The sequence below is a fragment of the Ambystoma mexicanum genome, chromosome 6q, assembly GCF_040938575.1.
Source record: "Ambystoma mexicanum isolate Mex_15411 chromosome 6q, UKY_AmexF1_1, whole genome shotgun sequence".
NCBI classification, from domain to species: domain Eukaryota; kingdom Metazoa; phylum Chordata; class Amphibia; order Caudata; family Ambystomatidae; genus Ambystoma; species Ambystoma mexicanum.
In genome coordinates, this window is record NC_090937.1 from 1016511210 (window position 1) to 1016655388 (window position 144179).

A 144179-nucleotide genomic window follows, 5' to 3' on the forward strand; every position below is an offset into this window, starting at 1 on the left:
ATTGGAGACCCAATTCCCAATGAGGTACCATCGGGGGGGGGGGTACATTTCTTTAGAAAATACAGTACTGCTTTCCAAATCAGGGCCTCTTGGCTATCTAGTTCCTCCAATTGCCAGTCAGCCTCACCTCCATCCCATATAAGAGTTTGGGAACCACTTTTCCATTATATAATTTTACTATGGGGTTCAGGGAATACTTGCTGTATCTGTTATTTATGAGTGTCATCTAGGCAGCAAGCTCAGTGGCTTTTGTTTTCAAAATCTCTTGTAAGGCTAATGTCACTGGGGTGGCCATAACAGAGAAACCAAGGTAAACCAGACAATTCATTGCTTCCAATCTGGTATCCCCAAAAACCAAGCTTTGAAATGCTAGCAGCAATCTTTGGAGGCCTATAGGGGGGCTGTCAAATTGGACAAGTAGGAGTGCCATATTATTTTACGACTCCCAATTCGCGGGGCATTGAAGGAGGCCCCATTGAGGTCGACCCGTATATGAGCCACGCACAGGGGATTAACACACATCCTTGCCTCAATCCTTGGAGAGTTTTGATTTTGCCAGATAGAGGGACCATTCAATCTAATTTAACCTGTATAGTGGTGTTCTGATGGAGATGAACTTTTATGCTTAATAAACCGTGATCAATTCCCCATAGATCTAATTTGGACCACAGTTTGTTTCTATCTATCATGTCATAGACCATAGATAGATAGATCTAATGATGCAAACCATGTAGAGGTTGCTTTCATTTGCCAACAGACATTTGTACGTATGACAATATGAGCCTGTTGCAATCAGTCCCAATAGCCCTTCTGAAGCCTGTTTGATTTATCTTTAGGATGTCCTTTTGGTTAATCCAGACTTCCAAATCTTCTAATATTAGCGCAGCAAAAACCCTCAGCCATGCACATACACTAAATGTCTGAACCTATGATGACTATCATATTAAGCAGGATTGATATTGCAGCAAAATATTATTAGTACACATTCATTTAATGTCTCTCTTGACAAAATAAAACCCAATCACATTCCTTATTAGCTAGTTAACAATCCAAAACATAGTAAATTAAGCTTCACAGGTATTGGAATATGTAGAGCCTTCATCAAAGAACCAGCAAGTAGCATTGCTATGAACTCTTGACTGCTACAGTGCAGCTATCCCTGTGCTATCTTTTCTGAAACCTTCTACATGAAATTTCAATGGCAAATAGGTTTATGAAACTCCCCTTTCATGGAATGTATTGATTCAGAATATTGGGATCAAGCCTTTCTGTGTCCTTATCGCCTGTGGTATGTATTTTTTCAACCCCAAGCAGGCCTTGTATAAACTGCATTATTGTTTGACAAGTAGCCTGCCTCAATCTACCCCCCCACTTTTCATTAGACCTAGAGTTGTCTGCACCCCAGGGACAATTGCAGCTGAAGTGAGAACCCCCTAAATCATTGAAATAAGTTGCATATCACTGGCAGACCAAGGGTCTCTCACTTGTCCCACACACATCATGAATCTTCCTATGACAAACTAGATATATGTTAACAGAATCTACTTTTCTGCGGTTGTTCAGGTCATGAAATAGATGACCTGGCTGTTGTTTACCTTAAGAGAGTATAGCTAATGCATTCTCACCATTTTACCTGTGCTTCTCAGAATGTATATTTCTTCACTTTAACATTTAAAGCACTGAGCAAACAATATATTGCACCAACACTGCAGACCGCCACTGTGCATTGTTTTAATGAATGAGTCATGTTTTCCTTACCTGAACTAGTCCTAAATCAGTTGCTTGACAATGAAGTAGACCACCAGCCAAATACAATGGGAGGGGCACTGAGAGGTACAACTAGCACAGATGGGAAATCCACAGGAGGAAACTGGCACAAATGTATAGCCACCACAAATCCAGAGGTATGTGCATCATCCAAGTGCAGCATGTACCAGTTTCCTGGCAGGATATGGAACTTTTGTGTGGGCTGCAGGCCCTTATCTTCAGAATACCATGAGTTGGTAAACTTGGGATGGTGGATATCCTCAATCACATCCAGACCAAGCCCTTGATATGTGTCATACTTTCTGCATACTTCTCTTTTCGTTGTTCTATACATGCTTTCAAGTATGGCACCTTTAATAGTGCTACTGGAAATAACATTATATCATTTCGCATTGGTAGACAATCTCCTACTTGCTGAAAACAACATTTTCACTTTTTCCCCCACTGTCATGTTGTGCTTATTAAATTAATTTCCATTATTAATATTAGTATTCAAATGATTACTAATATATGTAACTCAGCTCATATTATTTACATGTTTATGTATTGTTCCATTTGTATGATGTACAATCCAATTCCCTCCCTTTATAGGACCTCCCACTATAGCACCCTCCATATAATACAACCCCAATAGTACTATCAATATCACACAAAGACCTGTGACAATAGTCAACCCACAATAATAAACATATGTCCATATCCTCTCATTCGTGCATTTACACCTTGAGTACCTAATTAACAAATTATTTACATTAGTCACATCCATCTTCTTTCCTGAAATAACACATATGGCAATGAAAAGAAGAAACGTACAAGAAACACTTTTTACACAAAGAAAGAGGAAAAGAAAGAGAGAGGGAAAAGAGGGAGAGAGAGAGTGAGAAAGAGGGAGAAGGAAAAAGAAAAGGAAACAAGTTCTCCTGAAAAAAAGGAAAGATATGGAGCTATCAGCTAGGCTTCGGCCTGCCACTGGAGAGTGCTACCGCACACCTATCGCCCCTGGACAAGCCGGTGGGTAGATTGGGTGTGGATTCTGCTACCATTTTCATTAAGCTAACTGGTGTACCAGTGTACTACCTGTAGGTGCTTTGAATGCATCTCACCTCACTCTAAATCACCAAGAGGGATGGGACAGGGCTGCCCCTTCCCAACACAATGATTCTAAATGTATGCAAATCTTTCCTCATGAATATTAATGAGGGACATCCTGAAAACACATCAGGATCCTGGCCCTCGAGGGATAAAACGTAAGACCCTTGAATTCCATGGCACTGGGTGCCATTTGACCACCAATCCCAAAGTAACAAGTCTTGAAATATTCAAAGAGGATGAATTGGAAAACCCTGATCTAATGAAATGCAACCTGGTCTTGCATTGTATGTCTTGGCCTTTTGTGGTTGCTTGATAGAGCGTTCCTTTAAGACTGTGAGAGGTGTTCAGTTATTGTTACAAGAGGGAGAGCGAGCTGTTAAACCAGAATACGATTCATGGAATTAATTGCATGGCTCAAAGTGACTTTGCACTGCTGAAAAGTGACTTTGCACTGCCAACACACATCCTGATTCATGGAACTGTGCAACGTGTATTTCTGCAGTGCAAAGTAAGTCATTTTGGACTGCAAACAATACTATGCACTGACTTTGCACTGCAAAAATACACGTTGCACAGTTCCATGAATCAGGGTTTGTGTCAACAGTGCAAAGTCACTTTCAACTGTGCATAAAATTCCATGAATCAGACCCTTAATGTGTGCTGATTGGAGAGCATGATGAGTTTGTGCTGCCATAGGAGAGCTACGGGTGCTGTTATTCTGTTCAGATGTTTGCTAACGAATTTCAACCTGCAAGAACGGGTGTTATGGTGAATTTAAGACATGACAATATTTTTCCATTGGCCGGGGAAACATGGACATTCCGGCTTTTGGGACATTTTGAGGAGGGTTGCATGCAATATAAAAAGTTGACATTATTTTACTGCTCATATTAGTAAATACCCCATCAGTACCTATATAGTGAAATACCGAAAACGACATGGTTTATGTCATGTGTGCATTTCCTTACATTTCACTATCTGTAAGTCTTTTATTTTAACACATTGTTAGCATTTAAAGATTCTTAGTTCATAAAGTGTGGAACAGATTATTTTCAAAAACGATTATTATCTAAGCAGTTATATCCGCTCCCTACTTTAAGAATACACCAAAGTTCATATTTGTTATTGATAACAGAGGAATACCTTCTGAGAGATTCACTTTCAATTACACCACATGTATGTGCGAGTGCAGTATGCACTAATTAATTAAACATGGCCTGGATTGATAGACCATGGCTTGCTTGGGTGACTTGCTGATCCGTGGATAAAATGATACATGGAAAATCTAGTATACTGGGCAGGATTGTGTTGGCAATAGAAATTAGCTTGCGAATGACTGACAGCTTGCACGTTTCTATAATAACCCCTCACAGGTAACATGCACTGAATGCGCCTGATTTGCTAAAACGTTTTACAATGGCACAATCCCACTGAAAATTGCCTTTTAGAACAGGCCCAATATCTCTTAAACATCGCCTTTTAATAGCAGTTCTTTGGGTGTATACAGTACCATATACAGTGGCATTGGGGCTGATAGGTCTAATTCCAATAATACCGCACTTTAAACGTGGCTGGTAAGAGTTCTTTACAGCCTTTGCATAGGGATTTACAAATGAAATCAGCTTACATTGTGGACTTTCAGCTTTCGGTGAGCAAACATTTTGAATCAAATGTTTATAACGAAATGCAAATCTCTCTATAAATGGACAAATGTAATGGAAACATATAGAAGGGAGAGAGGCAGATGAAACACAGGTGAAAAAATGCACAAACCAAGGGATGGAAAAGGTAAGGAAAATGTGGTAAGCATTGCATGTGGAATTAATGCATGCAGCGAAATCGCATGTGCTTACCGCCATTTTACACCATCACAGTAAATAATATCTAAAATCTGATTAAATCATGGATGGTGGACAACTGCCTTGCTCTCAATACTAAATAAACAGAGCTCATGATCGTGTGTAAGGCACCACAGCTAAGGAACCTTGGCAGTGAATACCAGTCATTTACCATCTCCGGAATGGATGCATCATAGCCATGATCCCCAAAGTTAAAACTCTGGGTGTTGTTCTGGATCTAGAAATCTCAAGGACGTCACATAGCAAAAGCCTTGTCTCTAGCTCAGCCTACTTCTTAAAGCTGTTAGCACAAACCAGTCCTTTTTTAAATTGCTCTATTTGCGCCACTATTGCCAGGGCAATCTTTGGGGCTCGCCTGGATTATTGTGCACGCTTGCTACAGGGCATCGGTAAGGGTAAAATGGTCCGTTTGCAGGTCATCCAAAATAATGCTGTGCGAGTTGTGAAAGGCTTACGGAGATTTGATCATGTCTCCAATGGAAGTAGGTCCCTGCATTGGCTTCAAGTAGAGAGCAGAGGCACTTATCAAACCTTATACATCACCCATAAGTGCCTTTATGGCAAAAACCAAAGCTACTTAGCTGAGAGATTGCCATGGCTTCCCTCTCGGAGAGTCCTCTCTTCCAACAACTCTCTTCTCTTGCAACTCTCCAATTTACAAAAGTGTCTATTGTGATACAGGGCTCTTTTCCACACTCTGCACCCAGAAACTGGAATGCTCTGTCCCCTGACTTAAGAGAGTGCTCTAGTTTCCCGAAATCTAAACATGACCTCAAAACCATTATTTTTCACTGACCTTGCACTTCCACTCTCCCTTGATTTCAGTGGACCCTTCTTAGTGCATATGTGAGGAATTATTGTTTGTGTGTCTTGTCCCATCTGTATTATGCCTACTGGCATTGTATTGCTTGGTTTTGTTTATTTATATAGCACCTATGCTCAGGAAAGTGTTTCAAAGCGCTCAAGGAGGGTGGGAACAAGGGGAAAGAACAACAGTTGCTCAGAGCCCTTCCAATTCTGAGACGATAATTGTCTGCACAGGCAGAATAAGTGCGTAAAATACATTTAACAGTTGAGACACAGCAAATAGGCCTGACAGCGATTCTGCAGTTTTATCAGTGCAATTACGGGTAGAACACAGGGGAGAACAGACAGTTGCATTTGGATCGTGCAAGTGCATAGATGGTAACAGGGAGGGGGAGGTCCAAGTGCACCGAGTTGGTGGAGACTGGGGTAAGTGCAGAGTGAGACACTCTCTTGGGTTATTTCTAAGTGCCATGAAGGTGGGTGGGTGTAGGCCCGGAGGCAAGTGCAAGATAGGCCTGGCGGGTGTGCCTGGTACCTGTGAGACTCTGAGGTACACCAGGTGGCTAGTTAGCAAAGCTGTAGGAGGTGGAAGGAGATATGGAGAGAGCAGAGAGATAAGTTAGCAGGGAAGAGGGAGAACAAAGGAAGAGAAGAGGACGGTCTTGAGGAGTTTCCAGAACTTAAGAAGGTCAGGCTCAAGATGGAGGATGGCAGGGAGGCTATTCCACAGGGAGGCACCTACTGAGGATAAGGAACTCCATCCAAATATCTGCTTGGAGTACCAGTTCACTCGCAGAAGGTTGGAGGTAGATGAGCGGAGGGCTCGTGTATTTAGGTAGGCAGCATTGCAAGTAGGTAGGTCCCAGGCCCCAGAAAGCCTTGTGGACAATGCAGAGGGTCTTGAACTTGATCCTTGCAGCCATGGGGAGCCAGTGAAAGGATTTCAGCACCGGAGAGATGCAGTCCCTGGGTTTGAGGCCAAGGATAAGTCTCACAGTTATGTTCTGGACGAGTTGCAGAGGGCGCAGTGATGAAGAAGTGGAGGTTGAGGTAGAGGCTGTTGCAATAGTCCAGCCTAGAGAGAACCAAGGCTCTAGAAACAGAGAGCCGCTGGGGGAAAGTGAGAAAAGGTAGAGTACCTCTGAGGAGGTGTAGCTGATAGTTAGACTTTTTAGAGATGTTATAGATGTGAGAGGAGAAGGAGACAGTGGAGTCGAAGATGACCTAAAGGTTTTTTACCATGCAGGTGGGTGCGGGCGCAGGGCCAAGGGAGGCTGACTAGAGTGAAAGTGGAAAAGCGGGAGCAGGGGTCCCGATACAAATGATCTTACTGGCATTGAGGCAGAGGTTGTTTGCAGCAGGTCATGACTAAATAGCAGGCAGACAGTCAGATATGAGCAAGGAGGAGGAGGTGGCTGAGGGTAGCCTGAAAGATAGTTGCGTGTCATCTGCGTAACACTGGAAGTTAGAGGTGAAAGTGGCAATCACACATGCCAAGGCAGCCATATAGACGTTGAACAACCATAGGGAGAGATTAGAACCCTGGGGAATGCCACAGGTTGAGAGAGCAATAATCAAGGGAAAGGCTCCAAGCTCCACCTGGGATGGGAGGTCGAAGAGAAAGGAGACTAACCACGCCAGAGCCTGACCTGTGATTCCCAGGCTGTCACGAAGACATGCAATCAGGATGTTGTGGTTAACCGTGTCAAAGACAGAGGAGAGGTCAAGGAGAATGAATGAGGACAGAGGGAGTGTTAGTGTCAAGATTTGACAGCAGGTCTTCATGGTTGTTCGGGAGAGCAGTTTTCATGCCTCTGGATGCTCTAAAGCTAAACTAATGGTCATGGAAGCAGCCAATAGATTCAGTGTGGAGGGTCAGCTGAGTGATAGCCAACTTCTCCAGGAGTTTGCCCAAGAAAGGAGTGATGGAGATAGGGCAGTAGTTTGCCAGAATGGAGGGGTCAGCAAAGGGTTTCTTGATCAGATGGTGCAAAAGGGAGATCTTAAGGGCAGTTAGAAAAATTCCTGTGGAGAAGGAGAGATTGCAGAGATCAGCCAAGGCTGGGGCGAGGGAGGCAATGTTGTCCTTAATGGTTTAAGAGAGGCAGGGTTCCACCTGTTCGATGAATCCTTCATAGCCTACACTTGTCTGGTGACCTCATCAGATGTGACAGGTGAGATAGAGGAGAGGGTAAGATAAGGGGGGCCATGGGAGGCTCCGGTGTTGGTGTAAGCTGTAGAGTAGAAGAGAGGCAGGAAAGGATGTTTTGGGTTTTTGTGATGAAGTGTGCAGCCAGGGCCGAGAAAAGGTCCTCGGTGGGTGTGATAGAAGAAGAGGCTGCTACAAGTTTGGCCAGTTCCTTGCAGATTTTGAAAAGTTTGGCCGTGTTGTTTGATGACGGGGAGATGCAGGCTTGAATAAAGATTATTTTCTTGGAGCCGATGCACAGTCGATATTGCCTTTGAAGGAGGCTGCAGGGCAGTTTGTCAGATGATCCCCCCAATGAGTTCCATTTCTGCTCAGCTGCGCTACATTTGCGTTTAAGGGCAGCCAGATCGGAGTCGTACCAAGACTTGCACTTTTTGGAAGGCTTCAGTCGGACCCTCATGGTAGGGGCAAGAGTGTTGGAGATCGAGAGGTTGAGGTTAGCGAGGGCTATGTCAGGATGGTAGTCAGCCATAGGAATGGGAGGTGGAGAGTTAGTGGAGGAAAAGGGAGCCACTGACATTTCTTGAATTGGTCTGGTGACTTTGAAGCTGAGTGACTGTGCCTGGTGTGTTGTTGCAAGTGGAGAGGAGAACATCAAGTGTTTTTAGAGAAGAGAGTGGTTGGTCCAGGAGAGAGAGGTAATGAGTGGGATAGAGAGGGGGATGTCAGTAGAGATGAGAATATCCAATGTGTTGCCCACGGTGTGCGTGAAGCCAGAGGGTAGGATAGATAGGGAGAGACAATCACATAGGTTACGGAAATGTTCTGTAAAGTCAGGAGAGTCCAGATGGATGTTGAGATCACCCATCAGAATGAGATGAGAGGAGGAGGGGAGTAGAGAGGAGACCAGGTCAGCCCATTCCGGGAGGCAGAGAGTGGACTGTCCTGGAGGCAGGTAGGTGGCCATAATGAGAGAAGATTTAGGGGAGAGTGAGAGTCTGCAAGCTAGGCACTCAAAGGAGGAGTAGGTCTGAGTAGGGATGATGGACACAGGTATCCATTACGGGAAGATAATCACTACCATCCCCCACCTTTCTTCTTAGGCCTAGGCACAGAGAGGATTGTTTAGCCTTCAGGGAGGGTGTGTCAAAGCTCGTGATAGCGCTCTTCTTGAACCAGGTTTCCATGATGGAGAGCACATCAAGATCCATGAATTCGAGGAGGTTGCAGATGTCAGACGAATGTTTGATAGCAGAGCAAGTGTTGAGAGTGGCAATGTGAAGTAGCTTGCCATCTTTGAGGGTCTTCCTGGGGGGGGGCACAGGGGACAGTGCTCACACCCGAGGGTGGAGAGAGGGCCAGAGGGAAAGTGGAGGTTGGCAAAGGAGCCAAGGCCGACAAGGGGGCCGGGACAGTAAGTATGGCAGAGTGACGGTGTCTGTACAGAGGAGGAGTAAGGCACAGATGGTAAGGGAGCATGGCTGGAGGGGGAGGAAGGCATAGAGGGCAAGGGAGCCTGGCCGGAGGGAGAGGTGAGGTTAGAGAGGCGAGGGAGCAGTCTGTCAAAGAGAAGAAGGTTAGGTTGAGGACCCTCATTGAAATAGACATTAATGATGGCTCTGGAAATGGCAAAGAGGTCAAGGAGAACCTCCCAGCGAGTGCCACCATTAATGGAACCAGTGGCGATAGGAGAAAGAAAGCTGACCATGTAAAAGGTCCATAGGTCAGCTGCGTTAATGAAGAAGAGGATGTCAGTGAGGGTCTCTCTGGCGGAAGCTGTGACATAGATGTCTACAATAGGAAAGCCTGGGTTGGAGCCCAGAATGTCCTTCTTAAGTTTCTTCCGGACAGATTTAGTTATAGGAGAACGATAGGAGATAGTGAAGCAATTAGAGAAGATAGAAGAGATAGATATTGACATGGTAGGCTGCCGTGGGGTTGGGGGGAGCACTTACCAGTCTGAAGAACTGATGCACACGAAGAAGGGGGTGTGGTGGGGGTGCACAGGGGAAGGGGGTACTGAGGGTAGAGCACACAGGTAATGAAGACACAGCACAGCCACTAGGCACAACTAAAATACATTTTGGACGGACTAGTTCCAGAACACAATGAAACAGCTGGGAACAGCTAAAATCGAATTTGACAGAACAAGGTGAGAATCACAATAAGCAGCTTGACACGGCTAGATTCAAATTTGGCAGAACATGGTGAAAATCACATTAAGCAACTGGACACAGCTACATTCGAATTTTGCAGAACAAGGTGAAAATCACACCAAGCAGCTTGACACAGCTAAATTAAAATTTGGCAGACACAAGGTGAGAATCACAATAAGCAGCTGGACACATCTACATTCAAATCTGGCAGAACATGGTGAAAATCACATTAAGCATCTGGACACAGCTAAATTCGAATTTGGCAGACACAAGGTGGGAATCACAATAAGCTGCTTTACAAATTAAATACATAAAGAAATACCGCTTTGAGTGTGGTGGACGTTTCCAGGAGCTTCAGAGGCAAATCTCATAGTTTGGTAAAGTTGTATTACCACACTGTTAATGTGGCGTTGAGAGCTAAAAATGTAGGAGTTAGACTATTGTCACTCTGATAGTGTGCAGTTCCTTGGCTGAGAAGGTTGTCTCGTGATCTTTTCAGTTTATTTCATTTCTTGTTTGTTTAATATCTGTTTGGTTTAGGTTATTTTTGTTTTTTAGGCGTATGCTCCATTCAAGGAATGCTTCGGTCATGCATTGGGATGTGCTGATGGTAATGAACCAATATGGGGATGGAGGTCTTGTTTTAAGGGATTCTTGGGTCTGAATTCAGAGCTTCGTCTAGGGCAGTGTCTATTTGATGAGTGATGCATTTCTGTAACTCTTAAGGATGGAGTGTCAGCTTAAGCTTGCTTTGGTTGATGCTGATTATGTCAACCGAATAACCACCAGTAATATATTTCCAAATTAGCACTCTAGACAGCTAAATGGAAATTTATCAGCAACTAGGCTCCATGTCGCGCGCAGCTCCTGGTCTCAGAATCCTGAAATTTTGCCTATAGTAACTGGTTATCCTTTAGTGAGTGGTGTTACCATATTGTTTTACAGAACAGACCCTTATGCTTTACCTAAAACTGTTCTCGGGTGTTTTTGCTAGATTAATATATCCATCAATTTCTCTTATAAGAATGGAGCTCCCTTTCTCAATGTGCACTTTGTCCAGGAAAACAAGTTTGGCTAAGGGCCTTTTTGATTTTTTACCCCAGACATAATTCTGTAGCTTTTTGTTTTTCTTTCAGTTGGCTCGTGGTACACACTCTTCCCATGACATTGAGCTTGACCTGGATGCCATTAAGGTACAGGCAAGTAGTATTAATGATAATGATAATGATGTGTTATTTATATTGCGCCTTTATCTAAAGCTCTTTACAGAGCACATACTTACATACAATATCACCCAACCAAAAATGGCAGCAGACTGCAGTATAAGGAATTTTTACTGAGTTCTGCAATATTTCTTCCACAAATGATTTTAGGTTCAGAGCTCAGCATCCAGGCTTCTTCTTCGTCTCAACCTCTGGATTACACTCTCAGGTTTTAAATATGCTTCACTGGCTATGAATTGCTCAGCACGTACAACCTCTTTATAGTTGATGCATCACATGCATGTCTCTGCTTGGAATCAGCCTCATCTTCCCACAAACTTGAATGCGCAGATGCCAACTGAAAGTCAGACTCAATAGAAATTACATATTTGGATGTTGAATTTGGTACTAGTGACCATACTTCCATGATGTGACCTATACAGGACATCATGCCATTCTTGCATAACCTCTCCAGAATGGACAGTCCAACAAAATGCATACACTAAAAGAGACAGCAGAATCTGCCCTGGTTTAATAGGATTCGCAGTGTTTTAATTCTAGTTGAGTTGCATTGTTTCAAATTGCCTTTGCTGGATTTTGCACAGGAGCATGACAACTGGAGACTTTTGGATTCCCTAAATCCATTGTAGCAAAGATGCATATGTGTGGTCTCAAAAAGGAAGCATCAGCCTTCATTCACAATAGTGCATTCTCTGTTATTACTTATGCCATTCAACATGTCTAATTCATAACTGTTGGCCATATAAAATATTATGCAAATGGTTCCAATGATTTTTCATACAAACCATGCATTATGTGGTGGAGGTGTTAATGGTGTGGGGATATTATATATTCATATATTCTAGCAGGAGAATGGAGCCAAGTTGTGGTGAAAAGGCAGCAGGGAAGGTGTGTCAGTGCTCTCCTTGGTCGGTGTGCTACGCTGGCTGCGGATGTCCCATAAAGCTGAAACTCACCGTGGACCTTGACAAGGCTTTGGAGGTGAGTATGAGTCCTTTGGTTTTTGTTGATGACCTTCGGTGGCGACGGGTGCAGTGACAGAAATAGGTGTCAGGTTTTCGCATTTAACGGTCGGCAGCCATTTGGTTCTTCAATTCTGCAGCCACAGCATGGATGACAGGATGGCTTTTAGCAACTTGGACTCAAACAGTGGACCTCTCTGCATGCAGCCACCAAAACTGGACATGTTCTTCAGTTCGGAATGGTGAGAAATCCATCAGCGGGCATTTCTCTGCAGGAGGAAACACTGTACTTCCTCAGCCATGGAAACGTGGACATATGTTGTCCCTGCAGTTACACTTGACGTTTTCCTCAGTCCGTTGAAACTTGGCAATCTTCGGGCTTTGAGTAGTATTATACCAGGGTACCCCCTTTTCTGGGTGATACACAGCAGTTTGTTTTTCTTCTGGTCATGGAAAGCATTCTGACAGGATGACACTGGTGGACTCCTTAGAGGTTTGGTCACTGTTCTTCTGGACCCATTAAGACATCTCTGCATTATGGCAGGGACTCAGGACTGGCTTCCATGACACTGCAGATGAAGAACAGCAGTTGCATGATGTCCCCTCATAGCTACAGGAAGAAACCACCTGTCCAGAGTTAAGTTAGGTGTCCCTTGCTATACACAAATGTCCCTTATTTACTTAGGCTGAGCTAGGCTCATCCAGACAATCACACACTAGTGCATTAATCAGGCAGCATCCACACATGCTCACAGGCATTCAGGCCATTCACCCAAAGACATATGCTCAAAACAGTGACTGTGTATTGGAGGGAACTCCCAGCATTTTGGAGCACACACTGGAATCACTTCAATTTTAGCCAGGTCTGGCTCAGACAGACCACAGGGATTGTGACACAAAACCAAAGCCAGACACCCATATCTGTTAAGGATTCCAATCAGGCGTCACACACTGGACCAGGACACTTGTGCTTAGCCTGGGATGTGGTGCTCAATAGGAATGCTTTTTCTTTAATCTCAATGAATTCAAATTGAGCCGGCACCCGACCCGTCTCACACCCCCTTTTACAAATACCCCGGGTCTCAATGGACCATGAACCAGGCCGGTTGGTGAAAATGCAATATTATTTATTTTTAGAATTCACAAAAATCACATATATTGGACAGAAAACACCAATGGGGTGATGATGACAATGGAAATGGAAGCATTGCAATTAGTTAACCTTCTGGTAAAACAGATACAAAGCACAAAGAAATAGGAGCGCTTGTTGAATTAGGATAGATAGCACCTAAGTTAAGGATTCTAACAGCAATGTTCCCTCAACCCTCAAATAATCGAATTCTGAGTGGATAGAAAGAAGCAGCAGGTAGTCAGGGATAGCAAAGGCCTAAAATGAAACTCAGAGTTTGACAAATAATTAATTATATGTGTTTAAATAAGGATATAAATATGTTTTATAACAGTATTAGGTATGGTATATTACTATCAACCATAAGGTAAGGTATCACAAAAGCATACAGTTCACGAAACAGACTGAAATTGGAAACCCAGTGCAGCTGAATTCACACATGGAAAAGTTGTATTTTCTCTAGCTTGCAGTTTTAAATACCAACATTTTTTTTTTTCAAAAAATGGGTAAAAAACCCTGAATCGGAATGCGGTTTATGGGCATGGTCATGGATGCACTGCACAGGGAAAATACATAAGTGAAAGGAGGGCTATAGCTGAAGAATTGAGAGAGATTTGGAGGGTAAAATGAGGTTTGTTTTTAGGGAAATAGAGCAGTTCAAATGAGAAAATCGGTTTTAAAAATGAAAGGCAAAGTGTACTCAAACTAATTTATCTAGACTATATTGTTAAAGAAAGCTACGGTACGTTCAAAGATTGATTTGCGACGTCAAGCTTTTCCTGCCGGGTTCTGATCTATGTGGGAATTAATTTACATTACTCCAAATCTTATTAATGAGTTACACAATGAGGTGAATGAAAGAATTGTGCTAACACTTGGAAACAAGAACAGGGTGCACAGAAAATTAGAACTTTCTATATAAGTTATCAGGGTATGGATTGGGTTGCTTAAAGATTGGCACAAAGACAAAAGTCAGGATGGGGTAGACTATGTGTTATGGGATGGGGATACTCACAGTCCGCTCTTAAATTTGGGATTAGGAACAGTCAACCGGGTTCTGGACTCCAGGGCTCAGGTCACCAGGTAGCGGCGGACTCTCCTAGCAGAACAACAGCTAGGCCTGTCTGGTCACCGGATAATCAGGACTGCTGGATGGCAGGGTTGCAGCGGGCATGCAGTTAGGTCCCAAAAGAGTACCACAGATGTTCCCTTTGGTTATTGGGATTTTTTGTGGGATTTCTGTATTGAGGCCTTGCTGGGATGGCCACAAATGCTTTGGCCTTGCAGTGGAATATGGAATCTGCTATGCGTTGGCCCTGCAGTGGGATCTGGAATCTGGCAAGATGAATGTATAAGATCAGGAATGCAGTCGAAGGAAATTCAGGAAAGAGTCTCTAGAGTTCTGTCAGTCACCCTTTTTATAGAGCATGGTGACATCGTAGAATTATATGATAGGGCAAGATTAGCTAAGCAAGCCTTTAAACAACTGTATTGGCCAGGGGTGATAGTTACAGCCTTCCTCTCAGCTGGTTGGGTTTCATGGGCATGATGTCAGATTTATGATGTGACTTTTACAATGTCCAGTACCTCCCACCGTTGCCTTAGCTAAAACACAGTTTTGCCATAAATGACCATTTGTACAGTTGGGGCATCTTAACAAATTACATAAGCAGGTTACAAATTTTATGAAGAACATACCAGTCCAACTCTCCAGTTTGTGAGACATTGATTCACCCTTCTAATGATTTTTCATCATTTTTAGTGTGAAATATTCAGCCTAAAATTATGTAACTTTATACATGTGTATGGATTATCATTAGGCATATCAGTATCGATTTTCACATTGACATCAGGTATGCTTTCCGTGGAATACCCAATTCTCTGCCTTTTCTGTTCCTAAGGTGGCAGTGAAGGCTACAATGTCTTAAATTAAAACCCACAAAATTACATTAAAACTGTTCACTTTTTACATTCCTGCAAATTGCTGTTGCAAAAAAAAAAACGTTTTAAAGGTTTCACAATAAAATAGTCTGTTGAAACATTTGGGCTTCCTTTGCCCTTCACTGGGGCCATTTTTTTTCTCTTCAGCTATCACCAACTGTGAATTCTGCCCAGTGTGGGGGGGGGGGGTTCTCAGTTTGATTGGCGGTTTATGGCCCCTCCACTTCACAGGTTGTTATCCCAGAAGTTCCATTGTAAGAGGCCTCAACCTAGACAAATGTCTGCCAAGGTAGCAATTTGCACTTGTGTGTTCTAGTATCAACTTTGAGGGACCTTCTGTTGCTGGCAACCCCCAAGCAGAAACATGTTTGGGGCTGATTTCCCCATGTAGCCAATGCAATTTAATTCCTTATTTTCTTTTTTTTGGGGAATCAGATGAAAGCCTGTTGAATGAAATCTCCAATATATGTTTTTTTTAGCACAAACCAATTCACATTGCTAGATAAGGCCAGGGCCTTATCCAACATACACTTTTAAACAAGCATTTATCTTTATTTGCAAAAGTACATTTAAACATGCAATGACTGTGGACATTTTCCTTGCAAATTCAGGTTTTTTCCTCCCTCTGAATTCCCACATTGTTTTGTAGCCAGCGTTAATTTCTTGTATACAGCCATTTGTTTAAACACAGATGCACTGAAATTAACATAGGCCTAGAGAGCCAGGGCCTCTTTGACGCGTTGATCTTTAATATTTTGTAGCCCCAAAAGTAAAGTGTTTCCTGTGTAGCTGAAGTAAAGCTTCTTTTGATTTCTTCAGACCTGACAACAGTCTGTCAATCAGGCATACTGCTCTTGTCTGCTGGTGCACAGTGTGAATGTGGATGGCCATGGCAGGGTCTCATTAATAAAAGTAGTGTGATGAGGGACAGAGGAAAGAGAACATCAATGTGGCATCATTTTTAAATGTAAAGATTTCCCTTCTTCAAATGGGAACTTTTGAGCTTCCAGCAAAGCAGCGCTGCTTTATCACTCCCCTTCTTTTGTACATGTAAGAACACACTGGCAGGCTTTCTTAGTGTGCCCCCTTGTTCCATACTGCTCGATATATGCTTGGCAATATGGTGCAGCCATCTTTTTGTAGTTACAAAACATAGTTTTGCCGTGAGGCAGTGGTGCCCACAGGAGCTAGGGCAGCCATTTTGCTGCTTCTGCTGAAGTGCAGCTTGGTTATGGAAGGGATAACAGCTGAGTGGGTAAATATATCCCACATAACGCAGCATATGGCCTGACTACTCTCTCCATTCATGTAGGTCACACCCCTAGTGTGTAACCAACACAAGCAGTCCCTTGGAAGGCTCCTACTAGTGTAGCAGGAGCAGCCCCAGACCCATATATGGTCCTTCCACCCAAGCATCCAATCAGGGGAAGGGAGCAGAGCCAAAGCTTCTCAGGACTTTGAGAAACAAGGGGGAAGTGTCAAAGATGCCATGCTACAGTGATCATCTTGCCTTTGTCCAGGAAACCATTGATTCTTATGGCAGGGAATGGTTGTCCCAAAAATGGAGGACACCCGGAGTCACTATCAAGTAAGCATGTAGCTGCCACCAGCCCATATCCTGCTCTGTGGGCAACGCTCAGGTGCCCCCAAACACATAATAGGGGTACAAGGGTGTACCCTTACTAATGGGTGCCATAGGAGTATCTCATGTGTATTGATCACCAACAATAAAAATGAAGAGCTTCACTGCCAGATGTCCAGGCTGGTCTCCTTTGGCAGAGTAACACCCATAAAAACACCAACAGGGGAGTAGGGGGTCAATTACAAGGAGGTCTTGTCACTCCAAACCATTTGCAGCATCATAGGTACACAAATGGAATGCTATGGATGAGTGAGAGGTACGAAAGGTGGGATAGGCCTATGCAGAAACTGAAGACATCTTAACAGATATAAAGTCAGTTATTTCAGCATGCTGCGGATTATGGTTTACTCAACCATTCTCTCAATGAACTTCTTGTTGGGAAATAGAACCCATCAGGGGAACCTTCTGTGGGGGCAATTCTGTTGTAGTGCATACATTCATACATTCACAGACTCTTGCAGTTGGAATGGGGAGAGATAGTGATATAATGGGCAAATGAAACATACAACAATGGGCCAACAAGTATTTTCAGTGAATCATATTGAGTTAAAGGGCTATTATGGTTAAGCCGTACTACTAAAAACCTATGAAATTCCCTGAAACAACTTTTGTTAAAGGGACATTATGGATGCAAAGTAAAATCTAAAAAAACAAGAAATTCAACAGTTATGGTAAGCTATGCAACCATAACTAGCGCCACCACCATTCACTGCTAAAACAAACACCCAAGACATCAAAGATGATATCACAATGGGACCGTCGATATCAAAGGGCCTGCCATAGCAGCCATCTAGTTATAGTTAAGTTTCTCAACCCATTGGAAGAACAGTTTTTGGGAGGCTTATAACTTCAACCCCATGGACGAATCCTCACAAAACTTTGCAAAAGATAGTATAGGGCCCCATCAGATTGATTCTGCAAAGTTTGGTGAGATTTTGTCGAGGAGGGGAAAAATTATAGAGGAGGTCCGAAAATGTGTGGTTTTTCTAATAGACGCAATGAAAAGAAAATGTTGCTCACGCCTACAGCCCAAACCGCTGGATACATTTTTACCCAATTTGCGGCAGGAGCAGCGGCTTGGTTCCGAAAGTGTGCTTTTGTAAATTTGGTGTAAATCTATCTGGTAATATGTTTTTTTAAATGGTCAAAAAGAGTTCGAAAAATGTGTGATATCTTTGTTTGGTCCACAAACTCACTTCACTTTTCGGTCCGCGGACAGCCCCGTCATCGGCCCGCAGGGTGACGTAATGTTGCTCGCCCACAGGTTCGTCAATAACAAACTTAAGGTGTGTCATATTTTTTTAAACGTCCTCCATGTTGGATTTGCAGACATACGCCGGTGTCCACGGATTGTGCGGTGAAAACATATTAAACAACACAACATTGCACTTGTTAAAATAATGAAACAATCTCTGGGGAAATGAGGGGTGATGAGGATGGGGTGGGATATGGCTATATAAAGACCAAAAAACAGGTGTTTTGCCTTCTCTGAATTCTGCGGACAGTTCAGCTGTCTGAGGAAGCCCTGCGATGTTTGCTAACATCTCATATCTTCGGGGGCATCTCTACATATTTCAGCATTGCAGGGTTGGTTAAAAGCCATTTTTGGATGACTTGTAACATCACTCAATGAAACTCGATGAAATGTTGCAACATCATTTTGTACCTCACCCTGAATGGTCCTGTCAAATGTGGTGCTGTTTCGCTAAGCGGTAGCCTAATTAGAGTAGGGGGTCCCACAATATTAGAAATGCTTCGAAATTTGGTGACGTTTGCAAAAAGTTTTTAGACCCAGGTGTTAATTTGTTTGCAAAGTCTGGTGGGATTTTTGTCAAAAGGGGCTAAAAATTGGAGGGGGGGGGTTGAACATTTTTAGATGGCTTATAACTTTTTTGCCATTTGATGAATCTGCAGAAAGTGAAGTGTCATAATGTAGGTGCAAAAATAGTTATATACCTTTGGTGACTGAGATATAGCCTGTGGACATGGGCAGTGGCCAGATTCTCTGAGTTATGGCCAAAGGCAATGATCTGGACAATATGGCTACTGGCCATGATCATAAGGGAATGGCAACAGGATTAAAGTAGGTATGGGCACCATGGACTGGCTATGTATTAAAGTTATTTGAAATATGGGTAGGTTGTGATGTGAAAATAATGCTGCTTGCGTATACAGGCTGAAGTGTTGGATAAGATTGCAGCAAACATTTGCGAGGAGCAACAGCAAGGACATCAAAGCATGGTTTTGCAAATCTATCCTGTATTTTACTTTTTATAGATTGTTAAAATGGAAGTACAGAAAATAGTGATATAACTTTGGTGCCTGGGCAATGGACCTGATCAAGGACAAATGTGTACTTTGATTTGCTTACTGGGGCATGTGGCCTGGCAAAAGCCCTAGGTTTGAATGGTAAAGAATATTCTGCGTGAAGTGTTGGGGTGGTGTTGCGCGAGGAGTATCAGCAAAGACCTGAAATCATGTTATTGCACATTTTTCTTGTGCTTTATTGTTCCAAAGTGTCTAAATGTAGGCATACACAATAGTGATATAACTTAAGTGCATGGACAGTTGGCTTGGCTCTCGGCAAGGACAAATGCCTACATTGATTTACTTATTGGGACATGAGGAAACAAAGTCTGGAAAATATATATGGGGTTATTTTGTGGATGAAAGAGAGCTTGGAAAGGGTGGGGGAGTGTTATATATATATAGCTCTTTTCATAGGTAAAACAAAGCTGTGTGGATGATGGCATGTGTGCTGTGAATGTATGCGTCTGTGGATGTTGTTGGGATTGGGGGCGGTTGAGGGGTCTAGGTGAGGTTTGTTATGCAAAGGTGTATTGTAAATACTTGTTATATGGTATAATTGTATTGTGGTGGTTGTGGTCAGTGGCTAGATTCTAGGGGTCAAGGCCGCACAAGGCTTTGTGGGGTCTGGGACCGAGCTATTTCCAGGGCTCTGTCCAAAAATACTCTCCTGCTAGAGGCTTCTGCTTGTTTAAGTCCAATTGTCTGTTTGTGATATACCTCACCGGCAGAGAGGGGAGATAGATCTCTCTGTTTATCTGGTGCCTTTCTGTGGAGCAGTGTTCCTGCCCATTTTAGACTTTGAGCCAGACATTCATAACTTCTGGAAACCTTTCAAAACTCTGCTTCTGTCTTTGTCTTTGTCTTACCTTTTCTCGTTTCTCTGCTAACTTATACCACTGCTGCTAACACTGGTGGCCCGGTGCCTCATTAACTTTATAGGTTCAAGGCACTATACCTAGTGGAGGCCATTATCCCCCTTAATCTCCCCCTTCAGCACTGTCCTTGCGGGTGAACTGTTTGGAGGCTGTGCACCCCACCCTTGGGACTCTTTTGGCCAAGGAGTTAGGTAGTGGTCTTGCACATTGGCACCCATTGGCTCTTCCTTCCTGGCCTTCCATGAGTACTTGCTCATCCCTATGCCCCCTTTCATTAAAACACTTCTCTTGCTGCCCAATGCATATGTGCATTTATAGCAGTATTGTGTAGCATGTGTTTCTATAAGTAAAGGAAATGCTGATGGAAAATGTTTGTAGAACATTGTTAATTGGCAGTTGGTATGTGGAAGTTTATTATGTTCATAGGGTTACATGTAGAGTTTTTGGAAGTTATTGGTGGATGGATATGCAAACGTTTGAAAGCAGAAAGCAAACAATGAGGAAATGTTGCAAACATAAAAGAGAAAAGGGTAGAAGAGCTGTCTTGTGCAATGGTGTGCACATGCTATCCGGGTGTTTCAATGATGCCTGGTATGGAAAGGGGACTGTGGAGACCATGGGACAGAACATTGTTTCTGTTCTTTTTCTCTATTATACCATCGTCCAATACTTCCATTAGCATAGTACAAAATGCTAATGGAAATGTTGGAGAATTGTATTGAGTTGAACTACTTTTTTGAAAAATGTAAAGTAGATGGACTTTATAAGCTTATTTATTGTACTTCTATTTTTGAACTGTGAAAGGTGGTTCAGAAAGGCACCTTTTTTTTTGCAAGGGATATTAGGAAGTAATGTAGGGGAGGGAAATAAGGGAAGGGACACTGACCACAGGTACAAAGGGGCAGGTGGACAGGGGAATATGTTGGGTGTGTGTTCATTTTAAGGCAGAGTGGTGTGTTGCAGTATATACACAGTACAGTTGTTTTGGAAAGAAATGGATCAAAAGCTTATTTTATTGCTTTCAAGGTAGCTGGTGGGATCTTCTGGCTTCTGCATGAGTTATTTCCTTGAATTTCAAGGATTTTATTATTCCATACATAATTCACATTAATAATACAGACAAGTGGGCTAATGAAAACAATGTACCATGTGTAGAGAGAAAAATAAAAATAAATTGTTCCACCACAATCCTCCCAAATAACCATGTTCTTCAAAAGATGTGTTGTATATTTATTTAACCTTAAAAGTGTTTGCATGTGTATGTACTGTTGCTGAATAGAACATTATTAAAGTGTTACAGTAACTGTTTACAAATACTACACTCAATATGTCTTAAAATAAATATTCACACAATTTCTGCCCATATTACAAGGCTTGCGGCAGCGGGCGTGAAGTTATGGTTAAGTTGCAAAACCATAGGAAGAGCACTTTTTGGGCAGCTTATAACTTCACCCCCTCTGTACGAATCCTCACTAAATTCTGGAAACAAATGTATCTGGACCCATCAGAACTATTCTGGTGAAGTTTCATTTAGGGGGGCAATGTTATAGGGGGGTCCCAAAATGTGTGTTTTTTTTCAGAAAAGACAAGATATTGCTGAAGCCAACAGCCGAAACCGCTGACGGATTTTAACCAGATTTGTGGCAGGAGCAACAGCTAGGTCCAGAAAGCATGCTTTTGTAAATTTGGTGTAAATCCATCCAGTAGTTTCTTTTATTTTTAAATGGCCAAAAAGTAGGTTAAGATTTTCTTTTGATAAATTGGTTTGGTCTGTGGTTTCACTTCCCTGTTCGGTCTGCGGACGGGCCCTCCAAGTTGTATCCGCGGTCAGTTTCGGTGTCCACGGATATCATTTTGATTGCAGTGGGTCAAGGTGAGTTTTATTAGTTGACGGTGTATGGTACGTACTTGTTATATAGTTAAATATATTGTGGTGGTTATACAGTAGTAATATCTGTATAGTAATTATAGGTAATGTAGTAGGAGTATGGCCTGAATCACCACACTAGTAATATCTGTATAGTAATAATAGGTAATCTAGTGGAAGTATAAAGTGTTTGGTAGAATGATATCATTGAACTGAATATGGTACTTATGATTGAGGATAGTGCTTATAGAATACATATTTCATTATACTTGGTATGGTTACTTAGTTCCATGGCGTTATGAAGCTGGCATTTTCTGTGAGAATAAAAACAGTATGATGTGTTAAGCAGGATACTTTAAAAGCTTTATTTGTATACCATTTCACACATGCATTGACCTTTTTAGATCCTCATTAACAGTAGATTCTAAGTACTATGTTTGGTACAACATTAGTGCATGACACACTGCTGTTTTGTAATTAAATATTCATTGGCCATTGGAAGAAAAAAAATCATACTGGATTTAAAAAAAAACAATTACTATTATGTGAGTGTAAGTGTAATAGTATATTTGTTTGAAGTATGTTATGATTAAGGGAATGCTTAAAATAGTTAGATTCCTGTTGGCCTCTTCTAACTATGTTAGAGTTTAGAAGATGGTCTGTCCTATTCGAATGGTGATGGTGTATTTGAAGTGTTTTGCAATGGAGGGTATTTTTTTAAAGTAGTTAGATACCCGCTGGTGTATTCTAACTACATTGACTTTTAAAAGTACTATTGCAGTATTATGGATGTAGGGAGATACCTGTTGGTGTAATCTAACTGTTAATTGGGATAGAGTTCACTGACCACATTTTGGATGAAGGAATAGTGTGTAGGCATTCTTTAGATTTGCTGGTTGTGATGCTGGAAATGCATGGGAGGGACAGGGCCTCCGTATCCTTGTCCTTTACTGCTTTTATCGTGTGTTCTGTCGTGTTTTCCGCGCAGGAGTCCATGTGAGACTCCTGACGGTGCAGCTCTCTATCTTTTGGTTTGGTGAACGGACCCGTGGGATACCCTTAGGGCACCAATGGGTGGGGGTGCAACCCTGTGCCCCTAGTGTATGTTTTTGGCACCTGTGGGTGGCCCGCAGAGCAGGGTATGGGCTGGTGGCAGCTCCATGCTGAACTTGACAGGTGCGCAGAGTATCCTCCATTTTGGGATACCCCGGCCTTGCCATTGCGTTGATTCCGGATGGAAAACAAAATGGCCCCTGCGGCCTCTTGCTTTCTATTACCCATTACCTTGTTTTCCCAAAGTCCTGGGAAGCCCTGACTCTGTCCCTTCCCCTTGACTGGCTGTTGGATGGAAGTGCCATATATGGTGTTGTTGTGAAGGCCCGGCCAGACTAGCTGGTGCCTTCCCAGTGATGTATGTTGTGGGTACCTCCTGTGCGTGGGACCTGGGTGAATAGAGTGTGTGACGAATATGCATTCCGTGTTGTGGATGTCTAGTATCTGGTGGTTGACACAATGACTGAGACAGCCCTGCCCGAAACCAGTATGAAGGCAGCCCTGGAGTGTTGAATGGCTCGATACTTGTCGCAATACACATAACTTGTTGTGAGTGTCTGGAGAGAAGAGAATGCCCTGAATACCTTGTGTGCCTGATTGGCTGCCTGCCTGCATGAATGCCCTTAGTCGTGATTGGATGCTTGAGTGTGACCCAGCCGAATGAATAGGAGATCAACAGTATATCTGGGGACCTCTCACTGCTAGGAATCGTGTTCAGAAGCTGAAGTCCACTACGACGAGTAACTGGAGTAACTGAAGCTTGACCTTGAAGCCCTGCTGGACGAGAAGAATTGCTGTTACTCTCCTTCACAATCTGAAAGCTGCTCTGCCTCCAAGGACTGACCCAGAGAGGACCTGGTAAGGCGCCCTCTTCCCGAGCTATGAAGGACCATTGTGCTGCACAGCTGATCTTTGCCAAAGCTCCCTGGTAGACAGACCGTCGACAGGCTGCCGACCCGAGACGGGGACTGCGCGGAATCTCAAAGAGAAGCACCCGGACTGTTGTCCGGCACTGTCGATGGCCGCCTTTGCCGACCGGAGCCGCCGTGCTCCCGTTTGCCTAAGAATTTAATTTTGACCATCGGACGCTCTCGTCTGCATCGTCGCCCGCTTTATCCCGCTGGAGAAGGCCCGACCGTCGACACGCCAAGGAGCATCTGCCAGTGGGTTTCCTGCCACCTAAGGACCACAGAGACGCCGACGACTCGATGCCCTTGCTGGGCCACAGTTCTTCATCATTTCTTTGCAGTCCAGAACTATCGTCACCGAGGTGCCCCGCATGCCTCTTCCTTGCAGGACGCCAACGCTCTGTCGTCGACGAGCACCGCTAGGAATGATGCTGCCACTTCACTGCCGTAGTTAAACCTGTTCGCTGTCGGACGTTCAACGACCCGTGACTCCTGCCTTAAAGGGGGGGCACTCAAGAAAGGTTGTCGATTCCCCGACACCGAACGCCGAGTTCCTCGACGCCTCTCGACGATCCGTGGCTCCTGCTTTAAAGGGAGTCACTCAAGAAGGATCGGTCAACGCATCTTCGGAGAACTCTACTCCACCAGGTACATTGGGGGGTAAAACCTTAATAGGAGGAAATAAGACTATTGAACATTACATGGACTGGGCTTGTGCTATATATCTTTATTTACAGGTTGCCTAGGTGGGGGGGATCTCCACACAGAACTGTGCCTAGCGATAGGTGTCAGCATTCTGCCTATTGTTTCAACCATCTTGCGTTCCTTCCTATCTCTATTACTGGTTTCCGAGTTATTGATCTGTGTGACATTTTAACCATACAGTTGATGCACTTTAATGAGATTCGATAACATTGGTGGTACCACTTTAGAATTGTATATATTTATCATTGTTGACTTCCGAGTACATAGTGCGTTATTGTGATCGTGTACATACCTTTGAATAGTAATTATATAAAGACTGTGTTTTCAGTAATACAGTGTGTGGACATTCCTTTGTGGGGGTTCGGGGACTACCAGCCTGCATCACCTCCTAAGAAGCTAGGCCTTCATTGCTCGACTACGTTACCAATAATAGAGAATCTTGGCTGGGGTCCTCTGTGCCTCTCCTCTACCATATAGAGAGCGGAAGTACAGACACCCCCTACCAGTCTTTACACTGGTAAACTATGTTTTGGAGTAACGGAGATGCTGTTACATTCAAACCAACCACTTCTTTTTTGACGTATGCAGTATAGTGTCCTGAAGTGGTTGTCGCACCAGAGTGGTATATTATACCTACAGTTGTAAAGGTTTTCTTTCCAAGAGATACTTGGCCATCTGTGAAGCCTGCAAGTTTTTAGTTGGTTTTGGTACCATCTGCATTGTACTTTAGAAGCATTAGCATGCCGTACTGGCTATGTGAATGTGAGTTAATTTGTATGGTTCAACAATTGTCTGAATTGCAAAAAGGGCATAATATGCCATGATTTGCATTCTGCAGAAGTTGGCTAAATGCAATGGACTCCGAATTTGGTATGGATACATATACAAATCGTTCATTAGGGATGTGCTCTTGTGAAACATAGTTGCAGAGAGTGGATGTTTGTTTCCATTTACTTTATAGGGATGTTTTTGGTTTCCAGTACTTGTCGTAAGTACATTAGGAATTATTGGGGATCATCCTGTGTGTTTATGGTATATTTTACCATTCCTGCACAGTAGTGCAATTCTTGCCTTATACATGAGACACTGTGTTGTCAGGATTATTTGTGGCATTTGTGGGAAGGACCAGCATTTGCAATCAAAACTGGTCCGAGCCATTTAAGTAACTGTTGTGAACAATTGGTGGCAATTGAAAAAGAAGATTGATTAGCATAACAATTTACTTCAGTTGTATTGCTGAATTTAAATAGACAAGAGAATTTTGTTTGTGGATCGTTTGGTGGGGCTGCAGATTTGTGTGGCGAAGAGACATTTGTGTCTTTGTTTTCTGAAGAACGTGGAGTTGACTTTGTACTGGACAGTTTTGTGGTTGTGTTTATTGAGGCAGAAGGAGTTGGTCATTGTTTCTTTAGCACTATTTTTGGGAGATCTGTTATAGATTCTGTTTGCATGATATGGCATTTATAACACGACTACACACAAGTGTTTCCAGGTGCGACAAGGCAAGGGCGGGAAAACGGAGGGAGGACAAAAACAATGATCTTATTAGGCCTGGTGACATTGAGATTGCACAAGTGCAGGGGAGAGATGAGGGGACAAGTGTCAGAGGAGAGGGGATGGGAGGGTGGACAAGTGCAGGACAAGGAATCAGAACACATCATGTAGTGCAGCCAACAGGTGGCGAGCGCGAGTGTTAGAAGTGCAGACAACAGTGCAGGAAAGGGGACTGTAAAGTAATAGATACAGAACAAAAGTGCAGGGGGTGCCAGGAGGCATTGCGGGTATGCAGTTGGACAGGCAGGGACCTGGGCCCATGCAAACCCATGCAGCACACACAAACCCATTGGAAAGGTTCCCCCTGTGAGTACTTAAAGGCAGCTTGGATACTTGCCTGCAGGTGAGGGATCTGGGCATGGACAGCTGCATTGATCCTCTCCAGGACACAGATGTGAAGGGGTGACACCTGATAGTGGCATACAGAGTGCACCTCCAAGGAAGCACCTGCCTTGATGGCCGCTTTTGCCTTGGACTGGATCTGAATTCTGCGGTTATCCCAGCCCCCCTTAGCGTAATCCACTGTATGGCATGCCACTCCCTCTCTGTTGATGACACCCATGATTTCCACCCAGATCTTCTGACGCCCACACGTCCCAAGCTACTTCTGTGGATTGAAGTGGGCATCATAATGGACCACGACGTGCTAACCCAGGATGCTAACTTCTGCAGCAGGAAAGTTGACAGCCCTCAGTCTCAGCTTCGGGGTGCTGGTCAATGTTCCATTCATGGTGGTGGGGTAAACCTGGGCCCTATCGACACATACTGTGGAGCTGTGGTGTTGGTCTTGAGATGTTGAAGTCCTAATATGGCAGATGAGGTGGTACCTTCAGTCAATCTCTGCATGATGAAATGTTTGCCACAAGGGTCATCCACCGGCAATAAATTGATTCCTTTAGGCAATCTCTCAACATGCAGTTGGAGACGTCAACGGTCAGCATGCATAACTCTTCGGCCACTTGCAACATGACCAGGACCGTCTAGAAAATGAAGGCCTCATGCACACATCCCTCTTTTCAGTGGCCCTAGCAAATGAGGACCAGACTTTGGCATTACGTGGTCAGACTACACAGTCCAAGAATCCACCAGAGGATGGGGGTTCCAGTTGAACCACACAGGTGATGCCATTGACCATTCCTACTCACCCCTATCCTCGTCCCACCAGTGCCCCTTCTTCATGCACCCTGGTGTCAAAGAATCCATGGCAACGACATGTTTTTTTTTAACCTTTTTTTACCCCTCTCCTGCGCCCACCCTCCAGGGTGGACAGGGTGTTTTTTTCTCCATTTTCTTATCCCCGGATAGTTTTTATTTTTCCTCATCCAGGATGAACTGTGTTATTCTTTTTTTGCCCTCATCTAGGGTGGACTGTATTTTATATTTGTTGGTCCTCGTGTCAGGGCCATTGTGCTTTCGAGGGCTTTCAGTGAACTGCTCATGATAGTTGGCATATTTTCAAGCTGGGGGACTGGCCATGCTCAGTGGAGTTAACAGACGTGCCATTTTGAACTGATACAGGTTCCCACATACAGGCAGACAGTCCACTCCACATTGATGTGTTTATGTGCAGTCTGTCAGACAGTCCCCTTTAGCTGGTCCAAAGATATATACAATATAAATTCAGGTATCTTGTACCATGCACAGGCACAGTGTTAGATAGAAGTGGTGAGGGATTTACAGCACCACAGATGTATCCCGAGGTATTGTTGTGCACTGTCATTTATTTTCATGGCTGGTGACATGTGCATCCGAGTAGTGGCATGATGTGGCACACACAGGTTTGCATGAGTGATGTAATATGGTGATTATTGGGTGATGGTCACTGTCGCTGAAGAGTTATGTGTGTGTGCATGTCTCCTTGATGAGCTATGCATGTGCTTTGTGGTACTGGTTGCACATCCATTACTTGTTGCTCAGAGTCAATCTCTTTTGGATGTTCCCGTTCACATGTTTTTCGTGAGTAGCTTCTTTCTCGTGTGGCATTACATTTGCACTCCTTTCATGTCATCCTTGCATACCATCCTCTGACATGTGTCATGTTGGGTAGCCACACACGATGAGGGGTGGCCTGCCCTATAGGGAATCTGGTGATTTCATAGTAGTCCTCTGGGATCTGGGACTCTTTTGTGTGGTATTTACATATTTTTTCATGGGAAAAAGAGTTGGGTTTGTTGTAGAATTGTGATATGGGGCCACTTTGAGAATTATTTCCAGGGCCTCATATGGTTCTCAGTCCACCCTTGTTGTTGAAAACAATCCTTTCCTTAACGGGTAGCCAGTGTACCTGCCTCCTGACCCCAGAGATGTGGATCCGCCGTGAGATGCCTGTTGCGGCCCTTAAGGCATTGTTCTGCGCTAGTTAGAGTTTTGCCAGATTTATTTGAGAAGTCCCAACAAAGAGGGCATTGCAATAGTCCAGCCTTGAGCCAATGATAGCCCTAGCGATGGTGATGCAGTTCTGTTGGGACATGTTTAGGATATCAGACACATGCATGGGGGCAACTGCTGCTTTTCCACATTCCAAGAACACTTACATGGTAGAGATGAGTGGTTGTCAGTAGGAACAGCAGCAATGTTGCAGATGAACTAAGATGAATATGGCAGTAAGGTGAGCCATTTTCGTTGCACTTGAGGCATGGAACTCAGGGGAACACTTGTGATGTGGCCAATATTCTTGGGGCTGTCTTTGCTGTGTCCAGATTTTTACACATCTGACATGGACCATTTGCTTCCAACTTGACATGAGTGTTGCTGTGGTTTGTTCACCTTATGTCAAGGATATCCATGAGGTTGCTGTGCACTTCGATTGTTATGGGCACACAAAGTTTAGCAATCCAAGAGAGGCATTCTTAGGGTGTTGTTAGGGGCAAGTTGTATTAGCCCAATTGCTTCATTGAAGGCCATCAGCGAGGGGCTTTACTGTGTGTGTTCCACAAGGGTTGCAGTTCATGTGAAGTAGGTTTGCATAAACTGGTTGCATGTGTCCTGTCCCTGTGCCATTTGCCATGCTAAGGGAATGGGTGGTGCCCGTGGATGAGGGTGGAACCCCTCCTGCATCTCTACTGCTATGCCACAACATGTGTCAATATTATGCGGAACACAACATTGCAAAATGACTTTCCATACTACAGGGGGTTAACATAGCAATACACAACCTAATTGGTCAAGGGAGCGGAAGCTTAAGCTCTCTGAATATGCGCTCCACTATGCCCCTAGTGGCTATGTGTGCTGTGTTGTAGCGTGCCTCACCTGGGGTGGCTGGATTCTGGATCAGTGTAAACAAGAATGGTAAAATAGAGTAGGCACTGTCCCATTCCAAGCAGTGTATGATTATTTCTTGTGTTTCTGTGTGTCATTTGCAAAGGTTACCAATGCCAGGGCCTATTATGTGGTTGAATGGCACAAGATGCAGCTATGATGCGTGCATTCTGGGTAAACAGCATTGACATGCATGGTGTGGCCCTTGGCATCACAAATCACCTGCACATTGATGAAATCCATCTCTTCGAGGGGAGGGGGGATTGCAGTGCTACATAGGTCCAGTCACCGGCTGCCAGAACACAGGAAAGGTGTGCAAATGCATAGAATTCATGGTGCACTCTCTTCATTGCCTGCAGTGTACGTGGCATGTCAATGTGCCTATGCACGCATGCTAGGATGCAGAGGAAGACCTCGTAGAAGCACATTGATTGTGTGGGCTGTGATACACCCTCAAAGATGGTGGTGGTATGTTACAATGATCCAGTGGCCAGGAAGCGTAGGGCTGATAGCACTTTGCACCGAGGTACTACAACCTTTGAGCACATGGTGGGTGAAAACAGGTCATTCTCCCAATCCCTGACAAGGTCTAGGATAACATGGGGAGGAACGCGGTATATTAAAGCACTCCTCATCTGTCATCCCAAATAATGTTTTTTGTGTACTGAGGAATCTGGCCCTCCTCCACCTTCCATGTAGTAACATAAGTGCTAGCAATGCAGGATCTGGCATTGTGGCACTCGTATGTTTTCTGGAGTTTGTCTAGTGCTTTTTATGCGTGGGTTTTCATTGTGCTTCGCGATTTGCGATGGATGACGGGCAGCAGTAAGTTTGTTTGCCTTTGTAGTCAGACAGACTGCTTCTGTGATTAGGATTTACTTAGTGCTTGATGGGGCGTATTCGTTTTTTGTACAGTGCCTCCCATTCCCACACTCATGTCATTCCTCATTTTCCTCCTTGAATGGGGATTTTGTATATTCCCCTCTCCCCAATTTAATTCCTTGCGCTGGCCATGGCCACTTGTTGCACTCGGTGTCATGCAAATTGCTCCTGCACAGCGCAGAGTGAAAGGGGCCAGCGCAAAGCCTAATTTGTAAATCAGGTAATGACATTTAGTGCAGCGCAAAGTGAACATTTGCAGCGCAAAGTTACTTGCGCCCTGCTAATCCTTTTCATAATGAGGCCCACAGACTCCTTTCGAAACTGTAGATAAGGTAATAACTTGATCATAAAATGTCAAAAGGTGAGCAAAGGTTGTGAAACGAGGATACGTGTCATGCAGCACAATAACATTAGTGATGCAAGCAGGCTTAGAAATTAATATGACTCACAAGAAACACCTGGCATTGTAGAGAAATGAACATGTATTCACCAAAGGTGAGCAACTGATTTTGCCAAAAAGTGCTTGGCATTGCTTTCTCAAATTCTGAACGTGAGAAAAGAAAATAATTAAATGCAAGGTACAGACATCGGTTTTCTCAACATTTCCCAGTCCAGTGCGATCACACCCCTGTATTACCTGATGAGAAAGAGATGGAGAAGGGGAGAATGAATCTTCAGAAGGATAATCTGCTTTCTTGGGATGGCAGATGAAGAGGTGAACATGAACATCCTTGACTACTCTGCCCCCTCATTATACTGGCAAGGCATGCACAGAAGAATGGCACCTTGACTGCACATACCATGATACTCCAGTGCACATGTCAGCTGTCCAGTATTTCTTTACCACTGGCTCTTCTCATATATGATAATGCAGACTTCACAGTATTAGCTTTATATCATGTACTCAGTATGAGCTTTAGACCAGATCTTGTAGATGACGAAGCAGGATTTGAAGATAATACGTGCTTGAAGCGGGAGGCAGTACAGTTCAATGATTGTTGGGGTGATATGGGCAAAATTGTGGAATCCTTTGATGGATGGGGCTTGGACAGCAGATCTGAAGTTGCTTTCTGGGATGAAAGGATTGATTTTCCGCAGGAGGGAAAGTTGGTATCAAGCTGTTTAGAGCTTTCTGTCAATGTGGAACCTAACAGACAAGGCGCATGTGGTCAGCTGGGGCGTGAAGCCTTCAAGCTTTGTAGTAGAGAGGCAGGTCATGGAACAGGAGACACAAACATCTATTACATTTTTAGAGAGTGTGCAATTACTGCAATATCAAAATGAGCCTCAATGTTGACTGTGAGCTTCACCTAATCCACACATGACAACTGTATAAACAGATTTCACAGAATTTAAGGGTGATAATGGGGTGCCATTACGTTGCTTGGCAGGGATTGCAAGAATAAAATTGGCACACACATCCCTATTATTCGTAAAACTGCCAGTGACAATCAATTCCCTAAAAAGGATCTCTAAAAGGCAATCACTACAAAAGAGTTACAATTTTAGGGGGTTGAGTTGATACAAAAAAGGGGTGTGATGGTCTCCCCAGTGATAAAAACGAGTTTGAGAACTATATGAGGTGCAATATTTTGGGTATGGACTAATCCACTTATCCAGTTGGCAGTGACCAGCTGCAGGCCAATCCAGCTGTCGGATTGAGCAGATATTGGCATCCTGAAGTTGAGGTTTCTTAGCCTGGAACATTCAGGGGATATATATTTGGTGGCATCTGATGTGGTGCTCAAAATATCACTTTCAAATTATCTTCATATTACTTTAAAAGTCCTCCATGCCCGAAGGCACTGGAGTTCTGTTCAGAGCCTTAATCATAAGAGAAAGTACACAAATATGGCATATAGCAATACAAAATAACATATATAGAGTGTCATTATAAATTGGGCGGTGTGGTAAAAATGTGGCAGTAATACTGTTACTGCCGCATTACCGCACTACCCAACTATGAGTTTGGGGAAAAGGTGGGGGAAAAACAGAGCTCAATAATCTGGAGGTAATTCTGTCTATTTTCCACCCAAAATCAGCCAGTTTGGCAGTACTACTGCTGGGTTTAATGCTGCCGAAATCCCCCATCGAATCCTACGAACTCCAATTAATGGAGGCTAACTGCCTACCACCACTTGTAGCAGTAATATTGCTCGACCAAGTGGCGGTAACGGTCATACATTTTGGTGGTATCTCGAAAAGTTACTGCCGAGATACCACCAGACTTATAATGAGGCCTATATACTATGTTTACGAAAATATAATATAATCAGGAACATAAAAATGATAAACACACTTTACTATGCTGAATTCCTAAATGATGGGTTACGTACAATAAGAAGGAACATTCAATTTAAAAATATAAGCTTTTAGAGCTCTTCTACAGACCAGAAATGTAACGAAATACTGAGCGCTGAAAATTCCTGGTTTTTCTTTCACCTGAAGAAGAAATGACAAAATTGGACAATGCCGCTTATATGATTAATGGAATATCTAGATGTTTTAAGTCCGCACATTTTGTTCTAAGTTCATCTCGGGTCACATGAAGCTTTTTTTGCTAAATATAATGGTTGTGATAGAACAATTGCTTTGAAAGTAATGCAGCAGCTTGTAAAGAGTGCACAGACCTAAGAGGGAGCCCAATGATTGTCAGCCGTGTTCCGCGCCCATTGTTTCACTTCCGATAAGCTCCTGCCAATGGACTGATGGATGCAGGAATGGACTAGGAATCAATTTCATAGCAAGTTATTTTCGCTGAAGGGTTGTGCATATATCCTGCCAAGACACATCTCTGACCGAAGCGCGTGTTTTTACATAGGTTGCAGGCAGAATGACACTCATGCATGTCTGATTTGCAGATCTGTATTAGTAGGTGTTGCACACATGCAAAGGTATCTGCAACATTGCAACATAGGTTTAGACCGTGTAAAAAAAAAACATGACCAAATAATCGAGTACAAACATGCCAGATGGAAATTAATATTTCCCCCCTGCCTCAATAAACAGATTCATACAGCATCAGCCTGCTCAAAGCCTCAGAGAAGCATGTACTGATACTTAAGCAAACGTGGGTTCAATATAATGTCCAGCTGCCTTATAATGTTGCCAGGCCACATATTTTGACTCTCTTTTGAGACTGAATGCTCTGCACTGGTTGTAACGATTTGCAGCATTTTGCTTCAGAACCACTTCAAGAAGTTGCCTCAATGTGGTAACTTTTTTGTAGGCAAATCTGGACCGTATCTATTACAAACATTGCACAGAGGATGCAAACGGACATGGCCTGCAAACTTTGCAGGACGTCTTCCAACATGGAGTGTATATTTGACATGTGTGTGTCGATGTTATTCCGATGAGACCACACCCCACCCACCTTTGTCAGTTTATTTGTGCATTGAGATGTTTCTATACCACTTGCACATGACACATGGTATTGTGATAGAAGAGCTGTTTGCTACGGTGGGGCCATTATGGGTATAAAAACGGATTCTATCAAGAAGGAAATTTTAGCAGCGCTGTTCTTGGAATCCCATTGGGAAGTCCAGTTCAAATTGCCCCACAGTCAGGTCCTCGTAGGCCAACAGCACTGGGCTTTGATTTCCTCTGTATCCCTGCTCCCTTGAAAGCAGATATGCCACAAGGAACAAAATCAGGGCCAAAGTGAAAAAATGAGGGGCACTGCATCTGGTAGAGTGCAAGTCTGATTGTCGATTTACTGGGACTTTCCCTTGGTACATATCACTCTGGACATGTATGCCACCATTCTGCCAATTGTTCCTCTTTTTCTATGCTCTAGTGTTTGTTTCAAGCTTCACCTGCCCCTTGGACCAACCCCTTCATCACACCATGCAAAAACCCTTTAAATCCCTGTATCCACATGTGGATATGTTTGCTATACATACATGTCTCCCATGACAAAACGTGTTTGCTCTTCTGCTCCGGCAGTACTCCCACTCTTATGATTCCCGAGTCGGGGATGTCAAAGGCATTGCCGATTTGGCACCTGTCTTTTTTTATATTTCATTTTTATTGGTAAAGTTTACAGTACAACCCAAGTATACCCGCCCCAATTGTGCTTACAAACATTCAGGCAAATATACACAGAGGAAGAGTCAACAAGAAAACCATCATAATATTAGTTAAACATAAACATGTACAAAGGGACAGTTATAAAACGATGAAAGTAAAGGTTCTTCGATATGGTTAAACATTTTCAAAAACAATTATAGCTGTGGTCCCAAGATTGAGGTGTGCCATAAGCGGACCCCAAGTATTATACTGCAGCACAGTCTAAAGTTGAGAAAGCACATATCTAATATCAGGTTGGAAGCAGACCTCGTTCTGACTGATTGAGGGTACGGGAGTATGGAGGTGCGGCTTGACACATTGCGATGAGAAGCCACCGTCAACACAGGGCGTTCCTTCCCTCTCCACTTAAGTGGTTATGCAACAAACTGTTGAACAGATTCTTTTTTTTAGCCCTATCTCAGCCACGTATCAAGCCCCTTGGCTCCCTCTTCCCTGAGCTAAAAATGAGCCAAGAACAAGGCTGGTGTACAGGAAATATATTGGTATTCATTTGGTATTCATTTAAATTAACAGTAATAATAATTAGCACAACAATATCAAAAACACCACTTTATCTGGCACAACACAATCAGCTTCTCTCAGCATAAATACATCACAAACGTGAGATTAAAATAAGTTTAACAGAACAAAGACACAATTCTTACTTCCTGCAAATTTCACTTCATGAAATAATTACACTGATTAATAACAAAGGCTCTTATGTAATGTTGTGCGATTTTGATTTTCCTGCAGGCTTAAAAGAGTAGTGGTAGGATTTCAAGATTGGTAAAAATACATATGGCAATTATAATTTTGCCCACACTTTTATTTAAAATAAACACAGGGTGATTTAGCGGTTTGTTTTTCAGACAGCGCTTGCTTTGGTCTTTGTTGAGAAGTAAGACAGAAAAATTGGAATGATTTGGGGAATTTTGGATTTCAGACCCCCTCTTACTGAAAGGCCTGTGTTGGGGAAGGTGGATAAAAAGGCTGGACTGATTTAAAAACAAAGACACCCCTCTTCCTTAAAGAAGTCAGGGTCAGCTGGACAACAAGGATTACCCAATTCATTTATAGCGTAAAGTTTTCAGCGCACACTGGGAAGTGAGCGTTGTTAATTTGGAATGTTAACAATATTCACCCCATAGTGTTCGGCAATGGAGAAAACATTTAATTAATATTTTTGGTTAAACAGGCTAAGCATCTACACAGTTTTGCCCCCCTGCCCACTATGAAGGGAAAGGATTCAAGGCAAGCAGACTCCCCAAGGTTTTGAAATTGCAGGGCTCAGTTGTACTTACATAGCAAGCCTCTGTTTAAGGTTCAGGCAAACCAGCTGCATCTGGTTCAGGAAAGCCAGCTGCATCCCAGGACACTCTGGAAAGATAGGGCAGGGGTCTGGCCACTCCACTCTCAAAGATGGCCTCTCGCTCTTGACCATAGAACCCACTCAGTTTTGAGGCCTTCCTAGGGATAGACAGCTCCACCCTGATGCACTCTCAGTAATTTGCTATGGTGTCTCCTTACAGCTGTCAGATGGTAAGTTTCAGCAGCCTTCCTGATGGTCTATCTCTTCTCTTTCTACTTTCTCTCTGTCTCCCCTGTCCTAGTGCAGTCCCCCTTATAAAGCAGCAATGACACCACACATTTTACAATCTTGGGGAAGTACCCTGCAATAACACCTGCCAATAGTATTGGATAGTTACCCTTCTCTCTCCTCCAAAACCCAGCCTCCAAGTCAGGATTGGTTTAGGGGTCTGGATCAACATATGGTCATCCCCATTTGTTATCATCCTATGTTCTCCTTTCAATTTTTTGGCAAAAACTAGTTATGTATCACAACTTCATAATTTTACTAGCAACTGCCACCTAAACATATTTTCTGTTTCCGCTAATCATGGGGAATTAGATAAGCCGACCAATAAATCTGTGTCATGTAGCATGGCCATGTGGCACCTTTCTGCTGTTTCCAAAGAACAACCGCATTTATGAAAATGTAAGTTATTAAACATTTCCCTAATTTCAATTTCCACCCACTCACCAACTCTCACATTTGGAACATGTTCAGATCAGCCAGAAATCTAGTTTAACTGGCCATTACATTTCTCAGGGTCACAGGAAGATGCATTTTATGTCCCCAAAATAGCCTAGAAATTACATAACAAATGGTACATAGATTAAATCCATCCGCCTTATGATGGCTGAGAAAAAGGCCTAAATGATAATAGTACTTTAAATAAATTGTGAATGTGCATGTGGGACAAATGGTCTTGCCTCTTGCCTTCTAGCTTTTTTTATTCCCTGGTTCAGCCTATGCCCAGTGTGTTTTTTTTTCAATCGCCTTTGTGTTGGAAGCTTGTTCTTTCAAATGAGTGCCCCCATTTTCACACATATTAGTCATGCTCCAGCCAAGGGTAACTTTTGCTTTCAGGTCCAGCCAGTCTGGAGAACACTGAATTCCGACAACTTTAGAGTGACATTCTCATTGCTTTTGGTCATTAGAGGGGAGATAGGGTATCCACACTGGAAGTGGCAGATATCCTTGTGAAGTTTTGTCCACAGCCAGCAAAAGGTTTTGCTTTGTGCTGACATTTTTTCCATGAAGACAAAGTGGCTCTTCAAATGTCACTGGAATTTTGTGGATGAAACATAATATACATTGTTCTTTGTCAACCCACACATCATGTTTTGTTTTCCTGTTATTTTTCTGTGAGCAGTGATAAATATATTTTTCACTTTTGCTTTTCAAACTGTTTTTATTTACACACACATGTCCAGGCCGTTTATGTTTTCAATGTGTCAAAATGTTGTTTTCCATTTGACAGCGATATTTGATTCGTCCTTCTTTTGTACATTATAATGCTGCTGATTCATTGGTAAGGATGGGTAAGACCCTTTCCATATGGTTCTTTAACTTTACTTGCAAAACAAAAACAAATGCCAGGCCATTTCTGTTGCAGTAGTTACAATCTTGCTATTCATGTAAAATTGACTTCTGTTTGGGGTCTTCAAATGCACACCACAGTGAGGTTTCTTCCTCTGTATTTTCAGAGCTGCGAGTTGCAGGTTTTGCAATGAGACGGCCTAGGACAGATATCTTACAGCATTGGCAGCGTCAGATCCGGATCCAGGCTCAGTGGATTGTGGCTCGTGAGGTGGGTGTTTGGGCGATGCAGGCCCTGGCAGCACGTACTGCAGTTACAGTCACAGGTATTTTGGATTTCTGTGGAGTAGAAACACTTGTGTGCAGACACGTTATAAATGTCTTATCATATCATATCATATCATATCATATCATATCATACTCTAGAAAAGCCTACGGAGCAGATCATAGTCTCTTGTGTGCATGTCTGACTGTATGTGAGCCCAGTATAGTATCTTTTGGGAAGAGTTTAGTGGTGTGACTAGACTGGTTACCTGGGTATCACTGGGCACAGTTTAAGGCTTTAGCGCTAGATAAGCTGGATGATTTGCTGCAAGTATAGATCCCATGCTGTGAGTGCATCAGGGCGTGTACTACCATACTGCATGGCAACTGTCATATCCAGCACTACTTAAGCCAGGGTTCCAACCCCAATTTCTCAATTTTCAAAATCATTGGGACTTCAGGAGCTCTGTCCCACTGGAACCCCAGCATTGGCTGCTGGAAGAACTATTATCAATTTAGATAGAGAACAGTTTCGCGCGAGGGTCCCCATTTCCTACAAGCTCATACCTTCTCTTGTATCTCACTTTTGTTTGATGTTGTAGCTAACATTGAGATTTTGTCGTGAGATCTTTTCCATGAAAGGAAGGCAAACTACTCTTGGGTTATCAGTGATGCTACCTGTGGTGGCTGTTGGGAGATTTCCTTTAAGCCACCGGGTATAGAACATACAACAGCTACACCCCTGCACAATTACAATTCTTACAATTTAATAATTATGCACCAGGAAATCTGAGAGGCATGAGATAAAGACTTTGATTATCTTTTCGAGTATTTATACCACAGAGCACGCATAGCAGAGTGCACTGTACTTTTTCAAGAGTTTATTCTCACTTGGCCGTTGAAGGGATTCACCCCACCACTAGCCAGAAGGACTTTAAAAACAGCTAACATTGTGCCTTGCAGGCGCATCTCGTGAGAGGGCATTGCAGAGTGTATTGCAGTTTTACAGTTTGGTGTGCTGTGAGTGGTGCAGATCCTGTTTCCCTCAAGAATCTATCTTTCTGAGTACAGCAAGTATTACATTTGGAGCAGATTTATGCAGACGAGGAGGGGACGGGGAAATAAAGTACACAACTTAAATGGAAATAAAAGATCTGACAAAAGCAGTGTTCACCATGGGGATAATTGTGCACATTTGGGAACGATATTTGAAACTAGCACTGAGCTACATATGGAAAGAGCCGTTGAATCTCCTAAAGTGGGAAAGATCATGATGTACTTCATAAACATGACTGAAGTAAGGGTGGGAAAACCAGCGGCTGCCAGCAAAGTAGTAGACTTTACCACTAGCGGTAGTGTGGACTGTGTGGTCTCAACAGAAATGTATAATAACAACTCACTGCTGAACCTCTGCTATTCCCTTCAGGCACTGGTTCAGCAGCTGTCGGAGACAGTTAGTAGGGGTCCGCCAGAACCGCTGGTGGTTGTGGAGTCACAAGAGTTGCCTGGTCAAGAGCAAAGTTCGCCTCCTGAAAGATTACTGGGATCACTTAAATTATTGGGCCTGATTGAAGAGGAGATTAGAAGGAGCCCCTTAATGTTTAGTGACAGCACCGACCTTCAGAACACTGGCTATGAGCAAAGCAATCCAATTAGTATATTGAGTGTCACTAGGATAAACACAGAGACAATCCATTTTGCCTTAAACATATTATTAACAACATGCGAAGTTGTTTGAAATGAAATACAGAAATATTTGACTATGCTTGAGGAGTTAATCAAAGAGCGGAGAAGCTGTTCAGGGAAAGGTCTAAATGGGAAAACTCTACCTGGTAAAACTAATGCAAAAGAGGCACCCTATACCAACTTATAGAGCGGTGAGACAGATCATGAGACTGAGATCAAACTTGTAAGATCTATTGTATTGGAATCTACTACAGTGGATCAGCTAGTGAATGTACCCGAAGATAAAAGTCAACAAGAAACAGCATATGATACAGTGCTATCTAGAAGAGAGAGGTGGAAGCTGAAAAAGATAGGAACATTGAAACTTAACAAAAGAGACAGAGATTAATCAATATCTCCTTATGGTAATGCAAGAGAAGACGGGCAATAATGGTGAAATGAAGGCTGGCTAATCCAAAAAAGCATGAAAGAGAGCAGAAATGAGACTGGCAGGGGGTGGAAATGTAACTAATTGGCTATTGACGGTGGAGGAGAGGGACAGACCTAACAAGGACTCTAGAAAAAAGGACAATAACTCACATCAGAATAAGAACCAAATAAATGCAAGCGATTCAATAGTAAAATGTCTTCCTCTTACACCGACGACAAGTGCCAATGAAGTAAGTCAGGAGGAACATGTAATTGATAAGGTCAGCAAGGGTGGAGCTCCTGTTGACTTGTGTGTTAAACAACTAAAGGGTGAGTTGAAATTGCTGACATCATTTAATGTACACAATTGCTTGAAACAGGCACAGAACCATTGAATCAGAGTACAATTCTAAAATTAAATACCCATTCCCCATCTTTAAGGGTGTTGTGCAGTACATAATTCGAGTTTATTAACTGTATGTTCAGTAACCAAAGAAAATGCGAAAGCAATATTAAACGGGGAATATGCTATAGACCCCCAATGGATGCCTTGACATTAAAATCGGCTGAGCCTAGAGAATGTATTGTACAAGGTCAATCAGGCAAAGTAAATCTAGACCAAGTAACCAACAGTATAGGCCATAGAGTTAATCAAACAATGAGTGAATCATTAAGTAGAAAGCATTGGGAATGGCTAGTGTCATTCTTATCAGAAATGTCAATGGGGGTCATTCCGAGGCTGGAGGTAAGGTACAAACCATGCCGGTATTGATTTACCGGCATGGTTTTCCGCTCCATGCCATTCCGACCCCTCAGACCGTAAATTACGGCACCGTAAACTACAATGCCGTAATTTACGGTCTTGGGTCGCGCGCGCGCACCACCATGGCGAAATTAACGCCATGGCGTAAACCGGAGCTGATTCCAAGTAAGGACCACACGTAAATTACGTCCTCCTCAAGGCCGTAAAGTACCTTACCGGCATGGAGTACATACAGGCATCTCAGAGAAGGAGTAAAGAACCCTGAGCAGTGGGACCCAGAGCCACAGGTGCACACATGCAACACAGACGGAGGCCAGGAGTCCGGCATAGTAGAAAAGTAACACACCCACACACCACCACCCTCCCACACCAAGATGACACCAATTGAACAATCAAGTCCACAACCACACAAACCCCTGCAACAACACCAGGCTCCCCCACTGAGGAGACACAGGGGTAGAAGGAGGGGGGAGACAGGCCCTGCATGCAGCTTCAGTGCCTCCTCCGTTACCACCCCTGCAGCCCCCATGCACACGCAGCATGACTTGATGCTCTAGGAGAAGGCCTACCAGACAGACACCCCTGACCACCTAGACTGTGACACCGTCACCACCATATTGCGGCACAGACACAAGACAAGCGAGCACCATACAAATGTACAGTGCCAACCCAGCACAAGTGATGGTGTTGCCTGTGCCCAACACCCATGCCAAAGGCACCCACCAGCACACAATGGCATGTCACAACCGTCCATTATGCGGCCACATATCCAAGTGCCCTTACACCCCCCCAAACACATCCCCAAACACACAAGGGTCCACCGATCCCCAACATGGACCACCCATGAGACACACAACAGTAAAGCTGGACCAAAAGCAAATGGACGCATGGCAAATGACAATGTTGCCCCTGACAGCACCCACCGGTCGTATGTGGACCAGCTTGGCATGCACGTTGCGGACATCAACTGCAAACAATACCACTCCCCCTACGTGCAGATGGAATGCAACACTACCAAGACCCGCACACATGGGTGGGCCCGACACCAAACAACTACACATGACTCAAAGGGCCTGCTGAAATGACATGATATGATATGGCATTTGGAACGCGCCCATACACAAGTGTCTCAAGGCACGACGAGGCAGGGAGGGGGGAACAAGGGGAAGACAGACAACGATCCCACCAGGCCAGGTGTCACACAGACCGTGCAAGTGCAGGGGTAGTGAGAATGGAAAAAGTGCAAGTGCAAGGGGTCGGGAGAAGTGCAGTACAAAGTAAGTCGAATATCCAAAAATAAATTAATAGGGTCAGCTGGTGGCAAGTGCAAGGTAAGTGCAGACAAGTGCTGGGAAGGGGGGGTTATAGGGATAGAGAGACAGTCCTGCAGTGCCGGGGTTGCCAGGGAGGCAGTGCAAGTGGAGAGTGGCTGGGCCCAGGACCGAGGTCGGCGACAGTGGCCCAGGTCCAGATCCTGTGCAGTTTCAGTGAAGAATTCAGCAGGGGAGAGGGAGAGAGAAAGCAGAAGCAAAGAGGAAGGTCATGAGGTGCTTCCGGAACCAGATATGGTTCTCCTCAAATTTCAGGGATGCAGGAAGGCTGTTCCAGAGGGAGGCCCCTGCCGCGGAGAGAGATCTACCCCCTGCTCGTTGCTCTGAGAAGCGGCTGACCCTGAGTGAGTCGGAGACGGATGAGCAAAGGTCTTGGGAAGACGACATTCAGGAAGAGAGAGTAGAAGGTATTCATGCCCCAGGCCCCAGAGGGCCTTGTGGACAATGCATAGTGTTTTGAACTTAAGGGAAGGAGGGAGTGGGTGTGCCGATGAGGAGAATCTCAGGCTTACTAGCATTAAGGCAGTGTTCATTGGCTGCACACCATTCCTGGATATCAGACAGACAGTCAGAGATGAGGGAAGGAGAGGAGGACGGCGAGGGTAGGCTGAAAATTTGCCGGTTATCGTTCGCATAGCGCTGAAAGTTTGGGCAGAGGGTGGCGATGAGGTGGCCAAGGAGTGCCAAATACTGGTTGAACAGCCAGGGAGGGAGATTAGATACCAGGGGAACACCACAGGTGGAGGAAAAGATGTCAGAGAGGAGGGCCCCAAGTTGGACCTGGGAGAGTCGATTGAAAAGGAAAGAGGTCAGCACGCTACCGCGCCACATGGCCCAACATGCAGGATGACCTGTTTGGCTGGCTGTTGAGTCGTCTGACTGTGTCATGCAAGTGCACTGGTGTCACAGGGTGGGTGCCTGCATGAACCAACTGCGTAGAAAAGATGGAGCCATTGTACGTTGTTCACCCTGACAACAAACCTGCCAAAGAACCAGGGCAACGGCACATATGAACATATTTTCACTTTGCCAGAATAAGGCACCCACATCGCACTACATCTACACCAACTGACAAGGGATAGGCACACTACACCAGCACCACTCATTGGCGGACACCACAACCGCAAGTGCATATCCGAGGGCACACTGCACATTCACATTGCGGCATCCCCCAGCCTGGCACCACATTGGAGACCCACCCCTGGAAGTGGGATTCACAGAGGACAGCAGGGGTACAATATCACGTCACCGGCATGGCACCCCCATAGGAGTGTTGGGAATCACCATAGAATGGATCAGAGCTGGATGATGGACATGATCCACAGCCAAATGAGAATGTACACAGTACACAGCACCAGAATGATCCGACATCAGAACAGCAGCATGCGACAAAGGAACATGTACCCCAAGATGACCACACCACCGTTCACGGACCATCATGTAGACACGACACCCCACAGCATTACATAGCATCGGACACATATTTGTGTCCCTGATCGTGCCGAATATATCTATGTACATGTACATATGGCCATCATCGAAAGCCTGCCATGACAGCCAAGTGCTGTTCACCACCATGACAGTCCACACACCCAACTCATTTCGTGACACATGCAGCTGTTGGTGGATGTACCCTAACAGCAAGCCACATGACCCCTGTCATGAACCCCCTGAACAGACCCATGGGGTAACCAGACCATGGCCATACCCGTGCATGCGTGTAGATGCAGCAGTCACCAGGTTTGCGTGATGCACATATGTGCCCGCGAAACAGGACTGGTGGCTGACCCCTCCACTGATATCTGGTGTCGAATGGGCCCATGCCATATGTGCAGATGGACAAAAAGTGCAATGAAGAATGTCCACAACGTTTCAACTTTGCAACACCAATTGTGTATTGAGATAACAAGAAATGAAAAAACAGTGCTTACTTCAGCAAATGCCCATGCCCCCTCCCCCCTCCCCCTAACCCCAGAACACAACATCACCCCCTCCCCCCAACTCCAGAACACAACATCACCCCCCTCCCCCCAACCCCAGAACACAACGCCACCCCTTCCTCCCTCCCCCCAACTCCCGAGCAGTCGTCCCATGTAGGATCTTGGGACCACATGTGGCAGGAATGGCTAATGTCCCTTGGAGCCCTTGTCTGGGGGAGGCAAATCCCGTTTGCGCAAGGAACGCCAGAGGCGTCTCTCCCGGCTGCCTTGCGTGGCCTCACTTGTCTCGGACGTGCCCTCCTGCTGTGGCTCCGTATTTTGACTCCCTGCCTCAAGGGCATTAGCAATGTGGTTGAGGACATGGCATAGCCGGGTTGTATTGTCCGTCAGGGAGTCGCACAATCTGGTGGTGCAGTCGTTGAGGGACTGGCGCATTTGATCGAGTTCCTCATGCAGTCCAGCCCTGGTCTGGCGATTGTCCTCAATATAGTTCCCTATGAGATCGCTCAATTGCTGAACTCTGAACTGGTCAGGTGAAGGGGGGCCATCGGATGATCTACTTGCACCAGCATGCTGTGCAGGGGGTTGTATGGGTGGACTGGGGGGAACGACGTCACACCCCAGCGGGTCAAGTTCAAGGCTGTGCACTGGTGATGGTGCATCCCCGGAGTCACTGCATGACGCCAGTGTCACGAGGCATGGTTCCAGCATTTGCATGCTCTCCTGGTCGTTCTCCGACATGGGCCCCTGGATGGGTGGCAGGCTGGGCTCCCACTCATCTGGTGCGGTAGCGGCAGCCTCCCCTGAAATGCTCGATTGTGCTGAGGTAGGGGTCTGCTCGGCTGCTGCCACGGATGTTGTGTGGCTTGCTGGTCTGCCAGCTTCAAGTGGCCTTTCCGTAGGCTGAGGGGTGGTTTTCTTGGCTGCTGGCTTCGACCTGGCCCTGCCAGTACCCGCGGAGGTGCTTGGCCGGCTTCCTTGGGGCTCTGTGCTGTCATGGTCTGTGACTGTGGGGGTAGGAGAGAGGGACAACATTAGTGTGTGTGCTATGTCCTATTTGCATACATGGTTGCATGGACATTTCAGTCATTCACGGGTTGTTCAGTTTGGCGGGTAGCTGTGGCAGTGGTACATGTGCATGGTGATGACATATACACATGTTTGGGAGTGATTCGTTGTGCCCTGTTCATGTACATTTCGGCAGGTACTATGCCTACCACGCTGGACGGTGTGCATGATGGGCTGTGCAAGTCAGTCCAGTATGGTTGAAGTGCGTTATGTACTCGCACTTGGGCCAGCATTAGGCGGCACTTGCCTCAGCATTTGTGGGATGGGGGATGCGTTGGATGGGGGAAGGGCAACACGAGAGGGTGCCTTCGATGGCCCCTGGGTCAGTTTACATGATGCAATGGACATTGCCAGTGTGCACTGTCAACACTCACCTCCTTCTGCAGAAGTCGTTCCGCCGCACTCCATGGTCCCCACGCCCTCTATGAATTCCGTGCCAATGAGCTGCACGCAGGTCTCCTCCCACGACTCTAGTTGGACCTGTGTACTTGGCCCACCTCCCGTCTGCAGGGCCTGGCTGCGGTTGGTGGAGAGGAGGCCCCGCACCCGCACCCGCAGGTCATCCCACCGCTTGCGGCAGTCCCTTGGGGTGCAGGGGGTGCTTCCAACAGCGCTCATCCTCTGTGCCAGTTCTGCCCAGATGGTCTTCTTGTGGAGGGTTGATTCCCTGCACATGTCGTCGCTGAAAACTACATCAGCATGCTCTGCAAGGTAGTCTACCATGACCTGCAGTTCATCGGTGGAGAATTTCACCTTGCGGACGCGATCTGCCGCCCTTTTTGGTGCTTTCGGCATGTCCTGCGGTGCCTGGTCCGGTTCACGACTTTACTTCCCTCACAGGGCGGCTGGCAGCTGCGGATGGCAATGGTTTGTGTTTTTAAAGATGGCCGCCGCTCTCCTTCCCGTTCCTGTGCGATGTCGTAATTTCCGGATCCGTTTTTCGGCGGAGACCTTAATTTACAGTTTCTGTAAATTACGGTCACTGTAATTTACGGTCACTGTTATGCACTGTCGCTAATGCTTACAGGGCGGTGTAGTACTTTACGTGTCGGTTGCATGCCGGTAGGGGTTTTTCGGGGGGTTTTGCGGCAGGCCGCGCGTTCCTTTTCCGGCATGGCAGAAATCGCGTGTCCGTGAGCTCAGTATGGGTCGTAATTTTCGGACTTCAACCAGCACGGTGTCGTACTTTACGCCATGCCGGAAAATACAGATACTTACCGGCATGACTCGGAATGAGGCCCAATGAAAACTAGCTATGATTTTGTCTTGAAATCCTGGAACACGCTAGGCCATTCGTACTTTTTTGGAAATAATGGGTCAAGAGAATTATTGGCATCAGCAGATATTATTATGTTACAGGAGACATGGCTCATGGGCTCATGGACTTAGGAGCATTGTATGGCTATGTCTCCTAGACAAGATGAGCATTCAGAGGAGAACATGGCAGACCTTATGGAGGATTATTGACACTGGTAGCAAATCGCTATGAAGCATGTTAAGTGGTCTATGAGACTGACTGTTAATGACAATGCACTGGCAGTAGGAAATTAAATTGCCGATCATTTGTGTGTTCCGACGATCAATGTATATGCGCCTTGTTAATGATTTCAATCAGGCAATACACCCTGGTCTCAGCCTAGTATGTAGTGCGCAAATGAAATACTTATTTATTGTGTCTATAGGTTCAATATTGTGAGTGATATATCACTCATATCACACCCCTTCTCAAAATACCCCCAGGTCACATGGACCAGGAATCAGACTGGTTGGTAAAGTAAATATTTATTTATTTATTTATTTAAAATTAAAATCAAACATGTGTTTTAATATACGGGGCAACAGTAACCAATGTGGTGATAATACAAATCAGAAAGTAGGTAAGGCAGTTGAATTCATTTATAGCAACACAGAATATAAAACACAGGGGAAAGAACAGTTTTGGCTTGTTGAAAAGATAGTGCTTAAGTTAAGATTTCCCCCTGCAAATTTCTCAACTCACAAAAAAGCAATTCTACACAGATGTAAGTAAACAGCAGGCATTCAGGAATAAAGAACAGTGTACTGGGTCTGAATACAATATTCCCTCTCCAAACAAGAGAGACAAATGTTTTGGAAATTTTACACTTTTAAAATGACATTTGAAAAATGGCTGTGTGAAACAATGAAAAGTGGGCAAAAATCCTTTAACCAATATAAATTCCTATGGGAGCAACACTGAAGAGATCCTAACAAACCTAAGCTATAATATGAGCAACAGTACACACTTGGAATCAGAATGGACGTTTGGAAATACTGTGAATTGGAAATCATATGTGTAAAACATTTGCAGAAATGCAAATTCCCGCCTAATTTTCACTAAACGGTTTTCAAGAAAAACGGGTCAAATATACCGTTTTTTAATGCGGTTTTTGGTTTAAGTCAGAGTTGCAATTAAGCCTCTAGCTATTAAATTGAGGCAGTTATGCAATGTTGAATGAAAGGCGTTTTTTTGGAAAATAAAGGCGTGAAAAATAAAACCGAAATCAATTTTTACAATGACTATTATGCTCTACACTAGGGCATTCAGGCTGGTTACCAGTTTGAAACACAGTAAGCTCTAGAGTTGATCCGTGGAACCAACTCCAGCTCCTCCGTGTCCGCCCTGGAGGACTCAGTCCAATTACCCAAGGGAGGATTAAGGGTTTGGGATTTCATAAGACAAAAGGATTTTAAAGAAGTTATCACTAGCACAAGGAATCAAAGGCAAGGTTTCAAGACTGGGGTGACAATATTACAAGTTCTTAAGTTAAAGATAGGATTGGTTATAGATTGGGATAGGACAATGCAAGATAAGATATGCTATGGTTTACTATGATTCCTATTTATATTTACAGTCCACTTTAATTTAAGATTTTGGACCGTCAAGGGTTCTGGTCATCACATATCGGGTCTACGGACAGCAGGGCACTTCTGGCGGGATAGGTCAGCTGGGCGGTTCTGGTCAACTAGACTGGCACCTCAGACTGGACTGGATTGGATTCGCCTTTCTGTTTGCTGGACACTGTAGATCAGCGGGATGGCGAGTTTCAGCAGGCAAGCATGCATGGTAGCAAGCCATTTCCCTTAAGTTTTGGGATTGCTTCAGGATTTTGGCCTAGCTGAAAAGGAGTTCAGAAAGGCTGAGGCCTTGGTTTTGCAAAGAAATCTGGAATCAGGAACAAGATGGAGAATTCAGTAATTGGGTGCCATGCAGAAATCAGGATGGAGTCAGGAATCAGTGTGTGTCTGTGTGTTGTGAGGTTCCCTTATTTATCCTACCAAATGACATCACTCAGTTTATGGTAGGGGCAAACTTACAACCCACAACCACAAGGCTATGATTGGTCAAAGGTGCAGTTCCTGCCTTGCTCTTTGCTGGTTGGATGACAGAAAGGGCTGTTATGTTTTATGATGTGACTTGGAATCCTCCCATAGTTATTGGGTCCAAAATGTAACTTTCCCACAAATACATATTTATGTATTTCTGCCCTCTACAAAAATTGGATACATACATTGCATATTTTGTGGGTCACGTTTACATCCAACTCCCAAGTTCGTGGGACCTGGTTTTGTCTTTCTATTACATTTTGGCAATTTTAATCAAAAAGGTTTGGCCTAACAATTCCTAATTCGGTACATATATGTGCAATCAACCCTAGAACATGGGAACACAATATTAGATTTGCAGTATTAATAGTTTTGCGCAATTAGTCATTTTTTATAACTTCAGTTCCTTATGCAGTAAGAAATCGTACCAAGTCTTCAAATGGCTAGCATAAGTTCAGATTTATATGTATGTTTACTTATTCTGGCTGCCAAGTTAAATGTCTTGAAGTTCAGTGGCAAATAAGTCTTTTCAATCCAAAAATCACATGTTAATTTTTTTTCTTCCTTCCTCCCAAGTGGGAGCAAATGGCAAGTGGCAAGTGACAAGTCCTTTGAAGTTCAATGAGAAGCCTCTTCCTGGAGAGTGTCACATCCTGCCCCTGCCCTGGAAGGATGAGTGTTCAAGCCTGCAATTGTCTTTGCCTTTGGCCCAGACGAATGTCTAATGAAGCGCGTTGTCATGAGTATGCAAGGTCTCCCAACAGCAATTACCCTTTCCTGCCAGCAGTGGAATGTCAACCTTTCCCAGGCTGAGGACTGTCAGAGGAGAATAGTTTTTTTTTTAAAATGTTAATTAACTCGAGACTGGGTTTAACTTTAAGTTTCACCTAAATCTTTAATTTAAACATATAAAATGAGCACAGTTTATAGGTGGATTTTTACATTAGCAATCCTTGGACATTTCTTAAAGAGTTAAGCCTTTAAACAAAAACATGCTTTCACAACAGGCGATTTTGCATTTTATTCGTAAAAAGCACATCAAACTGAGTTCTTTTAAAGCCGATTTTCTTATTCAGCACATACACATTTTATTCAGCATTCTTTCTTCCCGTGGGAGCTGGGAGTGTTTGCAGTCTGGATACATGTATCCTGCCTTTGTTTAGAGTTTCTCTCTGCACAGCTGATTTTGTTACTTGTTGCATTTTTAGTCACGTTTTTCCTGTGGAAATAAAAACAAAGGTTCCTTGGTTGCTTTTTCTTTAGATACATTTTATAGAGCTGTCAGTCTATGAGGCCCGGTTCCTCTGTGCCACACTGGATGATCCTGGGCATTGCAGTACCCTTTTAATCTCAATAATTCAATGAAAATTAATGGATATAGTGCCAAAAACAGCACTTTTTAAGGTTGCAAAGCTTACATTTAAAAAGGCATTTTCGGTTTCCACCATTATTCTGCTGCTTTGATCCATGTTGAATGTGGCAGAGCCCACAGGCATGCTCCTGCAGTGAGAACTCTGTTTTCACCCCCTTGACTGTGTGTGGCGAAGTGTGCAGCCTTTTCATGGATGGCTCAAACACAGTTTTGAAGATATTGGCACGCACAGGACTCAGTGCATCCATTTTGGGCTGTTTCTTTCACCATTTGTAAAGTGATGCAGTGGGGCACATTGGAATGGGTCAAAATATCCCACAGAAGCCCCCCCTGAACTCCGGCTTGACTTCCAGTCACGGGGAAGTCGGGCACGTGGGATTTTTCTTTCTTCTTGTAAAGAATACTGGTTTCTTCAAGTCTAAGTTCTTTTTCCATCAGCGAATGATGCAACACGCTGTCCTCGCCAGCTCTTGTTGGAACAGGAATGATACCCCCATCTTCTCTCATGCTTTCTTTTCCAGTGTGGAGTGACAGTCCAGATGTCTTTGTTTTTTTTTTTCTCCCGTGGCCCCAAGGAGGTCCTCCTTAGTCGTTAGGTACACACAGTGCCAATACTAGAAAACAGACACAACCCAGTTATCAACCTTTTCCCACTGCTGCCCTCCAATAGGGATGACAGCTGTGGGATATACATATGCATTCAGTGACAATTTACAATATTCCCCACATGTACTTAATGACAATTTCAAATTTTCCTAGGTTTCAGAATTCTCTCCCTCTGTGTTTTCCGTAGGCTCCTCTATTTGCCGCAAAGTATGCCTGGGGTGGCAACTCTTTAGCTGATTAATGTGGACCCACTTTTCCGTCTTCTGTCAAGTCGCCCTTGGGGATGCAGATTCTGTGGGTGACTGGTGAGATTGTGTCCACAATTTCAAAAGGTCCCCACCAGCTGGGCAAAAATGTGCGCTCCTTGGCTTGGTTCCTTTGGAAATTGTACAAGCAGACACTGTCTCCTACTTGATATTACTTTTTGGTTGTCTTAAGGTCATAGTGGGTCTTCATGCTATCTGCAGATCTTTCTAGATTCTGCTAAGCATAAACAAAAGCATGTTGACGGTGTTTTCTCAGATTCTCAACATACTCATGAGTTGTGGAGGCATTTATCAATATCAGCGCTTAGGTTCTATACAGCAGATGGTGGGTTAAAACCAAACTTCGTCCAGTCATCAGCTCAAATGGAGACATTTTAGTTGCAGAAGAAGGGGTAGATCTAATGGCCATATGGACAAGGGGTAATTGAATGTCCCAACTTGGCCCAGAGTCTGCCACAAACTTTTTTAAGATGCTCACAATGGTTTTATTGCACCTCTCAACTCCACCACTAGAGGGCTGCCGTATGCAATGTGCAGTTTCCTTTTTACCCCAAGTGTCTCCCACATCTTTGTCATCACCTTGCTGGTGAATTGACTACCTCGGTCTGACGCACTCCTTTGAGGTAGTCCAAAACGCAAGAAGATGTGATTGATCAGCAGGGCAGCTGCTGTTTCTACCTTGTAATTTGGGGCAGGAAGACATTCCACCCACTTAGTAAACAAGGATGTTACGGTTAACATGTACTTGTTCCTCCTAGAGGAGCGAATCATGGGCCTGATGAAATCTACTTGTAAATCTGACCAAGGCAGTGTCAACCCCCTCTTTTGGAGGGGGACACAGTGTTAGAGTGATGTTGGCTGAAATTGTGCATATACAAGACACCCCTTCAAGTATTGGTTGAGGTCTAGCCACATGTGTGGCCAGTATGCAACCTCTCGCAAGATTTCTAAGGTAGTATGAAACCCCCGATGACCGGCTGTGGCCGCTTCATGGGAGTGACTTAGCATCAGGCTTTGGAATGAAGTAGGGACCACCCACTCACAGCCAGATATGGATCTCCTCACCAACAAACCGTCTTGGATTCGGAACATTTTTGGACATTTCATCAACACTCTGAGGTCCCCCTACCCAAATGCAATCAGTGTCCGTCAGAGGAATGTTCTCAGGGTCCTCAATGTGTTTATAAAACTTACCAATGATTGGATCCCCTTTTTGTGCCGTGATTAAATCAGCATCTGGGGTCTTCTTACTCCACTGGGCAGTTGAGATTTCATTTTGAGCATTTGTCTGAGACCTAGTGATAGCAGTGACCTGGATTTCCCCCAACAGGGACTCGATCTCAAGGTGATCCCCTTGGATGGCTTTGGTTTTGGCCAGCTGATCAGCTAAGTCATTTCCAGTTTTGTCTTGTCCCTCTACTTTGGAATGTCCCTTGATCTTTTTCCAGTAGATGGTCATCCCACTAGAGGTGACCAGATCATCAATATTTTGTATTAGCTTCCCATGTTTTAGTGGCTTGTTGTTGGCACCTATCATGCCTCTGGTTTTCCAATTAACCAGGTGCTCCACGAACCCGTTCCAGACATAATCTGAATCAGGGATTGTGACCAGTTCGTGGAGTTGGTGTTGGACAGCAGGGAGGATGGCTTGATGAACTTCCATCAGCTCTGCCACCTGACTACTACGGGACCGATTTTGTACCCAGCTAAGGGTTCCGGGGCATCATTCACCCAGCCATTCCCAACACCGGCCACCTGTTCCTTTTCCCCGTTGTTGTCAACATGGTAGGAGCACCCATCTACATATAAAGTGGGCATTCCCTCGCACTTGTCTTCTTCGTAGACTTTGTGCAGGGAATTCAGGTACACCTCCATGTTGTCCTAGATTTTAAGACTTTCGTCCTTGAGACCGTTTTCTCTGGCACAATCATGCCCGTCAGCCAAACCTTGCGTGAGAGGCCTCTTCTTATTTTGCCCATATCTGACCTCCACAGGAAAGCCTTGCATTGACAGAATCCAGGAAGTAATTTTGGAATTACTGACATTTCCGGCCCAGATTCTGTTACTTTGAAGCTATTGCAGAGGCTGGTGTGTAGTCTCCACTATGATGTGTTCCCCGTTTGAGTGGGTGGTAATTTTTCAATGCCCACACAGTTGCCAGGAGTGCCTTATCACAGTCGTTGAATGTTTCCTCAACAGAGGATAAAGTCTTACTTACATAGGAGATTACTTTATTGAGCATGTCATGCTTTTGGTATAATACTGTGGTCAAGCATGTATTTGAGAACCCTGTCTCCAAGAAGAACTCCTTGTATTCGATAGGGTAAGCTAGGCAAGGTGCTTGTGAGACGCTTCTTTTGATTTGCTTTACTGCCTCGGCTTGTTCTGGAACCCACTCCCACTTGACCACCCCCTTCAACAGATGGATTAAGGGTCTTGTGATCTCTGCGTAATCCTCAATTAACTTTCTACTGTAATTAGTCAGTCCAGGTATGCCCCTTAGCTCATGCAGAGTTGTGGGGTCCCTTAGTTTCAGGAGTGCGTCCACGTTCTTTTCCTGGGGACAGAGGCCCTCATGAGTCATCTCATGCCCCAAGAAATTGACATGGGTCCTGCAACACTGTGGCTTTTGGAAAGATAGTTTTGCTCTGGCAACCCTCTACTGTGTCAGAACATAACGGATTGCCGCTATGTGTTCTTCTACAGTTGAGCTTTCGATCAGAACATCATCTGCATAGGCCAGGTTATCCCTTTCACCCAAGTCGGGCATAGCCTTGTGTACGAAGATATAAAATAATTGCCAGAGTTGATGTATCTGAAGGGAGTCCGGGTCCATGTGTACTGCTGCACCCCAATGGTAAAGGCCAGCTTGTATTGGTCCTCCCTACTGACAGGTATGGTCCAGTACCCATTGGTCAGGTCAATAGCAGTATACACCTTTCACCCCAGGATCTAGGCCAGCCCCTGGTCAATGTAGGGGAGGGGCCATCGGGATGTATGGACCCGTTTGTTTAGCTCGCTTAGGTTAGCACAGAGTCTCCACTGGCCGTTCGGTTTTAAAATCCCCAGCACCGGATTATTAAAGGTGCTGTGCATTGGACGAATTATCCCATGGGACTTAAGGTTTTTAATTATTTCTGTGAGGGACTACATGGATGCGAGAGGCGAGCAATATTGCTTAACAAACACTGGAGTCATGCCAAGGTCTGTGGGAATTGTTGTTGTATGGATTTCGGTGCAACCACAAAGAGATCCTGAAAATCAAAGAAAACTTGTTTCAACTTTTACTTTTGCTCCAGAGTCTCACAGGCATCAGCTAGGTTGACTCTCTCTTCAACAATTTGCCTGAAGCCCAGAAAGACTTCTGGTTTGGCTATCTCAGCGGCCTCCTCCAGCTGGGTGGAGAAGTCCCTGGTTAAAGTATTGACCTGGACAGAGGGTTTCAGGCAGGGAAGGCAGTCCTTGTGGATTTGAAAGATCACCTCATCCCTCCTGAAGTCACAGGTCACCTCTTCCTTACCATAAGGGCAGGAAGAGTACACCAGGAAATACCCAGCATGCCGGGAGAATATCCTGTCTGGTGTTGTGTCATTGTCACTATCATTGTCACAACAGTCATTGGGGATGGGTCCTATCAGTTCATTACCTAAATCTATGGAAAAATGTCGGTCGTCAACCGCCATTTCAATAATGGTGCCTGCGCCCAGAGTGATACTCCTAAGGTTGCTGGTATCCACCAATATTGGAATGGTGTTGTGTTCTAAATTGACTAATGATGTTGGGTTTAACCCAAACCCTTGCTGTTGGAGATGGGCGTTGAGGTGAACATATGCATCAGGATTTTAAGTTTCTGTCCTCTTTTAAATTTTACTTCAAGTGGGACTAGTCATGTCCACCCTGGGATGGTGACTTCCTCTCCAATTTGAACTTCAACTGCATACAGCAGTAATTGCCTAAATAGAATGCAGCAGGGACATCTCGCACAACCCAGCAGTTATGTACTATGCTTTTGTTGCCCATCAAAATTTTGAGCATACACCTGCTAGACAGGAGGTGTTTGGAATTGGGAGTTTCCAGGTCCATTTCCCATTTGTCTATTAATTTTAATGTGGGAATGGCTACATCTTTTGGGAGTTTTCGGAACATGGCTTTGCTGATAAAGCTCTTACCATTGCTCACGCACACTCAGGCGAGAACAGAATCCTTCCCCTCCTTTAACTAAATTGAGATGTATAGCCGTTCGCTAATCTTCTGAATGTCAGATAAACTTTGAGCTGGTTTCTCATCATTTTGGACTATAAAAGTGGGATTTTCTGATTGTGATTTATTATAGAATTTCAGGGTATTTCCTTCCAGTGTGGAATGGCACTTGAAACTGGAAGAAAGGTTGATTTTCATAAATAGAGAGGAATTTCCATCACCAGTTGTTACGGAGAATTCTCTGTTTAGGCTGAATTTCCTAACCTAGTGAGTCCCCCAGCAGCTTTGCTGGATTTCTGGAGTTTGTTTTTTTCATCCTGCCAAGAGTGAGACTCTTTTTCTCCCACTCTTGAACATGATTTGTGGTATTTCTTTGAATGTTAATGTGTTCTATGGGCTATGGGGTCTTTTACTCCGTAGGGTCTCATGTGTTTTGCTATGTGTGTTACACAGCACCCTCCGTGCCGTAACACTGGAGTGTCCAAGGTGACCCCCACCATAGACTCCATACCCTGGGACTGACTACTGTCTCTCAGGGCATGTAAAGTCACCATTGGCTTTACTAGACCTAAATTTACAAACAGAACCAGTACAAACCATCCTATTGTGGACGTATTGGTAGGGATAATTCGATTACCCCTGGGTCTGTTGTTCGAGGGGGCACTGTCCCGTCCCCCCTCGTCAAGTTTTGGCTGGTGGCAGTGGATACAGCTTTTTATATTGGGCTGCGAAAATATTCCTATGGGATTTTCCCATTGTTCGAGGCTAATACTTTTTTCACATTAGTCTCTAACATACCGCCGGTTTATTTAATTAAAATAAATTCACTGGTTGGTATTTTCTGCCAGAACTCGTTTTTTTAAAAATGGCGTATGTGTTTGCCTCTGTAACTCCAAACCAAAGGTTGAGCCCTTTGTTCCACTTTTGGCGGGCTTCTGCACAGAAGCCCTCCAGAGTGGTGCCATTCTGTCTGGGTACCACAGGGGGTGCGGGAGGGGGTTTAGGCACCCTGGACTGAGTTGCCTTGCCAACTCAAGTCGCACTCTGGTGTGATTGGCCCAAGTGGTGAGCCGCCCCGCTCACCACTTAGCATGTTTGATTGACAGCTAGGCTGAATGAATGGGGGTTTTCTGCATAAAAGCAGGGCTTTTGGGACTGGAACTTGAGAAGTCACCACAGGACCTAAGAATCCGACGAGGGAGAAGCTGAACCGACCTGCAACGACGACACCACCGGTGGAGCCCTGCTGAACCGACTCACCACTTCCCAACGACAGAGGGGATCTCCCTGCTGGAGAGTCTTCTTCCCTTTGACTGGTGGGAACAACCAGTCCCTTGCTTTTTCTTTGCTTCCAGGACGTCTAGTGGTCGAATTGCCCGTGCTGAGCACCCCGGCAACCGGATAGCCACTAACCACTGTATTGCGACCAAAAGGTGGTGCCTTGTGACTGAGCACTCCGCGGCTGGTCACTTCCCTGGTGGTGCAACGATCTTCAACTTTCCTCTACGACGAGATCATCTCTTCTTCTGGCAAAGCCCCGATTTGCATCCACCACCAGGAACAACTGCCCCCGCCGGAGCTGTCTCTCCACTTTCAAGGTATTGTGTCCGCCTGGCTTCCCTTGAACCGGTTAGCGTGAGGTGTCTTAAATCCTTACCTTTCCACTGGGTCGCCTCTAGACCTTTTTAACTTTTGTTCTAAAACTGGTCCAACCTTTCTGTGACATTTTGCTACAAAGACCTGAAGTGCATTTCCACTGTGATATTCTTGGGACATACCGCCTTGCCTCTCTCCAAGTGGGCCTGGCCTCTGAACTTTGTGATCTACAGTAGACCCTGCCTTGCTTGCCTTGCATTTGCTTTGTAAAAGTGTTGGTACTGAGTTGGTTTCATACTCTGCCTTTTTCTCTCCCTTTCTAACGAATACTAGAGTGCCATCTAGGTTACGCACTCACCTCTGTCTGCAAATAAGTGGTGTCTTTGAACCTAGACTTGTCGAAATATTGTTATGGGATTGATATATACTTATAGTAACTGTGATTGAAGTTGTTTGCCATATTAGTGCCAGTGTGTTTTTCATAGATGTGTTTTTAAATAAATAATTATATATCTTTACAACCAAGCTCTGATCCGTGTCTGCTTGTTCTACTGTGTAAATAGCCCTATATTTTATACTCTATATACTGCCTAACTCGTCTTGAGAGAAGTCTGACTGCTCAGCCACAGCTACCAGGTAAATCTGGGTGGTGCAGACTGCTACCAAATGGGTTTACTGCTAGCTCCTGTAGTCTTAAACGTTTTGCAGTGGTCCCAGAGGGAACCGCGCAGGTTTCTGCCTAACACCAGTTTGTTGTCCTACTGCAATTACTGTCACGTCAGGGATTTGGTTGTTTTCAAAATGGAACTCAACATGATCCTGTTTTTGTTCAACCATGTGGCATGTGCCATTTAAAAACTAACATGGTTGACACTATGTTTTAATGTTATTGGTCGGTTCGCTGGGTCCAGAGGACCTTGTGTGCACAGTCTATTAGGGGAGAAAATCTGCGCAGGATGTCATTCCCCAATGAACATGGTGTTCCCTCCGGAGTCACGACTATGACCGGGTGTTTTACCTTGTGTCACCTAATTTTAATTTCCAAATCTGCAGTCCCCTTAACAGGAATTTCATTCCCACCGAAGTTCTGAATTTGTCCAGGAAGAGAGGTGAGAGGGATCTGGTATCTCCCCCCTTCCTTAATTCATCTGATCAAAGGCACTCTTTGACAAAAGAGTGGCTTGGGATCCAGTATCCACCAGTGCCAAAAATATGCATTGCCCCTTTACTTACACCAGGGCATAAAATCTTCCCTCTTTCTCCTCCAGAGGGCAAAGATAATGTGAATTTTGGGCAAGTTGGTGGGTTAGTGTCTTGATTCTTGATTCCGACACAGGGGTAGTTTGGGCAGGATTCGGTGTGGGAGCTTGGGGATCTTTAAGAGAAATATGGCAGTTGGATATTGGGGAAGTTTGGGCTCCCCTGGTTCTGATTCTGCCCCCCCCTTGTTGGAGGCAGCCCCCAGAATAGGTTTGGGCAAGGTGGTTTTCTTTATTATCATTTTGGTAGTCATGATGGCCGTTCCTAACTCAGTCCCCATATTCACCCAGTCTTCATTAGGATCTCTCGGGAACCATTTTTCTTTGGGAGGAGGTCCCCCATCCCTGAAGGAGAAGATCTTTTTCCCAGAGTCCTCTGAGGACCCCTCTCCTTCAAATTGGAGAACACTAACTTCCTCCAAAAAATTGGTCTTTTTCTGTCCTTTATTTCTCCTACCTGCCCTCTATTCCTTGGGTTGCAGACTTTCGGGGGCAAGAGATTTTGGTTCCGGTTCCTGGGTTTCCAAGGGCTTTTCACAAGTAGGGAAGGAAGCTTCCCCTAAGGCTTTACACTCCCTCTTCCACCCATGCCTCCTCCTTTGGAACGGGTGAGTTGTCGGGCTTCTCTCCCCGTCATTGCTCTGGAGTACCAGAACCTTGGTTTGTGGAGTTCTGAGCCGCCATGTTCATCTGAGGGTTCTGCTGAGCCCTCAACATGCAACCCAGATCCTGGGTCAAGTTCTGGACCTGGCGTCCAGTAGGGACACCCGCTCTGGCTGGTACAGGGGTCTCTGGTCCATGCTAGGTGGATCACAGGAAGGGTAGCTATCCCTTCTCTCATAGTACCCTGGGTTTGGATAGTTTGGGTAACCCTCCACCCTTGGCCTCCCATCTCCTGTATTGGTCTGTCTGGGCTCAGGAAAGTGGAGAAAAAAAAGGAGGGTTGTTTTGTGGGTTGAGGTTTTGAGGGAACCGGGGAAAGAAACTCAACCCAGCCTTTGGGGGATTACTGCCCTCCAGGGGAAAGTTAGGCAAGTGGTTTCCTAGGTTGGTACCTACATGGTTGTATCCCCCCTTGGGGGAGTCCACACATACCCCATGATGGGTTTGTTGCCCTTGTATCGGGGACTTATGTAATCAGGGGAGATAGGGGTCCCATTTGTGGAATTACCTCCCTGACTACCTGTCTGGGATTGGCCCGATGGCCTTCTGGTTCCTTGATTGGGTAGGTTCTGTACAGGTATTTTAGGCCCCCCATCTCCAGATCTAAAATGGGGGCAACCTTCACCTCTGCCATCTTAGCAGCAGCAGGGTTGTTGGCTGGTTTGGGGTTTTTATTGGTGTTCTTACTATCTACAGGTTTCTGCACCTCATAAATACAGGTTGTCTGTTCTATGACCCAGTCCAGTGATCTCTTCTCGTGAAAGTCCGCCACCAGCTGAGTCCTGTGCCCTCATTACAAGTCAGGCGTTAAGGGTTTAACGGCGCCGTCGGGGAATGGGGAAGGGCAAATGGTGAATGGGGAATTACCGCCCCACTCACCTTGGAATGGGGCGGTAATTCCGCCATCCACCATGGCGGAATCCGGCATGGACCATGGTGCTAATAGCACCATGGTCCACCGCCTGACTTGTAATGAGGGCCATGATGTATTTGGGGAGTGTATGGAACAAAGTGTCGATGAACTCCCTACTATCTGTGTGCACCCTCCTGGTGGCCTGTGCAAAGACACGCTTGAGTTCCTGCACACATTCTTGTGGGGCCTGATCTTCCCCACACTGCAGAATGTAGGCTGCCTTGTGGGCCTCTTGGGGGTTTCTATGGACCGAGAAGTGTTTTAAGATGGCTGCCCTGTAGGTGGACCATCTTGAGTGGTTCTGATCCTCCAGCCCCCCAAAGAAGCTGGAGTACTCAGGGGAGAATGTCCATTTCACATATTGGATGCAATTCTGACTATCTTTCAGATGAAATTTGTCCAACATCTGTTTGTATAATTCAAGGTGTTCCCAGACTAAATACTTGGCTTTTTATGATAGGGAGTTATAACACTCCTAATGGCCTTGATCTGCTTCAGGGGATTTTTTTGTATAGCCCTCTTGATTTTGTTTGATTTTGTTTGACTTTTTGGTCTTAGTCACCCGCCTCCACTCATCTTCTGACTCAGAGGCGCTGCTACTAGAGGTGGCTATCTGATCCTCTAGGCACTCCCTGATTCTGCGAGCCTGAGAAGGGGGCCTAGGATCCCTATGTCTGTGGTGCTCAGAAGAGTCTTCTGACTCTCCCCTGCTCTCAGGAATGGCGGAGTACCCCATGCCCACTGCCCTACCTGGGAAGAGGTTTTTAAGATACTCGTTGTGGGCTTATTCCCCACCAAATTTAACAAACTGATCTCTTGCAAGGTGGTAGTTTTGTGGATCCAGTTCCCTGACTCTCCCCTCAGAGGAGTCTTCCTGGAGCGAGAGGTTAGCCCTAACATTTGGGCATCTGTACAGGGACACCCGTCCATCCATTTCTGGGAGGCTCTGACCTGTCAGTCCCATCTTACCAATTCTGTTGAAGTCTACCATCCCCATGGTCCTTGGTTCAAATTAGCCAGTGGACATGAAGCTGGCATAGTCCATTGTACTGAAGGGGTTAGAGTCCCTGATTAAAGGGGTCCTGATGTTAGGATCAGGGGTTTCTCTTATCCCTCTCTACCTTTTCTCTTTCAGCCCCTATTCCCTGGTGATATGCCAACATCTGAGTCTTTTGTTCTTCTATCAGGGCCTTACTGGTCTCAATAATTTTCTCTTGCATTACTATCTGTTGGTGGAGCACATCATTATTTTCACAGAGCCTCATTGTCCCTCTGTGCTTCCTGCCTGGTCTGGAAATACTGACCAATTTCTGCTGCAGGAGACTCACCTTATGAGTTTTATAATCATTGGTGGGTGTTCTTTTCCAGAGCATCCTCCACCCTTCTGATGTTCTCTAATAGCTTCTCATATTATGTTCTTAATTCATTGAGCTCCTGGGGGGTCAGCTTTCTTCCCTATAGCTTGGTTTTTAATTGGCTTACTTCCTGACCTAAGGCATCCCTCTCTTGACTCAGGGTGCCCCTCAGTTCGGCCAGGTCATCCCTTTGTTTTTGGAATGCACTGGATTTCTGGTGCTCCTCATCAAATTCTGTTTGAGATTCTAGGTCTCTCATAATTAATGTATTATTTTCCTCTTTTAATGTGTCAATCTGGTCCTGTAGGGTAACTATTTGCTCTGTGCAGGCTCCATTAAACTGTAATTGTTGCGCCAGTTTCTGTTGACTCCTCTTTCAATGACTGTAATTGGATATCTTGCTCTGCCTTCTCTTGCTGTAGGAGAGTCAGATCTTCTTTCAATTTTATAACATACTGGCCCTCATTCCGAGTTTGAAGGTAACCACGTCGCTGTTAGCGCCATGGCTGCCTCCAAACTCGATCCGACTCCGCCCTGGTGAACGGTGCAATTACCGCCCCATTCCAAGGTTGGCGGGGGCGGTAATTCCCCATTCACCAGGGCCCTTCCCCATTCCCATTTGAGCCCCCATAGGGCATTCCGAGCCCCCATAGGGCTCAATGGGAATGGGGAAGGTGCTAATAACGGTACCGCAAATTGTGGTACCGTTATTAGCTCCAAGGTCCCTTTGCGGGTCCTGTCCTTAACTTGATTATTTGCCAGAACTATGTTCTCAGCATGCTTTTCCTGCATTACTCCTATGTGGAGGTATAGGTAGGCTACTATTTTGACAATTTTACTCTGCTCCTCTTTCGCTTTTGGGGCCATGTACAGTTCACTAAGAGATTGGTGTAATGGGCCTTTGTCCTGCCATCTTTCCAGGTCCATGGCAGTGACCCGTTCTTTGATTTCCCACAGCCAGACATGTTCATTCTGTTCTCGCCACTTACCCCTGACAAACGGTTTGTACAGGAGGTGTTCCCTAGCCATATTGATTTCTACTGGGATCACCATTTTGGAAATATCAATTTCTTTATGAATTATTTTAGGGTGAATTTACCTTTACTTTTACAAACAGGCCTGATTTTGGAGTATTTATTTTGAGAGGTGCTTTTACAGAGTAGCACAGTACACCAACCACACAATGTGTCTGTACCCTGCAGGTTAGTCTGCTGTGTTAGACTGTCACGGGTGGTAACTCAAACTCAAAATCATGGCACGAGCCCCCGAATCTGTTAAGGATTTCAATCAGGCAATACACCCTGGTCTCAGCCTAGTATGTAGTGTGAAAATGAAATACTTATTTATTGTGTCTATAGGTTCAATATTTTATGGCTATGTCTCCTGGACAAGATGAGCATGCAGAGGAGAACAAGGCAGACTTTATGGAGGATTGTAGACACTGGTAGCAATCGCTATGAAGCATGTTAAGTGGTCTATGAGACTGACTGTTAGTGACAATGCACTGGCAGTAGAAATTTAAATTGCCGATCATTTGTGTGTTCCGACGATCAATGTATATGCGCCTTGTTAATGATTTCAATCAGGCAATACAACCTGGTCTCAGCCTAGAATGTAGTGCACAAATTAAATACTTATTTATTGTGTCTATAGGTTCAATATTCTGAGTGATATACCACTCATATCACACCCCTTCTCAAAATACACCCAGGTCACAATGTACCAGGAATCAGGCTGGTTGATAAAGGTCATATTTATTTATTTATTTAAAATTCAAACCAAACATTTGTTTTAATATATGGGGCAGCAATCACAATGTAAAAGAAAAGATCTTAACAAACCTAAGCTGTAATATGATTAACAGTACACACTTTGAATCAGAATGGAAGTTTGTAAATACTTTGAATTGGAAATCACATGTGTAAAACATTTGCAGAAATGCAAATTCCCGCCTAATTTTCACTAAGAAAAACGGGTCAAATACATGATGGATGTAGCTAAAGGTCTTAGGTTTAAATCAGAGTTGAAATTAAGCCTCGAGTTATTAAACTGAGGGAGTTATGCAATGTTGAATGAGAGGCATTTATGGAAAATAAAGGCGTGAAAAATAAAACCAAAATCAATTGTTTACAATGACAATTATGCTCTACACTAGGGCATTCAGGCTGGTTATCAGTTTGAAACACAGTAAGCTCTAGGGTTGATCTGCGGAACCAACCCCAGCACCTCTGTGTCCGCACTGGAGGATTTCACAAGACAAAAGGATTTTAAAGAAGCTATCACTAGCACACAGAATCAAAGGCAAGGTTTCAAGACTGGGGTGACAATATTACATGTTCTTAAGTTAAAGATAGGATGGGTTATAGATTGGGCTAGGACAATGCAAGATAAGATATGCTATGGTTTAATATGATTCCTATTTATACTTACAGTCCACTTTAAATTAAGATTTTGGACCGTCAAGGGTTCTGGTCATCGCGGTTCGGGTGTACGGACAGCAGGGTACTTCTGGCGGGATAGGTCAGCTGGGAGGTTCTGGTCAACTGGACTGGTACCTCAGACTGGACTGGACTGGACTGGACTGGATTGGTTTGGCCCTTCTGGTTGCTGGACACTGTAGATCAGTGGGATGGCAAGTTTCAGCAGGCAAGCATGCATGGTAGCAAGCCAGACTGGATCAAACTTGTTTCCCTTAAGTTTTGGGATTGCTTCATGATTTGGGCCTAGCTGAAAAAGAGTTCAGCAATGCTGAGGCCTTGGCTTTGCAAAGAGCAAAGAAATCTGGAATTAGGAACAAGATGAAGAATTCAGGAACAGGGCCCCACGCAGAAATCAGGATGGAATCAGGAATCAGTGTGTGTCTGTGTGTTGTGAGGTTCCCTTATTTATCCTGCCAAATGACATCACTCAGTTTATGGTAGGGGCAAACTTACAACCTACACCGACAAGGCGATGATTGGTCAAAGGCACAGTTTGTGCTTTGATCTTTGCAGGATGATGACAGAAAGGGCTGTCAACTTTTATGATGTGACTTCGAAACCTCCCATAGTTTTTGGGTCCAAAATGTAATTTTCCCATAAATACATATATATATATGTACTTATTCCCTCTAAGAAAATCGGATACATAAATTACATAGTTTGTTGGTCACATTTACAGCCAACTCCCAATTTCATGGTACCTGGTTTTGTCTTTCTATTACATTTTGGCAATTTTAACCATAAAGGTGTGGCCTAACAATTCCTAATTCGGTACATATATGTGCAATCACCCCTAGAACATGGGAACACAATATTAGATTTGCAGTATTAATAGTTTCTGTGAAATTAGTCATTTTTCATAACTTGAGTTCCTTACGCAGTAAGAAATCCTACCAAGTCTTCAAATGGCTAGCATAAGTTCAGATGTATATGTATGTATTTTTCACGTGTTTACTTATTCTTGCGGCCAAGTTAAATGTCTTGAAATTCAGTCGCAAATAAGCATTTTAAATCAAAAAATCACATGTCAGTTTTTTTTCTTCATTCCTCCATAGTGGGAGCAAATGGCAAGTCCTTTGAAGATAAATGAGAAGCTTCTTCCCGGAGAGTGCAGCATCCTGCCCCTCCCCTGGAAGGATGAGTGTTCAAGCCTGCTATTGTCTTTGCCTGGGGCCTAGACGACTGTCTAATGAAGCACATTGTCATGAGTATGCAAGGCCTCTTTGACATTTCTTCAATAATTAAGCCTTTAAACAAAAACATGCTTTCACAACAGGGGATTTTGCACTTCATTCATAGAAAGCACATCAAACTGAGATCTTTTAAATCCGATTTTTCTATATAGCACATTCACATTTTTTTCAGCATTCTTTCTTCCCTTGAGTGCTGGGATTGTTTGCAATCTGGATACATGTATCCTGCCTTTGTTTAGAGTTTCTCTCTGCACAGCTGATTTTGTTACTTGTTGCAATTTTAGCAGCTGTTTTTCCTGTGGAAATGAAAACAAAGGTTCCTGAGTTGCTTTTTCCTTAGATACATTTAATAGAGCTGTCAGTCAATGAGGCCTGGTTCCTCTGAGCCACACTCGATGATCCTGGGCATTGCAGTACCCTTTCATTCTCAATAATTCAATGGAAATTAATGGATCTAGCAACAAAAACAGAACTTTTTAGGGCTGCAAAGCTAACATTTTAAAAGGCATTTTCGGTTTTCAGCACCATTCTGCTGCTTTGCTCCATGTTGAATGTGACAGAGCCCATATGCATGCTCCTGCAGTTAGAACACTGTTTTCAACTCCCTTGACTGTGTGTGGCGAGGTGTGCAGCCTTTTCTTGGAAGCTCAAATGCAGTTTTGAAGATTTTGGCGTGCACAGGAGTCAGCACATCCATTTGGGATGTTTCTTTCACCATTTGTAAAGTGATGCAGTGGGGCACATTGGAATGAGTCAAAATATCCCACAGCCTGCAAATGGTGAATGTATAGATGCCCTACAGATGATGATCTATAAGCTGTTAATAATATGGGCACATGCCAACCCTAGGGGTGGGATTGTTTTGAGTGGGGGTTTTAATGCAAAATGTGTCAATTATGTAGTAACAAAGTGAGGGGCCATTCCAATTGACACAAAAGACAGAGGAGATAGGCCCTATGCAGTAGCAGCTAAGGGTTGAGTGGAATTCTGTAACTATATGGTTTGGAGATGTTAAACAGAGTAATGAAGGGTGATAAAGCAAACATGAAGATAAGGGATATCATGCTCCATTATTGATAATGTATTTGCTGCTGGCTTTATGTTTAATTTAGAAAAGGGTCTTGAAGCTACATTTAATGATTATAACGACCATGCTATTTTATCCGCACATTTTGTGATCAGGGAATGTGGCACCAAACCTGTGGATATGGTTTGGAGATGTTAAACAGAGTAATGAAGGGTGATAAAGCAAACATGAAGATAAGGGATATCATGCTCCATTATTAATAATGTATTTGCTGCTGGCTTTATGTTTAATTTAGAAAAGGGTCTTGAAGCTACATTTAATGATTATAACGACCATGCTATTTTATCCGCACATTTTGTGATCAGGGAATGTGGCACCAAACCTGTGGATAAAGTGGGCTAAGTAAGGATTCAGGGTGAACAAAACAGATTGGGTATGGGTTGACCGCATCATTGTTGCAATAGCTGAGTATATGTCATCTATTACAGAGGAATTTAAGAAATTATTGACTCCGAATGAGATTGTGGAGTGGATCTCAGCAATTTTCGACCGACTTTTGGCCCATGGGTAAGAGCAGCTTCATATGAGATAACAGAGTTAAAAAACATACATATGATAAGAAAATACAATCGTAAAAAAGAAAAATGTGCCAAAACCTGCGACATATTAGCAAGTATGCGGCTGACCCACTGATAAAGCTTAAGAATTGAGAGAAACTGAAAATCAATATAGAATGTTATCATTGTGGCCAGTAGAAGTTGGGACTGGGAGGACATAGATGGGGCTATTCTGAAGTTTAAACCATCCATGGCCCCCGCCCCAGTTGTAAATATAAATGCAGTTTTGAAAGCTAGTCTGATAATATGGGCTGATGGCTTTTTTCATTTGTTTTGCAAAATCAGTGAACAGAGTGAACAGGGTGTGATTCCTGATTCTTTGCGTATATCTCATATCAGTCAGTCAGTCAATAACTTTATTTCGGCCTTGGGCCATAAAAGTACATCACAACACAGACACATTGGGCCTCATTACAAGTATGCCAGTCCATAAATAGCGGTGCCGGTTGCTCCTTACCGGCACCTTTTCCAGACCAGCATACTCTGAGACGCCATGCCGCAAACAGCATCACCGCAAGTGACCTACACTGGCAAAACACTGTGAACGGAATCTGTGGCAAAATGTGTTGGCTGTGCCTGAGACACCGGCATGGCGTTAGTATGTGCACATTCTGAGTACCACGTACATGGAAACACTGGCATCGCGGACCAGGATTTGACAGGTGTGCGGAAACAGGCCACAGGTGACCCAAATCAGCACAGTTGGCTACCATGAGCACTGCAAAAGCACAAAAGAACCACTCCCACACCCCACACCCCTTCCAACACTACCATGCTTGCAGCACCAGTAGTAGTAATCAAGCTGAAGGCTCGGAATGCACTGATTACTCACTATTTCTGAGTGCATCATACAAGCACATGTCCAAGGACAGCTAACCCACTCAGCACTGCACATGAAATAAATCACTCAGTTACTCTAAAAAAGAATGTCCAGTCAAGTGTAATGTATATAATCGACTGAATACCAAATATGGAACTATACCAACTACCAAAACTATTCCTCCCCATTGCCCCTCCCCAACTATCCCTCCCCACTGCCCCTCCCCAACTATCCCTCCCCACTCCCCCTCCCCAACTATTCCTCCCCACTCACCTCCCCAACTATCTCTCCCCTCTCTGACCTCCCAACTGTCTCTCCACAACTCCTGTCATGTTGTACAAGTAGTCCTTGCATGAATCTCAGACAGGGCACATGTCTTTTCTGGACCAATTTGTGTCCCCTTTTTGTATCTCGCGTGCAACGGTGTGCAGAGGTGGTCAGCCAAATTGAACGTCACCTTGGACTGCTGGACATAGAACTAGCAGGGGTGGAATTTGTGGATGGTGTGTGGGCCTGTTCTGTGGGCCATCTGTTGATGAATGCCTGAAGGCACATTGCCATTGTATCGGCAATGGAGGACATGACAGTGTTGCTCTTGCATACCCTCCTGGCCATCTGTACAATGGCAGTAGTGCAATGGCCAAGAGCACATGCATTTTATCACACACTGTCCTGGACACTCTCCCGCATCAACTACCCCTCCTGGAGGTGCTGCTGCAAAAGGGTAGTCAAGGCATCCTGATGCTCCTTGATGCACCAGAGTCTGACATCAATTTCCCTGACACTGGGAAAGGGTGGGCATTATGGATTGATGGTCTCCCCTGTGTCCGATCCACCATCGTCAGCTATGTCCTCTGCACTTGATAGATGTGCATGCGGCTGCTCTGCTGGTGGTGGTAATGCAGCAGCTTGTGCTGCCTGGATGGGTGCAGCTGGGATGACAGGTGCTGCCTAGACGAGTGCATCTGGAATGACAGGTGCTTCCTGGATGGGTGCCTCTGGGATGACAGGTGCTGTCCGGACGGCACAGCTCGGATGACAGATGCTGCCTGGACGTGCGCAGCTGTGATGACAGGTGCTGCCTTGATGGGTGCAGCTGGGATGACAGGTTTTGCCTGGACGGGCGCAGCTGGGATGACAGGTGCTGCCTGTATGGGCGCAGCTGGGATGACAGGTGCTGCCTGGATGGGCATAGCTGGGATGACAGGTGCTGCCTGTATGGGAGCAGCTGTGCTGGCAGTGGCAGTTGTGCTAGTGGAGGCTGTTGTGTCTTGGGTGGAGGTGTGGTGGTGGTGCATGGTGTCCTGCGGAGGTGGCGGCTGATGCCCCCAGAGGTGCTTGGCTGGGCCTCTTCATTGTCAGATTATGTGCCTGCGGGAGTCACAAAGGCAGGTTGTCAGTGAACAGTGCGGATTGATGAGGCAGCAATACATGAATTATGTTGTTTGTGGCTGTGCTGTGTTGGGTACATGGCGGGGTACGTAGCATGGTGCACACATACTTGTGTCATGCATACTGAGTGGGAAGATGTATGATGTTTGTACATGGTAGAGTAGTGCACTGGGGATACTGTTGTGGTGTTCTGCCAATTGCTGGGTTAGGGGGACCTTCATGCTGTGGGATGTTGGGGAGGAGTGTGGTATGGATAGGGTCAGCATGGTCCTGCTGCTTGTACCAGTTACAGGGACAGTTGTGCATTTACGCTCAGGGCTCAGGCTGGCAGGGACGAGAGAGTCACATCTTGTCTTTGATTGTGACTGTGGTCATTTGTGGGTGGAGATGGGGCTTAGCACTGCTGTGACTTTGTGCCAGGGGAAGCACAGTGGGCACTCAAGCATTACGTTGTGGGAGGGTGATGTGTGTCTGTTTGGGAGCAGGTGCATGTCCAGTTGGCAGTACAGGGTGCCTGTGCTGCGTTCTACGTGTATTGGTGGTATGTGTCATATTTTGGTGGCCAGAGTGTACGTTGGTTTATAAATCCAGGATGTTGGTTTCTTGGGGGTGGAGGGGGCATGCAGGTTTTTTTTGGTGTTGTGGACGATGCAATTGCCATTCATGTCATATGTTGGTACAGTAGTGCATGCAGGGTGAACAGGGAGTTTGACATTACATTGGGGTTACTTGTACTCACTGGCCTCTTCAGGTGTCCTGGCTCCTGCCTCCGCAACACCAACACATTCAAGGGACTCTAGGTGCAGCACACTGCTGCATGTCTCCTCCCAGGGCAGCAGGCATATTGGAGATGCGTTCCTGACACCTGCAGCCATACCCTGTCTCTGCTGGGCTGAGAGGAGGTAGCGTTCCCTCAATCGCAGGTTGTCCCACCACTTGTGGCAGTCTCGCACTGTGCAGGGGTTGTGACAACTGCCACCACCTTCTGGGCCAACTCCTCCCAGATGCTCTTCTTGCGCAGCTGGGCCTGCCTGCGCTGGTCGTTGGTGTAGAGCTCTGCAGCTTGCTGGACAATGGTGCCCACTACCAGGTTCAGCTCACGCTCAGAGAAATGTGGCTTCCAATTTCGAGGCTCACAGTCTCTAGATGTCATGCTCACAGTGGAGTTTGTCTGGTCAGGAGGGATGGATGTCACCCTTGCTTTGTGGATTGCAATGGATTGTGTTTTTTAATGGCACCAGCTGATTTTCTGTTCCAGCAATCACTTTATTTCTGCTCATGGTAATAGCCGGACCGCTGTTTCTGGGCTGGTGGGTGCAGGACCGTGTTGCCATATTCGGAGGCACCAGCGCAGAGGAGGACGATGTTGACATTTTTGGGGTGTTTTGATGGTGTTTCTGTGATGCTGGTACCACTGTTTCCGGCATGCCATAATGCACATGCACGACAACACGTAATCATATGGAGATTCCGGCATCATGGGTTGCCGTAAACAGTGGCATCTGCATGCCGGAAACTGGGATTACTTTCTGCCATACTTGTAATGAGCCCTATTCACAAAAAAAACAAGTAAAAAAATATACATGCTTTCATATCCGTAAACTGCACTTAAAATTAGATACTAGGGTTCTGAACCTCAGCTATCGGCTAGCAGGCATAAATCATAAATAAGTACAGTTCAAGTCACCAGAGAAAAATGCAAATTATCTGTCCTGGTGGGGTTAGTCATGGGGCCTCATTACACGGAAGGCGGTGATCCAGGGTGCTATTAGCACCCTGGACCATGCCGGTAAATTACCGGCACCGCCTTGGCGGAAAGGGGATTTACCGCCCCATTCCAAGGTTGGTGGGGCGGTAAATCCCCCTTCCGCCATTGCCCTTCCGTGTAATGAGGCCCATGGTCCTTTTCTCTGGTGGAAATGTGTTAGCACCAGTTAGAACCTAGTGCTGTGGCCTGGTTCTGGGGAGGTGTTCATAGCTATACAGGGTGTGGGAAGCAATTTCTATCAAGGTATATTGGGGGGTTTCCATCTCATGTCAATGCCCAGAAGACCATTGGCCACTCTCTTCTCGCTAAATTCAATCTGAATGAAGTCATTAGCACTCACCCCTTGGTTGTGCAATTTTGTACAGTTTACAATATCCTTGGGAATTGCAGATAAACAATCACAGACAGCACAGAACCAATGAATGCATTTATTTGCAAGTGCCTCACTGGATTCCTCATGGCTGTGGGATATTTTTGGGACTTTGTGCAGAAATAATACCCCCGCCCCCCACATGCTTCTCTCTACTTGGTGTTATTCATATACTGCCCAGGCTGTGGCCTGCCAGCCCTTTAACACGCTCCAAAGGGGGCAGGGTGTAGAACCATGTATCCAGCCCTGCAGGCCCGCATGCTAACCATGGAGTTAATAATAAGTGGATGATCTGCCAACCGGGCTGTAATCAAGGCTGCTTTCCTCTTATGTAACTGTGTTATCTTTGTATGGGGAAGGGGGTCCTGGGTGTCTCGTAGACCAAGGCACCTTATCCAGGAAGGTGCGATTGGAGTCAGAGCTCTACCTTTGCACTAGAGCTTCCCATCCCAGATATATTAATGCTAATCTTAGTAGTCGGTGCATCATGATTGTGGGGGTATGCACTCTCCAATGGTTGTGGGGTCCTCAGGACATCCCTCAGATTAGATGTTAACTCATCCATCACTTCTAGTTTCCTTGTACTTCAAGGAAGGACATAGTTAGTGTCCTGAGGTCTGCCAGCTCCACCAGGACAAGACTACATATGCATCCTCTGACCGCTAGCACCCCTTAGTATATGGATCAGGGGTAAACCCACCAGATGTATTGGGGAAGATAGGTGAATGGGGTATGGTGCAGCACAGCAAGGGACCACTTTCCACACACACATCCAATCCCCTTTTGTTTAAGTCTGGGCCTGTACAAAAAGCCTTGCATCACCCTCATTACATAGTTTGGTTTTGGCCCCTTCTTTTGTCCCTAGTTCGATTGGTACATTCAGGTTGTTGCAGGCCGGAGGTGGTGTTAGCCTAGTGAGTGCTAAGTGTTGACCCTCCATTGCTAAAGGCTCATCTGCTTTATGAGTCCACTCTGTCATAGCCAACAATTCCCCCACCTGTAATGTGCTTGATGACATGCTCTTCACGCAGGTCTGGCCCATGACGATCCTCATGGGCGCTAGTGTGTCTCCAGCCGTGGCGGGAATCAGTGGGGGGATTTCAGGGATATCTGAGGTGACAGAACTAGTCATCAGGCACTTATTATATTGCTTGTTGGGAGTTGTGGTTGGGAATGAAGTCTCTGAGTCTATGGTGGTCAGGACCATGGCATTGTCAGCTACTACGTAAACGTTTGATCCACCTGGGACAATCAGCAGACTATTTATGTATTTATTTATTTCACTTACAAAGTGCACAAACAGCCCGGAGGCATCAAGGCACAGTTTCAAACCAGTTACTCACATTCAACAAGATCAGGTTAGCCAGCAGTACAGTGTTGGTAGACAGTGTATTCAAATAGCAAGGTATTCAGGGCTTTGCAGAATATCCAATAGGAGAGTTCAGCTCTTAGGGTTGTGGGAAGCAGGTTCCACTGTTTGGCTGCGATGTATGGGAAGTTTGAAGTCCCTGCTTTGGTGCATTTGAATTTAGGTTGTATGACACAGTGGGCATATGGTGTTCTAGTTGGTCTGGCAGAGTGGGCTCCAGCAATCATCTGTGAAAGGTATGGGGGGCAGTGTTGATAAGACATTTGTGGGTAATGGACATAGTTTTGAAGACTATGTGTTTTCTTATAGGTAGCCAGTGTACCAATCTCCTAGAAGCAGAAATGTGTTCTCTCTCGGGGATGCTCAGAGACACTCAAAGCACATTGTTTTGAATGACTTGCAGCTTCAGGATGTTTTTAAAGGATGTTCCAATGAAGAGGGCGTTACAGTAGTCCAACTTTGAACCAATGATGCCCGTGCAATGGTGAGGCGGCTATCTGTAGATAGAAAAGGTCTGGCAGCATTAAGTAATTTTGTTGCATAGGCCACAGAAGAGGCAATAGCGTTTACTTTACGGGACAGAGAAAGTGTGGAGTCGAGGTAGACCTCTAGAGTCTTGACAGATGCCGAGACTGGGATCACAACATCGTCGATGAGGAAGGCTGAGTACTGGTCATTGAGATTTTTAAGTACCACCAGGTAGCCTACCAGCAGGATTTCAGTCTTACATCCATTTAAGCAAAGGCGGTATGCTGCCATCCAGGCCTGGGTGGTGGAGTATGTTGCATTGAGAGTGCTCGAGTCATCCGAGTTTTTGCCAGTAAACGGGAAGAAAATGTGAGTGTCAATGGCATAGTTGGTGTTGGCTATGGCTAGGATGTCAAAGAGGGGTCTGGTGAAAATAGTATATAATGTAGATGATATGTACAAGCCTAGATGGACTACACAAAGGATAAGGGTTGGGAGCAAAACTGGTGTTCTCCACAAACACTCTCTTCATTACTTGACAGCTCCTCGTCCAATGGTAGATCATCCGTGGCATTGGTTATAGCAAAATATGAGGTCTGAGGCACAGGGCTACAACAGTCAGGACCACCACTGCTCGTGATGCATGAATTCCCCTTGGTTTCTCTGACTTTAGCCTTATCACCCCACATGTTCTGGTTCACCCAAAGAAACTGCTTTGTTTCTTCGATCAAAATATATGCCTCTCTCGTGATTCTATGAGATTGCAGGCCCCATTCGTATCTGCGCCAGTTAAGGAAGATTCAGCTGCAATTGTTTGCTTGAGGGTCAGCATTTTCTATTTAGGCTCTACTTTGCGAGCCATTATAGGAGAAGGTGTGATGTGTGTGATGAGTGGACAGCCATGAGAGTAATTTAAATCAGGTCAATTATAGCCCAGGCCCCCCTCTACTCAGCCAAGCCTCTCACGTGGTCAGTCGATACAAAACGTCTTCAGCCCTGCTTCTTTTTCCTGGGGGGGGAACAGTAGTTCAGTGATTTGAAGACCTCACCCCCTATGGGTGCCAAACACCCTGCGGTCACCAAACACCTGCACCCTTTCCCCAATAGGGGGAATATGGATCAGAAATGGTGGAGAGGGTTTGGCTTCAGGCCGCTCAGTACGGCGGTTCCCTGCAACCAATCCTGGCAGCCAGCAGAAAGCACCACACACCTGTGCTGTTTCCCCTGTGGGCTTTACACTGAGGGGGATCTGGATTTGAAATGGTGGAGGTGGCATGCCTTCAGACCGCTTGGTGCAGAGGCCCCCTGGAAACAATCCTGGCAGCCAGCGGGAAGTGCCACACATCTGCACCCTTTCTGCCATATCATCCCAGTAAATAAAAAGGGTTGCTGGGATAGGCCTGAAAATTACTGGTTACTATCACTTCTAGATGCAGCAGGAAAGGTTTGTGTCTCTTGTATGCTAAAAAGAGATGAACAGATGGGTTAACTTAGAGCAGATCCTGAATCCCCTGCAGGTGGGGCTTAGAAGAGGTTTATCTGCTATTCATAATATCTTGATAACAAGTGCACTGATTGCACAAGCCATGATGCAGAATAATCCACCTGTATTCATTATGTTCATTGACTTTGCTGCAGCATTCGACTCTATTGACAGGCCCAAGCTATGGAGAAAACTGAAGATGCTGGATATTCCTGACCATCTCTTAATGCTATGTCAGTCACTGCATCAGAAAACAGTTGGCCGAGTGAGGTTGAGTGGCTTGGGTGAGCTTTCTTTTGATATCCTGATGGGAAGGGGGTTAAGCAAGGTTTTGTACTTGCCTCCGTACTATGAAATCTGTTTATGTCAGATATAGGGAATTTGCTAAAAAAGCAAATAACTTTTCCCTAAAACTGGTGCATGGCGAGTCTCATGGCTCGCCTATGCAGATGACCTGGTGATCTCTGATACCACCTACATAGGGATATGCTGATGTGCCCAAGCAATCTTGGATTATGCCAAGAGAATGATTTAACGTTTATCCTCTCAAAATCCAAATGTATGTGCTTTGGTAAAACAGCATGTAATGGGCAGAGCATCTGGTGTTTGAAAAGGTTAATCAATATCGATACAGCGGATACAATATCATGAAAGATAGAAAGGAGAGATTCATGTTTGCAAAGAAAAAAACATAGGCTCTAGTAGTAGTGACAAAAAATATTGTAAAGAGAACAGCAGGATGTAACCTGGTAGAGCTTATAAGAGCTTCCCTTCAAAAACTGATACCAGCAGTGATGTATGCCTTAGAGGCTTACAGTTCTGATGCTTGAACGGATAAGGTAGAGGGACTACTTTGGTGGACATTCTTGGGCCTCTCAGATGCTTCACCAATCCCAGCCATAGGATAAGAACTGGGTACGACATCAGTGGCTAATATAATCAAAATAACTAAAGACTGCCTATTTATTAAAAAAAATAAATTGTGCTGAAGAAGGCACGATTCTCGCTTTAATTAGATCGGCAAATCAGTTAAAAGCTACATCACCTTCCAAGAGACACATGATTATTTTTTCAAAACAATAGCCTAGACTCTGGATTAGACAGAGCATGTGGTTGTGTTACTGCAGCATTATAAACAACATGTTGAAAAATGGGATTGTGTCTTACATCATGACCACATAGCTCGACTGTCTTCCTTGTCTAACTTTGCTAGGCTATTTGTCCCCTATAAAAAGCCACAGAGATGTATTATTCAGTTTCTGTCCCTGGCTCTAAGAAACACATTCATGTTAATTAGGCTAAAAAAACGGAGGAGAGTCCTCGAAAATACAGGCGACTGGTAGGGCATGCCTAGTGAAGAACGGACATGCAGGTTGTGTAAAAGAATAGATCAAATAGAATCTGCCCATCATGTCCTCACAGCTTGTAATATGATGTGGTCGACCTACCTGCTGTATTATAAAAATCATGTGGCTATTGTCTGATATATTCAGATAGGTGTTCTGGCTAACATGTGTCTCTGGACATAGGATGTCCCTGACATTGGCGGTAACAAACGTTTGGAAAATAGACGAGACTAAACTAATGTTTTTAAAAGAAGGGGAATAAGTGAGTAATTATATGGTGGATGCACACTATGAAAGTAGTAATTAGAATGGTTTAGTTTTAAAGGAGAGTGATAAGTTGCAGACTGTGTTATAATTCATAACTAGAAGATGAAGCAATGTTGAAGATATACATTTTTTATAAGGAAGTGAGACCTTTGAATTTAGATATACAGATTATATATAGGTTTAAGATGAATGAATTGTATAATGAATGAATGAATTGTGGACAATTGTGTAAACTTATTGTTTATGCTTTGTAGTGTGTAGAGTTAAATATATAACTAAAACACGCAACATCAACTTTGCCAGGAGTCTGATACATAGGGTTCAGAATGTTCTATTAGTGGAGATTATGGGCGACTGTAAGAAGCAAAACTGAAGGTAGATGATTGGAAGGTTTTAAAGTAATCAAAGCCACATGCGCTGCTATTGGCAAACCTCTTTAGCATCGGTTTTCATTATGTCAAGCAATTATATATGTCTCTAGGCACATCAGCCTTAGGACACACCGGTGGGTATACCAGTCTTAGCCAGTGTCACATAAGCAAAACTGGTGGCAGGAGGTTTTTGAACACATCATAATCATTGGCATTTCACAGGGCAATCCCCCAGACCATTGTTTTTCACTTGTGATACCATTAGAGAATTAGGAAGACCATATGTAAATCTGGGGCTGTCTGAAATGTGAGGCTACATCCCTTCCACACGAGGCCACAAGCAAGAAAGTCATATCAAATATTGTCCCATTACAAGTTCTGTTTGTAGTTTGCCTCCGTAAGTTCAAGATGGTAGGCCTGGACTTTGGGACCTCCACTTGATGCACCATGGGACACCAAGACACACCACACTGTTGAGACCAAACAAGGCTGAATCATGCATGGGGTTGCTTGTGTTTCTGTAAAGAGAGAGTGTGGATGTGGCCTAGCAGTTTGGGCTGGAGTGCTTCCATAAGTGGCTGGTCCACTATGGATTTGAATATGGCTAGTCCACCTTCTGCAATAGGACACATCTTTCTAAAGAATGGTGGTGAGGAAGGCTGCCTAGAGCAATGCCAGTGATTAAAATGGATTAAAAACCTTCCACCCGTCAGAATCTTTGACTGTTCTTGTATAGCCAAAGTGATTTGCAAAATATATTCTCCTGCACTACCAATGGAAAGGACCTGGTTAATGTTAATGTTGGGAAATAGTAATTACCAGTGTATTGAACCCGTGGACCGGGTACTTTAAGATGAGGTAACAGTATCTGAGATGGATGGGGATGCAGATCTTACTCATGCATCAATAATCAGACCAACTCAGGAAGTTTGGCAAAAGTCAAAGCTGTTTTAATAACAACTCTTTAAAATAGGGAGTACAACAGACATAAACAGACGCTGCACAGAATTATCTCAACATATTTCATAAAATGCATTGCTTTTATACTAAATATTCGTCATATGTGACGTCACACTATGTGGCAAATAAGAAAACCTATGGGAGATAGTGGCTGGTCAATGGGGAACATATACATATACTTTCTATGGGATACAAAGACGTGATTCGGTCTCTAAAATCAGGTGGATGGTTAAGTGCTAGTCATCTTCTGTGTCAGTCTAATACTCGACATACTATTGGCTTCTCAAACTATGGGGCTCCTTAATACGTGGCCCTCTATGATTGGTTGGCACGCTTGTAGCCTTCTGGAATATTCCACTTCTTAGCAGCATGCAAGCTGGTACCTGAGGTGCCGGGGTTTGGCCTGGTCATGTTTCCCCACCCAATTAGTTTACCATAACTGTCGAATTTCAGGGGTTTTTTGGTTTTAATTTGAAGCATAAAGGAGAGGTGGAAAGTATTTTTGTAGTGAAGTGTACAGGTTTTTGTTAGGGCAACTTAACCATAACATCCCTTCAACAAAGTTTTTTTTAGTGAATTGTACAGGTTTTTAGTAGTACAATTTACGTATAAGGTGTACCTAAGAAAAAAATGTTGTACTGCATGGCACAGATTTTCAGTAATGCAACATAACCAAAAGGTTCCTTTAGGAAGGGTCGTTTTGTAAACAGTATAGAGCTTCCGAAGAATTCCACATGAAAATATACTGTCGTACAGCACTGTGACATGTCCCAGAATCAGTACACGCTTACCTGAACAAAGTATGCCTGTTGGGCAATGTGGAAATAGATTTTATATTCATGTAGGAATATCCACCTTCAACATTTGCCTTAGACAGCGCCAACATGTATTGGTATGCAGCGATTGCGAATGCACTACACATTATATATTGGTAGGGAAAGTTGTACTTATCTGAAAAAGACATCAGCTAAATGCAGCCTTCCTCCCTAAGAAACAGCAGCAGTGGTGTAATGCAAAAGCATAAGAAACTGTGTTGCTACCTTTCACATAACAGATGGAAAAAATGTGTTGCCACACATACAGTCACTCATATTACCGTTTGATGCCTTTTTGCTCAATGCCGGTTGCATATTACCTTATTGCCTGCCGTGGGAAAAAATAAAGCCACTCGTAAACAAAGTTAATAATGGGTTAATAACAACCTTTCACAGTATAATTGAAAAAAAATACAACTTGAATACACTCCACGTACTACTTATTTCTCTATAAAGTACATAGACGCAATCATTTTTGCCAACAATAGTCTAAATTACGAATGCAGTAACGTGTGCTACTAAAAGGGATGTGTACTTGTTGTAATCCGAGGCGCCTGTGGCAGTAAGGATCACAAAAGCAAATCCTCTTTCAAGATCGCCAACATAGAAAGGGAAGGCGGTTATTGCATAAATAGCCCCTCTTCCCTTTCCATTGTAGGTTGCAAAAAGCACAAGTACGTGGCGTGAGGCAGAATCTGTAAATAAACATTCAGCGACGTACAAGGTAATAAGTTACATTTGCAAATAAAACAGTGGAATGGTAAAGAACACGTGACCATTTTACAGGTTACAAACTAGATTTATTCAATAACAAACTTGCAGAGACCATCGGAATAATCGCATAATCAATGCAATGATTACAATGCTGGTTAGAGAGGCATTGCAAATGTTGAAGATAAGGAGGCCGTTTTTTTTCCCGAAAACAAACATTATGGGGTCTTCGTTGAAGCAGTCGCTTTGTTTCCACAGTTATTTCCCAGAAGTCGTCATGACGTTGAGCCTACTGCACCATAAATGATGTCACTTTGCTCCGAATATCGAGTTCAGCGAACGGACAAAGCGGGCTTCAAGTGTCATTCCACATTATTGTTATGGACAGGCAACCGCTCACCAGCAGTTGTATTTGCCGTCCGAAGAAGCCCTCACTCGGGATTTGAAAACCATGGCACGCACAGTATGGCAAAATATACCTAGGCGGGAAAGGTTACAAAAAATAAGTGTCAGTAACCAACCTGTACCAAAATTTTTTAAAAGATCAAATAGAAAATGTGAAAAGTGCTACACAAAAACATGTGTTCAAAGTTGACATTTTAGTAATATGTTACTAATGTCCAAGTGTACCTATAGGTGGAGGTTAGAAACGGCGAGATTTTGCATGCACCGTAAGAGAAAACAAAATGGCAAGTACACAGAAAGACGATAAATTAGGTATGAAACAAAAAAGAGTGGACAAATAAAAAAGAATTACGTCTCGTCATTTCAAAAAAGACCAAAAAAACATGCAAAGTTATACACAAAGCTATGTGGACAAAGTAAGTGTTTCAAATTAGAAATATAAATAGTAAAAAAGTTTGAGTGCAGTCATACCCTGCAAATGAGCAACGTGTGCACTCTGCAGCATTACAGGAAAATTGTACAAGGGCAGGAAAATAATACGTCAATTATATTAGCACAATTAGATGTGCAGTTATGTAAAAATAAAGCATGGTTTGCTGTACAGTGGGCCTAAGTAAACTTACGAAATATTTACAGCCTCCATTCTTTTTCGGCAAATCTGTCACAAATGTGTTTGCAGCGAAGAATCTTCCTTGACTGATATCCATGTCACTTACAAACTTTTTAAAACATAACCTTATCAATTGCTGTTTTTTTTTACCCTTTCATTCCGTGAATAGCGAACAAGTTTCTCTTGGGCTCAAGGTCAAGGTCAAAAAACAATTGCCCCTTTACATTCACTCGGATGCGACGTGGGTGACGGCAGGACGAAAAGCAACTCATGTGGCCTTCACTCAGAAGGCAAATACATTCTTGCTTTGAAGCAACATAATGAAATCTAATTATCAGAACCTCTATTCCCATACAGCTTCAGAAGCGCTGATTCAAGCAAACAGTGCAGATGATGGCCTTAGTTCTCAAAACTAAAGAGGCCAATCTGAGGAAGATATTAGTGCAAAACACATTTTAATCCACACGCTGTAATTGGTCATGGTGCAGTGAGCACAAACTTCCATTTAAACGTATCATTTTGCAGACAAGAAAACTGCACTTTTTAACTTTGTGCTTCCACAGCTCTTGGGCCCCCTCAAAGGTCACCTTGTGAAATACTATTACTTGAGTGTGAGAAGTCTAATTCTCTCTTGTTTTGGAGCTGTTTCTGGTGGTATCCGCGCACATGAAAACATTAGTAAAAGAGAGGGGGCCACCGAACAAAGCTACCTTACTGCACGCTGTTCTGCAAACAATCTGGGAAAGAGCCACATGATCGTGAGCACGACCTTTGTCCCCCGTTCAGTGTAAGGGGAAAAAAGATGTTTTGAGAACCCCTCCCCCTTATAACTTTCGCCCCCCTGCACTAAACATGACCAAACTTTCCATCCAAAGTCAGAGTGTCCGATATATTTATTTTTCAAAGTTTGAAGACGATTCGTCCAAGGGTAGGACAGTTATAAGGCAGCCAAAACAGTTTTCTATGGAAAAAGCCACTCCACCAAAGCAACACAGTCACTAACGTCCCTCTCGAATGTGCTGCAGTGGGTGACGGCAGGACCTAGATGTTAAGATATATGTCCACGTACTTTTGCATGCATAGGTGTACAATGGCTTATACCTCCACTGCTAACACGGTCGTTTCTGGGTGCACGGGCTTCGGCCATGCAGCCAAGACTGTACACCCTCCCCAGAACCATCTGGTTGTACGAGTATGATGTATGGGCTATGGGCTGCAGCCATGGAAGCAAAACTCTACATCCTGCCCACAATCACCTCAGTGATGTACAGTAGTACGGGTGTATTGATAGGTGTGCTATGCTTCACTTATTCTGGCCAGACACTGCACTCCTAACTGTGCATAGATATTATTGCAATGTGTTGATGTGCACTGGCTTATAACTCCAGTGCTTATAACTTTGTTGTTGGGTGCATGGCCTTTGGCCATGCACCCAACACTGTACACTCTCCCCTCAACCATGTAAGCGATAATAATACTACACATGTAGCCATGGTCATGACATGCAGTGGTGGTTGTGGGCAGGGCCTACAGTCTTGGAAGTATGGCCTTCGGCCTACGGCCATGCATCCAAGACTCTAGGCCCTGTCCACAACCAGTGTAGCATGTCACCACCATGGTGGCGTACTAAGCAATAACACACCCATAGGAAAATGTAATATAATAGGGAAATACACTCAAAATGAATGGTCACTAACGCCACGCGTGTCCTACGAACATTTTCAAGGTGGCTGTACATAGCACATACTCAAATAGTAGCCTTATTAGATCCCTCATTTTCTGCACGTAGAAACATCCTGAAGAAGGCGTCAATGCTGAATATCTAGGCCCTGCCCACAACCACTGCAGCATGTCACAACCATGGAGGCGTACTAAGCATTAACACACCCATAGGAAAATATAATATAATAGGGAAATATACTCAAAATTAATGGCTACTAACGCCACGCGTGTCCTGCAAACATTTTCAAGGTGCCTGTACACAGCAGAGCACGGACTCAAATAGTAGCCTTCATCCCTCATTTTGTGCACGTACAAACATCCTGAAGATGGCGCCAATGCAGAATATATAATAGACAATTGCCAGCCAAACAAGTATAGTATTTCATCCATCTCTTACTCTGTGATCCTCCCCATGCACTGTAGGAGAGCAAAACCGTTTTGAAAACAGCATTTCGCCTCTGGTAAGTAGCGGGCTGTCTTTGGATCCAAGATGTCGGGTGCATCCACACATTCTGACGTACATCACGGCACGCTGTAGCCAATCGGCACAGACGTCGCATGTCTGCGGTGATGACGCCACCCCCCCTGGCCAATCGGTATCATGTCCGCGGAGCGAACAGGGAAATGTGAACGCAGAGCGGACATAGATATCACTAATTTATTCAGACATATTTTTTGGTTCTTTTAAAGGAAAGTACTGGACGGATTGTCACCAAATGTACTAAAGTACGCTTTCGGGTCCAGCCCCCTGGACCCCTTGACCCCTGGCACAAATTTGGTGCAAATCCGTCCAATGTTTTGACCTGTAGCCGTGCACAAACCTTTTCCCCCATTCAGTCTATGGGAAAAAAAGACGTTTTGGGACCCCCCTATAACTTTCCCCCCTGGACCAAACATCACCAAACTTTGCAAAGTTTGGTGAGGATTCGTCCAGGGGGAGCAAAGTTATAAGCCGCCCAAAAAATGCTCTTCCTATGGAAACAGCAACTTAACCATAACTACACGTCCACTACCGTGGCCGTGTAATATATATATATATATATATATATATATATATATATATGCGCATTGGTGCATCACCGCAATCTATTCACTAAGTAGCCAGCCTTATGATTACTTTGCCTACTTGCATTACTGCGTCTATACACTTAGAAAATGGTTTTGCATTTTCTTCAGTGTTTCCCTGCATGTGCAATCTTCTTTTCACTCCTGAAATGTTGCTTACTTAACTACTTTTTCATCAGTTTCTATAAGAACTATATTCTTACTTCATTTGCATCTCTTCTGTGTGCGTCACCTCTACTTCACGTGACGTCACCATTCTTTTCTTTCATTTGTTTTCACACTTCTTCCAGGATTTCCTTCAGAATATCATCATTGCTCCACGGATACATATAGGGTTTTCTCAATGGATACCTTGTTTCAAGGACTTTTTGCGATATAGGCACCATTATTGGCTTTGCACATGTCACAATTTCCGGTTGCCAACATGTAGGCAGAATAGGGGCAGAACTTCTGGTAGAGGTACTTGGCTCCTCCTCTACACTCCCCCCTCTGGGAGATTCATCGACCACCCTCCCATCAGTCATCCTCGTCTGAAGAAATGTTTCTTTGGAGTCCATATCTTTAGTACGCCCTTTAAGCATACTGCTGCTTTCACATGCTCTTCAATACTCCAGGTCATTAGGCTGCACTATCCATTTGGACTGCAGTAGATCCATGAATCCATAAATGAAAAAAAGCTAGACCTGCTGCTTTTGATGTGATTCGGAGTGGTGCAAAGAAGCCACCCAATGCGTCAAAAGTAGAGTAAAAATGATTGCAGACATATTACCCAAGCTGAAAAGGCTTTAGCACATGACCAGCAAAAACATAATGAGGCTATTAGAGCCATGTCCAGGAACCTCCAGTTAGATGTACATAAAATATACCCGTCAAAAGGCTTGTGCACGTCTGATGATTTGGTTTACAAATTGCTGAGTGAGAGACGAGCACCACCTTCAGCACCACCACCCCCCCATGTTCCTCCACCACCCCTGCCAGCCCAACCACAGCTACTAGTTCCCGACACATACCCTGACTCTTCTTGGCCCACACCCCCACTCACACGAGAATCACCTAAAAGCTCACCACTGACATCCCCTGTCACTTCCAATACTCCTTATCTGCAATATTCACGCTACTTCAGTAACCAGATCCCAGGGCTTTGTAGCGCAATGGCAAGGAGAGAAAAGGGAGATTTAGAGTCAAAAGCTGAAGACTATATATTAAAATGGGACAAAGCGCCGTTTCCTGCTCTTTGCCTGACTTTTCTGAGAACAAGCAAAACATTTATTGGGACATATGGGAGATACACTTGCCCGACTATGGAAAAAACTCACTGATACCGCAATACCCAGTGACTTACAGTGACTGAATCATTCAGTTTGGACCCTCACTTCATTGGAAGAGGCACGCTAGCACATATCAAACTTGTTCTCACTTAAAAGTGAAATGGATGAGTTATATCGAACTAGATCTCACCCCACATTAGATACAATAAATGTTCAAAAGAGTACCCTCCCCAATGAGGAAATACGCGCCATCACTAGAGACGCTCACAGATGGATTTCAGATGCCTCTATCTCCCCTTTAGAGATCCATGACACTTTCACTCAATATTCCCCATACATTCAGAAAAAATGTTTCCAAGTTATGGCTGAATACTTGTAAGACAAAGGCCTTAAAAGGAAATTGTGTTGTGCAGCAGATATTATGCAGCTATATAAACACACATTTGCTAATAACACCCCACCAATTTCACTGTCTCTAGATTTAGCTTTGGTCCTAAGCAATAGGTTTGAGAACCCCAATGCACAATTGCTGATGAGAGAGATACCCCCTACACTTTTACCACAGAAAGGGGAACCAGCCAATGGTAACATACCTGCAAGGACTATTGCTGTGCATTATATCTCACAATTTGTACATGTCCCTTTCTCAAGACAGGAAGTTACACCCTTAAACAGTCCATCCCAACATCAGGAAGAATCCCACAGGATTTGCATAAAGAAGTTGAGTAAGATTGAAATTCCTCTGTCTTCACTTTGAGGGACATTGATTTGTCATTTCCTGTCAAATTACCGTCCGATTTAAGGAAACAGATCATGACCATAGATGATGTGACTTCATTTGGCTACAAATGGGTCAACCTTGTGCAGGCCAACACAGGAAGAGATGCAGAAGAGAAACCTCCACAAAGCATGGTGGCATTACGTCACAGAATTGTGAACAAACTTAAGTCGTTGGTCCCCGAGAAAATAATTATTTTGTATACATTGACTGCCTGCTTGAAAGGGAAACCAGAAAGGACCACAGAATACTTAAATAGATTAGAGCAAGTCTTTTTGAATTATAGTGGCCAGGATTTGAGTACTGAACCAGGGAAAAGATTGATTGTTGATAGATTTGTACGTGCACTATTGCCTGACATGCAGTCTCAAATCACTGCTTCTGAGAGTGCCCTGCAAACTAAGACAACATCCGAAACCCTACATAAGGCCCAGTACTATAGGAATAGAGTGAATAGTGAGAAGGAAAAGATTGAAAAGAAAACGGTTGATTTAAAGAATATGGTGCTTTTGCAGCAAATTGTAAGGGATTTGAGAGGAGGGTGTGCCCATCCCACCTGACAGTTTACCCCACACACTGGAGCTGTGAATGTGAACCAGTGTGTCTATTGTAAACAAGAAGGCCATTGGATAGCATGGTGTCCGATCCTCCAGCAGAAGGCAAATGGAATGTCAGGTAGAAGGCTGTGAGCACATAGCAATGGCATGCAAGTGCCAAACAGAAGTAAGTTCTCCCAGAACCAGCAGTACAACAATAATACAGGAAATAGAGATGGGCAACAACATACTTAGGGTGCGAACATTTTTGACAACACTTCCCGCACTTATTTTTCTGAGGATTACACATATGACAATATATTATTTCACTAGGAGAGTCAGAAGCAGGATCTGGGACCCACTCCTATCCCTGTAGACCAGAAATGACCCTACGTAAAAATGAAAGTTGGGGAGACGGGACACACTCTTCTAGTGGATACAGGTGCTCAAAAATTCCCCTTTGATCACTTAACGGTTCCTGATATCTCCCTGTCAGGGCAACAAAATGTATTTCCCTCCAGCGGAATTCCACCTCTTAATTTATGGATTGGTCTTTACCCAGTGAGCTGCACCAAGTACCTACACATCTGTGGGCAATCATTGACAAAGATCTTGGGAATTTTTGATGTTGAACCAGTGTGCATAGTTTTAAAAACCAGCGCCACATTGCCTCATATTCCCAAATATAAAGTTTTGTTTGAAGGAGAGCAAGCGCTTAAAATTATGATCACTGACCTTGTACATCAAGGTTTCACAGCTCGATTTGAATACAAGAAAGGTGAAAATGCATTATCCTACTGTTTCGTAATTCACTTGCGAGCTATTAATAAGGTTGTTTCACCCCAGTTTCCCAATGTTCCCAACATCACTACCATTCTAACAATGATCCCTGCCCAGACTACTAATTTTTTGGTTATCGATTTGAAGAACACAATTTCTATGGGGAAGTTCATTTACTTTCACCAGGATACCAAAGGGGTACACAGAAAGCCCTAGAATTTACAGTAGGGCTTTCAAGGATCAACTAGATGCACTAGAATTACCATCCTCTTGTACATTACTACAATACATAAATGACTTGCTTATCGCTGCAGATTCTGAGATTGCTTGACAGGAGGGTACTATATTGTTGTTAAAACATTTAGCTGACAACAGACATAAGGCATCTTTGCAAAAAATGACAGTATTATCAACAGGAGGTCGCCTACTTAGGTTACCTCCTGTCAAAGGAGGGTAGGCGTGTTGCACCTGGAAGGGTACAAACTATTTCTGACATGATGGTAGCAAAGACTCAGAAAGAGGTTAGTGCTTTTATCGGGATACCTTCCTATGGCAGGCAATGAATTCGGAATGTCTCCCTTTTTATTAATCCATTACTAGCACTAACGAGGAAAGATGTAACTCTACCTCTGCTTTGCGATAACATTTGTCAAGATGCTTTTAATATGCTTAAGACAGCTCTGTGTTCCGTGCCAGTATTGGGCGCACCAAATTACACTAAGGAGTTTGTGTAATTTGTGCATGAAAGAGGTGGTTGTGATCTGGATGTTTTAATGCAGGAACATGGGGAAAGAACAGACTGCGCAGCTATTTTTCATCCACATTGGACGCTGCTGCCAAAATGTCTTAAAGCTGTGGCTGCTGCTGCCGCCTCAGTAAAACAAAGTGAAGGCATGATTTTGGGTCACTCCTTAACCGAGATGGTACCTCACTCAGCAAACTCAGCATCTCACATCTGCTCGGCTCACTATATTTGCACCCCACATAAAAATTAAGAGATGCAATTCTTTAAACCCGGCCCAACTTTTACATCTTCTAGATGAGGACAGTACCAATGACACCATTCATGACTGTATCTACGTCACTGAGCAAGACATAAAAGGATGAATCGATTTGAGTGACACAACCTTGCCATCCCTGGATGGGGAAATATTTTGTGAGGGCTCTTGTATTAAATGTCTGGACTGCACCTCTACTGCTGCCCATGCAATCACCACCTTGGGCACACTTTAACTCAAGCTTGTGAGATATCCAAGGGGCTCAAGTTGAATGTTTATACTGGCAGTCAGTACATCTTTGGGGTAGCTCACAACTATGGAAGACTATGGGGCGAGAGAGGATTTTTACCATCACATGGCACTAAGATTCAATATGGTCCCTTGATAATGCAACAATTGTCAGCATTGGCTTTTCTTAAGCAACGGGCCATAATGAAATGAGCAGCACACCCAAGAATTACTGATGATATTGGATAGGGGAATGCATTTGCAAACCGAATAGACAAACAAACTGCCACAGATATGCAAGGAATGTATGTATTAGGCCCTGCTAGATGGGTCGCTGAGAGAGGTATGATGGAAGAAGGCATTAGCAGTGTAAAAGAGATTCATGCCGAGGCAACAGCCATAGAAATCAAAGAGTGGGGATCAAGACCAGCCTGTGGAGATGAGGTGGGTTGGGTTAACCATGACAAACAAAGATTGATGTTACCTATAGCCTATGTACAGGCTATAGTGACCATGGCCAATTGCCCAGCCAACATAAGCGCAAAAGGTATTTGTAAATACCTAGACCTGGTATAGAGGAACTCCATCATGCCCAAAATAGCAGACCGACTGGTCAAACACTGCATGACCTGTTTACAACATAACATTGTGAGAGGAACAACAGTACCTAAGGGCATCTTTGGTCCCGCTTCCATGCCCTTGGAAGTAAAAAACTTTGATTTGATTGAGATGGAAAGATGTCAGAATGTTAAATATGTTCTAGTGGTGGTTTGTGTATTCAGCAAATGGGTCAAAGCCTTCCCTCTGAAAGATAACACTGCAATGTCAACAGCAAAGGTAATTCTAAAAGAATGCTTTCCCCATTCTTGTTTTACCAAGGGAAATATGGTCAGACAATGGTCCCCATTGTATAGCATCAGTCACCCAGCATGTGTGTGAGGGATTACAGATAGGAAAGACATTTCATTCAGTGAATCATCTCCAATCGGCTAGATTTGTAAAGAGACACAACAGCACCCTGAATACTAAGCTAGCCAAGATATGTGTGCACAGCCAGTTGAAATGGCCTGACGCTCTATCCTTAGCGTTAATGTCAATAAGAATAACAGCCAAAGCAAAAATAGGTCTGTACCCGTATGAGATTGTGATGGGGAGACCTGCTAATGTTTGGAATGTACCTAGGCCAAAAAAATATTCTATGATTGAGTATCCATTATTGGTAGACTATGTTAACCAGTTGACTCAAAACTTGCATTTAATTCACCAACAGATGCGAGAAGCTTTGCCTAACTGATACGTGGGTCCTGGCCACACCATTCAGCCTGGTGACTAGGTTCTGGCGAAAGTCTTTCAGCGGAAATCCAGCCTTCAACCACGCTGGAAACGGCCGCTCCAGGTCCAATTGGCCACCAGATTGCTGTGTCTGTCGACAGCAAGAAACATTGGATTCATGCAGCACATCTAAAATGAGTACCTTTGCCTTTGTCCTTTGACAGATGGGTAAAGGAGGGGGTAGCTGATTCAGAACACAAATACGTTCCTCAGCACGTACCTTTCAGTGACGGAAAATACACTAACCCAAAAAGACGTTTCACCTTTGCCAACCACCGACACATTGTTTGAGCATCACTCCATGCCATGGTGTCCAGATACAACCTTTCGACCACAAAAATGGCTAGCAAAGGACTTTTGGCGAGTAGGAAAGTGTGGTATATTTTGTTAATAAAATACTGCACCCACAAGAAACCAACGATATTCCCTCCATACCCCACAAAACGCCAGGAGGTAGAGGTTGGGCAGGGAAAAGAAGACTCCAAGCAAGATAGGCCACATGGTCAGGTGCCACTCATGGATGAACTTATAAAGCCTATATCAGTGATGCTTCTTAAAGGACACTGAAAGACCATGCCTCTATTCGGGGTACGCAGAAGCAATGAAATGGAAAGTCTTGCATGGAATGACCAGGTCCAAAGGATTGTGGTCAGCAAGGGTTACATGTGTGGTTATATCTATTGTGGCATATATTGTACCTATATATTATGGTTTCTGGAGAACTCCCACCCCCTTAGCTCACTATTTCTCATGGTCAGCTCCACTACTATCGGGGTCATTACGAGTGTGGTGGTAGGGGGTTAATGGCGCCGGTAAGGATGCCGGTACCATTAACCCCTTACCTCTGCATTACGAGGTCCCTTCGTGGGAGCAGCTAAGGGACCAGGGAGCTAATAATGGGCCCGTTATTAACAAGCCCATTATTAGCTCCCTCCCCATTCCCATTGAGCCCTATGGGGGCTCGAATGGGAATGGGGATGGGTATATTGAATGAGGATTTACCAGGTCCTCCAAGGTTGGACTGATCTGGTAAGTCCCCATTCAAGGAACGCAGACCCGGACATGAGTTTGGAGGCAGCCATGGCGCTAACAGCATCATGGCTACCTACAAACTCTTAATGACCCCCTATGTCTCCTTTTTATGTACGCTCCTACACACTTTGTCCCCTTGATCTTGAACGCAGAGAGGGATATCTGTAAAACACCCTCATAAAAATAATGAATGATACCCATGCAATACTAAACAAAAACATTGTTTGGGTATGTTCCTAACTTCCACAACACAGTCAGGAAGGGTTAAGATGGTACACATATCCTCTCCCATTGGAACCTCATTGCTATGCAACCTTGATGCCATTTATATGTTAGATGGAATTACAGTAGCACTGGTAACTTTGATGGGCCAAATATAAATATGTTTGATCAGCAGGTGCTACTACCTTTGAGATGCTCAGTGTTTGCTAACAGGAGCAATACCAGCACTGCCTCTACCAAACTCTCAGACAGGAATTCTCGGCCATACCAATCAATGATATCATTTTGAATGTCTCCAGTAGGGAATAGGGAAGCAGCTCCACCAGCATACACAATTAACAATAATACTGCCATGGTACCATTTTGTTTAAGCAAGGAAGGTTCTAGGTATGTGGGTACATATGACAAATGTATGTATACTGCAGTTTTTGTGAATAGGACAAGGCCATTGTACATTGGTGGATCAATTTATTTTTTTCTGTGGGAAGCAAGCATATCCATGGTTACCCAAAGATTGGAAAGGAACATGTTTCTTAGGGATATTGTTACCAGGACTTTACTTGACATCATTGTTAGAAATACTGAAACACCCGCCATGGAGAGATATTGATGATGATACACCTGGCCTAATATTAGGGGATGTGTCAAAAGTAATAGTTCTCTTTTGAGTCCTGGTGATAAACTTCCGAGATATTAGAAGGGTGGCCAGAGTGTTAGAAAGAATTAATGAGACAACTGATATACTGTTCAATATGACATTAGAACAGAGAGTTATTAGACTTCAAAATTGGATGGTACAATACACCATGTTGGCTGAAAGAAGAGGGGTTTATAAAATGGTCATCTCATCTTGCTGCATTTACATAGCAGATTCTTCTACTGTTTTTCAGGATATTAAAAGGTTGCAAACTTTGGGGTTCAAAATTCACATCAACCTAGCTCGTTGGGAGATTGGGTCCTGGGCTTGGAATCTGTTTACAGCCTGAGGTTGGAAAATATACTCTGCACTCGCAATATTTGATGGAATTCTTTTATTCTGCTGCTGTTGCATACAATGTCTACCAGTTTTGGGGTCCATGCTATATAGTTGTTGTTCTAGGGCTCTGGAAAAGCTACAGTCTAAATGTGTCTAATCCACTGATTATGCAGGATATGGAGATACAGAAATGCATGGCCATTAATATACATGATTACGATGACGTTTGAACAAAATGGGTTAGCTTAGGCTATAAGTAGGGTTTGTGAAACTACATCCATTTTAGTTAGCCTAAGCCCTCCATTTTGGTTACAGACAGACTCCGTTGTGTGTCTCCTCTTTTCTCTGCTTAACAAAAACATGTTTGAAGCATAAGAATGCTGTGGTGGCACATAAATGCTTGTTCAGCCTTGGACTTTGAACAGCCAGGTCCAAGTGAGATAGGAGATAAAATATGGCTTCCCTGTCTCTCTCTGTTCATTGTGTAGGTCTCAAGATGTATGTGCCAATGACTAACAATGCAGGAGATGTTCTGTGCATACCAGGAAAGGGGTATCCTAAATAAACTGCAGATGCACAGTGACCTTTGGTGAGAAAGATATAGATTAGATGAGTGGGACCATTTCCTGGCACTGGGAACTGCCTGAACTCTGAGAAGGTTAAAGTATACAATTATAATAATGATGAGTAATGTATTTGTATGCATGTTATCGTAGAAAATTCCATATGTTGCAGGAAACCATAAACTGTCAGTGAAATGACACCCTCAGCAAGTCAATGTGGTACATAAAAGACAAAGAGATTGAGTTGCAAATTGCTCACTTCACTAACTGTACTTTGTTGTAGATGAGCCTGGGTCCGCTTGGAGCGAATAAACTATTGTTTATATTTTACCCTTGACTGTTGGTCTTCTCTTATCCTGTTTGCAGTTACCTGATTTTGGTCTTGCATTTAATGCCTACAGACACAATATGCCAGCCACACATACATCACACATTGACACTGGACATTCTGAAATGTAAAAGGCACAGGTGACTAACATTCAATGCTCTGTGCAATCATATCAGTCCCTATTATGCTCTGCATCAAGCCACGGATTGGAGGAGTAGGTGACCATACATAGATGTATGGGAGTGGAAGGTCTAACAGTAGACAGATGGTGGTCCATGCTTCATTGCTAAGCTCCTTCTCCTGCTGCCCACTGATGAGGGCCAATATGTCTGGGGTTGCTTGTGTTTCCATGCAGATGTGACCTGCCCTAGCAGTTCAGGCTGGGCTGATCCCATTTGTGGCAGTTCCTGCGTGATCCCAATGGCTCAGACAAGTTAAAAAAAAAGGTGGTTTTAAGGTTGCCCAGGGCAGTTGCACAGACCAGTACCAGTGGTTCAGATTAATTCAAAACCTTCCACCCATCACTTTTTTGATAATAGCCTAAACCAGCATCCAGGCATTTGTGTTGGCAAAATCCCCATCACCCCACATTAACCAAGGCTAGATGTGTAGTTACCCACGCTCACATGCATCTCAACTATGTGAGAGGAGAATGTAACATGAATATGCCCAGTGTGCACTTTCATGAACACTGAATAATTGACACTCCAAATGTGGAATGAACATCAATCAAATATATTTTGGCCAATCAATGCAACTTCTGTCTGGAACACACCCTCATGTGACTTCTCACTGACATTGTCACTCAGCCATGTCCACTGGCCACCAGGGCCATTGAATTGATAACTCTAACATGGTCCAGTGCTTGGCGTTATTCCTTGTGAGTCAAATCTTGTGGTCACAATACACTACCCACAAGCATGACACTGTGTCTGATGACATGTGTCTTGCAGGCCATAGGTGTATTGGCTTTTATAAAGATTTCTGTATACGGGGATATGTGCTGTAAGATCAATGTCAACCGCAAACAGAGTTCAAGCATCCACATTCTAGTATGAAAGTGACCATGGATGGATTACTTTAGTCCTCAGGGACGGGTGGGAAGGGTCCGACCAACTACAACAACATTTGATAGCATATCATATGTAGATGTTAATATATATAGCACGCATACATGGAACTCATCTGATGAGACTGCATAGGTGTCTTTGCCTCTCACACCAACCACATGCTCACTGCTGATGGGGCCACTGGCGACCTCTTCAAATGGAGTCAGCTCATTTACATGTGATGATCCACTTTTCAGTAGCCTGGGCAGAGGCCACATTATTGTCAGGCTTCTCCTTGGTCTGTCGCATTAGGTCACCGGAAGAGTACTGCCAGGCCAAGTGTACAGATGAATCTGGTATTTGTTGATGTAATCAGTGAGGATTGCTAGCTCCTCATCTGTAAATTACCTCTTCCTTAGTGACCCCATCCCCTTGACCTGTGCCTCTTCATGGGGTGTTGCATGTGCCTGCTCTACAGCCTGTGTCCTCTTACTCCTAGTGGGCCTTGGTGGTACTGGGGAACCTGTAGACTAGCCACCACGTTTAGCAGGTAGCCCCTTCTTCTTCCCTCATCCCCATCTTCATCCTCTCTGTGGTGCAAGCTGGAAGGTACTCACATGCAAGTCTTGTTGCCTCCAACTCCAAGTGGTACCCCAACAAACTCCACCTACTTGCACAGCACAAATTCCACTTGCCACACCCTAACTCTCGCTGCATCCAAATGTGCAAGTTACACCCTAACTCTCACTGCCTCCAAATCCGTGAGCTGCACCCACACTCTTGCTACATCCACACATGAAAGGGAAGCCAAATGGAGGTTAGAGGCACTCATGAGCATGTTGTATACTGGGTAATGCACGTATGTGTGCTGCTTGATGCTGTATAATTTATTCTCATAGTGCCCTTCCTCTGATTTTGTCATTGCTGCCTTGTGCATGAACTGTTGACACCTGTGCCTTGCTGTATCTCCTGCCTTGTGCCTTATCTTGCCTCATGCACCCTTATTTTGCCTCGATTCCTCAAAATCTGCTGATGCCTGGTAGTGTGTCACTGGCTTCTGACCACTATCACTGCCTTGGAGTACATGCTGTTCCCATATAGCCTGTTCCTTTGTGCCTCTCATATCAAGCTCTGTGACCACCTCATCTGCCATATTAGGACCTCTCAATACCAGCTCCACAGTATGCATAGTCAGGGCCAAGTTTCACCCCACCAGCCTCGGGTGCACCACGTCCACAACATCGACCAGCACACCAAAAGCAAGGATGCTAATTATGATGCCCTTTCCATGCCGCAGAAGTAGCTTCGAATGTGTGGCCATCAAAAGATCTGTGTGGACATCACGGCTGCCACCAGCATCGAAGAATTGGCAGTCCGTACAGTGGACCATGCAAAGACGCACTGGGACGACCTCAGGATCTAAAGTCAGGTGAAGGTGGCCCTTGAGGCAGGTGACTCTGTGGAGATGCACCATGCAGGCTGCCATCAGGTTATATTAAGTTACATTGTTCCATCAGCTGTCCTTGCACAAATTAAGGGGGAGCGCCCTGCTGGCGCTTGTTTAATTTTCCATCTGCCGCACTTTTAGTTCCAAGTGTAATTTCAGCCGCCTCGTCACTGCATCCTTTCAGTCCTCCTTCCCCCTGCTTCCTTTCCTGCACCCTCCCTCTGCCAACCCTGCCCCCATCACTGGGCACTAGGCCCGGGTGTGCCTTCCTGCTTGAATTACCTTGTTGTTCGTGCCTGGCCCAGCATTGTTACATCGGATGACATTGCACAGGTTAAGGAGGAGCGCTCAGCTCTTCTGTCGCTTGGTTCATTTTCCATCTGCTGCACGTTTAGTTCCAAGTGTAATTCCGTCTGGCTCATGGCTGCATCCATTCAGTCCTCCTTCCCCCTGCATCCCTTCCTGCATCCTGCCTCTGCCCACTGCCATGCCCTGATTGGGCATTGGGCCCTATTTATCTCTATACCTAGTGCAGCCCCCTTCTGCGAAAGACTCGAGGCAAAGGACAGCTCCCACAAAAGCATCTCTAGATGGTGTCTGCCGTTGTCAGTCGGGGAAGCATGAAGCCTGCAGCCATCAACCTGCTGCGACTGACAGGGTAGGTGCGGTTATGGGGGCAGCAATAACTGTACCCCATTAAACTGAGCCACCCCCTCAATGCATTCCTACATTGTTTACTGCACCACACATAAGCATCTCCAGAAGTTGTATTGTTTCGCCTTACCTCACATGTCTCGAGAAATGTCACATTCTTATACATTGGTGCTGTGTTTAAAAATTAGACTTTTTCCATCTTTTTGGAAACTTGAATTTGGATGTTTTGCATTGCTGCTGTGTTTAAAAACTATAACTTTTTTCCACTTTTGGAAAATTGAATCTGGGTGTTTTGCATTGATGCTGTGCTTAAGAACTAGGCCCTTTTCCCTCTTTTTGGAAAGTTGAATCTGGGTGTTTTCAAGTTTCTGCTGTGTTTAAGAATTAGGCCTTTTTCCCTCTTTTTCGGAAAGCTGAATCTGGGTTGCATTGTTGTAACTGTGGTACTGTTAACATTAGACTCTCTCCCACTCTCTAGGTCCGCACCCTGCAGGGTGTACCGTTTCAGTGTACTGTTGAGTGTACCAGTCTGCTCCTTCTGTGTGTTCCAACCGTGAGACCACCGCCCCTTTGCACATCCTGTGCTGTGCGGCACTGGTTGTGAATCTGCTACTCTGAAAGCTATCCTATCCCTCTCACAAGGTCGGGAAGGAAGAAGTTCAAGATGGATATTGTGGTCTCCAACCCAGACCTCCCTATAACTGATACCTACATCAGTTCTTCCTCCAGACAGACTCTCACCAACATCCTCTTTGCTATTTCCTCTCCAGGCCTATGAACCCCTCATATGGTTACGTCTCGCTCTCCGATCTCTTCCTCTACCATTAATGGTAGCACTATTACCATTCCAGCGTTTATAGGTGAGTACAGCTTGTTGCTGTTCCTCCCGAGGCCTTGATTAGTAATTTTTTGTTGTTATCTGGTACCCCCAGGACCGTCCATCTCCCCTTTTCCCCAACACGCTTCCCCGCTCCCACTTCCTCATTGCCTCCCTCCTCCCGCCTCCCGGACTGTCCTCCATCGTGATTGGCTGAAAAACTCCAACTGCCTGCCCTATTAGCCAACACTGCACCGTGTTCGCCATTACCATTCCAGCGTTTGCAGTTGTGTGTGGCTTGTTGCTCACCCCCAAGGCATTGATTAGTAATTTCTTTTGCTATTATCTGGTGCCACCAGGCCCATCGTCTCCCCGTTTCCCCGACACACTTCCCTGCTCCCACTTCCCCCTTGCCTCCCTCCTCCCGCCTCCCGGACTGCCCCTCCATTGTGATTGGCTGAAAAACTCCTCCAACTGCCTGCCCTATTAGCCGACAGTGCACCATGCCCGCCATTACCATTCCAGCATTTGCAGGTGAGTGTGGCATGTTGTTGCCCCCCCTCTGAGTCCTTCATTAGTCATGTTTTACTGTTATATGGTGGCCCCAGGCCCGTCCATCTATCCATTTTCCCAACATGCTTCCCCGCTCCCATTTCCTCCTTGCCTCCCTCCTCCCGGACTGCCCCTCCATCGTGATTGGCTGAAAAACTCCTCCAAATGCCTGCCATATTAGTCGACACTGCACCGTGTTCGCCACTACCATTCCGGCATTTGCAGGTGAGTGTGGCTTGTTGCTGTCCCCCCTTCCCCGAGGCCTCGATTAGTCATTTTTTTGTTGTTATCTGGTGCCTCCAGGCCCGTCCCTCTCCTCATTTCCCCAACGCGCTTCCCCGCTCCCACATGAACTCGGGAGGATAGCTCAGGAGCAACGTGCTCACCTTGGAAGCAAGACAACATGGAGCAACACAGGTTTGATCCCCGGGTCCGTTCTAGAAACCTCTGGGTATTAAGCACGTTATAAATAACCTATCACATCAATCATATCACATCCTCCTTGCCTCCCTCCTCCCGCTTCCTAGACTGCCCCTCCATCGTGATTGGATGAAAAACTCCTCAAAATGCCTGCCCTATTAGCCAACACTGCAGCGTGCTTGCAATTACCATTCCGGTGTTTGCAGGTGAGTGTGGCTTGTTGCTGTCCCCTCGAGGCCTTGATTAGTATTTTTTTTTGCTGTTATCTGGTGCCCCCAGACCCCTCCGTCTCCGTGTTTCCCCAACGTGCTTCCCCAATCCCACTTCCTCCTGGCCTCCATCCTCCCTCCACCCGCCTCCCAGACTGCTTCTCCATTGTGATTGGCTGAAAAACTCCTCCAACTGCCTGCCCTATTAGCCGACACTGCACGGTGCTTGCCACTACCATTCCGGTATTTGCTGGTGAGTGTGGCTTGTTGCTGTCCTGCCACCCCCAACATCTTGATTAGTAATGGTTTGCTGTTATCTGGTGCCCCTAGGCCTGTCCGTCTCCCCGTTTCCCCAACACATTTCCCCGCCCCACTTCCTCCTTGCCTCCCACCTCCCGGACTGCCCCTCTATCGTGATTGGCTGAAAAACCCCACCAACTGCCTGCCCTATTAGCCGACACAGCACTGTGCTCGCCATTACCATTCCGCTGTTTGCATGTGAGTGCGTTTTTTGTTGCTATCCCCCACAAGGCCTTGATTAGTAATTTTCTGCTGTTATCTGATGCCCCCAGGTCCATCTGTCTCCCCATTTCTGCAACGTGATCCCTCCTCCCACCTCCCAGACTGTCCCTCCATTGTGATTGGCTCGTTTGCTGGTCTTAACTGACCTCCCAGGGCAGCCCTCTGCCAGGCAGCCCCAGCTCCATATCAAAGGGCGCTCCATATCGAGTCTGCAGGTGTCAGCAGGGGAAGCCATTGGTCAGCGGTCAACCAGCAGCAACTAGCAAGGATGTAGTGGGCCAGGTGAGGAATAGAGCCATCGCTCTACCCTAAAAACCCTGCCACATACCAACCTTGTCTACACTAGAATAATATTGTGATTATTAGTCTCTGCCACGCTGGAATCATGCTGTGATCATTGGCATGCATCGCACCCTAGGCCTTTCTCCCACTATACAGGACTCTCAGACATAGGTGTGTCTTCTCCGGTTTTTAAATTGCATTGTGAAAGTATTTAAATTACATTGTGAAAGTATTTAACTGCATAGTGAAACCTAGGCCTTTCTCCCACTATACAGGACTCTCAGACCTGTGTGTGTTTTTCTCTGGTATTTAAATTGCATTGTGAAAGTATTTAAATTGCATTGTGAAAGTATTTAACCGCATTGTGAAACCTAGGTCTTTTTCCCACTATACAGGTCTCTCAGACCTAGGTGTGTTTTTCTCTGGTATTTAAAATGCATTGTGAAAGTATTTAACTGCATTGTGAAACCTAAGCCTTTCTCCCACTATTCAGGACTCTCAGTCCTAGGTTTGTCGTCTCTGGTGTTTAAACTACATTGTGAAAGTTGTGCTGTCTTTGGTTTTGCCTTCTTAGCAAAACGTTCCTCTAGCAAACTGTTCTACTGTTGACTGAGCTCTTGTTGTTTTGATCAGTTGTCTACTATTGTCTCATCTCTCTTTGTCTCGACTGCTTCCCCTCCATGTGTCCTTCCCTAGTGTTCTCCCCACCCCCTTTCCATCCTCTTTCCTCTTCTCTCTTCTCCCTACCTAATCTATGGTGCTTTCTGTCCCTCATATCTTATCTAACTGCTTCTCTATCAACTATCCTGCTCTCTTCACTAAGTCTGATAGGAAGAAGTTTAAAAAGGACATCCTGGTCTTCAACCCAGGCCTCCCTATGCTGACACCTATACCGATGCTTCCTCCAGGGAAAACCTCACTGACATCCTCTTTGTCGTTCCCTCACTAGACCTATGGACTCTCTCCTTTCTCTTCTTCTCCCTTTAATGGTGGCACCCGGTTGGAGGCCCGCCTGGCCTCCTTCCACTCCTCTAAGGTCATCATTAATGTTTACCTGAATGGTACCCTCTTGGTTCAAGGCCCTCAGGCCAACCTTCTCCTCTTTGATAGACGCTTCCCGTGCCTCATCAATTTCCGTTCTTCTGCTGCTGTCCCCTCTCTTCCCTCCACGGCTTACTTGCCTCCCCCTGCTGTCTCCTCCTTGGCTACCTTACTGTCTCCTCCTTCCTCTTCTGCCACCCCTCAGGCTTCTTCTACACCTCTACAGGGCATACCTCTGATTTGTACCCCACCACAGAAGTCTTTAAGGGATGGCAACCTTCTCCATATTGCCACTATAAACTCTTGCTCAGCTGTCAAACACTCCTCCGACATTTTCTGCCTCCTTTAAGAACTTGACCTCGATGTCCTCGATCGCACTGAAACATGGTTCACGGCTAGCTCTGTCACAAGCTTTGACGCTCTCCTCCATGATGGTTACAAGGTCATCTCCGCGCCCAGGTCAATTCGGTCCGGAGGGGGTGTAGCCCTGATCTTCCCTGAGTGGATTCCTGCACCTGTCATTCCTACGCAGGCCTACTCCTCTTTTGAATGCCTCATCTGCAGGCTCTGTCTCTCTCCCCTAGCCACTCCCTTACTGTGGCTACCATCTATCGGCCACCTGGTCAGATCTCCTCCTTCCTCTCTGAGTGGGCAGACCTCTCCTCTTCCCTCCTGGTCTCAACCACTCAACTCCTCCTTCTTGGAGACTTTAACATCCACCTGGATGCCTCATGTCCTTCCTCTCGACGTCTGCAACTCTCTCACACTCTCTATCCTCCCCTCTGGCCTGACTCACTCTGCAGGGCACACGCTGGATGTTCTGATCTCTACAGACCTTCTTCTTTCTATCCCTCTCATCACTCCTCTCTCCTGGAGTGATCACTTTCTCCTCTCCTCCCAGCTCACTCTCTTCACCCCTCAGGCCAAGCCAACTCCAGCACTTCCACCTACTTTCTCGATTATCAGACGCATGAAGAGTGTGTCAGTTGAGGCTTTCGCTGCCACTTTCTCACCCCCACTCCCCACTTGGCTGACTCACACCCTGACACAGGCCTTTCCATGCTCCACTCTGCTATATCTGATACTCTTGATGTCCTTGCCCCTGTCATGAGGATGCTCTTGGAACCCAACGCCAAGTGCAACTCCTGGTACGACTCAGACCTCATCACCCTTAAACGCAAGTGCAGTGTGGCTGAGAGGAAATGGTGTATATCCTGTACATCCTCTGACAAACTGGCCTGCCGCCTGCTCTAAAGGCCATACCGGCTCTCTGTCCACACCAAGAAGAGAGCCCTCATCCAAGCCCCCATCTCTGCAGCATCTAACAATTCGGCCGAACTCTTTAAAATCTGCAAGGAGCTGTCCAATCCTGCTGCAGTCTCTACCTCTCCTGTCCCCTCCCAGGCCCTCTGCATTGCCCTGGCTTCTCATTTCATCTCTAAAACGCAGGACATCCTATCCTCTCTCTCTTCCTCTCCTCCTCCCTCTACTCCCCGCTCTTTCCCTGGAACTTCTTTGGCCACCTCTCCTCCCTCCTTCTCTGCCTTTCCCCTGTTCTCCCCAGATGAGGTTTCTAGACAAGTCTGATCTATGAAAGTCTCATCAGAACAGGTTCTCCCCTGTTCCTCTAAACCCATCAAGGACCACATTGACACCCTGGCTCCTGCCTTGGCCGACTACTGCAACCACTTCTTCTCCACTGAAGTCTTCCCTTCCTCTCTTGTGCACCCTCTTCTTAAGCAACCTTCAGATGACCCCTCTTACACTGCTAATTATCATGCATTCTCCATCACCCCTTTCCTGGGCAAACTCCTGGAAAAGCTTCACACTGAATCAGTGGGTTGTCTCCATGACCATCAGTCTGGCGTCAGAGATGCCAGAAGCCCAGAAACTGCTCTCCTGAATATCCATGAAGACCTTCTCTCCAACCTTGACTCCAATACCCTGTGTGTCCTCATCTTACTTGATCTCTCTTCTGCCTTTGACACGGTCAACCATGCCATCCTGCTCAACTGTCTCCATGATAACCTGGATATCACCAATCAGGCCCTGGCTTGGCTGACCTCTTTAATCTCTGATCGACCCTCCCAGGTCCAACTTGGGTCCTTCCTCTCCTCTATCTCTATCTCTAAGTTTGGTGTTCCCCATAGGTCTAACCTCTCTGCCTGGCTGTTCAACCAATACCTGACACTTCTTGCCCACTGCATTGCTGCTCTCTGACCCAACTTTCAGTGCTATGCGGACACACCCAGCTCATGTTCAGGCTCCCTTCCGCCACCTCTTCTCCTTCTCTCATCTCTGACTGTCTGTCCGCTATCCAGGAGTGGTGTGCCACCTATGGTCTCTGCCTTAATGATAGTAAGACTGAGATTTTCCTCATCGGCACACATACTCCTTACTTTCCTGTCACTCTCTGGCTGGCCTCTTTTGGCCCTCTACCTTCTCCCGTCTGTGAAGCTAAAAACCTTGGGGTCATTTTCGACTCCACACTCTCCTTCTCCCCTCACATCTCTGATGTCTCTAAGAAGTCACACTACCAGCTCACCTCCTCATTGGTATACTTCCTTTCCTCACCTTCCCTCAGAAGCTCACTGTCTCCATAGCTCTGGTTCTCTCTAGGCTGGACTACTGCAACAGCCTCTTTCTAAATCTGCAAGCATCTACTCTCCGCCCTCTGCAACTCCTCCAGAACAGGACTGCAAGACTTGTCCTTGGCCTCAAGCTCAGGGATTGTATCCCTCCAGAGCTAAAATCTCTGCACTGGCTCCCAGTGGCTGCAAGGATTAAGTTCAAAACCTTCTGCTTTGTCCACAAGGCCTTCTGGGGCCTGGTCCCTCAATACCTTCAACTCTCTCTCCCTAAATATCTTCCTTCTCAAGCTCTTCGCTCATCCGACTCGAACTCCCTCAGGGACAGTCGCTTCTCCAAGCAACAAGTTGGTGGTAGATCTCTTTCTTCGGCTGGAGCCTCCCTCTGGAACAGCCTCCCTGCCTCCCTGAAACTTGAGGAGAACCATCTCCGGTTCTGAAGCACCTCAAAATCTTCCTCTTTGCTTCTGCTTTCACTCCTCCTCTCCCCTGCCGAACTCCTGACTGAAACTGCACTGGTCACTTGGCTACCCTCTGATATCAGGCCCAGGCCCCCTCCCCCACCAGCTACACACCTGCACTGCCTCCCAGGAAACCCCTGCATTTAGGGGATGTTTCTGTATCCCTACAGTCCCCTACAGCTCTTGACACTTGATGTCTACACTTACCCCTACACTTGCCACAAGCTGGCTGCACTTTTTATGTATTGTTTTTTTAAATGTTTTTATTTATTTATTGTTGAATTATGTATGGCACTGCCCCCTCCCCCTTCTCCCACACTTTACCTTCCCCCCTCTCCTGCACTTGCGTGATATCAATGTCACCTGGCCTAGTAAGATTGCTGTCTTTGTCTTCCCTCTTTTCCCCCTCCCTTGCCTTGTCGCGCCTTGAAAAACCTGTGTATAGGCCTGTTATGAATGCCATATCATATTATATCATATCACTTGGTGGGAGGTCCTCTTGCCTCCTTCTACTTCTCCAAGATTATCATTAATGTCTATTTAAATGGTACTGTCTTGTTCCAGGGCCCTCAGCCCAATCTCCTCCTTTTCGATAGACTTCTCTCACATCTTATCAATTTGCTTCTCCTACTACCCCTACTAGCACCTCTATGGCTCCTCCATCACCTCCTTATTCTGTCTCCTCTCTGGCCACTATGCCACCTCCTACTACCTCCTCTGCCCACCCTTGGGCCCCTCTACCACTTCTGCTGGGTGTACCTCAAGCCTGTACCCCACCCTGGAAGTCTCTTTCAAATGTGGCAACCTGCTCCACATTGCTACTCTCAACTCTCGCTCTTCTTTCAAACAATCCTCTGACTTCTGCCACCTCCTCGAAAAACTTGACCTGGCTGTCATCGCTCTCACTGAGACATGGTTCATGGTCAGGTCTGTCACACATTTGACACTCTCCACTCAGATGTTTACAATATCCTCTCCGAACCCAGAACCTACTCTCCCCTAGGGGGAGTAGCTCAGGTCTTTCCGGAGTGGGTCCCTGCTTCTGTCATTTCATCACAGGCCTACTACTCCTGTCAATGCCTGGTCTGCAGGGTCTCTATCTCTCCAGGCCTCTCTCTGACTGTGGCCACCATCTACAGGCCACCTGGCCAGGTTGCCATCTTCCTCTCAGGGAGTGCTGAGCTCTCCTCTTCTCTCCTTGCCTCTACCTCTCAACTTATCCTCCTCAAAGACCTCAACATCCACCTGGATGCTACTAATCCCTCCCCTTGGCTCTTCTGTAACCTCTGCGACACTGTCAAGACCGGTGGGGGGGTCTGTACTTCCGCTCTCTATATGGTAGAGGAGAGGCACAGAGGACCCCAGCCAAGATTCTCTAATACGGTAGCGATGGACGAGCAATCAAGGCCTAGCTTCTCAGGAGGTGATGCAGGCTGGTTCTTAAGTACAGTGTATCCCCAAGCCCCCCACAAAGGAATGTCCACACACTGTATTACTGAAAACACAGTCTTTATATAATTAATATTCAAGGGTTATGTACACTTATCACAACAACGCACTTTGTGCTCAGGAAAACCAATAATGATAAATATCTACAATTCTAAAGTGGTACCACTAATATTAGACCTCATTAAAGTACATTCACAATACTGTAAAAATGGCACACAGATTAATAAGAAGGAAACCAGCAATAGAGAGAGGAGAGATAAAAGATGGTTGAAACAATAGGCAGAATACTGGCCCTAGCTACTGGACACAGTTCTGTGTGGAGATCCCCCCACCTGGGCAACCTGTAAAATAAAGGGATATGACACAAGCCCAGTCCATATATTGTTCAACAGTCTTATTCTCTCCTACAATGTTTTTACCCCCCCAATGTACCTGGTGGAGTCGAGTTCTTCGAAGAGGCGTCGACAGATCCTTCTTGAATGACCCCCTTTTAAGCAGGAGTCACGGATCGTCGAGAGGCGTCGAGAAACGTCGAAGACCTCGGGGTTCGGCGACGGGGAATCGACGGCCCTTCTTGAATGCCTTCCCTTTCAAGCGGGAGGCACGGGGCGTCGAACGTCCGTCGACAAACGAGGTAGAACGATGTCGAAGAGGCGGCAGCTTCGTCCGAGCGGTGCTCGTCGGCGTTGGGGCGTCGGCGTCCTGCAAGGCGGAGGTGTGCGGGGCACCTCGATGACAATAGTTCTGGACCGCAAAGATTGTAGAGACGGGAGCCCAGCAAGGGCGTCGAGTCGCTCGAGTCTTTGGGATCGTGAGGTGGCGGGAAACCCACCGGCGGATTCTCCTCGGCGCGTTGGTCGTCCTCGACTTTCTCCGGCAGGGCAAAAGCGGTCGACGGTGCGGACGAGGGAGTCCTTCGAGTCAAATGTTCTTAGGCAAGGAGCGGACGGCTCCGGTCGTCGGCGGCACGGCGTCAAGTGGTTCCCACGGCTGGGCAACACAACTTCGACGGGCCTCCAGCGGTTACACAGACCTGCGAACCCTGGTCGACGGCAATGGACTTCGACAGCGTCGAGGTCCGGGTGCTTCACTTCGATCTCCTCGGCGGTCCCGTCTCGGGTCGGCAGCCTTTCGAGGGTCTGACTTCCAGGGCGCTTCGGCGAAGATTCAGCGGTGCTCGATGGTCCCTCGGAGCACGGGAAGAGGGCGCCTTACCAGGTCCTCTCTCGGGTCAGTCCTCGACGATTTCGACAACCTTCAGTTCCGTCGAAGCAAATGCCACAGCAAGTCTTCTTCTTCCAGCTGGACGTCGAGGATCAGCAAATCCAGTTACTCTTGAGTGGAGACTCAGCTTCTGAATGCTTCTGAACAATTTCCAGTGGTGAGAGGTCCCCAGATATACTATTCTGTCTCTCATCCACACTGCTGGCACACACACAGCAGCCAATCACACAGAAGGGCATTCATGCAGTCAGTCAGCCAATCAGGCACACAGTGCATTCAGGCCACACTCCTCCCTTTCAGACACTCACAACAAGGAATGTGGATTGGGGCAAGTACCCAGCCATTCAACACTACACACTGCATTCAGGCCAGTTTCGGGCAGGGCTGTCTCAGTCTTTGTCTCTCATGCCAGAAACCAGACAACCACAACAAGGAGTGTATATTGGTCACACACTCCATTCACCCAGGTCCCACCCACAGGAGGTACCCACAACATACAGTCACTGGGAAGGCTCCAGTCAGTCTAGCTGGGCCTTCACAACAACACCATATATGGAACTTCCACCCAACAGCCAGTCAGGGGGAAGGGACAGAGTCAGGGCTTCCCAGGACTTTGGGAAAAACAAGACAACAGGCAATAGAAAGCAAGAGGCCACAGGGGCCATCTTGTTTTCTATCAGGAATCAACTGATCCCAATGGCAGGGCCTGGGTATCCCAAAATGGAGGACACCCAGAGCACCTGTCCAATTCAGCATGGAGCTGCCACCAGCCCATACCCTGCTCTGTGGGCCACCCACAGGTGCCCAAAAACATACACTAGGGGCACAGGGTTGTACCCCTACCCATGGGTGCCATAAGGGTATCCCATGGGTCTGTTCACCAAACCAAAAGAGAGCTGCACTGCCAGGAGTCCCTCATGGACTCCTGGGCAGAAAACATGACAGAACACACGGTAAAAACAGAAAAAGGACAAGGATTCAGAGGCCCTGTCCCTCAGATGCATTTCCGGCATCACAGACACCCTCTCTCTTTCTATTCTACCCTCTGGACAGACACACTCTGCCAGGCATACCTTGTCTCTTCTCAGAAATCCCCCTCTCGAACCCTTCCACCACTCCTCTCTCTTGGACTGATCACTTTCTACTCTCCTCTCATGTGAGGCTCTCTGTCCCTCAGGTTAAGCCCACCCCAGCACTTCGATCTACCTTCTCGGTCATTCGGCCCAAGAAGCGTGTGTCTGTCTCCAACACTCTGGAGGTCCTTGCCCCTGTTATGAGAATCCATCTGAAGCCTAACTCCAAGTGCAAATCTTGGTATGACTCCGACCTCGTCGGCCAGAAATGCAAGTGTACTGTGGCTGAGAGGAAGTGGAGGCTATTGGGCTCAAACTCTGACTAACTGGGCCACCACCTGCTCCAAAGGCAGTACAGACTCTCTGTCCTGTATAAGAAGAGGGCCCACATCAAAGCTTGTGTCTCAGTGGCCTCAAACAACATGGCCAAACTCTTCAGAATCAACAAGGAGCTGGCCAATCCTTTTGCAGTCCTCACCTCGACTGATCGCCACTAAAACTCAGGACATCCTGGCCGCTCTCTCCTCCTTCTCTTTCTCCACTTTCACTCCAACTACACCTGATGAGGTTTCAAGGCAAGTACAATATATGAAAGTGTCATCACAACAGGTGCCCCAGAACCGTCAAGGACCACATTGACACTCTCACTCCACCCTTGGCCGATTTCTGCAATCACCCTTTTACCACTGGAACTTTCTCTTCTCTCCTCAAGCACACCCTTGTTCAACCCCTCCTTAAAAAGCGATCTGCTGATCCTACCTGTCAGGCAAACTTGTGCACGATCTCTATCACTCTTTTCCGGGGCAAACTCCTGGAAAAGGTGGCCATCTCCCAGTTTACTCTCCATACTGAATCTGTTGGTTGTCTCCATAACCATCAGTCTCTCTTCAGAGCAGCCACAGGCACGGAAACTGCTCCTGAACATGTGTGAAGATGTGCTCTCTAATCTCGATTCAAGCTTTCCTTCTGTCCTCATCCTCCTTGACCTTTTCTCTGCATCCCCAGTCAATCATGCCATCCTGATCAATTGACTTTGTGAAAACCTGACAATGACGGATCAGGCCCTGGAGTGGTCGCCCTCCTTCCGCCTGGACTGACCCTCCCCGTTATAACTTGTGTCCTTTCTTTCCACCACCTCTTTCTCCACATGTGGTGTTCCCCAGTGCTCTAACCTATCACCCTGGCTCTTCAATGTCTACTTGTACCATTTGGCCCACCTGCTCTCTACCTTCTCCTCTAACTTCCATTGTTATGTGGATGACACTCAGCTCTCCTTCAGGCTCCCTTCAGCCTCCTCTCCTTTCTTGTTCATTCCTGAATGCCTATCCATGCTTCAGGATTGGTGGTGCCTTCAATGATCTTTGCCTTAATGCCACTAGACTGAGATCCTTCTCATTCTGACCCCTGCTCCCGCTTTCCCTCTCTCACTCTGCCCCCCATCCTTGGGCCCTCTCCCTTTGCCTTCCAATGAGGCAAAAAACCTTGGTGTCATCTTTGCTCCACTCTCTCCTTCTCTCCTCACATCACGGACCTCTCAAGCTGCAACTGCTCAGAGGTATTCTTCCTTTTCTCACTTCCACCTAGAAGCTAACTGTCTCCAGAGCCCTGGTTCTCTCTAGGCTGGACTACTGCAACAGCTTCTTTCTCAACCTGCCTTCCACTCCGCTCTCTGCAAGTGATCCATAACAGGACTACGTGACCTGTCCTTGGCCTGAAGCCCAGGGACCGTATCTCTCCAGCCCTGGGATCTCTCCACTGGCTCCGGTGGCTGCCAGGATCAAGTTCATGATCCTCTGAATTGTCCACAAGGCTTTCAACGTCCGGGGCCCGCACTACATCCAACTATATCTTCCAAAACATCTTCCTTCTCGAGCCCTTCGCTCAGCCACTTCTAACTCTCTGAGGGTCTGATGCTTCTCCAGGCAGAGAGTGGAGGGTAGACCTCTCTCCCATGCGGGTGCTTCCCTCTGGAATGGCCTCCCTGCCCCTCTCAAATGTGAGCCGGACCACCTGAAGTTCGGAAGCAACTCAAAACCTTCCCTTATGCCTCTGCTTTCACTCTGTCCCTCCCCTGCTGACCTACCTGTCTGTTGCACTGACTGGTTACATGGCTACCTTCAGAGTCTTGCTGGGTATCAGGCTTTTTCATGACCAGTCTCCCTCCTGCACTGCCTCCGTGCCTACTGCACACTTAGGGGCTGAAACAGTAACCTGACAGTCCCCTGCCTCCTTGCATTTACCCAGAGCCGCACTGGCCTGGCTGCACTAACTCAGAGCAATGCTGCCCTGATTGCACTTCCCCCTTTCCTCCCTCTGACACTTCCGCCTGGCCTCTCCCCCCGTTATCGCACTTGCACAATCTGAATGACACAAGGCCTAGTAAGATGGTTCGTTTTGTCCCCCCTCTGTCTCCCACCCTTGTCTTGTCATGCCTAGAAACACTTGTGTACAGGCGTGTTATAAATACTTATCATATCATGTCATTATGTTGATTTATACTGTGCACCGTTGCCACACAAGGGCATTCTCCAGGCGCTCACATGGCTCAGCAAGAGAATATGGCTGGGTGTGTTAGTTGGATAGGAAGATAGGATAGGTTCAGAAACAGGAGGAACTGGCACCTGTGAGCGTTGTCTTGCATGTGGGAGTTGGTTCGGGAGGCCCTTTGTATTTTAACTGTATGGGTAGGACTCAGTGCCTCGGATGTGTGCTACTGTTTGTGTTGGTTGTGTGTGTCATGTGATGTTAGGGTGGGGTTTGTGGTCATGCACACTTGTTAGTTGTATAAATAGCGGGTATAGAGTCGCAGATGGCTGTTAGGTGTATGAATTTATTGTGTTGGTGTGCATTTGTGTAGTGTTAATTAATTTATGGACTATGTGCAATGGTGTTCCCTCTAACGTTGTTCCGGGATGTCTCAGAGAGTTGGTAGGGTGCGAACATTAGATTCATTCTTAGTGTGTTTATGTGTCATGTGGCTAGGTCCTAGTCATGTGTAGTGGTGTTGGTTATGTTGGAGAAGCAGGAAGGGGGGAAATGGGTTAGTAAGTCAGTCAGACGTATGTCAGATAACAAGTAGCAGGCATGTGGCAAGAGGGGAAACAAAACATGCATTGACACAGTCTGTAGTTTGTGTCACGGATCAAATTACCACCAGATGCACTTGAACCAATGAATGTGTGAATTCTGGCCACCTGTTACTGCATTACTCTGTAACATGATAATAATATTGCATCAGTGTAGGTTGGGATTGTTCTTCAGCAGTTAGATGCTTAGGGTGCAAGAGGTTTCTCTGAGGTGGACGTCATCCATGGGGAAACCCTGGTTCAGATTGACGATGGCCCAGCAAAAGAGTGATTTGTTGTAGCAGATGGGGTAACGGGTACTAACCTGCAGGCAAGAAGATGAGACTGGTGACTGGCAAATCAGCACAGCAAAAGCAAGAACCAGAATGAGCAGCTTCTAAATACTTAAATAAAAAGCTCTACAAAACTATGTAGAACCAGTATAACATGCTCAAAGGAAACAAATCTCAGAACATTTAATAGAAATTGTACTTGGAAGGAATGTGCAATTCAACCAATACAATTCAAAATATTTAAACAGAAATTCAAAGTACACTTCAAACAATCATGACATCAACCGTTCAGTGTGCAAACACTGGATCAGTAAAAACGAAAAATGTGCCTTCTTTGACAATGTTCTATTTTTTGAGGAAATTAAATGTCACTGTAATTCCTCTATGTGTTTCGTACTTGTATGTTGGAATTAATGTCTGTGTAGCACAGGGTCAACAATTATCCACATAACATCCAAGCTATCAAGTTGAATCACAGTCAAAATCTGGAAGATTCAAATCTCACAATCTCAATTAAGCTTCATAACCACCTTCAATTGCAGGACATCCAGTCAATGCCATGTCACTCAGGAGAACATTTATTTAAGCGTCTTCCAAATAAGCAAGGCACCATGTAATTCATGATCTCATAAAGTATTGATATAGTTTTGTTGCATTGGACAATTATTATAGTAGAGATAAACTCTGAATGTGATTGAACTCAAACGATTTGTTGTGTCACTCCGTATCCTGGCGAGACTCAAATCAGCTCTCCATGCCAGGTCCCTGAGGTGCAGGCACATATACAGGCTGCTACTAAGTACTTGCAGGGTGTACATTTCCACAGAAATGGTTTGTCCTGCACGAGTATGCATAGATTGATCAAGTTAGTGCTGTCCACTGCATTTGTGTTGCACAATCCTTAAATGGCATGCAGCCTCATGCCGACACTGAAAGCATGTAATGGCACACATCTGTGAAGTGGAAAGGTGTAGGTATGAGCTAAATCAGCCTCTGGTGACAAAGTAGTCTTGTGGGCATGCTGACCTGAAGGATTCTCTGAGCAACAGTTGCCAGATTGAGATATTGGGGGCATGTGAGGTGCATTCATGCATGCTTTTCTATGGGTTGTTCTATCTATTGTGTATGATGAAACACTGAAACACTTGTGTATTAGTACGATAGAAATAAAATGTCAATAAATATCAATATGATGATTGCATAATATCCACTCAGCAGCTGAGACTGACATATGTTTATGGATGTGCTGTAATGGCAATTTCTTGCATTTGACTATCCAATCTACATTGGGACATGTCAGGTCACTGATTGAGGGGGTATGCCATTAGGGCATTTGTTCATGTTGGGAACAAGAGCATTGCTGCTGCTTGATCTTCAGCAATGGGTGCATTTACATGTTGCTTCCTTTCATGTTGGACTGTCAGCGGTGCATGTTGGTAGACATGGTTGGGTGGACATGTTCCTATTCTGATACGGACACATGTGGCTAGGTACCCTTTCCATGACCCTGCCCACAGGATACACTTGGGTCACTGCTTCTTTGTGATTGTGATGAGAAACAGGTTGTGTCATGTGTATGTGCCCAGATATCATTGTGCTATGTTTACACATGCATGTCTCATCATTGTGACTTGCCCTTTTGCCTTCAGTTGTGAAACTAATCTGTTACATTTCCCAGCATGGACCTGAGTGTGTGAGGAATGTGATTCTTGACTAATGGTGAGAACATGCTACGGATGAGCTTTGGGAGTGTACTCATGCAATGGCACTTCATGTTGTTCCCTATGTTCTTGTTTCCGTTTTCCACACTTGCAGTCACTGGAGAACAGAGTATAAGCTGTGCTGTGCAGCTGCATCCCAATGGCAAGGCCTCCAGATGCAGGGGCAGGCCCCAAGCATGCCCTGTCCCATTGTATCAACCTGCTCCCAGGCAGAGCAGCTTATTCTGATGGCTATTCTGCTGAGGAGGAGGCCCAGGATTACATCGTCGGGGTGGGCACCTCAGCAGCAGAGGGACAGGGTGGTGGTGAGGTTACCACGCAGGGGCTCCAATATATGGACACCTCATTGGATATGTCTGGGTTGATGGAGGAGGAGGAGGCCATTGCAGGGCTACCCACAGTGTCAGGTGGGGGTACGGAGGGGGATGTAGAAGCTGCACACATGACCCTGAGACGGGAGGCTGTGCTGTCAACCATGGAGAGGTCGCACAAACTCCTGTCCATGGACGATTTGAGGCAGCACTGCCTACCTTTACTAATGCCCTCAACCACACGTCTGGCTGATGTGGCCATCCGAGAAGCAGTGCTGCCAATGCTGATGGGTCGCTTGAGGCGGCCAGTGTCTGCGTGATGCTGTGCAAGCAACTCATGACCTGCTTATAGATAATCATGGCCAGATGGGGTGTGTCTTGTCCCATCTGGCAGCAGCACTGCTTTCCAGTGGCCACTTTGGACATGCCACTGCAATGCCCTTCCTCCTCCTCCTCATCTGTGCCCTAGTCAACGTCCAAGAATAACAAGAAAGCGTTCCCAATGGACAAAAATTATATAAATCAATTCTTTGCATTTCTTTTCACTATTTTTCTTTTTATCTTATTTGGTCGAGGTCACATATATATTTGTAAAAATACACCATTGCTCACACATGGACATCTGAAAACATATATTAAAGTGCATCCAACAGTGCAGAAAACACAATTGAATAAATTATAAAACAACAAAGATCAAAAATCAAACAAGAACCACTCAGCCATCCCTATCAGAATTACACTTACGTATGTGAAAACAATAAATCTAAACATTCAAATACCAACTATTCATAAAAGAATTTTGAATATAATACTTATACAATTTTATTGTTCCTGTGATTCAATCACTGAACATCCTAACATTCCTAGCTTAAGTCAATATTAGGATAGTCAACCTCAACTGAGGCCTCCATGCCTGCTACCACCATGGCCTCCTGTGTCCCCGTCTCCCCATTGGCCTGTCTGGATGTACCTGTGTCCCTGTCGGAGGTTGACGTCCATACCAAGGCAAATGAGGTGGTAACTGAGCCTGCACATGAACCTATAGGGGACAGGCTATGGAGGAACAGCAGGCACTTGATGGTAGTGCAGGTACTGTACTCCTTCAACACATACTGTAATCCAGTCAGAGGGAGTACCTGCACTGCAGATACATTGCCAGGCAACAGGAGATGCTGTTGTTCAGGTGGCAACTCATGGAAGGTATTGTAAGCAGAAGGAGGCAGGGAGGTGCACACATGGTGCAAGTGAGGCCTGGGAGCACGACAGCGCTTGCAGGCACTCGTGTCATCACTGGTGGCATTTGTGAGGCAGCAGGACCAAATGAGACAGCGGGCACACGTGGCAGCAATTGTCAGGGCCAGGGCTGAGGTTGAGAAGATGTTGGAACAGACAGAGGTTACCATCCTGTAGTATTATTGCAGGGTAGAAGAGGACATTGCACCTCGATAGAGGAAGGCACTGCAAGCCCTCCAGGACACACCAGAGGCGTACCTGCAAGAGGCTTGTGTGGATGGTGAATCGGCCTTGGCTGCGGCTTTGTTGGATATAGGCTTGGACCAGCCTGCTGAATCATGTATATAGTTCACTAGTTGCAGGTTTTCTTTTGTTTTATTTATTTATTCAAGGACAATTTCTCTTTTATCATCATTGGACATAGTGGTGTGCCAAAACCTTTATATTTCTTTGGTCAACAGTACTGTTTGCTGTCTCTTTGTGCCATGTGCAGCATGTTTGGTCTTGCTGGTGTATGCATGTATTTGTCCTTCTTTCTCCATATATTCCTTTTGTTGGAAAATTATCTCCAGCTAAGTATGTCCTATGGCTCTCTTGTCTGTTTGGCCACACTTTGTGGGTCATATTTGTACTGACCGATTTGCTGTGCATGTGAGTGTCATGTTTAGTGTGATGCCTACTTGGCCAATGTAAATATGTGGACAATGGTTGATGTGTGGGAGACTACATATTTCAAGTAGCACATGTTTAACATCTTTGCCATACACATCTGTTGCTTGGCTACTTCAATGCGTTGCAGTACAGGCATGTTGGTCTTTGATGGACATGGTGTACATGGGTGTGTCAACCATGCATGCTGTGGTTGACATTGCACTACCTCTGTACAAGTGTTCATGGGTGTTGAGTCACGTTGGGAGCTGTTTGAGGTAGGCATGGTGGCCTTTCTTTGACTTGTCCATATGGCCAAGTGGAAATGTTTTCACAAATTGGGGAGGAACCACTACAAGGGTCGGAGTAGCAAGGGATGGTTGCCTGATGCCAATCCTTGTGCAGGGGGATTGCTGGTTTTCTGTTGATGTATCAGTGTTGGTTCAGTATTTTATGGAGTTTGTGTATGATGGTGGTGATGTAGGGAGACATTTTGTGAAGAGTGGTATATTTCATGGTGATGTCTTGTGTCCCTTATTGAGGGTGAGTACTCATTCATTGAGGTGTGTGCCAGATGTTCCACAGAGCAAGGAGGTTTGTGCTATGTTGGCAGCTCATTAACATCTGTCCAGCCACTTCTCAAGGTTTAATGTTCTTGTACATTCTGTTCCTTCATGCTACCACAGCTGTTTAGGTATCCCTTTGGCACTTATTTGTCCATGTGGACATGCTCACACTTCCACAAAAGGTATAGCTTATTGGCATTGGGGATGACGAGAAGCAATGGGGCCTCACTCTGATTCACTGGGCTACGCACCTCCCATGTGGATGATGTCACTTGAACATCAAGGGCTCAAGGTGTAGCTGCAGCGACAATATGGTTGGCTGTTGTTGTGCAGCTGTGTGGGCTCCAAGTTGAAGCCATGGAAAAGGTGACCATACTGGATTAACCAGCGCTTTTTCCAAGTGATCATGTTGGAGGAGGATATCTGTCATGCATACATCATGGGTGACACAGGCCAGAGGAGTTAATGTAGGTTAGTGCTCCTCAGGGAACTGGGCTATGGTTTTTTCAGAATACATAGCTGACAAGTGTTCTTGCCATTGTAATTATAAGGTTAACACCGCCATTGTACAGAACAAGGCCCACAAGCCTATTTGCCACCTTGAAGGGACAGTTAAATGTGTGGATATCCATTATGGGTATGTTATGTTGATTTATATCGTGCAAGCTCCAGCCGTGACTGTACCCAATTCCCAACAGATCATGAGTGTGTACCAGAAATCTATTTTGTCTCTTCAGCAGCCAACTGGACCTGTACATCTGTTTGATCCTCATTGTTGTGTCCCTACATGCAAGGAGTATGGGGGTGACATCTAGTGAGCTGTTGCCAGGTGAGTGCTGTGGCCAAATAACGTAGGACTGTGAGTGGTCTACTAATGTGGATTGGGCATTCATCATGGACCCATGGAAGCAAGATGGTTCATTGAATATTCAATCAGACATTTCACATTTCATCCAAATACTGATGTCAGTACTGTGCACTGTTAGATTAAGAGTGGGCATTGGGGTGATGTGTATTTGGGGGGCATTATTGTGATGTGAACCCTTGTTGGAGCAAGTACTGAGTGGGAGAGGAATGGGCATAAAGTGATGTGGATTCTGGGGTACAGGTTAGTGAGGGTACTGGGATCAGGGCATACTTGTGGGTGCTGCCTTAATGTAGGCAGCTGTGGTGCAGGTTAGTGGGTGTACTGTGACACGGGCAGACTTGTGGGTACTACCTTAATGTAGGCGGTTAGGGCGCAGGTTAGTGGGGGTAATCGGGCAAGGGCAGAGTTGTGGGTGCTGCGGTATGCAGTAAATAAATCGCAGCAAAAATGTCATCTTTACAAAAAATCACGGCAAAAATGCTCTGGTATGACCCGGTAAAGGTGTACCACATTATACAATTTAAGGGAAGCAGGGGTTTTGGGGGGTGTCCCCCACCCCCTTAATGGGTCTGGGGCCTGCAGGGGTATCCCTGGCATCCTTTACATGGATAGCAGTGGCAAAACTAAACTCTTTTTGCCATGATTTTCTGTGTAAAAAGCCATTTTTGCCGCAATTTTGACAGATGGAACCAGAGCTGCCCAAATGTAGGCAGCTGCAGTGCAGGTTAGTTGAGGTACTGGGACAAGGGCAGACTTGTGGGTGATGCATTAATGTACGTGGCTGGGGAGCAGATTAGTGGGGGTAATGGGAAAAGGACTTTGTCGGCTGCAGTAGAGGAGTGGCAGTAATGGTGATTGCTGGTAAGTAATCCTTGATTACTTTTTTTTCCATGGGTCCTGTGCAAAGTTGTTTGACAGTGCTATGTTCTGTTTGCCATGGGGGCATATTGTGGGCATTCTGGCTGCTACTTTTTTTCTTTGCACTGCATGTTTTTGCACACATTTGATTCCATGAATCAGCTCCCAGCGCTGTACATTTGGCTTGGTTTGCAAAATGCTATTGCTCACGCTAACTACTTTACTTTTTTATAGAGTTCACAGAATGACACGCTGTGATTCTCCATACTCGCATCTATTCTTTCACAATGTGTAAGCTGTTATTTTTAAACATGGTGACTTGTAAAGCTTAAACTGAGCTTTTGCAACACACTAACCAATAGTGAGATGTGCCTTGCCTGCACTCTACGCACAAACACTACAGCTTCATTCTAGTGAATTACTCTGGCTCAATTGTGTCGCTTGGTATCTGAAAGTCATAGCCCACCTTCAGGAACTTAAGATATAGCTTCCTAGTGCTTCTGCTTGGCATCTGTTCACTCCATGGCAATCTGGTTATTTTAGAATTAATTATCTCCAACTGATCTTTAGAATGTTCGATTGGCAGAGCACAGAAAAAAATGAAAACATTTTGGTAAAACGCTTATCTTAATTAGGTTGATGCAGCCAAAAAAAGACATCGGAATGCTTTCCCTTGTACTCTGTCAATTATTGGTTCTTATTTTAAAGGCCCCAACCTGTCCATCTTCTTGCAATCCTTACATTTTCAGGTAAGATTTGGAACGTCTGGTTGTCAACAAATGGTTTGCACTAGACCCATTGAAAAATACCTTTTATAAAGCAAGCCCGTTTTCATCAAGTAATCTATATACAGATTGTGTGTAAAACTGATAGGCAAGTCAAATTCACGCTGGAAAGACGTACTTGATGAGACAAGGAGCGGGAAATATTTTGAGCATAGAGGGAAATTGTAACCTCAGGGGTGCTTTCAGAAAAGGGATATTAATAGTATCTGTGATAACAACTTGAGCAAAAGGGTCGATATCACGAGAAACCATAGAATACACCTACAGATGGAGTGAGATAAAGAGATTATGGTCCTCATTAGGAGGTTGCTGGTAGGCACCGGTAATAGCGGCGGCCAACCGCCAACCTCTGCTTACCGTTTCCGCTGCTCGATATCCCGGTAATGCCGGGATATTATTGGCGGCAGAGGAACAGTAAGCTCCCATTCCTGCTCCACAGGAATGGGAGCACTGAAGCACCAGCACTTTTATTAATGGTGCTGGTGTTTCAGTGGTGTTTCTAACGGCAGTGGCTTGAACTACTGGCAGGTCAGGCCTGCCAGTAGTTTACTGACCCTACTAGAAGACTTGTAGTTTGCCAGTCCGTAAAAGGTGCAGGTAACGACAAATTTATACTGAGGTCCAATGAACTTCATTAAAAAACCCATGAAAGTATTTTCAATGCTCAGAAACATCCATCAAAAGGCATTAAAATTATTTTTTACGTTTCTAGATTAGAACAAATGGATATGTTTTATTTTCAGTCACAAAGCTGTGCTGATCTGAATGAACAACTTCTCTCATTAACACTGTGGGCGGGGGAGCGAGCCAATCAGGTGGCTAGGAACGCGGGCTGACACTACCAGTGAAAGCCTGCTTTCTAAGAAGCCTGTTGACTGGCACCCCCGCCCGCCATCTTCCCTCGCCAACCTTGTTTTCTTTTTTTTGTTCCTTCTCCTTCCCCATCCCACTTAACTGATTGTGGTGGCGGGGATCCGCTGCCGCATCTCCTTTCCCTGTGTGGCTGCCATGGAAATGGAAGAGGGGCTTGCAGAAGCATTCCGTTCACAGAGACAAAATACTTTGTTTTTAAAAAAAAAAACATTTAGCACACGTGTAGCGCACTACACGGGTGCTAATGGCGATATGCCCTTCGCAGGCTGGGCCCACCCTGTGGGTAATGGCCCGCCACCCTCGTTAAGGGACAGCCGCCCGCATATCTAACAATATAAAATGAGCATTTACTCGCTTCACCACTGGAGGATGCTTGACCACTGCGGGACGGACCATAAAGTCTGAGGGGAGCATTTCAGGCATATGCGTTGGGTAAATCCTGCGCACGCATAGCAATTTACAAATGCCAACTTTAGTTTTGTGAATTCTGTCACCCGCAGAATGTGTTCCTTTTGAATGCACACTTGTGCTGCAGCTGCACATGATGCGGCACAAGTACAAAACATCATGATCATTGAAACATAATGTACATTCTAAGTATAAAAGCCGTGATAAGACTAACACAATACATTTATGTTAAGGCTCACTTTTGTTCATTTGTATGACGAGAGGAGGCACACAGTTATGATTCCGCCTCTCCCTGCCTCTCCACTGTAAAATTAATCCAGCATGTTCATGTCTTTGCAACTACTGTGTATTCCTGTGACAACTTCCTGCTATTTACACGTGCAAAAAGCAGGCAGATTCCATTGGAATCCATTGTAAACACTGCCCGCCATGCGTAAATGGCAAGCAGGCACTGTCTACTCATTTTGTATGGCGGCGGCAGAGTGCAACAGATTGGTGCAAAAGTGAGTATAACACCATTTTAAACTCTTCTTTGGCGCTTCACCATGCAACAGTTGAACATTAAGTGAAGTGGACCTGTGAATGCCAAAGTGTAAACGTATTAGGTCCCCACCACCTAATCTTTGTGCAGAACTCGCAAATGAGCTCCGAGTTTCCTGTGAATCCATGTTGCTGTTGTACTCCTGTTATTCCTCCTCCCCCTGAAACAGTGCACCATTTAGGGATGCTGCGGATCAGGTTGCACATCATTGTTATTGGATGTTGACAGTATGTTTTCGCACTGAGCTCCATGTCAGCATATGCTGTTGTATAATTCATTCGTTCAACATGTCTCAGGCGAACACAATAATGAAATTGCTCATCATTTTCATGCCGAACCTGTATTGAGTCTTTTAGAATTCGGCTCTCCTGTTGTATTTTGGATGGTTGGTGTTCACTCTTTTTTATAAATTGTTTTAAAAATGGATTGAGATGGGACAATTAACTTCCTCATTTGTTTGATTTGGTTTGTGATCATGTAAATCCATCAAAGTCACCATGGAGACCTCTCCAAATATGCCCATTTACACTGCTATGCTACCACTGGTAATCCTGTGGTAATTCAACAGGATTGAATGGTGGCCATGGTAATCGATTCCAGCCTTTACCGCCGAATTACAGCCAAACCTGAAATGAGGCCCAAGATATCCAGAGCCAAGCTCAGCAATGAAAATCACATGCACATCCCAGCTGTCTGATGGAAGCTAGAAATGCAACTGCAAAGCATTTCCAAACCTATTATTTTCAAAATTGGTAAAATGTAAGGATTTTCCATTTGTAAAAAATAAAATACTTGGTGGCCCTAATGCTAACTATTAATTAGTCAGCAGTTTCTAAAGTAAGGAGTTTGGGTCCTTGAATCAGTCTCTCAATGGTAGAGGGATGTTCTGCATTCTGTGCTTTGCAGCTTTGCCTGCATCAACTGGTGATGGAATTGTTGTTATGCATATTTACCAGGTCCCTTTAGATTGAAGTCTCTGTTAACTTGTTGGAACATCTTAATGTTACCTGATGAGAACATTTCTCTCATAACATGACACCTATGAAAAAGATTAGTTGTGTGATGCTGTCCCTTTAGGGGGGTCCAAAATGTGGGTTAAAATTAATCGGCATAAAAAGAGAGGAATATGTTTTTAGAATTGAATTGCTTAGCACTATACACCATGTGTGGAAATTTAAGTTGACCATTTTGAATGCTTAAACATCTCCCGTGTATCATTCACTTCCCTTTTGCTCCTAAGTGATCATGTCTGACCGAATGCCATTTGGTAAGTGCAGGATAGGTCAGCTTTTTTGATTTTGTATGAACAGAAAATGATTGGGGTAATTCTGCTTCTGAAAGTGAGCACTGATAATAAGACCACCCTTTAATATATGCTCCATTCAAAAACGATACTGCACACATGTATCTTTTCATAGCCAGCCTACTGGCACCCTCAGTAGGCGACTTTCAGTGGCAGATGCCAGGTTCAAAGGTCACATGTGCATTCCTGACGGCTGCTGGAACACAAAGTTCCTGAAGGCAGAGGTGGCGTTTTATACTTCTGAACCTCTGTTTTCAAACGTAATAATGGTTTGTCTTAGTCTGTCTGGAGGTACACAAATATGTATAAGCTATGCTTATTAAAAGGTACGTTAATAGTCAAAATGCCATGGTTGTTGCATATTGACTATTAAGATCCCACAATTATATTGCAACATCAATTTGACATCACACTATTTTCAGCCCTGTGCACAGAATTGCAGCAATGACAGGATGGCTATGCATCAGTGTCTGGTCTAACCGTCTCCACTACAGTCACATGGAGCAATAGACAAGAGGCTGCTCCATTGCTTCTCCTGCATGAAGGATAACATCTCCCCCCAAGGACTAAGACACTCCCAGAGGAGGTACCCTGGGAACTGGTATTTTAGATTCAGTACTGACACAATAAAGGCACTCTCACACCAATGTGCTGACGCTGAAGTGGGAGGAGTGGTGCAATAGTAGCCAGAAGGGATGGGTAGGCTAGGAGAAGGGTCCCACAGTCTGGGTGTGATTTCATTAGGCAGAAGGCCCTTGTTACAACATCCTACATTTGTACTGTTACAGTAGTCCTGCTTTAGTTTAATCCCCTGGGATATTTTGCCTTTAAGAAGAGAGAGGCGAGTTCTCATTTGTTGATTCATCTCTGGACTTCCATAAGGATAAGGCAAATGCATCTGGACCTCTTTTCAGGATACAGTGTGTTCCACTGCCTGCAATCCCCACCATGTTCGACCTGCAATTCCACTCTTGTGCCAAACAACACTGTATCATTGAACCAAGAACTGATAATCCCCAAGTCACCACCACCCCTGCCCCAAAAGTTCCAAGACACCTGTCTTGACCACAAACAACCTAGTTTAATGTTGTCAAGCCCTAAAGACAACAACAAAAGGTACTGTACAGATTCCCCATCCATCTAGTTCAATATTTGGGACCATAGTGACATCTTGTAGTGAAGCGCAGAGGCTAGACAAAGTTCTTGTAACGAGGTTTATTTGCAGATATGTCAACATGCAAGTTACGTGAATAATGCCCCCATAGCACTGTATCCTTCCTTTCCTCCACTCTCCTTCAACCTCCACTACCCACGCATCCAACACACTATGCTTGCTCCCACATTCCACCTCTCCACACACAGGTATATCCATATTTACACCACACACATCCCTTCCTTATTTCCTTGTGATCCTTGCGACTTAAACAGACGTATTCCCACAGCCCCATACATTCACCACCCTTCTCAAATTCCACACCTGTCCCTGTGTATATTTACGCCCCCTGCACATACTCTTTCCACTTGCACACGATCACTGTACAATAAATCTCCTTTTCTTCTGACCACTCCTTTCTGTAACCTTACCTAGTCTCCACTCTTCAATTTCATTTTATTCACACTTTGTTTCACTTTTAATGCCTCTTTTGTCTTCTCTTTGCATAGCATACACTTTCCCCTCATCTCCTCCAGATCAACTTTCACAACCTTCACCTGTCCCAATCAGGCCAGCTGCACATTTGCTTTTTCCCTCCCTTCCTCTCATCAGCTCAAAAGGAACCTAACCCGTTGCAGCATGAGCCAACGTACATAACCCCTTCATTCTCTCCTCCATTCACTCTTTCATTCCCTTTCCACATGCTCCAACCATCCTTATGACATCCATTATGCTTCCATTTACTCTCTCCAAAGTCCCATTCATTTTGGGCTGCTATAAAGACGTCCTCTTATGCTTAATCCCACACGTTCTAAAATACTCTTCCATCAGCTTTCCGCAGCATTGTGTTTCATTATCCCGCAATATCATTGCTGGGTGTCGTTCCCTACATAATACATCCTCAAGAAATGTCACAATTGCTTCTGCTCTAGCCTGTCTGACAAACATTATCGCTAACCAACGAGATAACAAATCCAACAACACCACAATATACTTACCATGTCCACCACTAACATACACAGAACCCAGAATATCAATCCCCAAGTCTTCCCACACTTTGTCTGGCCTTCTAGATCCTTTGACTAGCCCCTTTGATTCACAAATTGATGTTATGGGTTGAATGTCTGTACACAGGACAAAGTCAGATCCCGACACAAATGTCTGACACTTTTTAGCAGCTCAATGATGCATCAACACTTCCTTTTCTATCACTGAATACCTTTTGCCTGTTCCCTTTAAAACTCATGAAGTGCGCACAATACAATAATCTTTTCTACTCCATATCCACAGATAGCATTGCTCCCAATTCTATAGCATTAGCTTCCGCCGTGATCATAGTTTTTTTCCATGTGCCAACTAAGGGAACAGCCACATTTATGTTAAACCTTTATATTTCAAAATTAGCTTTGCCGCCTCCAATTCCATTCATATTCAACTCCATTCTACAATATTTTAGTAATTTCGAACACTGTACTGCAAAATCTTTCACAAACTTTTGATAGAATTCTATTGTGCCTCGAAACAAACAAAATCACCCTTGTTTTTCTGCATCTTTTTTTTTCTTAGTACTTTCAAGTCCTTGTTGAGCTTTACACCTCTGAGATATCTCTTACGCCAAATACTCTGTTACTTCTTTCTCAACACACACTTGTCTTTACTCAACATTAAACCTCTCGCATCCAATATCTGTAAAACCAACCTTAGAATCATGTCATGTTCATCTATCGCGTTTCCAATCACCAATATATCATCTTGAAAACACAGAATATGTTGCACGTCCAAATAATCTGTTCATAGGCTTTTGGAAAAGAGAAGAGGTTGACACCAGGGCAATTGGCATTATGCAAAATTGAGTTACACCTTCATGGATTATGGAAGCAGTCAAACTATGTAACCGGTACGATAGCTCAGCCAGTTGAGTGCTTGCTGCTGTGATCTGCAGGTTTCAGGTTCGAACCCCGGCAAGGTCAACTCAGCCTTTCATCCTTCCGAGGTTGATAAATAAGTACCGATTTCGGTTGGGTGATATTTTATGCAAATATGTGCTCTGTAAAGCGCTTTGGATAAAGGTGCTATATAAATAACACATCATTATCATTATGTGATTCTTGCTCTAGTTCAATCTGATGGTGTGCAAATGATAAGCCTCATTCAGAGAAAACCTTTCTTCCATATTAGGCAGGGGATGCTTTCTATGACCACACATTTGTTTAATTGCCTGATGTCCATACACAGCTTGATACTTCCTTTAGGCCTTGCAGAGGCATTGTCAGAGATTGCAATGGACTAGCCCACTCTCGTATATATACATACAGTTCACTAGTTATAGGTTTCATTTATTTATTTTATTTTTTAATGTACAATTTTACTCTTTCCATGTTTGTACATAGTTTGTCCTTAGTACATTTTCCATTAATAATTTAACCACACTGTTTGCCATCTCTTTCTCCATGTGCACCTTTTGTTTGAACATGATCTCGTTGTCAGTATGTCCAATGGCCATTGTGTTTTTCTGGGGGACATTTGTGCACGTTTCATGTGTGTGTGATGGTCAGTATGTTGATTGTTGTAGATGTGGGGAGCTGACATGTTTTAAGAATCCTGTGTCTCAAATATTTTTTATGTGCATCTGTAGCTTGCCTACTTCCATGCTTTTCAGTGCAGACATATTGTCCAATAGTGTACATGGTGTGCTTGGGCTTGTGATACATGTATGCGGCAGTTGACATGACACTTCATTTGTGAACATTTTCATGGGTGTTGAGTGATGTCGAGGGTTATTTGAGGTAGGCATTGTGGCTTACTGTGTTTGACTTGCCCATAATTCCATGTGGACATGTATTTCACTTGTAGGTGAGGGACCATCGCAAGGCTGTAGGTGGCATGGGATGGTTGTCCCATGCCATTCCTTGTGCAAGGGCACTGCATGTTTGGTGTCACTGTCTCAGTGTTGGTTGAATATGTTTTTAATTGTGTGTCTGATGGTGTCAATGCATGGATACATTTGGTAATGAGTGCAATGTTTATGAGGGTGTTTTGGGTCTCTTATTGGGGATGGGTAATCCTTTCTACATGTGCCTTGTCAGATGTTCCATAGAGTAGAGCTGTTTGAATTGTCTGTTGTGTAAGTGGTTTCAACCCAGCACTCCAACTAAGTCAATGCCTAGCGTGAGATGCCTAGCTGGAACCCTTAATTATATATTTTTAAGTCAAAAGTTCTTTTATTTCTGAACGATGTACCCTTATATCACGCCCCTCCCTTTGAATCCCCCCTGGTCTCACTGAACCAAGAAGAAGGTTGTTTTGCAAAGTAAAAATATTTATTTGAAGGATTGAACAATATATATATCACACTTTTATGAATTATGAACCATTATGAACAATATCTGGATATCATACTATTAATATTTATACATTGATCAGCGTTGGGTAATATCACAGTCAACAATCTCTTTAATCAATAGGAGTATGAGTGAGAAGAATAGTGTAGCATAGAATAACTTTGTGTGGGTTCAATGAAATGCAATGATAGGAAATTAATGCAGCACAGAAATAAAACTGTATATGAATTCAATCAAATGCAATGTAATCACTCTTTCCCCCTTAGTTTGCAACATATAGATGGAAGGATAGAAAACAGGTTTCAGGAATAAACACTCTACAAATGCAGTTTCAATCCCAATTCTCCCCAGCAAGCTTTATAGAGAAACAGGAATGATTTTAAAACAGGTCAAATGCTTTGAATGTGGTTTTGTAATGAATGGACAAATACAGAAAAGTGGCTTTAATTCGCTAAATAGAATTCAGAACTAGTGAGAGCCGATTTGGATAGGTTGAGGTAAACACTAGCAATGATGGTTGAATGGATGGTAGATAGGAAACTGAATTCAGAGGTTAAATGCAAAGAAATAGCTGTTTTAAATGTGTTGAAATTTAGCCAAATGCAGATTCGCAGCAACTTTTTCTGCGTGTGGGAAACGCGATTGCGGCAAAACGACATTTGTTTTAGATTCATTTGAAAGCTGAGGATGTTAGCTTCAAAATGACACTTAAATTGTGCTCCTAGCATGTACGGTTCAAGAGTTACAGAGGTTTTCGTAAGCGTCAATTTTTTCAGAAAAGAGTCAAGATTTCAAATGAGAGATGCGCTGTTGAAGATACAAAAAAGGATTTCTTAACACTAAGGGAGGCTATGAAGATGTGAGATACCAACGGTACAGCCACCAGTGCAGAGGCGCCTCTGTCTGATCTTTGTCCACTGCAACACTTGCCTTTCTTCAGCAAATATATATTAGCGCTAAGAAGATTTATCACTACAATTATCACAGGATTATATGGATGAAAGAAGGATTCAGGACAGACAAAAGAGATTCTACAATGCAGTTTGGATATGATAGAAAGGGTTGGATATGATTACTTAAGGACAAGAGATTGGCTATGGACAGTTCTCTGCTAAATACTCTCAACTTTGGTTTTGGAATAGGAATAGGCCCGTCAGGATCTGGTCAAAGGTTTGGACGGGGATCTGCTCGCCCAGCGGACAGGATTCAGGCACCTGGTTCTGCACTCAGCATGGCCTCTGTTCACTGCACGGCCTCTGGTTCTGGATCTGATGGGGTTGGTTCTGGGTTACAGCTCTGCTCTACTGGGTTGGATCTCTGGGTTCTAGCAAGGTTCTTGACAAGAAGCAGGAAAACTGCACAGCCCGGCTGTTGAATTGGTTGTGCCCCTTGGAAGTTTCGGGTTAAAATCAGGTTGCAAGCTTTTAAAGGCCAGCTGAGAAGGGTTCAGCTTTGGATTTGGGCCTTCTGCTTTCAGGGTTCAGGAGTCTTGATCTGGGTTCTGGAGTCTTGATTTGGGTTCTTCCTGCAGAGTGCTTCACCAGTAGATCAGTTGATGGGTGAATGTGTGTCTGTCTAGGTCCTCAACAGTCCCTATTTATGTATTTCGCAAGGGGGTGAGTAGACTGATTATACTATGCCTAACCCTCTAAGAAGCCTATTGGTTAAGGTATTCCCTCTCTCCTGATTTGAGAAGGAACAGTATGTCATGATGTGTCATGATGTGTCATGTTTATGGTCCAGGGAGAAAACCCTCCCCTTTGTTTCTGTACAGTATATCTTATTTTTCACAAAAAGCATATTTATAATATCACCAATTTACCAATACTACATATTTACATCCCAAATTAAATAAAGCACATATCTGTTCAAGTCCCGTCTTCTTTAGAGTTTCGGTTCACAAGTGACAGTTTTTCGTGCTTTTAGTTGGTTACCCAGTGTCAGATCTGTACAACTTTATCCACATATATGCGCATAACAGCTGGGCATATTCCTGTAAATTTTCATATTCCTAATGTTATCACAATTGCTACAATCTTAACATTTTTGTGATTCAGTCTCTGAACACCGCACAAATTCCACAATAGTTTCTACTTGTGAGCAACATTTTCATTTTAATAATCTTTACATTTCAGATTTTTACAAGTTTTGCACAGTTTTCTATAAGTCTTTTTCTCAAACATATATTTTCTTCAACCAGATACACATTTCAGTCTAGCTCCGCCTCCAAGGCTTGGCTGAGCCAGATATGCAACCTGAGCTTGTTCCTGCCACAGCTGATTTCTATTGACGCCCAAATTAACATTTTCTTTTCAGTCAAGGGAGCCTTTTGTTTTCTTGTCAGAGCAACAGGCCAAAGTCCCCTCCCACATCCTTTTACACCTCCTTGCCAGTTCTTCAGCAGATGGCAGGGGGGAAGGTTTCTTTGTTTGGGGAGAAACTGTGAATGTCTTTGAAGCTCAGTGTGGCTGGCTTTAACTTACTTTAGAAACAATGTTTAAAATAGTCTTTCTCTAAAATACAATTTACATATTTACAAATATAGCCACAAATCTCTTACTTGCAGCCTTTCTTTAAACATAGAGATTGAACTGTCGGCCTATATGGCCTTTGATGGGAACTTTCTTCTTTTCCATACTTTCGTTTTAAGGCACAAGTTTAAATGACAGTATGAGTAAATAGCAGTTTCTGACACAGGCGAGCGGCGGTACTATGCCCATTTTTAACATATTTTTCCAAGCAAGCATCTTTGAATTTGGATTTTCTTCAGATAAAATTTGTTTCTGCTGACATTGTGCTTAGGTGAATCATTTAAATAAAGTGATGTTTAACACCCAACAAGGATGTTGGATCTTTTGTGAGGTTTAAAAACCACGATTTTTGCACTTTCCACAGCCAAGGAAAAACAGATTTTGAAAGCAGTTTTGGGTTTTCCTTTGCAATGCAGCACTGCTTTTTCAAGTAGTTTCATTTTCCTCTGTGGGCAGCCAAATGATTGGTTTTGGCAGTGGTCTCCTGTGTTACCAATGACATAGGCAAAATGGACTGGCAGCCTTTTTTCTAGGTTTTCCTGTGCACTTTCAGAGATTTTTAGCGCAAAGATCTTTTTGGCGGCCGTCCTGTTGTTTCTGATGCAAGCAGCGCACAGTAATGTTGCAGGGCATGGACTAGTGAGTTAAAGCATCCCACAAGCGACATCTCATTTACCTCTGACCATTCACTACTCTGGGTTCAATGTATTGTATGTTGTGTTCCTTTCTGGTACCAATGATGTTTAGGTGTACCTTTGGCACTTCCCTGTCCATGTGGATGTTCTCACACTTTGAAAACAGGTTTGGCTTATTTGGATAGCAAGAAGGGATGTGGCCTCACTCTGGTTCACTGTGCAAAACACATTACATGTAGATTATGTGACCTGTAGATCATGGAACCAAAATGTAGCTGCAGCAAAAATATAGTTGGCTGCTGCTGTGCAGCTGGGTGGGATGCAATGGGGAGCCATGGAAGAGTTCACTGTCCTGGATTCAATGCCACTGCTTCCAAGTGATCATGTTGGATGAGGATGTGTGGCAGGTGTACTTCATGGTAGACACAGGCCTGAGGAGTTGTGGTATGTAAGTGCTCCACATTGATCATCCCCTCCTCCTCTCTAGGCTGGAGGCCTCAGGGATCTCGGGCCCTGTGCTGGCTTGGTTTACCTCCTTCCTGACTGGTCAGGGTTAGTCTATTTCTCTTACTCCCTTTCTGTCTTCTGTTCACTCTCTGTTTTGTGGGGTCCTCCTGGGCTCTGCCTTGTGCCCAATGTTATTCAACATCTACATGTGTTCCCTGATTGCCCTTATCCGCTCCCACTGCTTTAGGTGCTATTCCTACGCAGACGATACACAAATCCTGGTCCATTTAGACCTGGACCGAGACAGAGTGTCGTCTCGCTTGTATGATTGCCTTGTGGCCGTGGGGGACTGGATGGGAGTCAGTAGGCTCAAGTTAAAAGGGGACAAGACAGAGGTCCTGCTGGTGGGATCCCCAGTCACGTCTGATTCTTGGTCCTCTTCTTTCTGACCTGCCTCTTTGGGGGCTCGCCCCATTCTGGTTACGGTGGTGAAGAACCTGGGGGTTTACCTGTCCTTGTCCCATTCTATGGTGGCACAGGTTAGCGCAGTATGCCAGCCTGGTCATTTTCTGTTGCAGGTCCTCTGTAAAGTCTTGCCTTTTCTTCCTGCCTATCTACGCCCACTAGTGGTGGCCGCACTGGTTTCGAGTAGGATAGATTATTGCAATGCACTTGTTCTGGCTCAGCCGGCTGACGTTTTTTGCCATCTGCAATTACTCCAGAATTTAGCTGCCCGAGTTGCTACTGGCACCCCCTATGGTGTCCATATCAGCCCAGTATTACATCATCTGCACTAACTCCCTGTGCAGCAATGGATTGAGTTTAAATCTCTGTGCATTGTTCATCGGGCAGTCTATCAGGTTGGACCAGAGTTTCTCCAGGATAACTTCCTGCCCCATACTCCCAGTCGTATTCTTCGCTCTAGTAGCGAGAGGCTGGTGGTGGTTCCTAGGTTCCGTCTTCAGAGAGTGGGCGGCAGGGCTTTCTCTGTTGTGACCGCCAGGCTGTGGAATTCGCTTCCTTTTAAGATCAAGGCCACTGAGAATCACCTAGTCTTTCGCCGCCTACTGAAGACCATTCTGTTTGGCAAAAATACTTAATCTTTGTCTTTTCTGTAACTCTCCTGTGGTATTGCAATGTACTTCTCCGCGCCAAGGTGCCCCCGGGGGTACTTGCGCCTTACAAGTGCCCCTAACATTACATGACATAACATTGTACTGGGCCATGGGTGTCTTTGGTGTGCTGCCTTAAGTTAGGGGGTTGGTGCACAGATTAGTCGGGTTAACAGAACGGATGCGGACTTGTGGGTACTGCCTTATGTTAGGCGTTTGGGGCACAGATGAGTGGGTCCACTGGGGCAAGTGCAGACTTGTGGGTGCTGCCGTGAGCACGGGGGTTGGGACGCAGATTAGTGGGGGTACTGGGACGAGGACTTGTCGATCGCAAGTGAGGAGTCGAAGTAATGGTGATTGCATTGCGGGTTAGTAATCCTTAATTACTTTTTCTTTGAGTCTGGCACAGAAGTTCTGTTTCCACGGGGGCGTGTTGTGGGCGTTCCGGACGCTACCCATTTTTCTTTGCACTGCAGGTTTCTTCGTGCGTTTCATTCCATGAATCAGCTTCCAGCACTAAGCATTTACTCTGCACAATGCTCTTACACTACTTAGAACAGGCATAGTGTTTTTGTTTTTTTTTTTTTGTAAATTAGAGTGTTCTCATTATATTTGTTGGTTGGGAGCGTTCATTCGTAATTAAGATGGAGATCACGATGCCGATCCAATTTAGGTCACCTAGCAGAAATCGACACGCAAACTTTTTCTTGAAATCGTAGAGTCCGAGAGGCGTGTTGCAGGCTTTCCATTCAGATGTACGAATGCATGCTTTTTTTTCACGTGTCTCAGAAAATCAACAGAAGAGCGATGAACCTTCTGTGCACGAAATTGCAAAATGATAAACAGGACAGCGGGCGCATATGCTCTGAAACAGATGCAGAAATAAATAGCGGAAACAAGTAGGGCAGGCATCCCATGCAGAATAATTATCGGCAACTGACACATTAATGCTCCCAGTTCATCACAGCCACGCTAAGTGTGATAAAAATAGCGCTCAACCAAACATTTATCGGGACGGTGATGCCGAAAGCTGATGAATGACTGTAGGCAAAACACACAGAACGTGCAGCGGCGCTTAATCTCCGGGGCCAGGAAGCGAGCAACGAGCATTCCGCCTTTAGAAATTAAAACTTCGGTAACGTGATTGTGAAATTGACCATAAGCAGAAAGACACCACGCAAAATCACACACTCTTTGATAGGACACGTCTATTGACTAGAAATAGGGCTCCACGATCGAAAGTGCCCCCCTATTCTTTCTCCCAACGGTTCTGCCGCCTGCTCCTTCAGAATTCACCAGAGAACTGTTGGCCGGGTATCAAGTGGTGCAGCAACACATGATGGGAGAGGTGGATACACATCAACATGTCAAACATGCGCTCTCGTGTTAAGCCTGTGACTGACTTGCTTACCTTCTTCAGGGGAGATTTTGATTTTGTTTATTCATAGGATATTGTATGTATCGATATCATGTAATTTCATCAAGGTCAGCAGTTGTGTGGTTCTTGAATCTCAAGGTCAAAGTTCATTTGCGGCAAACGTTAGTGATCTAATGAGGGGAAGCTCATATTATGTTCCTTTTTCTAACCCTTTGATTTTGGTATCATGACCTCATGGATGCTGAAGCCACTAACGGAGAAAAATATACTTTTGATGGAAATGTTTCACTAGATCACCCAAAGGCACACTGAAGGAGTTATGATATGGCAATTATAACTCGTCTGTACACAAGTGTTCTTAGGCGCCACAAGACAAGGGAGGAAAAACATAGGGCGGACAAATGATCCTACTAGGCCTTGTGTCATTCGGCTCATGCAAGTGCGACAATACAAGTGCAAGGGGAAGGCGAGGGAGAAGAAAGGGAAGTGTGAACAGGGCAGCATGACTCTGAGTAAGTGCAGCCAGGGCAGTGCGGCTCTAGGAAGGGCAGGAGGCGGAGGGGGGGGTGTAAGGGCTACAGTTACCGCCCCTAAGTGTGCAGTAGGCCTGGAGGCAGTGCAAGGAAGGAGTTGAATGCAGAAGACATTGCAGTTACCATTGAATACTTTTGGTTATTGCTGTCTTCTCACCATGGAAACTGATTAGACATGAAGGGGAGAATGAGAACACCAGGTGATGGGTGAATATGATGAAAGGATGAGTGCAAGTGATGTCCATATGTCTTGTTATAAACAGATATGGCAGGCTTTTATTTGAACGAACAAATTAATATATACATAGAAAAAAAAATCTGGAACAATCAATTCAAAGCAATTTAAATAATTAATTCACAAAATGCATCATCAATACAAAATTATGTTTTTCAAAAACAGTTCACAAATGAAATGGACATGAAATGATCATAACCAAACAAGCAATGTATCACTCTTAAATGTCACATACACCATCATATATTAATAACACAGCACACACATATCAGCACCTAATTAAAAACTAAAACAAAAAACAAAACAAGTGTAGAAAATTCTACATATCATTAACACAACATACATTGAAAAACCATAAGTACTAAAATGAGTAGCAGATGAAAGAGATGGTTAATGAGCTGTTATTTCCATATTTTAGCTACACACCGACCGGTTTAGTCATCAAAAATTAATTATAATACATCTTCATCAGGGGAACAATGTGTGCTCGGAAATACATATTAATACTTCAGTGAATTATAATGAACACACTTGTCCATCTGCTACTGGAACATTGTTCAAATATAATCACAACTCAATATAGGCCACACTAGTCAAAAAGGCCTAAAAATAAATAGATAGGAAACTGTGGTTTGACACTACAAGTACCACCTCCCATTAGTACATACCAAACCAATGATCCCAGCTGTGAAGTGATTTATTGTATTGGGCTATGTTGGGCTATTTTGCGTAAATTGGGCTATTTTGTGGCTGCTTTCGGGCGAGATCTTTTTGTGCGAGTCAGTGTGCCCCAGCACTTTCACCTCTCACGTGGCCTAATTTCCCTCTCTTCCTCTGTTGACTCGCTGCCATGTCCTTGCCTTCCTCGGGTCTGCTTTTATAGCCCTCCTCTCTCTCTGGGTTAATGTGATTGTTTGCTCTAACATGCTGGCTGGGTTGACGACTGCTCGTTACCATATAAAGCCCAGGGGCACTCAGGAGACAATTATGGCCCAGTAAGTAAGATGCAATAATGCCGTGACAGGTAAAGATGCTTTCCCTGTAGAAAACTACGTGAGTGAACGTTGGTCAGCAAGTTGGTTTCATTACTCCTTGTTCAGCGTGCCTTTTACATTGCCACTTCAGATGCAATGCACTTTCCGTCGTTCCATGAGCGCAAGTGAACTGAAGCTGGAACACTGCTCGGACTTGTCTTGATGAACTTTTGGAGTCTCGTCTTTTTCTCAGTCGCAGCTGCGAAAAGCATAACTAAACAAGTGTGTATGCCTGCTGGGTTTAGGGTTTAGATAAGGTCAAACCCGAGTACATCGACAATGGTTTCAGAGAGACATTTTATTTTACGCTCCAGGTTTAGCCTTCTCCGTTGGCGGGATTCGTTATACTTGTGAGTCATGTAATGTGTCCTGCCCAAGCGATTTGTTTACATTCGTCATTTGTTTCGTCAGCTGTTAGGTTGTTACATATACTCACATCAGGTTTATAAACTCAGTAGCCTTCTGGAGTGCATGCGAGTGCAGTGCTGATTTCTTTTTCATGATTATACTATTTGTTTTAGCCCGCTCCGGGACAACCAGAGCGAGCCAGAGCTGATGTCAGGATCACCCAACAGTGACCTTTGAGGGCAGCGGTCACGCAGCGGACAACAAACAGGGGGCACCTGTATTCTCTGGATCACCGGAGCGGGCCCCATGGGCTGGGGGCAACCAGGCCGGGGTTGCCCATACAGCCGTGGTCACACGGCCAATACCTTAAAGTCGGACGGTGTTGCCCAGCAGGGGCACCATCGTCGTGCAGGGCCCCGCCATTGAGCCTCCTGCACGCGGTGTAGCACCAGCATGGTGACAGAAACAACAACACTGTAGTCAGCTCGTGGTTAGACTAACGAGCCGGAAGCAGCTTGTGCCTTTTAGTAACTTGGTCACATGGTAGCGACCATGTGACCATTACACACATCCTGGGAACTACCAAGCTCCCAGGAGGGTGTGACATGCAACACTCCTCCTTTTTCATAACGACCAAACAACATGAAATCACACCACGCTACAAACAGTACTACTCAGACGATTAATACAACTACTCTTCATATACATAGGTTGCCCACTGTGTGACAGTCAAAGTTGGGGAATTACTGGTGACAAATTGGAAAACTCCATATGAAACACGCCCTTTATTAACCTGGGTAGTAGATCACAACACTGACAAACCTCCTGGCTCGCACCTGCACCCGTCACTACACAGCCCACAAACACATGAGCGCAGCATCACCCAACATTTTGGCTAGGCCATTTTAAGCATATCCAATGTCTGTTGGCTCCCAGCCTTGAATGGTACAACTACTGGGTTCACTTCCCGCACTTGCAGGTCCGCAGTATACCAGTCCGACCTCCGTTGGAATCTTTTCAGGACAGCTCAGAGTTCAAGGGCCGGCAAAGCCATTGCTGGGAGCAACCAGGGGTTACATCAGCCTAGTCCTTATCTTGTGGGGCAAAGACCCTGGCAGGATGCCGGTGGTATCACGACAAAAGATAAGTGCACAGTTCGGGGTGGGTGCACACACACACCTGGGGCCATCCTGGCCTTGTTCATATGTGAAGTACGGTGCAGGGTACTGGCGGCAGGGTGACAAACAGCTCCCCAGTGATGAGGGCCATGGCCGGGTAGCGCAAGCATGGGCCCCCCCTCCACCCGCCACCTCCACCTTCCTCCTGCAGGGTTGCAGGAGCTCTCAGCTGTTCTCTGCGCGGTGGGCCTGGTCACTTCAGGCATGCCTCCTTCCTGTTGGGCCGCCATCGCAGGCCCTCAGCAGCATTGCCCAGCTGATCTTTTCGGGCAGCCGACGCTGCCTCCTCACTGCGGGCACCAAGCAGCCCGTGTAAACACACATGGGGCCCTGGGCGTCCCGCGCAGCTTCCTCCTTTCGTCTGTGCCGGACACCGCAGACATAAAAAAAAACAAAAAAAACATGGGCTTTCCGCGGCCCGCACACACCTGCGTACAGGGCCCAGACCAGCCCTAGTCGCCATTTTTGTGGCCTGCTCCCAGACCACCGGAACGGGCCACAGCTGATGTCAGGATCACCCGACAGAGACCTTTGGGGGCTGCGGTCACGCAGAGGACAACAGACAGGGGGCACCCTATGTCAGGGAGAATTCTCAGAAATGTGCTTATTCCCTTTACCTTAGAGACCCCCAACAACATTGCTGGATTTTGAGGACTTGATTTTTTTTCTAGGGGAAAGTGTGAGCCCTTTTTCCCACTCTCTCATGTATTTTGATGTGTGTTTTACGCTTATGTTCTTTGATTATGGAGATTTTTTTTTCAAAATATATATTTATTGTTTTTTATACAAACATTGCATCGAGTGGTAGCGAATACATAAAGAGCGCTGCGAGCAGCGACGTTGAGCTTCGAGATACAAGTAGTAAAACAACAAGGACTATGTCCTTCATAACAAAACAACAGTAATAACAGATCAGGGGACAGTTCAAGGGGAAGGGCAAGCGGTTAGTTTAGCCCTAGTGGGCGGTGATAGGTTACAAGTGGGCGAGAGGGGATCCTTGAAAGTACTTTAGGTGCTGGGTCATGAGTGGGTGGCGTCGAGCGTCAGATTGTCCGGGCCTTGATGCGTTATTCCTGGGTTTAATAGCCGGCGGGATCTTGGGCCAATCTGTACCTCTGCTACTGCGTTGTCCCTTCTGTATTTATTCGGTTTTGTCCATCCATCGTAGGGAGGGGGGTTGTCATGCCAACCCTGGGAATTTCTGGGTGTAGTCCAAAAAGGGAGCCCATGTTTGGGAGAATTTGTCTCTGTTTCCGAACCGGAGGGCAGTTATCTTTTCTGCTGCAATTATGTCCCAGCATTTTGTCCACCACATTTGTACTGCTGGGCCCTCTGGGTTTTTCCACAGCCTAGCTATGGAGATGTTCGCGGCCGTCAACAGGTGGGAGCATAACTCTGCTCTGTGCCCGGAGAGGGGGAATTGGCCCTCCCCGCTTGATCCCAATAAAGCGATGCCGGGTCCCATGGGATGGAGAGACCTGTCATTTTCTTGATGTGATCCAGCACTAATTTCCAGAATTGGATAGCCTTGGGACATGACCAAAACAGATGGAAGAGTGTGCCTTTGTCTGGGCATCCTCTCCAGCAAGCCGGGGGAATCGTGGGGTTGCATTTATTGAGTGTCTCTGGGGTCCGATACCACCTGAAGCATACCTTGAATGCTCCTTCCTTGTTGGAAACACACTTCGAGCTTCTGTTTGCTCTTGTCCAGATGTGGTTCCACTCCTCCAAATCGATAGGCCTCCCGATGTCATTTTCCCACTTCAGCATATATGGTTCTTTGCGGGATGGGTCTGTTCTGTCCAAGAGCTTGTAGAGGGTGGAGATTCTGCCCTTTGGCGGGGAGCCTGTGAGGGTGAGTTCCAGGGCTGTAAGGGCCCTGCTTCCGTGACGCTTCATCTCTCTGCTCGAGAGCCAGTGGCGGAGCTGGGTGTATCTAAATCTTTCGCTCTCCGGCACGTCGAACTTTGCCTTGCAGGCCTCGAAGTCTAGGGGGATTCCTTCCTCATAAAAATCTTGTATCCTCTCCAGTCCTCCAACTTTCCATCTCCTGAAGTTGGGGTTGCAGCCTGGGGTGAATTCTGGGTTTCCCCAAACCGGGGTGAGTGGGCCCGTCGTGCCGCGGATGTTCCATAGTCGCGCCGCTTTCTTCCAGCTCTTTACTGTGTTTTCAGTTGCCGACAGAGGACCCATTCCCTTGTTTGCGTTGGGGTCCTTCAGGTGTGGCAGTGAGGTTATTGGCCTTGGACTCCAGGCCTCCTCCAGCTCCAGCCAGCGGGGCTTGGAGGCGGCGGGGAGCCAAGCGAACGCCGACGAGAGCTGAATGGCCAGAGCATATCTTGCAACATCGGGTGCTCCCAGACCTCCCGTCTCCCGACCCCGGAGCATGATCTTTCGCGGGATGCGCGGCTGTTTTTCCTCCCAGATAAAGCTCATGATGTTCTTTTGTAACTTCTGGATCTCTTGCTTCGGGATTGTAGTGGGTATGGCCGCACACTGGTACAGGAGTCTAGGGATGAGGTTCATCTTCAAGGCCGTGATTCTTCCCAACCAGGAGATCTCCTGTTTTTGCCAGCGTGAGAGATTGGCTTTAAGTTCTTTCAGGAGTGCCGGGACGTTGGCTTGATTATGGAGTTTTAGATAACTACATAGGCATCATCTTTTCATTTTTGTGTCCCACAGCTCCTTTAATGCAGTGGCTCAGGGATGTAATTTGGACTTCACACGGTTTAAATACCTTCTCTGGGGTGAACTACTGTTCCCCAGAGAATGTAAAGTTAAATTGACTTTACTAGTCTTTTTAAATTCATAGATCCATCACACACTATCTTCCTATAGAGTGCTGGACGGGTTACTTAATATCCCCTAGGTCTAAACTCTCTTGTAGCTGTCAAAAGCTACCCTTTCCTTTTGAAATGGCAGGTGGCAGTGGTTTTATAACGAACTACCATGATATTTCCTGATTGCGAACACTGGTAGCTAAAAATGGGGGCAGCCATGTTTTTCAATATGGCGCCCAAGACCCCTCTGTAAAAACAGACTCCTGTCATCTTTTTTTGCTGTTTCTGTTCCTTCTGGTGTTTAACTCTGCGCACCAAACCAGGTTTGGTCCCTTTGTTCATGAGCCTTTGGCAGGCTTCAGGACTGAAGTCCGCCCTTGGTGTCTGAGTGTCTGTAGTGGGCAGGAAGTGAGGGAGGTGCCCAAAACTCCCCCTGCTCGGTCTCCTAGGAGTCCCAAATGCACTCTGGTGTGATTGGCTGGCTGACTGTCCGGCAAGGACAGCCACCCTGCTGGGTGAGTGGCAGCTAGGCTGGAATGAATGGGAGAAAACTGTTTAAAAGGCGAGTCTCCAGGACTGGAAGGCACAGTCGACGACTGGAATGAAAGAACCGAAGACAAGCTGGAAGAGGACGGCTGCTGCAACCACTGGACCCTTGGTTTGCCCGGTGAAGCCTTGCTGCAAATCCTAATTGCCAGAACTCCATTCGACAGAGAAGCTCCTTAAAGGATGGCTTCTTCCTTTGAGTTGGTGGGGCCAACCAGCTCAGAAGACACCCGGATACCATTCTCAATGCTGGTTAGGGTTTATCCAGGGAGAGTGAAACCAGTTTGTGTATTGAAGCAACGGCTACTTGAACCAATGTGACTTCATTTTGTTTGCTCCAATGACGATCCCGTGCAGTGCAGGATTCCCCCAACGTCCTCCCTCTTGTCCCCACGACTGAGGCTCAGGAATAGCGAGATCTGCAGGAACTGCCAGGAAGCAACGTCTTCAGCTGCATATTTCTGCTTCACATTAAGGTACTGTGCCATCTGGTTGAGAGATCCTAACTCTCATGGTGAAAGTTTGTGAAACTTTCCCAACTTGCAGGGCTAATCAGCTTGTGACCCAGCATATCATTCTTTTTTGTTTAAGCTACTTCTTAGACCTTTTACAAAAACTTCTCTCTTTTTGTTAACAGAACTGATCTGTCCTAGCCAAGAACACTAGACTATTGACTTTGGCCTGGCCTATTGAATTGAACTGACCCTCGTTGTACACCAAACCTTTGCATTGCCTAACAGAAGTGTTTTCTAATCCATTTTACAAACTTATATCTTTCTATTCCCATTGAAAGTAATTGAAGTGCCATTTGGCTCCTTTTTCAGGGGAGCACAAACTGTCCCTACAACTTAGAGTTTGTTACTGTAGTGTATTCGTGTTTCATATTAAGTGGATTTCTTCTAGTGGATGTTTTCTAAATGATTGTGTAAATAAATGCATATGTATTTTTTACCAAGAAACCTTGAGTGTAAGTGTCTACTTGAACCACTGTGATTGTGAAACTTCTGTGTAACTTCAACTACTGCTCACATTCCCACTTCAGATAAGCACGGCTGCTCTGCTTGCTACCAAAAAGTGTGTGGTACAAACTTATACCAAAGGTTGGTGTTTGCTTACACCTATAGTCCTAATTGTATGTGGTGTTACCAGAGGGTTCTGCTTGCAATTCTGCCTAACACTGGTGTACAGCGGTGAGGATATAGTATAGTTGTAATTTTGAGTGTGCTACTCTTACCTTTGTTCAAAATAACCTTCACAAGGCTAAGCTCCACTAGATAATCAATTGTTTTATAATGCCTAATATGGATAACTACAAACAGGAGGCCCTAGTCATTCTTACAGTAGTTCAACTGAAATAAATGTGTAAAGTTAGGAAGCTTGCTGTTAAAGTAAAGAAAAATGAATTAATTAAAAAAATGATGGAACACCAAGGATTGAGAAATTGGGCTAAAACCCCCAATGTCTCACAACATGTGGATACAGTTGATGAAGAAAATGATGATGCAGAGTCTAGCTCTAATATTATTGAAGAGGCATATGAGTCAGAGGAATCTCATGATGTAAGCCCCACTGCCCTTCTTACTGCTCTTGGGCCTCAACCTTTAGCCACAGGGACCCAACCAGGTCCAGCACTGAGTCCAGAATGTGTCTCTCTTGAAAAGATGAGACTTGAGTTAGAATTCAAAAGGATCTAAATGCAAACTGAAATCAAACATCAAGAACTCAGGCTCAGAGAAATGGAATTGAATCATGCACTTGAAATGAAGAAATTGTCTCTTGAAAATGGTTTTCTCCCAGAGTCTTCTAAGTCTTCCAGTCTTAAGAGGCCTCAGATGCCTAATGAAGCTGTGAGTATGTATGAGGTGAGACTTGATATTTTGGATTGGTTGGCTGCTTTTGAGTATAACTATGGGGTTCAGGGTTTCACAGGGAATCTGTTGATTCCTTGGTTTTAGTCTAGGCTCCCCCATGATGCAACTGATGCTGTAACGGAGATTAGGGAATTTGAGAGATTGGAGTATGAACATTTTAAACTAGCTTTAATAGCTAGATTTGGGAAAACTCCTTCCCAGTACATAAGAGGTTTAGGACCCTCAAAAATCATGATGGTACCCCTTGAGCTACATGGGTGTGTGAATGTTTGAAAAACTTAGATGGTTGGATAAACAGTTACAGAATTAACACTTTTGAAGGAATGATACATTTATTTTTGTTAGAATCTATTTTTAATGCCTGCTTTCCTGAGCTGAGACAGCATTTGGCTGACTCTAAGGAACTTGATCCAAAGAAGTTAGCAATGGCTGCTGACTTGTGGGTTGCCAACAGGGCTACTCACAAGGATTCTGGGGCAACTGAGAAGAAGGATGAGCGGAAGCTGCACAATAAATATGTAAAAGATAATTCTAATACCTCCAATCTAAAAGAGGGCCCCAAACATAAGAAGGGTAAGCTGCAAGGGAAACCGAATCAGGCTAGTGAAACCTCTGGTGCCAAACCAGAGGAAGGTCAGCAGAAACCCTCATTTGTCAAGACATTTGGAAAATGTTATGCTTGTGGGTCTACGGACCATGTGAATGGGGATCCCAGATGCAAGGGTAAGCCTTCAGGGATCCACACTGTCTCCTTAGCCTTCTCCCCAGAGGAAGAAGTTCAAATGGCACGTGTAAACATTCATCTACTGGCTGAAGACGCCATTGGAGTTTTTGTCCAGTGTTTCTTTAGTATCCATGTGTCTGTGGGAACAACAGAACTTAGATGTCTACAATTCCATCCCAGAAAATACAAACAAATATTATAAGGACAGTGTACTTATAAATGGTCAGGAGAGCCCTGCCATTAGAGACACTGAGGCCAGCATTACTGGATGAATCTTTTTTCAAGGCTGAGGATGTTGCTAAGGCACCCATAAGCCACAGTAAGCTTGCTGGAGGCCCTGTTCAAATGTTTCCACAATTACCAGCTCTCATCCAGTGCAACAACATGACTGTCAAGATACCTGTTAGTGTGCAGAGTGAGGTGCCTGGGAGAGTCCTGTTGGGGAATGACTTACAAACTCTTGGAGTTGTATCAAGCACCCCCAGGCCTCCCAGTAAAAGGAAACAGGAGCAGACAAGGAGTGCCAGGGATATTACATTAAATGTCTCTCCACATGATATTGTAGAGGAAACTATAACACCCAGCCCACAGGAGTTACTGAGAATTTAAAAAAAGAAAGAGGCAAAGGGGAAACCCAAGGTCTCAAAGAGGAAACCAGAACGCACCCCTGTTCTTCCAACAATGGCATTCCCCAGAGGACTGTCCAAAGTCACACCTGTGACTACTCCACCAGCCGAGGCTGAGTGTGAGACCCAACCAGGAAAGGTTGACTCAGTTGCTGAGAAATCAGATCTGGAAGAAGACATTGACCATGTTGGAGATCTGGATCCTAAAGACCATCCTGAGCTGCAGTCTTTACAGGCAGATGGTGGCCCCTGTAGGGCAGACTTTAGCAGAGGTCAGAGGGAGTGTCCTACTCTTGAAACGCTTTACTAACAGGCATCTTCCCAGCTGGACGTGCAAGAGCCAGGGAAGCATAGGTTATACTGGGACGATGGTCTCTTCTACAGTGAACCAACTGAGTCTATCCCAGGGGACTACAGAATACTTGTAGTGCCTCTAGAGAGCGTACAACAGTTCCTACGGTTAGCTCTTGAGATTCCTTTGGATGGTCACTTGAGCTTCAAGAAGACCAAGGAAAGGCTTTCTCTGTATTTCTACTGGCCTAAATTGGGGTCTGATGTAGATAAATTCTGTAGGAGCTGCCACAATTTTCAGACATCTGGCAAGAGTGGAGCCATGAATGTGGCACCTTTGATGCCTCTCCCAGTGGTGGGAGTCCCTTTTGAGAGGGTAGGAATCGACAATGTTGGTCCCTTAGAACCTCCAACCTCTTCAGGCAACCGATTTATATTGGTTGTAGTAGACCATGCTACTAGTTAACCTGAAGCCATGCCTATGAGGACTGTTACTGATCAAGCTGTTCCTAAGGCCGTACTTGGTATTTTCACCAGGGTAGGTTTTCCTAAGGAATTCATCTCTGACAGGGGATCAAACCTTATGTGCCACTGCATGCAGGCCATGTGGAAGAACTGTGGAGAGACCTACAAGTTCCCAACTGCCTACCATCCTCAGACAAATGGATTGGTAGAGAGGTTTACGCATACTATGAAGAGCATGATAGGTGCGTTAGAGGAACAACTTAGGAGAAAGTGGGACCTTCTACTGCCATGCCTTCTATTTGCTTATAGAGAAGTCCCTCAGGAGGGAGTTGGATTTAGTCCCTTTGACCTTCTTTATGGTCATCCAGTTAGAGGTCCATTGGCCCTAATTAAGGTGGGTTTGGAGAGTGCTTCTTCTCCCAAGCCAGTCAGAGTCACTGACTATGTGTTAGGTCTCCGGAGGAGAATGACACTCATGATGACAGAAGCATCTGATAACTTAAAAATAGGTCAGGCTCTGGTGATGCATTGGCATGACCAGAAGGCCAACATGGTTGAATTTAGTCAAGCCCAGCATGTTTTAGTTATGGTACCTACAAGGCAGAGGGCGTTATAGGACAAATGGATAGGACCCTTCAAGGTTGTGGGAAAACTTGGAGATGTCAACTATCTGGTGGACTTAGGCAAACCCAAGGAGGCCCCCAGGATCTTTCACACCAACCATGGAAAAGCTTATGTCTCCAGACCAGAAGCGGGAGCTTTGCTTCTAGCTTCAGCTCAAGAGGAGGAATAGAGTGAACCTCTACATGATTTCCTCAGGGGACAACCTTGAGATGAGAAAATAAAAGGAGTCAATCTCTCTTCTAACCTGGCACTGGAACAACAGAAGGAGTGCAAATCTCTGTTAAACCAGTTTGCCTCCCTGTTTTCACTATCACCAGGCTTGACCCCTTGGGGCCAGCATGATATTCTCACTAGTGACTGTTTACCTGTTAAAAGCAGAGGTTACAGAATGTCGGACCATGTAAGAACCCACATAAATGAAGAGGTCAACAAGATTCTTGATCTTGGGGTAATAGAGCCATCTATAAGTCCATGGTCTAGTCCAGTTGTACTAGTGCCAACGGCAGGATCCAAGGAGTTGAGATTCTGTGTGGACTACAGAGCTCTTAATTTAGTCACCAAGACTGATGCCCATCCTTTACCTAGGACAGATGAACTGGTGGTAAACTTGGGTCAGCCCAGTACCTCACCTAACGTCAGGCTATTGGCAAATAGCTCTGACAGACCATGCCAAGGAGAAGACTGCATTTCCAACCCCAGCAGGCCTCTAGCAATTTAAGGTAATGCCTTTTGGATTACAAAATGCCCCTACAAGACTCCAACGGATGGTTAATCAAGTTATGAATGGGATGGAGGACTTCTGCATTGCATACTTGGATGACATTGCAGTGTTCAGCCCTACTTGGAAAGAACACGTTGACCACTTAGGATATGTTAAGCAGGCTCTTAAGCCGGTCCATCTGACCATAAAAGCAAGTAAATGTCAAATTGGTCAGAGCAAAGTGGTCTACCGTGGCCATGAGGCATGAGGAGGTGAAATAAGGCCATTGGCTAGCAAAGTACAAGCTGAACAAGACTGGGCCACCCCTACTACTGAAACCCAAGTGAGAGCCTTCTTAGGTCCCACTGGTTATTATAGGAACTTCATTGAGAACAATGGGTCCATAGCTTCTCCCTTAAATGTGGTCTCCTCACCCAAATGTCCTTAAAAGATCAGATGGAATGAGGAGTGCACTAAGGTATTTGAAGGACTTAAGAAAGCCCTTTGTCAAGCTCCAGTCCTAAGAGCTCCTGACTATAGCCAAACCTTCACTGTGCAGACAGATGCCTCCAATACAGATATAGGTGCATTTCTGAGTCAGCTGGATGAGAAAGGTAGGGAGCACCCCATCTGCTTCATCAGCAGGAAGCTGAAGGAACCAGAAACAAGGTGGGCAACCATTGAAAGAGAATGTTTTGCTATTGTGTGGTCACTGAAGAAGTTTAGGCCATACTTGTATGGATCTACTTTTGTGATTCAGACTGACCACCAATCTTTGAGATGGTTAATGCAGATGAAAGGGGAGAACCCAAAATTGTTGAGATGGTCAATCAGCCTACAAGGGTTTGATTTTACCATTGAACACAGGTAAGGGTGTAAGCACCAAAATGCTGATGGTCTCTCCAGAATGTTTGACCGACTGGAGTAAGGAGATTCATCCAGTGGTGGATTAAATCCTCCTGTCCCTTAGTCTGGGGGGGGGGGAGGGGCGAGTGTTAGGGTGAATTCTCAGAAATGTGCTTATTCCCTTCACTTTATGATATGATATGGTATGATCATTTATTTACATAGCGCCTATACACAATGGCCCTCATTACGATACCGGCACTAAACCATGGCGCTATTAGCACCATGGTTGGTGCCGGTATCGTAACGTGTCCACCATGGTGAAATGGGGAAATACCACCCGATTCCAAGGTTGGTGGGCAGTATTTCCCCATTTCCCCATGGCCCTTCCCCATTCCCATTTTTGGCCCATAGGGCATAATGGGAATGGCGAAGGCGCTAAGTACGGTACCGCAAATTGCGGTACCATACTTACCGCAAAGGTCCCTTTGCAGGTCCCTACTTTCCGTTAATGTCGGGTCCCACAAAGGGACCTCGTAATTAGGCGCTAATGAGTTAACAGCGCCGCAGCTTTTTACGGCGCCGTTAACCCATTAGCGCCAGGGTCGTAATGAAGCCCAATTTGTTTCAAAGCGCTTCAAGGCAAGGGAGGGAACAAGGGAAAATACAACCACATTCTTACAGGCCATGAACAGTAAGGATGTGAAATTAACTATCGTACTCGGCCTGACGACATTTCAGATAGTGCAAGAGCTAAGACATAAATAAGGAAGGGAAGGGGAGAGTGGGAAGGAAATGGAAACAGACAGGCGACTACCATACTAGGCCTGACGACATTTCTGGTAGAGCCGGAGAAAAACAAAAGGTGAGGGAGAGGGGTGCAGAAAAGGAGGGGAGGAATAAAACCAGCGACTATCATACTAGGCCTGACAACATTTCAGATAGTGCTGGAGGGATGGTGGGGAGGAAAAAAACAGATGGGAGGGTGGAGGAAACAGACGAGGTTGCTATCATATTAGGTCCAGGGACAATTCTGATAGAGTAAGTGCATAGAAGAAAGTAAGGGGAGGAAATAGGAAAAGGGAGAAGGGAAAGGAGGAGAGAAAAGAGAGTAAGCAGTCAAAAAGAGTGGAGAAGCAAGAGTGGAGAGCGAATACAATTGCAGAAGTCAGTAGTAACACATAATGTTGCAAGCCAGGATACAAGATGAAGATGGGAACAGCCTGATTCAGGGCCACCATGAGTACAAGATGCAAAGGAAGTCCAGCATGAGAGTTGAGAAAGAGTGACACACCGTGAATGAATGAAGTCCATAAAAGTCAAATCCAGCATTGGCCACAAGACAGTGATGGTGAAGGACCTTAGAGACCCCCAGCAACCTTGCTGGGTTTTGAGGGCTTGATTTTTTTTTCCTGGCGAGCGTATGAGCCCTTTTTCCCACTCTCTCATGTATTTTGATGTGTGTTTCACTCTTGTGTTCTTTTATTATGGAGATTTAGATAACTCCATAGGCAGGATCTTTTCATGTTAGTGTCACACAGCACCTTTAGTTCAGTGGCGCAGGATGTCCTTTGGACTTCCCAAGGTTTAAATACTTTCTCTGGGGTCAAGTACTGTTCCCCAGAGAATGTAAAGTTAAATTGACTTTACTAGTGTTTTTAAATTCATAGACCCTGCACACACTCTCTTCCTATAGAGTGCTGGAGGGGTTACTGAGTATCCCCTAGGTCTAAACACTCTTGTAGCTGTCAAAAACTACATTTTCCTGTTGAAATGGCTGGTGGCAGTTTTTTTATAATGAACTACCATGATTTTTCCTGACTGCGAACACCGGTAGCTAAAAATCGGGGCCCCCATGTTTTTCAATATGGCGCCCAAGACCCCTCTGTAACAACAGACTCCAGTTATCTTGTTTCGCTGTTTCTTTGTGGAAAGGTCCTTCTGGTGTTTAACTCTACATGCCAAACCAGGTTTGGTCCCTTTATTTGGGAGCCTTTGGCGGGCTTCAGGACAGAAGTCCACCCTTGGGGTCTGAGTGTCTGAGGTGGGCAGGAAGTGAGGGAGGTGCCCGAAACTCCCTGTGCTCGGTCTCCTAGGAGACCCAAATGCACTCTGGTGTGATTGACTTGCTGACTGTCCAGCAAGGACAGCCACCCTGCTGGGTGAGGGGCAGCTAGGCTGGAATGAATTGCAGAAAACTGTTTAAAAGGCAAGTCTCCAGGACTGGAAGGCAGAGTCAACTACTGGAATGAAAGAACTGAAGACGAGCTGGAAGAGGACAGCTGCTGCAACCACTGGACCATTGGTTTGCCCGATGAAGCCCTGCTGCAAATCCAAATTGCCAGAACTCCATTCGACCGAGAAGCTCCTTCAAGGACGGCTTCTTCCTTTGAGTTGGTGGGACCAATAAGCTCAGAAGACACTTGGATACCTATCTCAATGCTGGTTAAGGTTTAGCCTGGGAGAGGGAAACCAGTTTGTGTCTTGATGCAACGGCTACTTGAACGAAAGTGACTCCATTTTGTTTGCTCTGACAACGATCCCGTGCAGGTGTCCCCCGACATCCTCCCTCTTGTCTCCATGACTGAGGCTCAGGAACAGGGAGATCTTCAGGAACTGCCAGGAACCAACGTCTTCAGCTGCATCTTTTTGCTTCATATTAAGGTACTGTGCCATCCGGTTGAGAAATCCTAACTCTCGCTGTGAAAGTTCGTGACACTTTCCCAACTTGCTGGTCTAATTAGCATGTGACCCAGCATATTATTATTTTTTGTCTAAACTTTTTCTGAGAACTTTTACAAAGACTTCTCCGTTTGTTACCAGAACTGATCTGTCCTATCCAAGAACACTAGACTATTGACTTTGGCCTGGCCTATTGAATTGAACTGACCCTGCTGGTACACTGAACCTTTGCATTGACTAACAGAAGTGTTTTCTAATCCATTGTACAAACTTATATCTTTCTATTCCCATTGAAAGTAATTGAAGTGCCATTGGCTTCTTTTTCAGGGGAGCACAAACTGTCCCTACAACTTAGAGTTTGTTACTGTATACTGTAGTGTATTCGGCTTTCATATTAAGTTGGATTTTA